Source organism: Notolepis coatsorum (assembly GCF_963971535.1).
Source record: "Notolepis coatsorum genome assembly, chromosome: 7".
In the NCBI taxonomy this organism is placed as follows: domain Eukaryota; kingdom Metazoa; phylum Chordata; class Actinopteri; order Aulopiformes; family Paralepididae; genus Notolepis; species Notolepis coatsorum.
In genome coordinates this window covers 132,067,201-132,211,379 of record NC_140171.1, presented here as the reverse complement: position 1 = coordinate 132,211,379, position 144,179 = coordinate 132,067,201, and the positions used below count along the sequence as shown (strand labels likewise).

General features: G+C 43.8%; 1 protein-coding gene across 1 annotated transcript; it reads right to left on the bottom strand.

Moving 5' to 3' along the window:
• Positions 1-29,099: 29,099 nt before the first annotated feature.
• cygb2 (cytoglobin 2) lies at positions 29,100-136,541 on the bottom strand (the record flags this gene model as incomplete). Its single annotated transcript, XM_084318878.1, has 3 exons — positions 29,100-29,264; positions 30,690-30,921; positions 136,360-136,541. 3 exons carry the CDS (start codon positions 136,539-136,541, stop codon positions 29,100-29,102), a joined length of 579 nt encoding a protein of 192 aa, XP_084175004.1.
• Positions 136,542-144,179: the final 7,638 nt, after the last annotated feature.

Genomic DNA, 144,179 nt, shown 5'->3' with positions numbered 1-144,179 from the left:
TAGGTGGGGGGGGGGGGGAGGGACGCGTGTATCCTTTCCGAATTCGGTTTCCGGGTCCCTCTGATTGGCCGCGACCCCCACGTGACCCGCCCCCCTATCCACCGCTCTGCCGCTGCCGCTCGCTTCCTCAATTTATACGCATGGAAGTATTGACTGAATGAATGAATGAATGAATGAATGAATGAATGAATGAATGAATGAATGAATGAATGAATGAATGAAAACTTTATTTAACAGATTGCAGAATGGGTACAATACAGTACGGCTCAATACACACACAATTGTTAAGGGGATGCAGACCTGAGAAAGACGTACTTGTTTACATCAGGGTCCCCCATTTTCAATTCATATAGAACGACTACGCCGTAACAAATCATTAAAAAAATATACCGTTAACTGGAATATGTTGTGCCTTTACACATATGTTGGATTATGTAATTGGTTTGTCATGACAAACAAATAAAAAAATTGCGATTTACCCGCTGGCTACAACAACACACAGTGACTGCATGTAGTCACTGTGTGTTGATGTTGTAGCCACCTCCTCAGAGGCAGGAATACTAAGCTCCCCCTTAAGGGGAGACACTACAGGTGAATAGGGTAAAAAAATTATTAACTAATAGATATCACAATGAAACTTCCCCAGTTGATTACTTATATTAAGACAAGACTTTTTTGTATTACAAGTTTTCTGAAATGTTATGTTTAAATATGCAAATGAGGCATGGTCTACTTAAATATGCACTAATTTGCATATAATTCCAGGACAGAAATCTGAACATTGGATAAAGCCATTTTCAAAATTATAGTTTCATTTTGTTGACATATTCGAGCCAAAGGTTATTACAGAGGGGATTTTGGATATCTCTTTTTATCACTCCATAAATCAGAAAATACTCCATTCAGTCCATTTTTATGGTAAAATTCCATATTTCGCCATGTTTATAGGAATAAAATGTGATATAAATCAGGGTATGAATGCGATATCAACAAACCCTTCTGTAAATACCTTCAGAACATAGATATGAATAGAACTGGAAGGTTTGGTGTATGTGAGTGCTACTGAAGTGGAGATTTCTGGCTCAGAGTATGAGGAAAAACTCTAAAACTCATTTTTGGGAAAACGCCTTCAAAGTTCGGTATTGTAAAATGCCATACTTTTTTTTTAAACAGATATTTACAAACTCAATACCTAATCAAACCATTAGTAAAAGACAACCTAAACACATGCCTGATAACTGAATCATAATAATAATGATGTTATTGAACTGAACAGAACTACACACAGCTACAAACAGTGTAGTACAGTGTAGTACCCCCTAATAGGCAAAAAATATTTGAATAGATATCAGTTTGATTCCCAGTTTGTTATGTACATATAAACTAAGAAAAAATATATTGCAAGTTTTCTGAAATTTATGTTTATATATGCAAATGAGGCACTTCCCCATTTAATATGTGCACATTTATGGATGTAATAAGGCAAAATGAAGTAAAATAAACAACTAAATGTGTGTTATTGACGTTTTATTGTCACTAGTTTCATAGAAGACATGTTTAGGAAGCAATATATAACAAAATCTCAAAATCAACAAAAAAAGTATATTTGACTATTCACCTGCAGTGTCTCGCCTTAAGCTCCAGAAGAGAGGGGAGAGGCTGAAAACCTGCAGTTCTTGCCCGACTGATGGGAGCCGAATCCCCGGATCCGATTTGTCTGATGAATGCCCCCAAAACATGGAGGTCCCGAATGCATGGAAGTATTGATTGCGCCGTAACAAATCATTAAAAAAAGATACCGTTAACTGGAATATGTTGTGCCTTTACACATATGTTGGATTATGTAATTGGTTTGTCATGACAAACAAATAAAATATCGCATCGCCGGCTGTCTCTGGCGCGACACCAGAGCTCAGCCCGCGGCGAGAATGTGCTGCCGCGAGCGGCATCGCTGAGCTCTGGCTCTGACTACATGCAGTCACTGAGCGTTGTTGTAGCCAGCGGGTAAATCGTGATTTTTTTATTTGTTTGTCATGACAAACCAATTACATAATCCAACATATGTGTAAAGGCACAACATATTCCAGTTAACGGTATATTTTTTTAATGGTTTATTACGGCGTAGTCGTTCTATATGAATGGAAAATGGGGGACCCTGATGTAAACAAGACAAACGTCTTTCTCAGGTCTGCATCCCCTTAACAATTGTGTGTATTGAGCCGGGGGGTTGGGTAGGAGGGGTGGGTGGGGGACACTGTACAACTGTACAAGCAAAACTGTACATTCGAATATTGACAAGACCATACTTGGTAATTTACTGTACATTTGAGGGTGTTGTGTTCGGACATTTGCAGGGGCCAGTTTCGAATTGCAGTCTCTGGGTTTAACATGATTTGTGGAGCTCCCTCTGGTGTTGTGATCGTGGTATTCACTGACCTTTGGGAAGTATTTTGACATGTACATGGGTACCTTGGTCGTGTAGTGTATCTTGTAGGCCCATTGCAAGTTGCTGTACTCTGTCGTCTACTCTAAGCCATCCTAGGTTGTCAAAGTGGGCAGGGGTGAGGTGGGTTCTAGGAGTAAGGTCAAGCAGTAGTCTGACCAGTTTGTTTTGAGATGTTTGTAATTTAGTCTTTAGCGCCTTTTGATGTAACCCGTGAATTTGTGCATTTGACGTGGGAAGTTGAGTACATGATGTGCTTGGCGTTCAAGTGGTTACACATGGGCAACATGGACCCCAATAATGCTTTAACTAGTGGGTAGTCTTTCAAGTGGGTAATGAAAAACGCATATAATGAGGAAAAAGACAGCCAGGTGATATTCAGGAAATTAATATCAACATTTTCCTGAGATAATATGATTCAATTACTAAGAGAGATGCTAGTCTATATGACTAAAATTACAATGTAATTCCATCACAAAATGCACTTCCATGGGCTCCGCTATTTTAAAGGTATCAAATGGAGTTTTTGACCTGTGGGTGAATCTGATGTGAGTAAAGATTGACTCAGATAAATGTAGACATAGTTGACAAAGGTTTATTAGCTTACAACCTAGGAGAATTGTCTGGAGAGACCGGCGAGTCCCTGACCGGGGGGTCTCGTAACGGGCTCCCTGAGATAGGGGAAACGCTGATCTATAGCAGAGTCATATAATAAGAGTTGCGACACTCTGTGATATCGCCGCCACGCGATCACGTGGTTCATGTAGCTAGCCATAGTTCCAAAACAAATCTGCACTCGGCTGTTAGGATTCAAGGTAAGAATGTTGAGTTCTTGTGTAGCACGGAAGAAGGAGACGTAATGGTGTTGCTCTTCTCGTATATGTGTTATTTTATTATCAGAAACACTTTGAGCGATAATATATATAAGTAGCAATAGAAGGTAATTAACTGTTATGGTTTGACACCGACCCCAAACGCAAACGGCACAGAGAGAGTAGTTTCAGAGTTAGCCAAAAACTAGGGCTTGTTTATTTTACAGAGTAACAGAAAGAACTTGGTTGAGAACAGAAACAAACTGGGAAACAAGCATGTGAGGAATGTTGCTGCTCTGCAGCTTCTCCCGGGGGGGTTACGTTTGAGGAATCTGTCCGTGACATCAGAGCCGCTCTGCAGAATCCTCCCGGCAGTACTCCGAGGTGGTAGCGGAACAGGGAGAGAGAGAGAGCGGGTTAGCTCAGTGAACAGTTGGGAACTGACAGGTGACAGGTGAAGTGACTTGTCCCAAACAGATAATCCAAGTGACAGAATCCTCGGTGTGAAACACACAGTGAGCAATGTCCAAACAATAAATGAATCCAAATGAATATCCAAAACAGGCAAAAAGGGTGAGAGACAGTCTGAACGAAAAACAGGATCTCTTCAGTGCATTACACACACGAAAAATAATTGAGTCCAAAGACTGTCTTGCAAAAACTCACCAGAGCGCTGTGCGTGAAGCGAGCAGATCAAACAGGGCGAGCGCTTCGTAACGGGGAACGGGTTGTCCAAACGGAATACTCCTCGAGAGTCCTGAGAGGCAAAGCACAGGGAAAAGCAGCGAACGGAAGGTAACGGCAAATGCCGAGAATATATCAGAACGATCCAACAACACTAAATGGGGAATCGGGGTATATAAAGCAAGTCTGTGATCAGGCCGGGATCCACGATGAGCTGTCGGGAGACCCAGCTCCGTTCCTCCGGGCCGTAACCCTCCCAGTCCACCAGGTACTGGAAACCCCGACCCCGCCGTCGAACGCCCATCAACCGGCGGACCTGCCACTGGGGGTGACCGTCCACCATCTCGGGAGGTGGTGGATCAGGAGCTGGAGGCATCAGGGGACTGAGGGAGACAGGCTTAACCCGGGACACATGGAAAACGGGGTGAATGTGCATGGACGCAGGAAGTTTTAGACGCAGTGCCGCCGGACTGAGTACCTTCAGAACCTCGAAAGGTCCGACGAACCGGGGGTTAAGTTTCTTGGCCGAGGACCGAAGCGGGAGGTCCCTCGCGGAAAGCCACACCCTCTGCCCAGGGTGGTACGTCGGCGCAGGAACCCGGCGCCGGTCAGCCCCACGACAGGCGCGCTCAGATGTCCGGAGCAGCGCGGTCCTGGTGATCTCCCAGACCCGTCGGCAGCGGTCGAGGTGGTCCTGCACGGAGGGAACTGCCACCTCCGTCTCCTGTGCGGGAAAAAGAGGGGGTTGGTAGCCCAAGGATACCTCAAAAGGTGAGAGGCCGGTGGCGGAACTGACCATGGAGTTGATGGAGTACTCGACCCAGGGAAGGAAACGGCTCCAGGAAGCTGGTCTCTCGGCTGCCACACACCGAAGAGCAGACTCCACGCTCTGGTTCATCCTCTCCGTTTGTCCGTTAGTCTGGGGATGATAACCAGAGGAAAGACTGACCGTCGCCTCCAATCCCTTGCAAAAAGCCCGCCATACCTGGGAGGTGAACTGGGGCCCCCGGTCAGAGACGATGTCCTGGGGAAAACCATGAAGGCGGAACACGTGGTGAGTCAGGAGGTCCGCCGTCTCGGCCGCCGAGGGAAGCTTGGAAAGGGCCACGAGGTGAACCCCCTTGCTGAACCGATCCACCACGGTCAGAAGGCAAGTGTTCCCCTGGGAGGAGGGAAGACCTAAAGATAGTCTCAGTACAAATAAACTCCTTTCTCAAAGATAATAACATCATGGAGGAACTACAATCAGGTTTCAGAACAAATCACAGCACTGAAACTGCCCTTACCAAAATAGTTAGCGACCTCAGGCTAAACTCCGATGCTGGCAAAGTCTCAATTCTTGTCCTATTGGACCTTAGTGCAGCGTTCGATACGATTGACCATAATATCTTGATCAGTCGTCTTGAAAGACTGGTTGGCTTTTCCGATCATGTACTAAATTGGCTCATAACATACATTAAGGGGAGAAGGTTCTATGTTAAGCTTGGAGACAATGTATCCGAGGAACATGACAGCAATTTTGGAGTCGCACAAGGAAGCTGCCTTGGTCCATTACTCTTCTCACTATATATGCTGCCCCTCTGGGACATCATTCGAGACCACAATGTATGTTTCCATAGTTATGCTGATGATACACAACTATATATCTCCGCAGAACCAAATAATACTACAGCCATACAGTCCATTACAAATTGTCTGTTAGCAATAAACAAGTGGATGAACAATAACTTCCTAAAATTAAACGACAGCAAGACCGAAATCCTATTGATCGGCCCAAAAGCGAAAAGGGAAGTGCTTTGTAAAAACCTGGGGAGTCTGTCATCCTATGTAAAGACTGAGGTTACAAGCCTAGGTGTCATCTTGGACTCAGACCTGACCTTTAAGTCTCATATAAATAAGGCCATGAAAACGTCATTCTTCCACCTAAGAAACATAGCGAAAGTAAGACCTTTCGTAAATAAAAAGGATGCAGAGAAACTTATTCATGCTTTTGTATCAAGTCGGCTTGACTATTGTAATGCACTGTTCACTGGTCTTCCCAAAGCAACCATTGGGAAGCTTCAGCTTATCCAAAACTCTGCAGCTCGATTACTAACTCATACAAGGAGAAGAGAACATATCACTCCAGTCCTGGCCACTCTGCACTGGCTTCCAATAACTCATAGAATTGATTTTAAGGTCCTTTTCCTAACATATAAAGCTCTTAATGAGCAAGGCCCAAAATACATAGCAAATTCCCTAGTTAGTTATCTGCCCTCAAGAACGCTACGGTCATCCACTACAGGTTTACTAGACACGCCCAGAAACCAAAAAAGGATAGGAAGTATGGCATTTGCCAACTATGCCCCAAAACTATGGAACACACTACCAACACACATCAGAAACGCCAGCTCTATACACATTTTTAAAGGAAAATTAAAAACGTACCTATACAGTCTAGCTTACAAATAGTTATGGCTTGGAAAAACCTGATGGATCCATGAGGCTAGGATAAGCCTTGTGGACCCAACTTTTTAGATGAAGGAACGGGTACATAGGAGACACGCCTCCAGTTTTTCAAAAGTTTTTGACACGCCTCAGCTTCTGAGCTGAACGGTCATGTTTTTGCGGACCTCCCAAACTTTCAAACTTTTTAGATGAAGGAACGGGTACATAGGAGACACGCCTCCAGTTTTTCAAAAGTTTTTGACACGCCTCAGCTTCTGAGCTGAACGGTCGTGTTTTTGCGGACCTCCCAAACTTTCAAACTTTAGACTGTTTTCTTTATACGTTTTTCTTTTTCTTTCTTTCTACCACAATACACGGCCACTGATGGATCCATGGGACTTGGTAAAGCACTATGGACCCAACTATGACCACTGATAAAAACGTAACTACACTAGCGTTATAAGAGCTAAACATTGCTACCTACCATACAAGTGCATTGGTTTAGTGCACTTCCGGTTGCCACTGAGCGGAAATGTTTGTGCGGACCTGTTCTCCCAAACTGGTAAGCAAATGACTGTTTTTACATTATTTTCATTTTTACGTTACTATTATTATTATTATTTTTTTTTTAAACATTGATCTTAACTGATCACTGTGACTTTATTGCTTTTATCGTTATATATGCCTATAATTGTGTACAGCACTTTGAGCTACATGACATGTATGAAAGGTGCTTTATAAATACTTACTTACTTACTTACTTACCTGTGACGAGGTCCAGCGCCACATGTGACCAAGGACGGCTCGGAACGGGAAGTGGCTGTAACAGCCCGGAGGGTGCCTGGTGGGAGGCCTTGCTGCGGGCGCAGACCGCGCAGGCCAATACAAACTCCTTGACGTCGTTCCTCATGGTGGGCCACCAGAACCGACGAGCCAGGAAGGAGAACGTGCGATGAACGCCCGGGTGGCAGGCGAACCGGCTGGTATGGCCCCACTGGAGGACCCGGGACCGGACTGAGTCGGGGACGAAGAGACGATGAATCGGTACGTTGCTTGGAGCGCGATGGAAGCGTAGGGCACGCCTTACCACCCCCTCGATGCCCAAGGTGACGACTCCTACCACCCTGGCCTCCGGGAGGATGGGAGTCGGGTCCTCAGTGGGTGGAGCCCCCTTGGAGTGCAACCGGGACAGGGAGTCGGCCTTCGTGTTGCGGGAACCAGGACGAAAAGTCAGCGAGAAGTCGAACCGACTGAGGAAGCTGGCCCATCTTGCCTGCCGACCGTTGAGGCGCTTGGAAGCACGGATGTACGTCAGGTTCTTGTGGTCCGTCCAGATGGTAAATGGCTCCTCGGCCCCCTCAAGCCAATGACGCCACTCCTCCAAAGCAGCCACGACCGCCAGCAGCTCCCGATTGCCGATGTCGTAGTTCCTCTCGGCAGGGAGGAACCGACGCGAGTAGAAGGCGCACGGATGTACCTTCTGGTCCGTTGCCGAACGCTGGGATAAGACAGCCCCCAGTCCAGTATCCGAGGCGTCCACCTCAACGATGAACTGTCTCTTGGGGTCAGGGTGGAGCAAGATCGGGGCGGAAGTGAACCTCTTCTTGAGGGAGCGGAACGCAGCACACGCCGCTGGGGACCAGTCGAACGGCAGGGCGGGAGAGGTCAGTTTGGTAAGTGGTTCCGCCACTTGACTGTAGTTCCGGATGAACCTTCGGTAGAAGTTGGCGAACCCGAGGAAACTCTGTAACTCCTTCCGAGAGGTGGGTTCAGGCCATTCCTCCACTGCTTGGATCTTGCGAGGATCCGCTCGGGTCAAGCCCTTCTCCACGATGAAGCCCAGGTAGTCGACGGAGTCGGAGTGGAATCGGCACTTCTCCGCCTTGACGAAGAGCCGATTGTGGAGGAGGCGCTCCAGCACACGGCGGACATGCTGGATGTGCTCCTCGAGGGTCTTGGAGAAGATGAGGATGTCGTCCAGGTACACCACCACAAACTCCTCCAGCATGTCACGAAGGACATCGTTCATGAGCGCCTGGAATACCGCCGGGGCATTGGTAAGGCCGAACGGCATCACCAGGTACTCGTAGTGGCCCCTGGGGGTCTTGAAGGCGGTCTTCCATTCATCGCCCTCACGGATACGGACTAGATGGTAGGCACTCCGGAGGTCCAGCTTGGTAAAGACGGTAGCCTGGGTGAGAGGCTTGAAGGTGGAGTTCATGAGAGGAAGAGGGTACTTGTTCTTGATGGTGATCTCGTTGAGCTGGCGATAGTCAATGCAAGGTCGAAGGTCCCCGTCCTTCTTCCCAACAAAGAAGAAACCGGCCGCCACCGGAGAGGAGGAAGGCCGAATGAGTCCTGCTTCCAAGGACTCAGAGATGTATTGATCCATCGCCGCCTTCTCCGGAACGGTCAGACTGTAGAGGCGGCTGTCGGGAAGGGGAGCCCCTTGGCGGAGGTCGATGGCACAGTCGTAAGGACGGTGGGGTGGAAGGGCCTGAGCCCTGGACTTACTGAAAACCTCCATGAGGTCGTGGTACTCGGGGGGTATGGTCGAAGAGTCTGGAGGCGGCTCAACAACGGACCTCCGGGGCGGAGGACAGGACGCCGCCTGTAGACACTGGGCGTGACAGGAGGAGCTCCAGCCCTTGATGGTACCGGAGGACCAGGCGATGTGGGGCTCGTGCAGCGCGAGCCAGGGCCGACCCAGGACTACCGGGACAAGAGGGGATCTGGTGATAAGGAACTGGAGTCTCTCAACGTGGTTTCCAGCGATGGTCAGCATGACAGGGCAGGTGCGTTGAGAGATGTCGGCCAGGCGGTGTTGGTCCAATGCGAATATCTCCAAAGGCCTCACCAGGTCCTCAAGTGGAATGTTGGCCCGGGTAGCAAACTCGAAGTCGAGGAAACTCTCGTCTGCCCCCGAGTCAATGAGTGCCTCCACCGTGGCCCGTTGGTCCCCCCAGGCCAGGGTGACGCTCATCAGATGGCCAGGTGGTGCACGGCTATGGGAATGAGAAAAACGGCTCACCAGGATCTCCCGGGGTCTCGGCGAGCCTGGTCTTTTGGCCGGGTGGGGCAGTTGGCGATTCGGTGTCCCTCCCGACCGCAGTAGAGGCAGAGACCGGACCTGAACCTCGCCTCACGTTCAGCCTGGCTCAGATGAGAACGTCCCAGCTGCATGGGTTCCTCCTCGGGAACCGAACGGGAGGGGAAGCTACCACCAGTCGTGTTGGGGGCAGGGCGACCAATAGTAACGTCACGAGTACAGGGGGTCCGGAGTCCCTCCGGAGGTCCCTTTCGGGTCCTCTCACGTCTTCTCTCCTGGAGACGTCCGTCGATGCGAATGGCGAGGCTGAACAGGTCCTCGAGGGAATCAGGTTCCTCCCGGGTCGCGAGCTGGTCCCTGACTGCGTCACTGAGCCCCCTCATGAAGGTAAGGCGAAGTGCTTGGTCGTTCCAACCGCTCTCCACCGCCGCCAGTCTGAACTCCAGCACGTAGTCGGTTACCCCGCCGCTGCCCTGCCGGAAGGTACCCAACCGGGCTCCAGGGTCCAGACCACGGGCTGGATGGTGGAACACCCTGCGGAGCTCAGCCACGAAGTCTGGATAGGAGAAACAGAAGTCTGCCTCCATTGCCCAGGAGGAAGTGACCCACTGGGCTGCCCGGCCTGAGAGCAGGTTAGTCATATAGGCCACTTGGGCTCCTCTTGAAGTGAAACGACTGGGTTGATGACGAAAAACCAACTCACATTGCATGATGAATGTGGCACAATCCTCGAAGTTGCCGTCGAACAGCCGTGGTTCGGAGAGACGGGGCTCCCGAGGTGCGGGATCGGGAAGCGCGGGGCCTGCCAGGGCTGCGGGGGATGCTCCTGCCAATGTTCCTGAGGGAAGTGGGGATACAAGCAAGGCGTTAACGGTGTCGTTCAGCGTGTGTAGATGGAGGAGAATACTTGATTGTTGTCCTGCCAGAGCGGCCAGGGACCCTTGAATAGGCTGGACCTGCTCCCTGAGTTCCTGTACAGCAGCCGCAGCCCTCTCTAGTTGGTGACTGTGATCCTTGGTTAACTCGATCTGGCCAGCTAGTGCTGTTCTGACTCTCTCTGTGTCGGCTGGGGTCGTCATATTGGTTGGATCGTAATGTTATGGTTTGACACCGACCCCAAACGCAAACGGCACAGAGAGAGTAGTTTCAGAGTTAGCCAAAAACTAGGGCTTGTTTATTTTACAGAGTAACAGAAAGAACTTGGTTGAGAACAGAAACAAACTGGGAAACAAGCATGTGAGGAATGTTGCTGCTCTGCAGCTTCTCCCGAGGGGGTTACGTTTGAGGAATCTGTCCGTGACGTCAGAGCCGCTCTGCAGAATCCTCCCGGCAGTACTCCGAGGTGGTAGCGGAACAGGGAGAGAGAGAGAGCGGGTTAGCTCAGTGAACAGTTGGGAACTGACAGGTGAAGTGACTTGTCCCAAACAGATAATCCAAGTGACAGAATCCTCGGTGTGAAACACACAGTGAGCAATGTCCAAACAATAAATGAATCCAAATGAATATCCAAAACAGGCAAAAAGGGTGAGAGACAGTCTGAACGAAAAACAGGATCTCTTCAGTGCATTACACACACGAAAAATGATTGAGTCCAAAGACTGTCTTGCAAAAACTCACCAGAGCGCTGTGCGTGAAGCGAGCAGATCAAACAGGGCGAGCGCTTCGTAACGGGGAACGGGTTGTCCAAACGGAATACTCCTCAAGAGTCCTGAGAGGCAAAGCACAGGGAAAAGCAGCGAACGGAAGGTAACGGCAAATGCCGAGAATATATCAGAATGATCCAACAACACTAAATGGGGAATCGGGGTATATAAAGCAAAAGGGATGCTTAATGACAAGCTGTGACAGCTGCGGGATGAGATTGACAAGCGTGTGGTTGGGGGAGCACCAATCAAACGGCATCTAAAGGAAGAAGCGTGTGGAGAGGAGAATGCAATTAATTAACCGAAATCTTAAAGGAACAGAGCGAGTAGGTGAGCAGCGGACAAAAACCTCACATTAACAAGACAAAGAATAGTACTGAGAGAGAACCAAAAATAAGGAAATGTAGGAAAGGAAACTGAGATAGGAACGGTGAGATATCCGACTTCTCGACCGAAAGCATAATAAAACTTAAACAATAACACTGGGCGAGATCTCCAACTTCTGCCCGAGGACAGCTGTTCCCAGTAACACTGCTGAAGAACCGACACAAAGAGAGAGGCAAGGGATTACTATAAAGACCCCAAAACAACCTGCAGACCCAATCAGAACCAGTGACACAAAACACAGGCAGGTGACAACAATCAGGGATAATTACAGAGACAGGGTGAAGAAATCCAGGATGGCAATAGGGCTTCCATTCCTGAAATAGGATAGAAAGCCCCAACGTCAACCTGATTTTAGCGAGACAGAGCAGCAGCGACTACTACTGTTACAGCAATTTTCGGTAAATATGAACACATAATGTGCATTGATCACTGTTGTGTTCTATCATTTATGTCTGCTACTTTATTTAAAATGTCATAAAATGGGATATTAAAATAGCCACTGAAAATGTGATCATATGAGGAAGATTGACAGCCTTAATTGACATACTTAACACCGGTTCCTGACAGGCAGCGAGCGTGCGAACTGGAGACGAAATCGTGCGCGACACTGTCCTGATATGAGGCGGCGCGTGTCCGGGTGTGTCTGTGTGTGTGTTACCTGGAAGCACACGGGGGCAAAGCAGCCTGCGATTCTTGACCAATAAAAAGTGTTTAGGGGCGTGACTCGGCCGCGTAATCGCTCAACTAGAGACACAGCGAGCGAATATTTGAGGGGGGAACGACATCGCCGCTCAGTTTGCTGTCGCTCGCGGCAGGTCAGGATAGTCTGATTGAAACGAATACATTTTAATCATTTTCGCAATCACGCTCGCTCGCGTCACTGCCTGTCAGGAAGGGGTGTAAGACATTGATTGGTTCACTCTATCCTAAATAAAATGGATTGTGCTTTGTACTGTAGGCCTACAGCTTAAATGAACATGCAGGGAAAGCCTAAACTGATACCCAGTATGTTGTTGCATAGGGCAGTGGTTCTCAAACATTTCATGTCAAGGACCCCCCAAATTGACAATTAGCCCACAGACCCCCATTTGAAAAGATGTGCCATGGACCCCCATAAGACAATATTTGTACGGCTCTAGCAGTGATTCTCAACCATTTTAATTCCAAGGGCACCCATTTAATGGCATTTGTATCTTTGGGACCCCAATTTATATTGTAAAATCAATGTTAATTTAACTCTTGACGGTGTACAATGGACGTTGGGGTCCATTTGTACACAGTCAGAGTTACAGACCAATAAGGGTCCATTTGGTTCCTAACTATCAAGGCGGACGCCATTTTGAGAACCAACGGCACGCTGTGCAAAATGTTTCACTCACCACACTCCAAAAAAGTTGTGAAGGTCAATTGGCCCTCAAAACAGATGAATTTCTGCCGGTCAACGTGTTTAACACGTACAGCCTGCATCTGATGGCAAATAAATAATAACAGTTACTAAGATGATACATATAGGGCACAACAACTCATGCATTATGAGGAGTGTTACAATTAGAAAATATTACAAAAGCACCATACAGTAAATTTCGCTGAGTACATTTTACTCAAACTGAGTAAAACTTTACTCACGTCTTGGGCTCAAATTGACTCAGTTTGAGTAAAATGTACTCTGTGAAATTTACTGTGAGGCTATCTAGTTCCACAAGTTTCCATTATATTATACATGGAGGCAGAACACACATACCTAACATTACGGTGATGGAGCGTCTCACAAATCTTTGTGCACGTGCACCCATTAACGAGCGACAGTGAAAAGTGTCTGGGCGGAAACAAGCGCTAACAGTTTGGTTCCGCATTAAGACTAGAGTCAATCCACAATCTAGAGGCGAATTGTTGGGCATTCATTCAAATTAGTCAACCCAGTACAATGGTTCAAATAAACACTTGTTGAACCGAACAGTGCGTCAAATTAACTTGTTATGTCCATTTACCGCTAGTAAAACAGTCAACCTACAGCACATCGCGGCAAATTTACGTGACTCTATTTAGAGTAAAACACACGTTGTCTCTGCCACCGTTTCAGCAAAATCCGCCAACATGTAACATATAATTGTTCCATCTCCTGTACTATGTCTACTTGTCTTGTATGTTCTTAATACGTCAGTTTTTGTATGGATATAGTTATATCACTACTTTTAACAACAGCCTACAGGCATGGTCTACAGGTATGGTCTCAGGCCTATACAGGTATAGCCGCATGCAGGTGAAAATTAGCTTCTGGCTAACACTAGCTCATATACATTTTACATGAAAACCGACATGTTGATTAATGTGCACTGTCCCTGATAGCAATACTGTTGATAATTGAATACTCGTGTTGCACCGACGTACCTGTTCTTAAGTTATTGTCCATAAAACTGTAAAACGTTTATTTAATAGCGTGCGTGCTAGCAGCTAACATGCTAACATCGTGATAGATGGCTCTGTGGCTTAGCTGTAATGTACGGTGACTCTATTTAGAGTAAAACACACGTTGTCTCTGCCACCGTTTCAGCAAAATCCGCCAACATGTAACATATAATTGTTCCATCTCCTGTACTATGTCTACTTGTCTTGTATGTTCTTAATACGTCAGTTTTTGTATGGATATAGTTATATCACTACTTTTAACAACAGCCTACAGGCATGGTCTACAGGTATGGTCTCAGGCCTATACAGGTGGAAATTAGCTTCTGGCTATACACTAGCTCATATACATTTTACATGAAAACCGACATGTTGATTAATGTGCACTGTCCCTGATAGCAATACTGTTGATAATTGAATACTTGTCCATAAAACTGTAAAACGTTTATTTAATAGCGTGCGTGCAAACGTATAGCAGCTAACATGCGAACATCGTGATAAATGGTTCTGTGGCTTAGCTGTAATGTTGCAAATTAGTTACACACATTGCTGTTTAATAAATTAACAAATAACAATAATAATCTTACCTGGTATTTGGCATCCAACTTTCCAAGGAAAATATCGCTGTATTGCGCTCTTGCTGCACACCTGAGCTTGAAGCGACGGACTTGCCGAGAGAGAAAGATGGCGTCCTCACATTTGGAAATTATATTGATAGTAGGCGTGACCAATGCTGTATTACTCCAATAGAAACTCTTCTGGAACTTTACTCTCACTCTATTGGCCACAGGCAATGATTATGCCCCAAATGGAGTAAATATGACTACTTGAGAGGAAAATAATAACTCCGTAATAATTACTCTGGGAAAATGACTCCCCAGTTTTTCCTGTGTAGCCTCATTTATTTGACAACATGTACTCGCCCTGACCTATGTTTTGTAGTGAGTAAATTGTCACAGCATTTTGCTGACCCCACAGAGGAGCACTGGATTACAGCAAAACATGTTTTTCGTTATCTCAAAGGCACAGCAGATAAACAGCTTTGTTTCAGAAAGAGCAGCGAGGGCTTAGGGCTTAAAGCCTACAGTGATGCAGATTGGGCGGCAGACGCCACAGACAGAAGAAGTACCACAGGGTATTGTGTGAGTTTGAACACAGACAGCTCACTGGTTTCGTGGAAAACAAAGAAACAGCCCACAGTGGTACTGTCAACTTGTGAAAGCGAATACATGGCTCTAGCTATGACAATACAGGAATGTATTTATCTAACAACTGCTCGAAGGAATGGATACCTATGCATATAAGAAAACTGTTGTTTATGAAGACAACCAGGGAACCATTGCAATTGCTAGAAACCCTGTGTGCCGACAGAGGTGTAAACATGTGGATATAAAATATCATTTCATCAGATCTGTCATCAGGGAAGAAAGGATGACACTTGTTTATTGTCCTACAGACGACATGGTAGCAGACGCTATGACAAAGCCTGTCTCCAAACTGAAATTGAGAAGATTTGCAGAGGTCATGTTTGGTGTGTAAATATTGCCTGTTATGTAATATTGACTGCCATATCCTTTTTGATGTTCTGAACTGTATTATTTTCTTTAAAAGATGTTTTTGAAAAAGTTGTACAGTATACACGACAACCATAAGTGGTAGTGTTGAAGTTAGATGTTATGTATGATTGCATGTAACTGTCTAACTGTTTCCACAAGAGGGCGCTATAGGCGTAGCTACTGAAGCTGACACCAGGTGAGATGTATAAAAGGAGATGTTACCTCCCCCCTCACTCTCTTCCGCTGTCGCTCTCACAAGAGAAGGTCTCATGTGTACTGTTGGGTGCAATGTGAAATAAACCACGCCAAAGGCTAAAGAGAAACCTTGTCGTCATGAACATATTATTGTCGCTCCATAGCTGACTCTGTCAACAGTAAACACCATGGCCTGTTGGCAGCCTATGTCCCAAGTTTCGTCCACCACAGCCTTATAGTTGAGGAGATTGGCTGTGGATAGACACACAGACACACATACACAAACAGACGAAATCAAGCGCATAACCTCTCCAAGCTACTTGCCTGATGGAGATAATGAATGCCTCACCATTCATTATGGCTGAAGTTATATCTCCCAGACAGCGCACAGTGTGCACATTTCCATGTCATTGATGCAATTCCCCACAATGAGAGCCATGACTGCTGTCACCAGCGTGGCGAGGAACCTCTGGAGCATGGCCATCAGACACAGCTGAGGTCCACAGGAGGTGTGGTTGCGCATCTCATTTTTGGCTTTGAGATGTGCTTCTTCTCCGCTTAATTGTAAATATCTTCAGGCTTTCTCACTTGCCCTGCGTTGAGGGATAACTACACAGATGCTTGCGGCCAGCCAGGGGATGAGTCAGAAAACAATTAGGTCTTGACCATTTATATACAGTATATATAATTTGTCACTACATAATATACACATCTATGGTTGTGACCTCCATGGCTATCTTAACCATACTATGGGGTTAGTTCATAAAAAAGTATCTGCTTAATTATTGCAGTTAGCTTTAACATGTCTTATCTATTTCCTATTAAGTACCACAATAAATAGTGGTTTATTAAAAATGTACCTTAACTGCCATACAAAGGCACATTTAGTTACTTCTGTTTGCCTATGTGTGTAGATACCATTATATCATACGGTTATCCTATAACCATAGTTATATGAGTATAGCGAGCGCTCTGCTCTCTTGGAACTATCCCTTTATCCAATCTAATAATGAATAATTTTTCTCCACATGCACACACCCATCCGCCTGGCTACACCCACATCCGCTCCTCTACATAAGCGGGGTCTAAGACAGGCACCTAAAGGGTCTACTGTAAGAACAGTACCCGGCGGAAGTGGTGTTCGGTATGCTGTGCACCATGTCATGACCTCAACAAACCCGACCCCTCCAGCGGGGTCGAGGTTCAAAGGAGAGGCCGACACAATTGGCAGACGTCATGAAAAATGCGGGGGCACACTCTCGGGCAGACGGGGTCAAGCCCGGCCTCAACCCAAGAGTTGACTCTGCTACCAACACACCGGAGAACCAACCACCTCCCTATGTTTAGTTTAACAGGAGGCGGTTGTTCCCTTAACCCACCAAGAAAAACCTAGAAACAAAGGGTTAATCCACGCCAACAGGTCGACGAGAACGAGTCCGGACCTGGGCCAGGCGGACCGGGGCCTACACAGGGATGCCTAGAGGGGTTGACAGCAACCACCTCGACAGCCCCCTTCCATCCCTGCCCAGCAGGGGGAGGGAGGAGTGAAACAATGGAGAAGGACCAGGCCCCCTAACACAGCGCAAGGTACAACACAGTATGGACCAAGCACGTCACTGTTATGGGCAAGTCGTAGTGGCATACATATGACACACACATCCACAACATCAATCCCTGCGAAGCCCGGACCGACCCGGCATTTCCCCCCCAGAAAAGCACAAAGTCCTTCGGGGTACCAGAACAGCAGATCTGCGCCCCGGCGGACAACGGGTTAACTGTGCTGGTCCGGCATGACCAGAACCAGTCCCGTGTCCTAGTCATGCCGATCGGCCCTCGATCATATGCCACTATGCACAGCATTGTAGGGTAACCCAGCCAGTTGTGGGCTCAGCCACGTTGTCTAAACGTTACATGAAGACACACAACTTCTCATCATACAACAAAAACCCAGTTCATTTTTACTCACGTAAAAAACAACGCTGTTCCTAGGTAGAGAGAAAGGCATAAGCCTTGGCCAACGCTAACCCAAGCTATACAAAGCGAACAAGACAATTTTCACACAGGACATATCTCCAAATGTAGTGAAGTAACATATGTTTTGTAGACAAAGACATCGTTATTAACAAAAACATTCAGGAGGGGGAGGAAGGAAGAGTGGGGTAATGTCCAATGGACACCTTACCTGCACCAACGAACGCAGGACGAAAGGCCGCAACACAGGTTGGTCCACCACGTTGACGAAGGCCTCTCGCTGGCTAGGCCAGAAGAAGCAATGGCCGGAGCCTCGCTCCGGCGTGACGCCCCCCTCCTGCAGCCGGTCATGGCGCAGGCCCGACGACATCTTCTGCCAAAGATGACGTCGTAGTCAGAGTGCCAGGGCCTGCTATTCTCACGGCTACGCCAATGGTTGTAGCACAAGCTAAACAGCTAACTCTAGGCTAACTGATAGCATCAAGCTAACGTTCCCAGCCGAGTGCAGCCGGCAGCTAACGTCGTAGCTAAACAGCTAACTGGCTAACAGTTAGCTCATACCGGCTATCGCTAGCCACTAGCTAACGCAGAAGCAAGCTAAGCGGCTACTACTGAAAACGGTACAACGTGAGAAAAGCAATACAGGCCAACACTTCAGACAGCCGCTGTCTTTTCCTCTTCTTATCCGAAGAAAAAGGGAAAAAGGCAACACACGCCCCTCTTCAGAATGGTGTTTACCAGACACAGCGGTGTCAGCAGCAAGCCCCTCGTTGTACGCGGGCTGTAGCCGACCTGAGCTTGGAGATATTCTCATAACGAACACCAAGCTCACCACCCTCACACCGGCTGTTTTTCATCTTGAAAAGCGGGGCCAGCACGGCGACAGAGGGTATCCGTTTGTCCAGAGACCTGGGAATTGAACCGCAGATTCAGAATCACGGTCCCAGGAAAACAAAGCTATGACTTCACTTGAGGAGGAGCTAATGTTATCGTGGGGCATCAGACTAGAACCCCCTCCACGCCGCTAAGGGCCAGCGAAAAGGATCCTAGCCTGGAGCCGACCTTCGTAAGCTGTGCAGTTGTCCCCCCACAACTGACACACCTGGCGCCCGCGTCGCAAAAAACATCACCCGCCCAGAGAGGTTGTCAGCCCTCACACGGCCGATCGCCTCCCAAGCAAAGTGTCCAGCTGCAGAGCCGGAGGCAATGCCGGCGGGGATTGCTCAGCGACGCGCGCCCCTAATGCGAAGTGCCGGTGGAGGTCAGAATGGTCATCATCTTCTAGACACTCCGGTGGCGAAGACATTATCGCTGTATTTCCTCGAAAAATAGTGAGAGAGAAAACAAAGATATAATGTCAACGCAGCTCCTTTTCTCCAATAACGTAACTCCTTTCCAATAACTATTTCGGCACTAAACTAAAGTGGTGTATACAGGCACTTTACGGTGGTGAAAATAGGGAAGGAGCTGATGGTGTGGCCACGACCCCGCTTATGTAGAGGAGCGGATGTGGGTGTGGCCAGGCGGATGGGTGTGTGCATGTGGAGAAAGATTATTCATTATTAGATTGGATAAAGGGATAGTTCCAAGAGAGCAGAGCGTAAGATATACAATACTATAACTGTACACCCCCTTATGTGGATGTGCTATACCACTATATCAGTACTGCCCTACAAAGGCACATTTAGTTACTTCTGTTTGCCTATGTGTGTATATACCATTATATCTGTACACCTCTACATGTGGATGTGCTATACCACTGTATCAGTACTGCCATACAAAGGCAAACTGAAGTTACTGCTGTTTTTCCTTGTAGTGTAGTAGCTGTACAGGGATAGTAAGGTTAACCCTTTCACTGCCACACGACAAATGGTTAACCCTTTCACAACCACACGACAGAAGGTTCCGTCTATAGTGTGGTAGTGAAAGGGTTAACCTTATGTAGTGTGGTAGTGAAAGGGTTAAAAGTCATACAATAATGGAGATATGGGTGGCAGCACTGGCCAGTCACTGTATTAGATACTGTTAGTTGTGCAGCCACAGAGGTGATGAGTGACCAAGCGCGGCCCATGTGTCACAGATTAGAAGAAGAAGACCTGGTTAATCCCAATATCCCTGGAACTGCTGACTGAGACAGAGGTGTGTGTCTCTCTCTCTGTGTGTGTGTGTGTGTGTGTGTGTGTGTGTGTGTGTGTGTGTGTGTGTGTGTGTGTGTGTGTGTGTGTGTGTGTGTGTGTGTGTGTGTGTGTGTGTGTGTGTGTGTGTGTGTGTGTGTGTGTGTGTGTGTGTGTGTGTGTGTGTGTGTGTGTGTGTGTGTGTGTGTGTGTGTGTGTGTGTGTGTGTGTGTGTGTGTGTGTGTGTGTGTGTGTGTGTGCGTGCGTGCGTGCGTGCGTGCGTGCGTGCGTGCGTGCGTGCGTGCGTGCGTGCGTGCGTGCGTGCGTGCGTGCGTGCGTGCGTGCGTGCGTGTGTGTGTGGGTATAAGTAACTCATTGTTTGTGCAGTTGGAGTAAGTCAGTTCATCAGTATATACATTTGTGCTTTTGTGCATGAAATAAATCTAAAGACAATAAGGAGATACGAGAAATTGCAATTTAATACACAAAGTACAAACAGAAGACAAACTGATTGTATGCAAAATAATTTATGAAATTTCAAAGAATATTGGCCCCAAATACATGACCAACCAGCATAGTAACAGTTAAGTCAATTCATGACTTTGCATGCTTGTTTGTGCTTTTCATTGTTTATTTATCCTGTGCCTGTTCAACTATTCACATGTGTTGCCGTCAGGTCCATGTGTGTGTCATTCTTGTCCAGGTGAATTTGTGCGTCTTCGCCGTGGGAGACTGACTGCCTAAATGAGGCCCTGTCACGGCCACTCACTGCCACGACAGTCTCTGGTGACAGGGAGCGGTGTCACCATGGTGACCAGTCAGTGCCCAGTCAACCACTCTATGCGGGAAGGGAGGGAACACACATGGGAGGATGACTCTGTTTACCATATATAACTAGATGGTGCTATGATTCAGGATGCTTGGACATGTTACAATTATTTTCATATTAAAGTCCAGTATAAGTATGCAGTATGATAACTACGTCGCTGACGTTTATAACAAACCAAACCGTTTGAAAATCGGTTGAAAATTTAGGAAGCTATGGTTATTTCAATAGTACATGCACCATAGACATTCAAGTTATGAGTGGGCCTGTGGCAAGATGGCCGCCATGTGGCAACGTCGGTCTCCATTGGCCATCAGCGCGGGTGAGTCATCTAGCCTTTATATATATCTATGCTGTTTACCACCACTAGAGGTGTTGCTTACCTGCAAGACGGCTGCAGCTGGAACAGGTAGATATTTGATTTGTACTTTGGTCTTTATTTTCGGGGCAGCTATTTATTTGGTTAACAAATACAAGTGTTTTTAACCCTTTCACTACCACTGTACACCAAAGGGTTAACCCTTTCACTGTGACAATACAGAAGGTTAACCTTCTGTAGTGTGGTAGTGAAAGGGTTAAGCCAAGCTGTATCTGAAACCCTGAGCCAAATAGACATCTGTAATTAAAGGAGTTATTGGAATCAATGTGTTGATTTACTGTTCTAATAGTTCAACAATAAAATAAAATAAAACGAAATAAGAAATAAAAAAGAATAGCCACATGAAGTGAAAGAAGTCTGAGTGTTTACCTCATATTCATTGTTTGACTTGAATACTAATTCAAAACAAACCAATTTGACATCACTGTCCCAAATGACAATGCATTCGCCTCTATCTGTACTGTATATGTATACAGTTACTAGGCTATGGCATGGCTCCACTATAGGGTATGAAAATAGCATTGCATTTTGCATATTAAGTAACACTACAAGACATCCGGAAATCACTGTATTCACACAGACATCATATAACAAAGTATTCCCTTCACCATTTGATGATGCAGTTTGAATACATTATGGTATGGAATTGAAAAATGACTTCCTCGCTGGAGCCTCATATACAGTGTTGCCTGCAGCTCCCAGCGGTGAATATTGTAACCATTAATCATTTAACATTTACATCCTAGATGGATAGATGGATAGAGATCCTATATTGTTCCCATATATTGTTATTGGGGTGTCAGAGCAGCACTTAAAGGGGCGCTTCACCAAGAAAATACAATGCTGATTTATTTTGCACATAATCTCACACATATCCAAAAAACTGTTTTGCACACATAAATTTAGCTTGGCAGTTATTGAGAGTTGTGTTGTGTTAATTACAGCTCACTGAAATTATGAAATGATATTAGCAGTCCCTATAAGACATTATTAACACAACACAAGGATTCAATGTCCCAGATGACATCACTGGTGGCCATATTCAAATTAATTTACTCTCAATAACTGTCAGAGTTTATTTTATATGTGTGTGAGATTAGGTGCAAAATAAATCAACATTGTTCTTAGCTGAAGTGCCCCTTTAAGGTAAAACGCAACATTGCGGGTAAAATTATACATATACACAAATATCCATAGACAAATCTTTTTCATATATTCACACTCATGCTCTCTCCTCTCCCCTCTCCCTCTTTCTGCCATGTATGCACACACACACACACACACACACACACACACACACACACACACACACACACACACACACACACACACACACCACACACACACACACACACACACACACACACACACACACACACACACACACACACACACACGGCCACATCTTTATTTATTATTTTATTGCCGTTTTCTCATGATAACTACTTATTATTTCGTTATCTCGATATAGCAAATTTTTTCTCATTTTCTCGTGATAACGATTTCATTTATTTCAGTAAGTTGTTCAGTACATAACAGACAGCCAGTGGCAGCTCTTGAAGGCTGAAATCAGGACGGCGTGATCACATGAACCAGCTCGCAATCATCTCTGAGTTCGGCACATGGTTCTGGATAATTATCCCACCAAATAATGAGATAATGAAATAAATGAATCCGTTATCACGAGAAAACAGACTTTGTTATATCGAGATAACGAAATAATAAGTCGTTATATCACGAGAAGACGGCAAAAAACATAAACATGGTGAGGAGCAATTAAGCATTAATTATCTGAGGATGCGCACACTGAACACCTGTAGGCTGTAGTGTAGACCCTTGTTCACTTGACCCTTGACCTTTGCCGAGTTCACCAGAGACAGGAAAGAAGAAAAAAAGAAATAGATGGAGAGCTAATGAAAGCTGAGAAATCATTTGCTGAATTGCCTTCCGAGACCAAAATGAGTCTTAGATAAATAAAAAACAAGCATGTGAAGAGAACTAATTAGAACCAACACATGGCCCAAATAGTGTAGATAGATTGACCGAAGTCAGTTGTCTCTACGGGTATATCACACATTGGGGTATGTCATGCAGGAGGTAACATTTATTTATTTCAGTCAATCAATTAATCACACACACAAAGATGAGTGTATAGATAGGTATACTTTATTGATAATCATGGTTTATTTTCACCAGGTCTGCAGAGGTACAAGTCTGGTATAGGCTGTGCAAACATGCTCAAAACACCACAAAGCCACTCCCTCCGATCAATAATGCAGTATACATTGACAAAATCGTATACAGTATTCAAATACATACAGTACATACATACAGATAATAACCTTCATAGATATATTTAGAAAAATATAAAGTCCTAACTTTTAAACTGACAAAAACATTTCACAACAAAACTAGTTCCACAAATAGTATTGTTATGATGCCCTTATTAATAACTTAAAGCGTAAAATGTGTGTGTTTACATTGAGCAAGAGTGTTTGGTTATCTTAGGCCGCTTAGAAAGAGAGTTTGGCTAAATTTAGCTAGGGTTATGCAAGGGCATGCCCCACTCACTAGGACATTTAATGCAGGGAAGTGTTTAGTGTGTGTGGTGTGTGTGTGTGTGTGTGCGTGTGCGTGTGTGTGTGCGTGTGTGTGTGTGTGTGTGTGTGTGTGTGTGTGTGTGTGTGTGTGTGTGTGTGTGTGTGAGTGTGTGTGTGTGTGTGTGTGTGTGTGTGTGGTGTGTGTGTGTGTGTGTGTGTGCGTGTGTGTGTGTGTGCATACATGGCAGAAAGAGGGAGAGGAGAGAGCATGAGTGTGAATATATGAAAAAGATTTGTCTATGGATATTTGTGTGTGTATTTGTATGTGCGCTTGTGCATGAAAGTATGTTCACTTTTGCTCCAATGGGGCAAATCTCTCCGATGGCTACATCTGTCAGAAGAGGATCACGCTGCAGATGGACATCCAACTCGCAGCTTTGGAGGAGAAACAGTACGTTGCCATTGTGTGTGTGTGTGTGTGTGTGTGTGTGTGTGTGTGTGTGTGTGTGTGTGTGTGTGTGTGTGTGTGTGTGTGTGTGTGTGTGTGTGTGTGTGTGTGTGTGTGTGTGTGTGTGTGTGTGTGTGTGTGTGTGTGTGTGTGTGTGTGTGTGTGTGTGTGTCTGTATGTGTGAGAGAGGCAGAAAGAGTTATGGGGTTAACACACCACACGCAGTGTTTAATAAACAAGTTGTCGGGGGAACCCTGCCTAAAACAAATCTTCCTCAGCCACCAGGCCTGACCTCAGGGGGAACACTCACCATCAAACTTTGTTGCCGACGTCAAATACTGCGCAAAGAACGAGACTGCTGTGTGTTTAGAAACTGGAGATTGATGCCTGGCAACAGCCACTTGGACCAGTTGTGTTGAGTTTGGCTTGGCTACCTGTGCATGTTTCCACTGTAATCTCAATCATCCATGGGTCATTATGACTTTATGAAGTAAAACTCTATCCTTGGATTAACTCAAGTCATAAGACAACCGTGAAAGTACGTATATACTAATTTTCACATCTAAGGGCCAGTTTCATGGACACAGATTAAGCCTTCCAAATAACATGGTCTTCCCATGCTGCTCTTCATTCCATAAAGAATCATTTAGTCTAGGCTTAATTTAACTAGGCTTAATGTTTGTTGCACTGTACATTAATTATAAAGCCTCCCTTTTGAGCCGTGTTCTAAATAGCCATGGGTTGCACAAAACATTGAGCAGTCAAGTGAGCAATATTTCCATAAAATGTGTCAGAGAATGACTTTGTGCCCCCAGGGCACCAATTTCTTGAGTATATTCTAACTTTGTTACGTTAAGTTTATTTATAAAGATTTTACCCAGGGACAGTGCACATTAATCCACATCAATGTAAATGTGCCAGAATTAGCTAGTTTTCATCTGTAGTCCCTGTCTAACATGCATGTCTTCATGGTGTGGGAGGAAACTGGAGTACCCAGAGGAAGGAAACCCACACCAACACAGGGAGAACATGCAAACTCCACACAGAAAGGCCCCCTGCTGGGGTTAACCGTCTGTAGTGTGTTAGTGAAAGGGTTAACCGCCTGTAGTGTGGTAGTTAAATGGGTTATCCCATAGGCCTTTGTGGTAAAGTGAATGAAAGAAGACCATTATACGGTATTGTTCTCAAATGACTGACCTGACTTCATGGATCTTAGATCAAATAAGCCAAGACTGTCTGATTGGCATAATTGTTTTTGCTGCCAATGAAGTGGTCTTACCAGAAGCCCTGGGAGGCTAAAGTAGATGAATGGCCCAGATGACAAGGACAGACTCATTACTTCCTCCTTATTACCAGACGCTGGCGCAGACGGGGACCAGAAGGGACTGGACTGAATGTCATCAAAGCAGATGTAAATGGATAATATTGGATCTAACGTCCATCCTAAATAGATTTGTAGCGTGTCTTGGGAATTGACTGGAGAGTGGTTCGTAGCGAGTGTCCTTACAGTATATGGATGTATCCTTACAGTGTATTTGTGTATTACACAAACCCTGGGTCTGTGTAATACACTGTGTAACTGGGTGCTGGACTTCCTCACAAACCGCACACAAGCCGTCAGACTGGGCAACTACACCTCGTCCACCCTGTCTCTCAGCACCGGCGCCCCGCAGGGTTGCGTACTCAGCCCACTACTGTACACCCTGCTCACACATGACTGTTCCCCCTCCTACCCCTCCAATTACATCATCAAGTTCGCAGACGATACCACAGTTGTGGGTCTCATAACAAACAACAATGAGTCTGCCTACAGGAGGGAGGTGGAGGACCTTATAGTCTGGTGTGATAATAACAACCTGGCGCTCAATATAAAGAAAACAAGAGAGATTATAGTGGATTTTAGAAGATCAAGGCCTGACCACTCCCCTCTGCTCATCAACAACGAAGTAGTGGAGAGGGTCACTGAGTTCAAGTTCCTGGGTCTCAGTGTGAGTGAGACCCTGTCTTGGAGCACCAACACCGCCTCAGTGATCGGAAAAGCTCAGCAACGCCTATACTACCTAAGGAAGCTGAAGCAGGCTGGCCTGCCACGAAATCTCCTTGTCAACTTTTACCATTGTGCGGTTGAGAGTGTGCTGACCTACGGTGTGTCTGTGTGGTTCTCCAGCTGCACAAAGGCAGAGCAAGAGGCTCTACAGAGGGTGGTGAAGGCGGCAGGCAGGATCGTCGGGACTCCTCTACCAAACATCACCTCCGTCTTCACCTCCCGCTGCCTCCACCGCTCCAAATGTATCATCAAGGACCAGTCGCACCCAGCACATCACCTCTTTCAGCTCCTTCCCTCAGGGAGGAGATACCGGTCAATACATGCTAAGAGTACACGATTTAAGAACAGCTTTTTCCCCCAAGCAGTTAGACTGTTAAACACTCATTGACTGTCCCCTCACGTGCACCATGCACTTACCACTGCACTTGATAATCTCTGATTACCACCCATTATGCACTTTATTATTTAAAATATTCTGTTATGTACAGTGTTATGTGTTATGTGTTCATGTATGTATTATGTACTACGGTCTGTGGGAGCTCCCCTGAAATTTCGTTGTATACTGTGCAATGACAATTAAAAGTCTATTCTATTCTACAGTCCCAAGGAACCACTAACTATTCAATGGCTCCTGTGTTTCTTGGTCTGATCGTTGTGGGTATTTTCTGCTTTTTATATGATGTAATAGTGTGAGGACTGTGAGTCTGAATTGTCTGCCTTTTCCAGTGATGGTAAAATTGGAATGATTTAGGAAAATCGCAGACCCTATAATCTTCCTTACAGATTTGAGAGTTTATTTGCGTAATATGTAGAAAATTGGCCTTGCAATTATTCTTTGTGGAACATTTTATCTATTGTTATTTTTCTTTTACACCTATTTGCGTGGAGCACTGCAAAGGAACTGGACTTTGAAGAAGAAGATTAAGAGTGATTTTGTGATCACTCCTGTCCATGTGGCATGAAGAATATTTTTCTGATCGTATTAACTATTTTACTTAAATACATTTCTACCATTGTCCACTGAAATCAGTATTCCATAAGATTACACCTGTTGAACGCATGAGAGCGATACTACCAAAGACTTCTGTAATCAGCTCTCTGGCACCTTTGTATTGTAATTGAAGCCAGTAATTTCCACGACACTAACAATGTTAAAATAGAAAAGTTCAGACTTTTCTTTTCTTTTTTCTTTTTTACAACTGAAATTAAAAAGAGAGATATTACACAGAGTGTTAAGTACCGGAAAAAGGTACCGTTGGGTACCGATACCGAATTCCAGGAACTGGTACCGGTACCGGTTCAAATGTGAATGGTACCCAACCCTAGTGTGGAGGGGCTGAAGCACAAGAGATTCCTTCAACTCTGAAATACAAATACTTGAGAAAGTTGAGACCATTAGAGACCAGTCCGAGCAGAGGTATACACGGAGTCGTCCCGGTGGTTAAGTGAGTGAGTAGTGAATGTGCACACAGTGATGCAGCAGGGGGACAGCAGCACGGCTTTGCCGGCTCACATGTGGGCATCTCTGTGAGTGCCCTTCTAGTTAATTAGGAATAACTATGGTGTGTTTCTAGGGAATGAGGTAGTAGCATTACAATATTCCAATATTACAATATGACCTACTGTGAGTACTTATATTTATGACCTGTTTTATAGCAACACTACTATCACCGACATCTAAGAAGACATCCCCCCCTTAAACGGCCCTTCTAAGGTTTCTCCCCTCCACATTGCCTGTGGTGCTTTTTTCCTATTGCTAGGTTTTTTGTGAGTTTTTCCTTATCTTTGCGTGGGGTATGTCTGGGAGTGTTGCATTTATTTATTTTACATTTTATTTTTGATTTCATTGTGTTTTTAGTTTTGTTCTTGATTTATTTTGATGTTTCTTCTCGACTTGTTTAAAGAAGACGTGTCCAGCCCATGTGGACATTAACGTGTGTTGTCGGGCCTTACAAATACATTTGATTTGATTTGATCATGACTCAGGACCTCACATACTGTACACAGTGTGTGCCCTCCCTATTTTACACATTTTATGGATCATTCTCCTCACCTCCGATGGGTCAGAGGTCAGTGTTGACGTGCCGACACAACTTCAAAAGACGACATGTTTCTCCAGAGGCCTCTATAGAGTGAGTTTCATAAACCCTTAATGGAGTCTTTAATGCATCATGTCTCTGATGGGGCTTTGCACAAGTAAACCCAGTGACAGTCCTGTAAATATTAGCAGAGGGGAGGTCTCTTATGGTATGTGGGTGGTGTGTACGTGTGTGTGTGTGTGTGTGTGTGTGTGTGTGTGTGTGTGTGTGTGTGTGTGTGTGTGTGTGTGTGTGTGTGTGTGTGTGTGTGTGTGTGTGTGTGTGTGTGTGTGTGTGTGTGTCTGTCTGTCTGTCTGTCTGTCTGTCTGTCTGTCTGTCTGTCTGTCTGTCTGTGTGTGTGTGTGTCTGTGCGTGTGTGTGTGTGTGTGTGTGTGTGTGTGTGTGTGTGTGTGTGTGTGTGTGTGTGTGTGTGTGTGTTTGATACTGTGTTCTATCAGACGGCTGCTACATCACACTTACAGAATTAAATATTGTAAATATGTTTTGTATTGTGAGTGTTTACGGAAGGACTGGAAGGCATGAAACAGTTCAAGCTCGTATTTGGTAGTCAGTCCAAAAGCAAACATACGACTCAAATTATTATTTTTTTAAACATAAGAGGGTTTTCAGTAGCCCTGTGTGAATACATTGAAGAGCAACGTGGCAATGAGTCGTACACAAAGGCAAAAGAGTATGCACACTTGTTCACTTATATACTTATACAAACAACACCTCGGCAGAGTTGAATAGGACGATAAAGAACACAGATACATTGCATCGATAGAGAAAGAGAACGGGGGTACAGGTCCCCTAAAAGTAGTCATAGACTAGTGCTTTAGAACACAGGAAGATACTATTAACAGTCAGCTCCAGAGTCAGATCCAAAGATCAGATCTTCTATTCAACCTATAACCTCCATCTTGCTTTCTTTCTTTCTTTCTGTTATTTTGCTTAAAGGTCATGAGGTCGGTTCCACTGAGCTTATTCCCTCAAACCAGAGTCATAAACATTCTCTCCTTGCATCTCCCTTATTCTCCCGATCAAGTGGAGCTCTCATTTTAGTTTCCTACCCTTCCCACCCTATCATTCTTCCCCTTTCACACAGCTGAGCTTGAGACCTGGACCCAGCCCGCCTCTGTGTAGGCCCCCGCCACGTGCCAGAAGACTGCCGCCATCAGTTTGGTCCAGACCGTCTGCACCTCTGTGGTGAAGCATTCCGGGAAATCTTCTGACAACACCTCCAGTATCACCCCGCTCAGGATCTGAGAGAGAGAGAGAGAGAGAGAGAGAGAGAGAGAGAGAGAGAGAGAGAGAGAGAGAGAGAGAGAGGGAAATAACAAGTGACGTGGTGGAGAGGAAGGGAATATGTGCCGTTATACAATAGAGAGAGAGCAGAGTGGGAGAATGAGGTGAGAAAGAGGACTGGCGACACTGAAATGAAAGAGAGGCAGAGAGAGTGGGCGCAGGTAGGAGTAAGGGCGTGTTTTATTTTTTTCATCAAAAATTTTATAAAAAAAGGAACAACTAAAAATGGAAAAGATGTTGTGTAACTGAGAAGGTTGCCTTGAAATGCTTATTCACAAACCGGTACAACTGTGAAACTTGATAACCTCATGATAACAAACATTGTACTGTTCTTCACCAACATAAATTGCCTTGTACAGATGCAAAAAGGAAACGTATACAGTAGTGCTGTCAGGCGATTAAAAGAATGTATCTAATTAATTACAGGGTTTGTAATTAATCAATCTAATTAATCGCATTTTAATCGCATAACCATTTTAGGCCTGATATTCTATATTCTATAATCATATTTCAAATTGCATGGATGGCAGAATTCAGTACTGTATCTTTCATTCATATTTCATATTTCATAACGCGATAATTTGCTGTGTAATTAATTAATCAATCTAATCAACATGCTAAACTGACAGCCCTAGTATACAGACGTCCAGAATTGCTGTGCACAGGTGGTTGGTTACCTGTGTACAGATGCTGTGACCAGTCACAGCAAGGACATTCGAATGATTCACATTTATTCCATCCTCCCATTGTATGTCGGACACACCGGTTCCAAATACTGTATACCTGCCACATGCCTGCCTGTCCAGAAACATCATGTACAGATGTTTAATGAATGAATATACAAATCATTCTAACATCTTAACTGTGATTAGTCAGAGCACCTGTATAGGGGGATATTTGTCTCCTGCACACAGAGATTCTAGATGTCTGTCGCAAGTACATTTTCCTCGTGATAAGAAACATATTAGCACACACACCCGATTTAGTTAAAACACTACATTCCTTGTGACCAAATGTACAATGTTGCATCCACTTATCGGAGTGTGAACAACAAGGTTGAACATTGGTATTGGTATAAACACGGACTGGTTTTGTTGTTTTGATCATGGACTCTTGTTCTGGTAACTATTTGTTCTGATTTGTGATTTTAATTCTGTATTATACTGTTCATTTTATTCTATCTTTTAGAAAAGCCTCAATGGACTGGTGTTGAAAACTAGCACTTGTGCTATAAACACGCAAACAAACAACACATCTGTTTTGTCCACTGTGACTGGTCCAATGTAGCTGTGGTGTCTCATTTTAAATAAAAGTTTACATTCATTCATGCATAAATACTGTAGCTGTATAGCCTATATGGCTTGCTATGCATCGAGTCTTACCTTGAAGTACATGGGCTCCACCTTGTGTTTGAGGGCGTGAGCCGTGCCCACCAGGGCCAGCACGGAGGACACCTTCTCTGGGTCATGGAGGTTCTCCACCACCGTGTTGATGGCATTCATCACCCTGCAGGCGTGGTGTCTCAGCTGGCTGCTTCGCTCCATCTCCTCCGGGTCGTCCATGTCCTGGAACTGGCTGAAGTACTGCTTGGCTGAGGGGAAGTTCAAAAAGAACCTGGAGAGATGACAAGAGAGGAGTTTAATAACGATCCTTTATGGAAGGAAGGAGAAAAGATTCTAAACTTGGAATAGACCACCGCAACACTTCCGGGATTCTGAAATCATGGGAGAGAGAGCGGGGGGAGAAAATGAATGAATGTGGATGAGAGCCTTGATATTAAGTGGTTGTAGCTACGGCTGTGGGGGTGGTGGAGACATGATCCAATAGGCTTTTATATGCCTGAGTCTCCTGAACACGGTGCGACCAATCCCAAGTCGATCAGCACTTTCTCGGCCGAGCTATAGTCACTTTTCTAGACCTAATCCCGAACTACGCATATTGCCTGCGCATGCGCAGTTCGAGAGTAGGTGCAAGTTGTAGCCGTAGCTACAACCACTTACTGTAATGTCAAGGCTCCCCCTCTCTCCACCATGAGCTCAATGTAATGCGGAAGTGCAGTGGTCTTGTCATTCAGCTGACCTTTTTTATTTAATTTTTTTTACCTGTGCTGAGTCATGCTAATTGACAGATGAACCAGCCATGCTCTGAGACATGTCTGACCCTGGCTTGTAAAGCTTTGGCAACTGTCTCAATCAACTGGTCTGTTCGTCTCACCACCTGTGTCCCTGTGTTGGAGAGCCATGCTATAATACAGCCATATATTAGAGCCTTATAAGGTTCTATTTTGGCCCCTGTCTTATTCTTATCTTTATAAATGAACTAGGAAGTGGGATAAGCCCAGCACAGTTTCATTTATACGCAGATGATACAGTTGTTTACACAGTGGCTTCCTCTTTAACTCAGGCCATAGAGCTTCTACAGGATCTTTTTAATACACTGCAACACTCCTTGCTAAGGCTAATACTGGTCCTTAATGCAAAAAAGACCAAGTACATGACCTTCTCTCGCTCTCGAGCTGGAGTGATTCGACAGATGGGAGGGGGGTGCGGCTTATTTTGGAGGATTTATTGATTATTCTTTGGAGTTTGTTTTTGGAGTGAGTGTCCAGACTGCTGCATACCAAACTGTTATGGAGAAGGTGAGGATGCTTTGAATGATGGCCTGGTAGAAACGGAGCAGGAGATGTTTTCTGATTCTGTATTTTTTTAAGAATAGTCTTTGATTGGCTTTTTTGTGGATGTGGTCTGTGTTGGTTTTCCATTTGAGGTTATTGCTTATGTGGGTGCCGAGAAATTTGAAGGAGTCTGTGGTGATTATGGGTTTGCCGGAGATGGATATGGGGGTTTTGGGGTTTGGCTGGCATCTGAAGTCGATGATGAGTTCTTGGGTTTTTGATGAGTTGAGGAGGAGGTTATTGTCTGTGCACCAGGTGATTGTGTGGTTGATCTGTGTACGGTATTCTGTTTCATTATTGAATAGTTAGTAGTCCAGAGGTAGTATTTCCCCAGAATGCCTGGAGGCTTACAAGTCCATATGGACCCATAGCCTGAAGCCTTATATAGTACATGTCCAAATTCCATAAAGATCCATTTAGAAATGAGTGATTAGGAGTGATTTTGGTAAACTGTGTACAAAAGAAAAACTGAGTTTTCTCATAGACTTCAATTCATTCTGCTGTTTTTCTCTTCCTGTTTTTGCTTGTTAGTTTTTCACCAGATCCCTGAATCATACATCCCCAGGTAGGGTATCATTGGAAAGCCACACTCATTGACTACAACCCTCCACAATTATTTTCGAGATCGGATCTAGATTGACGGAACTAGAGCAACAAGAGTCGGGAGTGGTATTTTGCGCAATACCGTGTACTTTGCACAAGCCTCAAATACCGGCATGTAACTCGAGAACCGCTGAACGGATTTTGTCGGATTTTGTTGCTCTCGACAGGCAACAAATAAGCGGTCAATTCGGAAAAAAGAATATGCACATCCGAGCCACTAGGGGTCACCAAAATGCCGGTGGGAAAATTTTCCTAAAAAGGGCCCACATGTGGGCTCCCGCAAGGTAAGAGGTCATTGTTGGGGCTAAGGGAAGAGAAAGGGAAATGAGAAAAAGAAGGCGAGTGTGAATGTGGTTGGAAAGTATGTTATGACTGAAGTACTTCTTGGCCAAGGACCTCACAAAGACCTGAGAAGACAGGAGGTAAATGAGGAGAAGGTGGTTGATGAACTTCCAATGGGAGAACAAATCGGCTACTCTTGGAGACTGATGTATGCTACAAATGCTATTTTGTATGCTTTTTATAATTATTTTCTTTAAGATAAAATCAATACACTTCAGCAACATGCCTTTGTCAGAGTTTCTTTTGCATGGGTTTGCATCAGGCATGTTGCTGAAACATGTTGGTTTTAACTATAACATACAATAAGAGTAGCTGGTTTCTGTGTCCCTTACTGGTTGTTTCAAGGTTCATGCACTTTGGTTTAAAAGCTAAATTAAATTACAAGCAATGCCTACATTGGCAACACCTTGACAACAACCTTAGATTGTCCAGCATGTCGGTCACATTTTGATGAGCTTGGAAAACCAAACAAATTATTCTATGAAAAGTAGCCTACTTGGATTATCTGCAGTGTGTGACAGAGCGGCTTTAACCTGCCAGGTAAAAGTGCGCCTGTCCCTTTATGTCTGTCAATTACGGATGCGCTCATCTGGGATCTGATAGCGGATAAGAGGTGAGACGTCAGACGGTGGGGGGTTGGCCTGGTGAGACGTGAGACAGGAGACGTGCGAAGTCATGACGTGGAAGTGAGAGCGGCGAGTTTGAATGTTGTTTACCTGAAAGAAGACGTGCAGCCGATGTGAGGAGCAGGAGAACGTGAACCGGAGTTAGAGAAGTTGAAAACGGCCAGTAAACATTACCTAACACGGGATGGATGAGAAACGGGGATAGTCCGGAGACTCCGGACGTCCACGACCTGGTCATCTTCACCCAACGCGGACTTCGGTGCGGTAAAGTACACGCTGCACTGTTGGTTGCGCTCCTGTTCCGAGGCTGTGACGCAAGCGTCTCCGACTCAAACATTCCCCTCTCCAAGCTTCCTAACGACGGCGACACATAGCCGAGGCCAAACGCGCCTCTATCTCTCTCTCTCTACCCCTTCAGCCCAAGCCAAACATCTCTCTCTCTACCCCTCCAGCCCAAGTCCAACGCCCCTCTTTTCCCCCTACTCTCGCATCACACACCCACACACACACGCACACACACACACACACACACACACACACATATTTTCGTTAGAGACTTTCTATTTTTTCGTTCATTCACACAGTTGCGTGGCGGTCATCACGAACTCTTTGACATTTGGAACTATTGGCAAATGCCTATACCTGTTCACCCAATGCACTGAACTGCGTGAACGAACTGGTCTGTAAATGAATTGTTTTGTGTTCTAAGAGTTTTCTTATGATTTTGACTAATATCCAATACATGGACATTTTGACTGAATTGGGCATGACTCCTGAGTGTTTCTTTGTTATCAAACTCACCTAGTAATTATCTTGGCCATTAGTCCAGACCTATAAATCAAATTATTATATTATTTGTCTAATGAAAATTATTATATTATTTGTCTAATGAAAATTATTATTATTATTTGTCTTATGTGGTACAGTCTTATGCCGGAGCTATAGGCCTAATTAACCAAATCAAAAAGGTATTTTTATCTTCATTGGCAGGGGTTAGACCTGTCTGGCGCCCAAAGGTAAAGGTTATAGGCACTATAAGTGGACACCGCTACATAAAATGGCGCCCAACGTGGGGCAAGGGCCTAACTGAACCAAGGTTTAAAGGTACTGTGTTAAAGAAAAAATATACATATATGTTACTTGTTGTTTTCTTTAAAGGTGCATTCTGCTATTTTGGTTATAGGTGCATGGCACTATTTTCTTTGAAGGTACATTACCCTATTTTTGTTTAAAGGTGCATGGCACTATCTTCTTTAAAGGTGCATTATGCTATTTTGGTTATAGGTGCATGGCACTATCTTCTTTAAAGGTGCATTATGCTATTTTGGTTATAGGTGCATGGCACTATCTTCTTTAAAGGTGCATTATGCTATTTTGGTTATAGGTGCATGGCACTATTTTCTTTAAAGGTACATTGCGGTACATTGCCCTATTTTCGTTTAAAGGTGCATGGCACTATCTCCCTTGAAGGTGCATTACGCTGTTTTGTTTAAAGGTGCATGGCACTATTTTCTTTAAAGGGGCATTATGTTTTTTTGTTTAAAGGTACAGTTGACAACTTTTGAAAGGTGAAACAAATTATATTGTGAAGGTTTGAAGCATTGCTCGACTATGTGGGTTCATTAATGTGCTGTGTGCTGCTCTAAATAATTGATTTTGGGTTTATAACCTTACATAAAGCACATTCCACCCACTGATTTCACAATGTCTAAGGGCGCAGAGGCTGCACCTGCACCAAGCAGCCCGCCTCCAAACCCACCAGGCCTAGACACAAAAACAGAGGGTCTAGGGTGGGATCTAAAGGGACCAGACCCTCCTGATGTTGATACCCCCTTAAGGTCTGATACGGAGAGACCTGACCAAAGGGGTATTATACAAATGAGAATTGAGAAATTTCAGCGTCGAAAGGGGGAGGAGTCTCCAATGCATTTCCCGGCGACAAAGCCTAAAGAAGGTGTGCATTTTCAGGAACCACTAATCGACCTCCAAACGGACCCTGCTTTGCTAACAGAGGAAACCAATGTTCTTCTGCAACCTGGAAAAATCTCAATTGACTCTGGAGAACACAAGGCTGCCTCTTCAGACTCCATATCTTCCCCAACCTCCGACACCTTGTCCCCAATTGACTTACCAGTAGTCATGGCTACCCCGGCAAGGGATTTGAACCAACTGGCTTACCAAACTCAGGGAAATTGGTTACAGTTGTGTCAGACAATGGATCAGCAGAAATTGAGAATGCAACAATTGACCAAATATGTGCAGGACTTCAATACCCGCTCTGACCTAAGAATCCAAGCTATTGGAAATCAGTCGGTGGCCAACTACACTCATCTCAAGACATGCATCGTCACCCTCCAAGATAATGTGTTAAAAGAAATGGATAATCTGGCCAAAACCACCAAAATCATAATGGCTGATGAGAATCAGGCATCTGAACAAACTCTTACCCAGCAGATCAATTTCATGGTGGTACAGTCCCAAGTAGAAGTTCAGAAGGAAATCAAAGAGGTGAAACAAGTCACCCAGGAAGGAGTGGATATGATATCCAAAGGAGTGGAATACTGTATTACACAGGTGACTCGGGTAAACAGCCAACTGGAGGAGATGAAAGTAAAGATGAAGGAGCAATCGGATAACCACGAGAATAAAGTTCTCTCTATGGAAAAGAAACTGGATGCTCTCGATCTAAAACTCACTAACATTCCTCCCACCTCACTGTTTCATCCCGCAACTTTGCCTATAGGCTCTATTTTCACACAACCTTCAACATTCAGTACAGGTTCTCCGCTGGCAACGGCCAGCTCAAGAACTGTACCAACCACTGCTCCAACCACATTATCTACAAGATCAGTCATCACCAAGAGTATCAAGCTGACTTTTCCAACCTATGGAAAGCTGGATGATGACCCTGATCCACTGAATTATCTGACCAAATGCCATGATTTTCTGGCGCTACAGCCCTTATCCGACTGGGACCTCCTGGCCACGTTCAGAACCGTGCTTCATGGTACGGCTCGTGACTGGTGGGAGATTGCCAGATCCTCTGTAACTACATGGAGCCAATTTGAAACTGCTTTTATGTCTGCTTATCTAACTGATGATTATGAAGACGAGTTAGCAGACCGAATCAGAACAAAAATCCAAGGAGAGAAGGAAACTATAAGAGACTTCGCTTTCTCTTATAGGGCTCTTTGTAAAAAGTGGAAACCCTCTCTCACTGAAGAGCCCATAGTAAAAATGATTTTGAAAAACATCAAACCGTATCTTGCAAGTCAACTCCGAGGGCGAGTTCAGACCACCGAGGAGTTGGTGCGTCTGGGAATCCAACTTGAAAGGGATCACGAGCTCCAACTTGAGTATGACAAGAGGACCAACTTAAGAGCTCCTCAAACTCAGAATAGGACGCCCAGCGTTCCAAATCGAGTCCAGGATGGACCGCCTGTGATGTGTTGGAGATGTAAGGGACAACATCCTCCTGGATCTTGTCCCCAATATACACCTCCTGACCACTCTAAATCTTTCAATCGACAACAGAAACCCTATTCTGCGCCGAAAGGTCAACACCCAAGTAACAGCTTGGTGTCCACAGCTGTCACCTCAAAACGACGTGACAAGTCAGCACAACCTTCCGTGGAGAACCTCTCTCCGAGTACTTCAAAACAAAGTTCTCCTTGTGGCCCACCTACCCTATTGGTGGTACCCATCACTCTGGGAGCCTGGCGGGGAAAGGCTGTCTTGGATACAGGTGCAAGTTACACCCTTCTCCATGAGTATCTATGGGCGGAGCTCAACAGAACCAAAGAAGAGCTTACTCCCTGGGAAGATGGACCTTTGTATCTTGCTAATGGACAGGCACAAGTTCCACTTGGTTGGGGGAAGCTGGAAATCGACCTTCACGGGAAACTCTTCACCTTACCAGTAGTCGTGCTGGATCAGAGAGGCCTGGCTTTTGGAGTTGTCCTGGGGTTGGACTTCATTTCTCTCAGTGGGCTACAAATCAACGTGGCAGACGGGGAGTATAGTTTCAAATCTAACCCTGCCGAAGTGTTTCCATTTCAACCAGGTAGTGCAAATGGTCCTAGGAAGGAGAAACGACACTATCCCAGGAAATTATGCCTGATAAGTGCTCTTCCTCCTCCTGTGTTGACACTGGAACCTGTACGCCTGGATGCGAAGGAGTATATCCACAATGCTGTCACACAAGCGCAACTGCAAGATGATGAAAAGGAGCAGTTAAGAGGAATTCTTGAGTCGTACCCCAAAGTGTGCACAAATGAGGCGGGGAGAACTGATGTGCTACTTCACAAGATATACCCCACCACCAATGTGCCGATCAAACAAAGGCCTTACAGGATGTCTCCGGGAAAGCAAGCCATTGTGGAGGAACAACTGAAAGATATGCTAAGTGCGGGGATCATCGAACCATCATACTCAGGATGGGCCTCCCCAGTGGTGCTGCCTCCAAAGAAGGATGGAGGTCACCGTTTTTGTGTGGACTTCAGACGGGTCAATGCGGTGACCGAAACTGATGCGTATCCGCTACCCAACATCAACGAGATCCTGGAATCACTATCTGGATCAGTGATCTTCTCTACGATTGATCTCAACAGTGGCTATTGGCAAGTGCCCATGGATCCAGAGAGCAAGTCAAAAACTGCATTCATCACATCTCGTGGGTTGTACCACTTCAACGTAATGCCTTTTGGACTGAAAAATGCTCCTGCGACATTCCAAAGACTAATGGAGACTGTCTTGAGAGATCTCCGTGGTCATATCTGTCTCGTCTACCTCGATGATATCATTGTTTATTCTACGTCTGTGACCGAACATTTCCAGCATCTACAGCAAGTCATAGAGAGGCTTGCAAAAGCAAATCTGACCATCAACCTGAAGAAGTCCAAGTTCTGCCTCCAGGAAATAAAGTTTCTTGGACACATCGTCAGTGCCAAGGGAGTTTGTGCAGACCCTGACAAGGTTGAGGCCATCCGAACCTATCCAGTTCCGAAGAATATCAAAGAGGTTCAGCGGTTCCTGGGGTTTGCCGGATGGTACCACAGATTCGTTCCAGGATTCTCCAAGATTGCTGAGCCGATCAATGACCTAAAAAAGAAAGGACGACCATTCATATGGAGTCCTGAGTGCCAGAATGCATTCAACAGACTGAGGGAATGTTTGTCATCTCCTCCTATCTTGGGTCATCCCAACCCAGATCATCCTTTTCTTGTGTACACTGACGCAAGTGATACTGGTCTTGGAGCCATACTGACACAGAAGAAGGAAGGTGGTACTGAAGAAGTGCTGGCGTACGCAAGTCGGACATTAAACCGAGCAGAAAGCAACTATTCTGCAACAGAGAAAGAGTGCCTTGCAATCATTTGGGCTCTGGAGAAATGGCAGCACTATCTGGAACCACGACTCTTCACTGTCATCACTGATCACTCTGCCTTACAGTGGGTCCTGAGATCCACGAAGACTACAAGTCGTCTGATCAGGTGGGCTCTGCGACTTCAGCGATTCGACTTCATCATTGAATATCGAAAAGGAAAACTGAATAGTGCTCCAGATGCACTTTCCAGGATTCCAACAGGTGCTGGATGCAACCTGTATTCCGGCAAGAAGGATTCTGGAACACTTCCGATATCCCTTGCACAGATATGGGAGGAACAACACAAGGATGCCAAAATTGAGACCATCTTTAAGGCTCTGGCAGAGGAAGGAAGTTCTGTGAAAAATGACTACTCAGTCCTGGAGGATAAGGTGTACCGAAAAACACAAGGACAAGATGGACAGTGTCATTATCGGGTCTATGTCCCAGCAACCCTGATTCCGCAAGTCCTCCAGGCTTATCATGAGAACCCGCTATGTGGACATGGGGGTATCTTCAAAACCTACAAGAGGCTTCAGGAAGTGGCATTCTGGCCAGGAATGTGGACCGATGTCAAGGCACATGTCAAATGCTGTATAAAGTGTCAGAGCCTGAAGTCCGACAACAGGAAGCCTGCAGGAATGATTCAGCAACATTCAGTAAAGGGACCAAATGAGTTGCTAGGAGTAGATATAATGGGACCCCTTCCACGCAGTCCAGAACGAAATGAGTATCTTCTTGTCCTAGTGGACTATTTCACAAAATGGGTGGAATTCTTCCCCATGCGACAAGCAAACTCGCAGACAATCGCCCGCATACTGAAGAAAGAAATCTTTACAAGATGGGGTGTGCCAGATTTTATATTGTCAGACAGAGGATCACAGTTTGTGTCGTCTTTATTCAAAGAGCTCTGCGAGAAATGGACAGTGACACCCAAGCTTACGACAGCCTATCACCCACAGACGAACATGACAGAACGGGTGAATCGCACTCTGAAGTGTATGATCTCCTCCTACGTGGAAGACAACCACCGGAAGTGGGATCAGTACTTACCAGAGTTCAGATTTGCCTTGAATTCGGCAGTTCAAGAAACCACAGGAGTTACCCCTGCAGAGTTACAGCTTGGAAGGAAACTGAACAGTCCAATGGACAAAGTCCTGAGAGGCAAGTCTCTTCCTCCTGATGCTCAGGCGTATGATGTGGTTCATCAGCTGAAGACTCTCCACGCCAAAGCCGAGGAAAGTAGTAAGAAGGCTCGTGTGAGACAGCTACGGAACTATAACAAGAACAGGAGGGATGTCAGTTTCAGGTTCCAAGAAAGGGTGTGGGTAAGGAATTTTCCACAGTCCAGTGCAGCCAAGAACTTTACTGCCAAACTGGCCAGCAAGTGGAAAGGACCCTATCGTGTCATAAAACAAACTGGTCCCGTCAACTACCAAGTTGTACGAGAGGACACTGGTGGAGATGTGAGAACAGTACATGTCTGTAACCTCAAACCTTTCTACCCTACAGCGGAGGATTTGGACGAACAGGAAAGGAAGGAGGTCCTGGAGATATTAAATGAAGATAGCTCAGAGGACGAGTTCCTGGGTTTCGAGTGACTGGTGTTCACCACCAAAGGTGGTCTTTCACAATGGGGGGAGAGTGTGACAGAGCGGCTTTAACCTGCCAGGTAAAAGTGCGCCTGTCCCTTTATGTCTGTCAATTACGGATGCGCTCATCTGGGATCTGATAGCGGATAAGAGGTGAGACGTCAGACGGTGGGGGGTTGGCCTGGTGAGACGTGAGACAGGAGACGTGCGAAGTCATGACGTGGAAGTGAGAGCGGCGAGTTTGAATGTTGTTTACCTGAAAGAAGACGTGCAGCCGATGTGAGGAGCAGGAGAACGTGAACCGGAGTTAGAGAAGTTGAAAACGGCCAGTAAACATTACCTAACACGGGATGGATGAGAAACGGGGATAGTCCGGAGACTCCGGACGTCCACGACCTGGTCATCTTCACCCAACGCGGACTTCGGTGCGGTAAAGTACACGCTGCACTGTTGGTTGCGCTCCTGTTCCGAGGCTGTGACGCAAGCGTCTCCGACTCAAACATTCCCCTCTCCAAGCTTCCTAACGACGGCGACACATAGCCGAGGCCAAACGCGCCTCTATCTCTCTCTCTCTACCCCTTCAGCCCAAGCCAAACATCTCTCTCTCTACCCCTCCAGCCCAAGTCCAACGCCCCTCTTTTCCCCCTACTCTCGCATCACACACCCACACACACACGCACACACACACACACACACACACACACACATATTTTCGTTAGAGACTTTCTATTTTTTCGTTCATTCACACAGTTGCGTGGCGGTCATCACGAACTCTTTGACATTTGGAACTATTGGCAAATGCCTATACCTGTTCACCCAATGCACTGAACTGCGTGAACGAACTGGTCTGTAAATGAATTGTTTTGTGTTCTAAGAGTTTTCTTATGATTTTGACTAATATCCAATACATGGACATTTTGACTGAATTGGGCATGACTCCTGAGTGTTTCTTTGTTATCAAACTCACCTAGTAATTATCTTGGCCATTAGTCCAGACCTATAAATCAAATTATTATATTATTTGTCTAATGAAAATTATTATATTATTTGTCTAATGAAAATTATTATTATTATTTGTCTTATGTGGTACAGTCTTATGCCGGAGCTATAGGCCTAATTAACCAAATCAAAAAGGTATTTTTATCTTCATTGGCAGGGGTTAGACCTGTCTGGCGCCCAAAGGTAAAGGTTATAGGCACTATAAGTGGACACCGCTACAAGTGGAGGATGTTAAAATATGTACTAGGACAGTGGACACTGTGGTGGAGATACGGCAAAGCTGTCAGTAGGAGATCCAGTTAATAAAATGTATTAACTCAGAATGAAAGTATCAAATACAAAATAGTCAGAGAATATGGCTGAATGTCAAATTTCTAGCTGGGAGACCTCGGAGACACTTATAATACCGAAGGGAGGGGGTGGGGGTCAAAGGAGGGACTGGACATCTGGAGAGGGATGGGGGAAGGGTGAGAGAGCTCAAAGGAGGGAGGGGACCGTTTTATCCTCCACAACACATGCAAAAGCGAGGGAGAGGGTGTTGTTTTTATCCTTTCCCTAAACCAAAAATTGATTTGCTCAAATGTCAGTGTCAAAGATTGTTTTCTCCTTCATGTTTTATAAAACTGTGAATGGTCATTTTGTGCCTAGGCTGAGAAACAGCTTGACATTGAACTTGGACTAATAGGGGAGGGGTAGCAGGCTTTATTGTTGCCATCTTTCTGCCAGAGGGCCCCCGGCACCTGCAATCTGGTGTTGAAGCCATTGGCCACTCCTCCCACTAACAAAAAGGGACATTTCCCTGTTTTTTGTGGAATACATGTGATGTGACAAATACACATTTGTCTAAATCTTTTTTTTATTATTATTTGTTTTACCTGTTGTGTCTGTCCACTCTATTTGGAAATATACTACCCCCTCTTTACGTCCAGGTCGATTTAGCTCAACCTGTGACATCAGCATTGGATTTACGTGGAAGATCAATCTAGTAGGCCTATGGGAAGACCTCAACATCAGACGAAAACAAACACGGTATCTAATATTATGTCTGCTTAAAGGTTGTAATTTAATTTACTTTATTAATAGTTAGCATTAATAGTTAATAGTAGGTAATAGTATAGATTGTCTCTGGTTACACTATAGAGAGAGGTTACATATTGACCTTCTGTCACATTATGCAAAACACGCCCCTTTTAGTTTGATGGATTGTAGACTTTGGGCTTCTCTGATTGGTCAATAGGTTTAAGGAGGTGGGACTTCCGGGTATGTCATACCTTATAAGGGCATATAGCCAAGTTTGATGGATTGTAACCACGCCCCCTTTTTTAGATGATTTATGACCCCTTGGGGCTTCTCTGATTGGTCGAGGATTCAAGAGGTGGGACATCCGGTTTAGGAGGCGGGACATCCGGTTTCAGAAGGGGAGGGGGTTATAAGGGCGGGGACTTCCGTTTTTAGATTTTCTTTTCAAAATAAACGTTTTTCAAAAATAAAAGATTAAAAAATAAACGTTTTTTTTATTGTCAGAAATAAAAGATTAAAAAATAAAAGTTTTTAAAAAAATGTTCAGGTTGTATTTGTGTATCTTAAGAATATGTATTTGTGTATTCCACGGTCTTCAGAATAAAGTTTCACAATATGTATTTGTGTATTCCAAGGTTTTCAGAATAAGTGTGTGTGTGTGTGTGTGGTTTAAGTTACAGAATGTGTGTATCTTAAGAATAAGTATTTGTGTATTCCTCTATCTTCAGAATAAACATTTCAAATGTGTGTGGGGGAATTAAGTTACAGAATGTGTGTGTGTGTGTGTGTATCTTAAGAATAAGTGTATATCTTCAGAATGTGTGTGTGTGTGTGTATCTTAAGAATATGTGTATATTTTCAGAATAAATGTGTGTGTGTATGTGTGTGAGTGTGTTCAGAAAATGGTTGCATGGAGAATGCTTTCTTCCAAATGGTATGGTTTCTACCAACCCCAAGTGGCATGCGTCTCCCCTCTGTTTCTGTCTACCTCTCCGTAGACTGAATATCTCTCCCTCTCAGTAGACTGTCTCCACTCCGTAGGCTGAAATGACATTCAGAAACACTAGAATGGTTCTGACACTCCTCCAGCGCTATGACATCCCCTTCGCTGTCATAGAAGGAGGAGTATGACGATAGCGAATAGGGGCGCCTGAAACTACTGTATTCACTTTGTGTCACTGGGACCAGATTTATGACCCTCCGACTTCTCCTTATCTGGGGGAGTCCTGAAAACTTCTGTGTGTGGGTGTGTCTGTGTGTGTGCATGTTTGTGTCTGTTTTCTTGGATAAAGCCAAATGCATGTTAGGGGGATATTTTTTAAGAAAAATACAATGTCACAATCTTTAGACATTTGTGTTCAGAAAATTACAAATGTAGTGTGCCTATATTTTAGTTTCATGGAGAATGCCCAATGCAAGAGTGTGTTTAGAAACTTCACCTTAACATTTCTTTTTGTTATATTGATGTAATGTGCCTATATTTTAGTTTCATGGGTTGCCCTTAGTGATCATGTGTAAATAAGAAGAAAATACAATTGGCTTCATTGCTATAAGCCTTAGGCACCAAGTGCTCACACTCCATAAGACAGATTAAAGTGCTGCCCACGTCTGGGCTAGTATCAATACCAATACCCTTCCTTAAGGGTTTACATATATTGTATTATTATTCACATTAATTATTACACTTAAAGATATGATTAGGTATAAAAGTTATATGTGATAGCTTAAAGAGCTGTGCTCAAAATATAGAGTACAGAAAATATCTGTCTGTGTGGGTTTCTGTGTCTCTGTTCGGGGGTGTGAATTGGGGCCCTCTTAGGTGCTAAAACACTGCATGGTGGCGTGAAGATTAGGGGACATGCAAACTCAGAGTAAAACTCTGACATATTTACAGGCAACATTCAAATACAATTGGTTTATATTATTGTAACATCAAAGTTAGTGTAGAACATTATACTCATAGCATATTTTTTGTTCACACAATGGAACAGGTCGCTGAACATAATCTGACCAAAGATCTTGACAATGTATTTTTTCTTAAAAAAATATTCCCCTAAACATACATTTGTCCTAATAAACTAACCTACACTATAACATGCAATACTTTGATGAATATTGTTACACAGCTGACAGAGTTGTATTACCAACTATTTGACAGTTTGGGACACAGTGTTTACAGAGAGGCTGTAGTTATTATTTCGTAAAACTAATACAATGTTGACTGGAAAATGAGTCTTTGACAAGGTTAAGAGGTTACAGATCTGAGAAAGACTTTAGTCTTGTTTACATCAGAGTCACCCATTTTCAATTCATCAGGGCCTATATGACATACAGATAGACAGTAATGCTACATCCATACATTTAGGACATACCAGATTCCAAATACAGCACTGTTTGTGATACAAAACAACAAAAAGAGTTCAGAAAATATGTGTGTGTATGTCCAAGCTGTTTTAACTGTTTCAATAGGGGTATTTCATCTGTCTTAAATTAAGACTTATTTTTGGATATAGATCACTTCAAAGCATGAATGTCCATCTACTGTATCAATGCTAGGCCTACATTTATATGTCAACTACCGTATTTAGCATGGTTCAAACCTCACCAACACATCTAACCCCAATTTATGTCACAGTACCCTGAAAATAGCATCGAGTTTGGGGAAAAGGCCTTCATGTGATAGCTAGGTCTGTAATGGACTTTAAAATAAAAACTTTGAAACTATAGGCCCTCAATACCCTCCATCCTCTTTTTTACCCCGAAAAACCCATTCAATATAGTTTGCTCCACCTCAAATGTAATGTTCAGAAAATATGTCTCAGGCTGCTTTTTGTGTATTATTAGGTGTTTGTTGTTGCAGTCATATGGAGCCAGGTCTAGCTAAAAGAGGGGTCAATGATCTCAAATGACTACATGGTAAACAACTTTTGTGAAAGAATTGGAACTATATTGTGGTACACACGAGTAATTCAGCCATAATATTTGCAAATAGTATTGTTCTAAACAATGCAAGGCATAAATCTTTGTATCTAATGTAGACAATATGCAATTATATCATTGTCACCTGAAAACATATTGCAGGATATATAGCAGAAACTATGGTAAATGTAAAGAACATGATATAACACATAATCCTATTGAATTCTGAATTTCTTGTTTAATGGCTGAGGGTCAATTATACACTTAAAACAGACATATCAACCTAGTTTTTTTTAGCTGTTTGCATAATGATAAGAAAAGAGGTTAAATAAAACAATGTGCTTCATTACAAATGTATTTTAGAAGTTTAGTACGGTGACCTGCATTACATCCTACAGTTACACACAGCATGAAATATTCAATCAACACAAAGATGACGGTTCTAGGGTAAATAAAATGTAATTCAGTCAACATATATATCTGAGTTAGTAGGGGCTAGGAGTTAGCTAATGTTCAGAAAATATATGTATGGGTCTGTGTGTGTGTGTGTGTGTGTGGGGGGGTGTGTGAAATGGGCCCCCTTAGGTGTTAAAAAACCCCACATGGTGGTGAGAAGTTTATCAGTCTAGAGGACATGCCGACTTAGAGCAGAACTATGGAAGGGTTCACATAACATAATTATGCTCTCTACTGGGTTATGTAATAATAATGCACAAAGTAGATTCAAGAGAACATGCAAACTATTTATTAATTTCAGACTACTTCTCTGAAAATTTGTCCTATTCCCTGACCATATGACGGTCGAAGGAAACTCAAGATATTGTATGAGGTGTTTTTAAAAGGGGCGAATGAACTATTTTTAGTAGATTGAATCAATAGTCAGAAGGATCTCTGCATGTAGGATGATAATGCTAATTTGTCAAGGGTTAACATATAACACTCCCTAAGACACCTCGCTCCTTTGTAAGACAAACAGTATGGTGCTATAATTACAGTGATTAGACTCGTTTTCCTGTTTTCATTTTTATCAATCAACTTTTTGTGTATTTTTAGGTGTTTGGTTATGTTTTATCAGTCATTTGGACCAGATCTAGCTCGGGGAAAAAAAGTGGTCTATGATCTCAAATTACTACCTGGTAAAAAGTATACCAATTGTCATGCAAGAATGCAACTCTAATGTGCTACATAAGTAAAACAGACTATTTGCAAACAGCATTGTTCTAAACAGTGTATTACAAAATATTTTTTGTATCTACTATAGACAGTTTGTATTTATATCGTTGTCATATGAAAACATGGATGCATTAGATTTAACAGAAACTAGTTTCCATCTGTACACAGAGAACATAATCCTAGTGAATTCTGAATTTTTTACTGTCAATGATACACTTAAAAACAGACATATCAACCTAGTTTTTTTTACCTGTTTACACAATGATAAGGTAAAAACAATACAGATGTATTTTTAGAAGTTTTAGTACGCTCAAGCCCCAAATGTATTTTCTTTAACCTGATCTAAGGTATATTATACAACTAGCACATTTCTGAATTACTTTGCAGAACAGTGTCTAGTTTTTTAGCCACACTAAATATTTGTGTAATATACTCAATATTTCGATATGCATTAAATCCTACAGTTACACACGATAGGAAATATTCAAACAGCTCAAAGATGATAATTCTAAGGCAAATAAAAATCTAACTCACTCACCATAGTTGAGTTAGTGTGTAGTATGGCTAACATGTATGAAAGTAACATAAAGCCGTTATTAGAGTTGTTGATACAATATTATAATTCATGATAATTTTGCAGAAAAAAGCTAAATACAGAGTATTACCGGCGGAGATTGTTTGCTCCTAGTCCCCAGATGATTGAAAGAAATTCATTTTAAGAACCATTTAGCATGAAACATCTTAAAACAAAGATGTATTTTTATTCATTATAACCATGAATAAATAATACAATGTTAGGTTTTACAGTGATTATAGTGTTCACAGATAGGAATGTATCCAGGACGGGGTCCTTTATACATCAGTAACCCTGAACAGACTTGTGAAGTCAGAGATAGGAATGTATCATTCACATTCAATTATTCAAATGTACTCAGTTTGTGTGAAATGTACTCTGCGAAATGTATTGTGTAGCAAAAACAATTCATATTGTTTCAGTGATGGCCTGGTTGATAGGTCTATTGTTGATTTGTATTATTTGTACCTGAAAGTTATGCTTCGTTCACACAATAAATATGCTGTTTGTGTAAAAATAATGTATAATATCTGGACTGATTCATTGTGCCACAGGTAGCGATACAGTCTACCCCGTTACAGGGGTATAGTGGATCGATTATATTTTGTATGAAACACCTTAAGACAATGAGGCATTTCATTTATAATATCAAAACATGGAACTCTTATGTAGAATGATGTAAAAAGAGTTCTACTAATATATTTCACTTTAAAAACGTGTACAAAAAAGATAAATATCCGACTCCTGCTATGGGAAGTATGCCTTTTTCTATACATAGCAAATGTTATGGTATGTTTTATTGTAACTGTTTGACTGTTTGGTTGTTTTAGTGAAAGACTGTTGCATCATCTAAGAAGGATGACCCCCTTGAAAGGGTCTGAGGTGCATTTTCGTCCTATCGATAGGTTTTTACATACCTCTGCAAGGATATGTATGACTGTGTTGCATTCATTTATTTTAAATTGTTTAGAGTTTATGGTATCTACGGTTTATTCATGATTTAATGTGATACTTCTTCTTGAAGACTCCAAGTCACCCGAACAACTGCCTCTTTGAACTGCTGCGGTCAGGCAAGCGATACCGGAGTCTCAAGGCGAGCACAGAAAGACTCAGAAGAAGCTTCTATCCCCAGGCCATCAGGCTGCTAAACGAACAATGAACACTACACAACAACAACCACCAAAACGCACATAGCACACACATCCACACGCACACACTCACTTTAAACCAGGGGTGGGCAATTATTTTTCCCGGGGGGCCGAATGAGCAACTGAAAATATGTTGGGGGGCCGGGCCAAAATTCCAAACTCAATTATGCATAATATACATTTTATTTCTATATAAAAAGCAGTAAATGGCATTGTTTTGACCCCTGGTAAGAGTGTATGTTATTATTTGGCAATTAAAAGGTGAGGTTAGCTTTCAAAAATATCATTTATTCAAATAGAATTTATTTCCAAAATGATAAACAAAATGTCAAACATTAATAACAAAGGGCATTTTGAGTTTCATATACTATTGAAACAAGGATTTTCTTAGCTTTCTAAAGACATCACATCATCTTATAGCAAAAATAAACAAGACATGTCACTGAACTGTGTAAAGAAAAGTGTCCCAGTTTTGTAGCCTTTTTTACTTTACATGCCTATATTAAACATTTAAGAAAAAAAAATATCAAGTGTCCCATTTCACTTGTTATATTTCCACATTTTAGTGTTCTTCAGTTCTTTTTGTTTCATTCAGTGTGAGAAATCCAGTCTCTGTTGAGCTTTAACAAGTCCATCAAAGTCAGGTTGCATGTCTGAGGTGGAGATGCGAAGCACAGCTGCCAGATGTTCATCAGTGAGAGAGGATCTGTACCTGGACTTGGTAAACGAGAATGAGAATGTCTGTTCACATATGTAGGTGGATCCAAAGAGAACCAACATCTTCTGAGCATGTCTCCTAAGCGTATATTGTGCGTGTGAACGTTGACATGAAAAAAAAAAAGTTAAAAAAAAAAAAAAAAAAAAAAAAGTATCATGTAATCTTTCGCGGGCCGGTCAGAATCATCCCGCGGGCCGGATGCGGCCCGCGGGCCGTACAATGCCCAGGTCTGCTTTAAACAAACACACTGTAGCACCCACTCCACACACTTTATAGCACACACCCACTTTAAACAAACACACTGTAGCACCCACTCCCCACACTTTATATTTATTGATGAAGGATTGCACTACAACTCGTACACCTTACTGTAAATTGTACCTAAATTGTACCTCATCCCATTTCTGCTTTGCACTATATAGTGCTGTACATTAGTACACTGCATAGTATTGTATATTATATGGTAACTCAGAACATTGTACATATGTCTATACCGAACACTGTGACCTCATTTTCTTCTTCTAAATTACATGCTATACTATGTTATTTGATACTATCTTGTCTAGCACAGTCTCTGGAGCGTAACAGTAAGAAGCATTTTGTATGAAAGTATTCTGTACTTCTGTATGACAACTATTAAAGAAACTTGAAACTTGAAACTTGAACTTGAATTCTTTAAAGAAGATGTGTTTGACCCGAGGGGGCATTAATGTATGTATTGTAGGACCTTACAAATAAATATGATTTGATCATGATCCCAACAAATGGTAAAATGTTTTCAAGCATTACATTTAACAGACAGTGGTGACATTTCGAAGTTTTAAAGGGTTCCAATTCACAGAGCTGAAGATAGTTACACAACTGGATAATATTTTCTATTTGTAAACATCTATAACTGTAAGGAGGAACTTAAAATCATTCAAAACAATTATTACACTTTTGAGGTAGAAAGAAACGCAGATGGGTATATTATAAAAAATGTATTAAAGAATATTGCAGATCATGCTGTAACCTTTTTTTATCAATAATATAAGCATGCATAACATCAATAATGTGATTAATATCTAAAGTTTCTAAACACATGATTTGTCAGCTTAAAAGCCGTAACATCCACTATTACAGTGTATAAACATAACAGGTGTGCTCTGTTAAAATTACCATTCATATGATCTAAAATAGTAACTAAGCCGTTTTCAGATAGAAGACTTTCATCCTTTGAGAGTGTCTCTATCATATATTGCCAATTATTTAGCAAGCCTTTCTCTCTTCTCTGCTCACATCGCAGCGACAACCAGAACCTGCAGATTCCTCCTGAGCAACGTCAGAAGGATACGCCCCTTCCTGACAAAAGAAGCCACCCAACTCCTCGTCCAATCAACAGTCATCTCCCGCCTCGACTACTGCAACGCACTGCTAGCTGGCCTCCCGGCCACTGCCACCAAGCCTCTTCAACTCATTCAAAACGCAGCGGCCCGCCTGATCTCAAACCTACCGAAGTCGGCCCATGTCACCCCACTTCTTAGGGACCTGCACTGGCTCCCCATTGCTGCACGTATCCGCTTCAAGGCCCTCGACCTAGCATACCGTGCGGCAAAGGGAACCGCTCCCGCCTACCTCCGGTCAATGGTCTCTAACTACACACCCTCAAGACCCCTACGCTCTGCATCTTCTGGCCGCCTCAGACCTACTCCTATCCAAGCTCCCGGAGGGTCATCAAAGAGAAGCCGCCTATTCTCAGTCCTTGCCCCACAATGGTGGAATGAACTACCCATCCCAGTTAGGACAGCCGAATCCCGTCCAATCTTTCGCCGTCGACTAAAGACTCACTTCTTCAACCAGTATCTGAAATGATAAAAAAAAAATAAAAAAAAAATCTAACCCTGACTAACCTTACTGTCATGCACTTGTCCTAATAAACTAACCTACACTGTAACACGCAAACTTTGATGAACATTGTTACTCAGCTGATAGAGTTATACCCTTCTTGCTGTCTTGTCGCACAGAACTTGTAAGTCGCTTTGGATAAAAGCGTCAGCTAAATGACTAAATGTAAATGTAATGTAGCCCAGACGTGGGCAGCACTTTAATCTGTCTTATGGAGTGTGAGCACTTGGTGCCTAAGGCTTATAGCAATGAAGCCAATTGTATTTTCTTTTTATTTACACATGATCACTAAGGGCAACCCATGAAACTAAAATATAGGCACATTACATCAATATAACAAAAAGAAATGTTAAGGTGAAGTGTCTAAACACTCTCTTGCATTGGGCATTCTCCATGAAACTAAAATATAGGCACACTACATTTGTAATTTTCTGAACACAAATGTCTAAAGATTGTGACATTGTATTTTTCTTAAAAAATATCCCCCTAACATGCATTTGGCTTTATCCAAGAAAACAGACACAAACATGCACACACACAGACACACCCACACACAGAAGTTTTCAGGACTCCCCCAGATAAGGAGAAGTCGGAGGGTCATAAATCTGGTCCCAGTGACACAAAGTGAATACAGTAGTTTCAGGCGCCCCTATTCGCTATCGTCATACTCCTCCTTCTATGACAGCGAAGGGGATGTCATAGCGCTGGAGGAGTGTCAGAACCATTCTAGTGTTTCTGAATGTCATTTCAGCCTACGGAGTGGAGACAGTCTACTGAGAGGGAGAGATATTCAGTCTACGGAGAGGTAGACAGAAACAGAGGGGAGACGCATGCCACTTGGGGTTGGTAGAAACCATACCATTTGGAAGAAAGCATTCTCCATGCAACCATTTTCTGAACACACTCACACACATACACACACACATTTATTCTGAAGATATACACATATTCTTAACACTTTGATTGCCTAAGGCTAAATTCATGATATACCATAGGTTGCCAGCTCTATTTGTCTATGTAGAAGTTCCCCTTCTTTGCAGGGCTATAACTTTTTAAATTATATTGCTAAATTGCCATTATTAGGGCCCATTCAATGTCCTATATGTATTGTTCAGGGTGTATGAACGTTAAACTTTTTCATTCACATATTCATACTAAAATATGATCTAAAGTATAAGTATGTTTTCATCTCTTTCTGCAGCTTTCTCCAGAACGTGATTTATAGCCCCAAATGCATTATATTGATGATCAAATACAGTTTGATAGCAATCGGCGCGATATAAAAAAATCCAACTGGACGGACTTCTGGAAGTTACTACACGTAATCTGATGTTGACCGGATGGCCGAGGGGGCGTTTATAATTCCGTGGGCAGCGTTATACCATTCATCTAATGTGGGTCAAATGTTCATCATAGCAGTTAGTATCGTACACATTGAAAAATAACGCTGAATCTTACCGTATCTTCCTCGCGCCGTTGGGCGATGAGCGTGGAACAGACATTTTCCTATTATGGGATATAGAAATATCCGGTCCATTTCCAGGTTGTATAATAATATATACGCCCAAATCATGTTGTTTTTTCGAGTTATTTGCAGCGATCGATGTTCACTGTGTGAAGACTGAGTCTCTCTAACACTAGCGAGTGCCCGGACCCCATATGGAGTGAGTCCTACCGGGTTAAAGGTAACATCCGTTTTTTCGATCTGCCGATCGGCCACCAGATGGCGGTCTTGAACCGCTAGAGGATTGAGAGGAGATCACACTTGTGTCTCAGGGCCCCGGAAAGGAAATATGATTCCGATCACAGATTTTTGAAATATTGATATCAAAGACGAGTTACGGCGTCTTCGGCAACTTGAGCATGGCGGGGAAGGACGCCTAAAAGCGTCTTCCGGCAGTTAAAGTGTTAAGATACACACACACACACACACATTCTGAAGATATACACTTATTCTTAAGATACACACACACACACTGCACACACACACACATTCTGTAACTTAATTCCCCCACACACATTTGAAATGTTTATTCTGAAGATAGAGGAATACACAAATACTTATTCTTAAGATACACACATTCTGTAACTTAAACCACACACACACACACACACATACACACACACACACACACACTTATTCTGAAAACCTTGGAATACACAAATACATATTGTGAAACTTTATTCTGAAGACCGTGGAATACACAAATACATATTCTTAAGATACACAAATACAATCTGAAAATAAAAATAATTTTTTTATTTTTGAATCTTTTATTTCTGACAATAAAAAAAACGTTTATTTTTGAATCTTTTATTTTTGAAAAACTTTTATTTTGAAAAAAAATTCTAAAAACGGAAGTCCCCGCCCTTATAACCCCCTCCCCTTCCGAAACCGGATGTCCCGCCTCCTAAACCGGATGTCCCGCCTCATTGAATCCTCGACCAATCGGAGAAGCCCTAAGGGGTCATAAATCATCTAAAAAAGGGGGCGTGGTTACAATACATCAAACTAAAATGGGCGTGTTTTGCATAATGTGACAGAAGGTCAATGTGTAACCTCTCTCTCACTATAACCATAGGCAATGTGCAGCCGAGTAAACGATAACAAACATATTAGCTACTTAGACTAACAACTGCTAAAACTACTTTGACATGGCAGATCATGTTTGCTGTCCCTCTAAAACCGATGCTCAGCAAAGGCTAGCTGCAGTGTTAATCTCATAATGCTATTAAACAACTTTCTACTACTGTAATTACTTTACCACTACGCCTTGCTAGTCCCCAGCTGTATTATGTAGCATTAATGCTAGTTAGCCAGCCAGGACCAGCACGCTACCCCTGTGGTAGCATAGACCACTACACTTCCGCGTTACATTGAAATCAAGGAGGAGATTGCGGGGGGGTCAAATGAATGGATGTGGACGAGAGCCGTGATGGAAGTGGTTGCCGATACGGCTGTGGGGGTGCTAGAGACATGATCGAATAGACGTTTATGCGCCTCGCTCTCCTGAACACGGCGTGACCCATAACTAATCGATCAGAACTAAATCGGCAGAGAAAAAGCCCATTTTAAAGCACCTATTCCGCTTGGACATGCGCAGAGTGCCCATGGAGTCTGGACGACGCGAGATGACGCTCGAATGAATGTGGACCGTTCTATCAGAGGGGGGAGCTTCGGTGGCCAGCCGAACAGGATAATGAAAAAATGTCCCACTAAATGGCCAGACGTGTCTTATGGCGACATCTACAATTACCTCATTGAGTCTCCAGGTAGACTAATGTTTATATTTAAGTGCAGCGGTCTGTAGCCACTTACATGACCATCGAAGCTCCCCCCTCTGATGGAACAGTCCACATTCATTCGAGCGTCATCTCGCGTCGTCCAGACTCCATGGGCACTCTGCACATGTCCAAGCGGAATAGGTGCTTTAAAATGGGCTTTTTCTCTGCCGATTTAGTTCTGATCGATTAGTTATGGGTCACGCCGTGTTCAGGAGAGCGAGGCGCATAAACGTCTATTCGATCATGTCTCTAGCACCCCCACAGCCGTATCGGCAACCACTTACATCACGGCTCTCGTCCACATTCATTCATATGCACCCCCCGCAATCTCCTCCCTGATTTCAGAATCCCGGAAGTGTTACGGTGGTCTATTGGGAGGGTAACGCTGTCCTTTTGCGGGACATCGATGTCACATAATGTTATTGTGGATAGCAAAAATGGTCTGTCATCATCTGTCCTATGAAGTAATTAGCAATCTTAGTAAATGCAGTGGCACATTCAATCTGAAAAAGGTTTTGTTGAGCAAACAACTGGACGGCTGGATACAGTAGCTACCTAATCTGTGTGTTAAAGATACTGTAAGATCATACTGTTTGCAAACCTTAGGCAATGCTAGCAACCATAATGTCTGCTAGCATAACATTCGTTTTCTAACTGATGACGGCAAACAACAAACTAGTTCCAGGTATTATTCAGATTCCCATGGAAAGCAAACAAAATGAACAAATGGCCCTTCTTTTTTATTTTATTATCTTTGTCCATCAGCCATGGTGTAAAAGGGATAATGCCCTTTGAGCTGCACATGAACATATATTTTAATGGGCTCGTTCGAGGCAACCCTCCGTCTCGTCCATTAAAATGTAGACTACAGCTCATCTGGCATTATCCCTTATATGTCCGGTGATTTGCTTTGTTGTATGAAAGGAGGTGGTGAGCGAGAGATGAGGAGGGGAAAAGGAGAACAGAGAAAATATTGTATTTAAAATAATGGTGAAGAGTGAGAGTTCACCAAGAAGCCAAAGAGGAGAAAGGGGGGAAGAGAGGAGGAGAGCAAGAGAACATGAGAGTAGGAGGTGTGATTGGGTTGGAAAGGGCATCCTGCTTGTACTGTTGAGAGAGGTCCACAGAGGAACTGAAGAGGTGAAAGAAAGGAGAGGAAGATGACAAAAGAAAATCGTATAGAATGCTATATGTTTTAAGCTGTGGGTTGCAGCGGCCGAGAAGGTAAAGACCACCATATAGCAGCGGAGCGGGGTTGGGGTGTTGGTCCTGGGGGGTCTGGGGGTCCTGGGGTGGGGGGGTGGGAGTGGGGGAGGAAATGTCTTTTGTGGTGTCTTTTGTTGTGTCTGTAATAGTATAAGTTGATTTTTGTGTTTCTATGTTCTGTGTTTGTTGTTTTTATGGTTGCTGATGCCATTGTTATTATTATTGTTGTTGTGGTATTGTGGTATCTTGTTATTATTATTGTTGCCGTGTTGTGTTTCCCCTGTTTTATGTATAAAATATAAAATAAATAGAAATATTTGATAATAAAAAAAAGAATGCTATGTTTTAATGGTAACATTGCTTTGCTGTGAGAGTTTCACCAAGAGCCTATTCACCTTGGTAACAAGGATGCTTGCTTGTTAAATACCGCAAATGATGGTATTACTAATTACAGATTCTCTCCACTAAAAGTGTCTACAGCTCAAATAATGTAAATCCCAAAGCAACCATATTTGACTGGTGGGCTCTTATACCACCTGTCCCTCTACGAGACCCGAGTTGGCCAGGTAGTGATGCAAAAAGGGTTAAAGCCAGTGGGTCTCATTCGCCAACGAACACCAATGGTCTGCTCATGCCTGACTCTGTGGCGGCTGTCACGCTAAGATGTGTACTGTACATACTACTATAGGGCAGCGCATTCAGTATCTACTATCTCCTAATGAAACAAGTCATTAGAATAATATAATGTGGTATTACAGAATACCTATATTGCAATAGTAGATGAATAATCTTGGTTCCCAAACTTTGTCAGTCAGAAAACCATTCAGGCCTCCAGTTCTCTGAGGTCAGAAGTAGCATAGAATGCCCTAGGTTGAGTAACAAGCAGATCAAAAGATACAATACATTAAACAAGCATGACACGACCAGGAATGTATGGTTTAACAAGCCTCAAAAAGCCAATGAAAACAAGTGAGTCTTCAGCTGTACTTTGAAAATCTCTAGGGTCTGGGCAGACCTAATGTGTTGAATTTTGTTTTCAACCTAGACCTTTGGACATCTAAAAGTAATTTATTGGATGACCTCAGTGCTCTAGCTGGGGTGCAAACATGGAGAAGTTCAGTACTGAGGGGCCAGACCATTCAATGCCTTGAACACAAACATCCCAATCAAATCCTGAAGCGAACAGGGAGCCAATGCAGCGAAGCCAGCACTGGTTTAATGTAATGTGTTCATGCTTCTTTGTGCTGCTCAAGAGGCGTGCAGCAGCGTTCAGGGAGAGCTGGTCTAGACCCACATACACATTGCAGTAATCCAGTCTAGATGAAATGAAGGCATGGATAACATTGGCAACACCTTGACAACAACCTTAGATTGTCCAACCGATTGGCAAACCGCACAATGTAACCATGAGAAGTTTCACATGCATCACATTAGATGAACTCTGCAAAACTGTCTCAGAATGTAACTCCTCCACCTCAGACATTGACCCTATACCTACAGCTTTCTTCAAACGGGTGTTTAATAGTGTTTCAAGCCCTGTGCTAGATATCATAAACACTTCCCTTAGGACTGGTATTTTCCCAGATGCCTTTAAAACAGCAGTTGTAAAGCCATTACTAAAAAAAACCTAACTTAGATAGTAATGAAATGGCAAATTATCGTCCAATATCCAACCTACCATTCATTAGTAAAGTACTTGAAACGATAGTTTCAGTTCAAATAAATTCCTTTCTTGAAGAAAACAACATCTTAGAAGAATTTCAGTCAGGATTCAGAAAATATCATAGCACTGAAACTGCCCTCACCAAAATAAGTCCTAATCTTTGAAGATTACTGTCCTGAAGTCTTGGAGCAGCGTTCCCGCTACAAAGACGGCATGGCCCCCCTCTACAAGCTAGGACTCAAGCCGTCTCTTCGGTTCCCTGCGAGACTTATCATCACGGCCGAAGACAGCGCGAGAAAACATCTTTCATCGCCTGAGGACGCCGTGGACTTCTTGAAGACGCGGCGTAAAGGGGCCTCAACACCGGCCTCACCAGTACCAAACGGGGTATAGTAGCCTGATTTTGGGCCGTTAGCACTTTGCTATGGCTAACGCGCAGAGCGTCATATCACTCTATATTTCTTCGTTCTTATAAATATGGTTGACTGTGTGACGTTAGGTGTTGCCTGGATACTTTATTTTTCTCTGCATCTGACTTAAGGGGGGGTTGGCCTGGTCTGTTTTGTATAACTATTACATAATGCCACTTTATTTTTATAAAAAAAAAAAAAATTACATCCACTATATGCCGGGGAGCTAAGCGCTAGCTTTGTTTAAATGACCTATACTAGGACTTCTATGCGTGTCACTTACGCCTCGTCACGACTTGGCTTAATGCCTCTGTGATGCATTTTTTCTTCTTTTTTTAGTGTGTGTGTACATTATTTTTCGGACTGGGGTCTCATGGATCCATCAGCCACGCTCTTCCAGCTACACTCTGCTAGCCACACACATGGCAAATGGTCACGTTTGCGGCCAGAGGCGTCATCATCTGCTGTTGACCTATAGGCCCCTAAAATGTCAGACGAACTTTTGCACAGCGCCCTCTCCTGACACGGCGGTCTAATTGCCCTATGACAAGGCAGCAAGCTACTCTGTGTGAACCATAGGAAACAACGGACCTGTCAGCAGAGTATCGCCCTCTTCCGGCCTGGTGGACGTACTGCACACGTTTATCATGCAGTACACAGGTAATTTACCCCCCCCCCCCTTTTTCTCTTGCTATGGTGCCTGTTCTAGGTCTCTTGCTTAAACCTAGCCATGTTCTTATAAGGTTGAATGTGAACTTTTCCATTTACTCTACGTTTTGAGGCTTTTTCTTTTTTTTTGTTTATGTTTGGAAGTGTGGCAAGCAGCCACTGAGAGAGTAATCTACTTATGGTACAGTAGGTTTGAGGGTTTTAGGCCCTATGGTGAGTCCCTGTGTTGTTGGGGAAAGGCCCACCGGTCCCGCACCTTTATATGTTTTTTATGTATGTTTTATGTATGGCTCAGGACACATGTCTACTGAAAATATTTGTTTTATGTATGGCTCTAGGTCAGGGGTGGGCAATTATTTTTCCCAGGGGGCCGAATGAGCAACTGAAAATATGTTGGAGGGCCGGGCCAAAATTCCAAACTCAATTATGCATAATATACATTTTATTTCTATATAAAAAGCAGTAAATGGCATTGTTTTGACCCCTGGTAAGAGTGTATGTTATTATTTGGCAATTAAAAGGTGAGGTTAGCTTTCAAAAATATAATTTATTCAAATATAATTTATTTCCAAAATGATAAAAAAAGAATTGAAACATTAATAACAAAGGGCATTTTGAGTTTCATATACTATTGAAACAAGGATTTTCTTAGCTTTCTAAAGACATCACATCATCTTATAGCAAAAATAAACAAGACATGTCACTGAACTGTGTAAAGAAAAGTGTCCCAGTTTTGTAGCCTTTTTTACTTTACATGCCTATATTAAACATTTAATGTTTTCAGAACTGTGCAAAAAAAGAAAAAGAAATATCAAGTGTCCCATTTCACTTGTTATATTTCCACATTTTTGTGTTCTTCAGTTTTTTTTTCATTCAGTGTGAGAAATCCAGTCTCTGTTGAGCTTTAACAAGTCCATCAAAGTCAGGTTGCATGTCTGAGGTGGAGATGCGAAGCACAGCTGCCAGATGTTCATCAGTGAGAGAGGATCTGTACCTGGACTTGGTAAACGTCATGACTGAGAATGTCTGTTCACATATGTAGGTGGATCCAAAGAGAACCAACATCTTCTGAGCATGTCTCCTCATGTTTGGAAAGTTCTCCTCCTTGAGAGCAGAGTAGAACTCTAGCAGTGATGCTGACTTAAAGTGCTCTTTCAGTAGTGAATCAGACTGCAGGTCAATGAGTTCAAGCTGACCAACTATCAACACTGCAGGTAAAGGGAGAGGAAACCAGCTACATTTCATCCTCAACCTTTTTGAAATCTTGAAAACGCCTTGAAAATTCATCATGCAGTGCTCCCAACATGGATGAGTACCTGTGCCAGTGATCAGCTGATGGTTTGACTTCTTTCAGGGTTTTCATGTGTTTGAGATTGTTGCTGCCTAGTTGCCTTGAAATTAATTGCAACTTTGTCATGAAGGCTTTCACATGGCTATGCATTTCATGAGCAAAAATGCCCTTGCCCTGCAGTTGTGTGTTCAGTAGGCAGTGTTCGAATTATGAGGGGGCCAGTGGGGGTCTCTCAAAAAATGTTTTTTTTTTTTTTTTTTTTTTTTTTTATGTTTGTTAAATTGTTAATAGATCATATTTTTCTTTTCAGTTTTTAAAAGAACTGAGTAATTAATGTTGTGGAATAGGCTGCATTTCACCTCCAAGCCGTTATGCGTCGCCCATGAGCGTCGCCCATAAGTTTAACGCTACTGCAACCTAGTGAAGAAGAAGCAGCAAGCAGCTGCTGTAAACAGAAGGCTGCCGGTCCGTGTCCTGCAACTGAAAACATAAACACTAAACTGTACGCCACATGCCGCCAAAAAAAAAGGCTCAACCCGCCGCAAGGCTGTACAAAGCTGGACAGCTTTGGTTTTATAAAAAGGCCAAAGGTTGGCGTCTAGTTTTTTACCAAACGGTTCGTGCGTTTTGCGAATCTGATTGGCCACGCACGTTTCTGGTCATGTGACATGTGCGCCCAATCGCGTGACAAGCAGTGTCTTAGCCCATTTCCGCATCGAACAGCCTGCAAACGACCTAACGCCTAGTTTATCACTGGTTAAGCTTAGGCGACTCTTTCGCAGTTGGTTAAGGTTAGAGTTTGGAATCAGGGCTGGCGTTCTATCGCCATGCTCTAAGACAAACTCTAACCTTAACCAACTTCGAAAGAGCGCCTAAGCTTAACCGTCGAAAGAACTTGCCATCACACGATTGGGCGCACATGTCACATGACCAGAAACGTCAGTGGCCAATCAGATTAGCAAAACGCACGAACCGCTTGGTAAAAGTAATGACGCCGCCGGCCTGCCACTGCCAGACCCGAGTCTCCACCACTAGACCTGGGCCCTCATGCATCAACGTGTTCTACGCACAGATCTGTGCGTAACCCGTGCGTACGATCATTTCTAAGCAAAGAGTGGGATTCATCAACTTCAACTTGAACTTGACTTCGTGCTTACATCTACGCACATTTCGGACCTGGCGTACCTCGCGCCCAGTGGTAGAATATATTATTACAACAAGGAAATGAGCTTCTGTGCATAATAACACTGGATGTTCTATGAACCGTAGTTCATTATAGTTCATTGTAAAATAGCAACAGTAGTGTAATTATGGTCAAAACCCTATAAATAGCATTTGGAATAATAGATCTTTCTCTCAGAATGAATGCAGCATGTCATATATGTTACGATGAATTGAAAATGGGGGACCCTGATGTAAACAAGACGAAAGTCTTTCTCTGGTCTGCATCCCCTTAACAATTGTATGTATTGAGCTGTACTGTACTGTACCCATTCTGCAATCTGTTAATAAAGTTCTCATTCATTCATTCATTCATGGTTTATATAGCGTTATCGGAATATACGGGGTGTAGGCTACTGACTGACTGCGCTCCGCGTAGCTTGATTGATTGATTGATTGATTGAAAAGTTTATTAACAGATTGCAGAATGGGTACAGTACAGTACAGCTCAGTACATACAATTGTTAATTGGGGATGCAGACCAACTTTCGTCCTGTTTACATCAGGGTCCCCCATTTTCAATTCATCATAAATCATAAAGCTCAACTCGTTATTATTTTGCGCACAGACCGCCGAAACACGGGAACGTTTTGATTATATTTAAAAGGCTTTACGTTAAACGAAACAAGTGGAATTTCGAAGCTGTAAGCAGAATAAGTCATGAATATAGTGTTCTTCCCCCTTTTTACTGTACAAGAAAGAATAGAAAACGCATTGCAATGACACCATGCAGATAGTGGACAGACTATATGATGGAATTCAAGTTCATGTATTGAAAGGCAGGATACATCATACATGCAGTGAGATTCATTGTTCTTGTATATGCTCTCGTATTATATTGTTTATATAGGCTACCCAATACTGACATCAAAATAGATTGTAGTAGTATGCCTCTAGAAATCATGCAGCAGGTAGAAAATTGACGGGAGATCCATCGCGATTTGGAATAGAATTGAGGAGAACTTTAATCCGTGGGTATTAATCAAACAACACGGGAAAAGGCAGTCATATTCCAGCGCGGTCTTTATTAGCCGACAACAAAATAGATGCCTCTAAAAATCATATAGCCAATCGAACACAACTAATAAAGGCATTCATATTGTACAGCACGGTTATAATGACACACAACACAACCAACGCCAAACAGTGGTCAACGAACGGTCTTTATTAGTATTTTGAGCTGTCCAGGCAGAATTGCAGCAATGGTCTTAGGGAGCCGTTGATATCTGACATCACCGTTTACAAATCCGCCTTTTATTTATCCACCTCCGTTACGAGGACCTCCACCTCGGTGTCTGTGTAGTTTCTCTTTTTCGTTCGCTTTGCCATCCTCCAACATTCCACGCACAGGGATTCCCTCATGGTATTTGAAGGGGAGGGCCTGACCATTATTTGGTTGGTCGGGGCGGTTTTGGTATGCAAATACGTGAAAGCGTGCACGAGCTGCGGCGCAGGGCCAAGGTGGGATTCATCATGACAGGGGTGCGTAGAGCCTGCTTACGCACGTGTGATGAATGCCGACTTCCCTGTGCGTGCGCTAGTTCTAAATTCCGTGCTTACGTGTGGAAGTAGGTCAAGGTCAAAGTCCACGTTGATGAATGAGGGCCCTGGACTGTGCTGCTACTCAACCACCACAATGCTGGGGTCCGAGTCAGTGGAACTTTTGGAAAAATAAATATAGCTGGTTATTTGCCAAGGAGGGATGCATTGGCTGCCTTCCATGTAAAAACGTCAAGACATTGTTAAATAAATCATTTGGAGCCCATTTGGCAGAGCAGTGGATGAATGGGACTGTGACTAGCTCTCAGAGCAAGAAGTTGAGGAAGAAAATATACTTGCACAGTGATAGCATTGCTCATGATTGTGGCGGCTGTAGCTCAGGAGGTAGGGCTAGTCGTCACTACTCGCTTTGGATAAAAGAGGTCAGTGGTTTGAATCCCGGCTCTTCCAGTCTGCATGTCGGTGACATGCTGCAGTAGTTACTTTTCTTCTTGTTGTTCTAAGAAGATGCTGCTACTTCTAATTTATTTTTCATTCAGTTCTTGATTACCTGTGCACATTTGTTTATAATATTATTTATTTTGATTTATACAAGTATTTATTTTATGTTCATTTTATTATCAGATGATAATGTTACTTACTGTATCCTGATAAATGCTGCTGTTGTGCCATACAACTATTTATTTTCCATTCGATTATTTTGTTAGTTTTTGATTTATAAGTGCAGAGACAAATAAATGTTAATTCAAGTTCATACATTTTGTCTCATTTTTCAAATTAAATTGTTGTATTTTATCAGATGCAAAATGCAAAAAGTAAATATGGCATTATATATCAGAGGTGAGTAAGAAAATGAACAAATATTGATGGTTAAGAATGAGACTGAATAATGACATCACAGTCTAATGATTAGACTGTTGTGTGATGTCATTATTACTTAGTTAGACTAATCCTAATGAGATATTCCTCTAAATATGACTTCGAAAACAGCCACAATTTCAGGAAAAAATTTGTAAAAAAATAAAATTCAGGGGGCCCCCATAGCTCTCAGGTGATAATTCGAACCCTGTCAGTAGGGATGGGTACCGTTCACATTTGAACCGATACGGTACCTGTGAATTGATACCGGTACCCAACGGTACCTTTTTTCTGTACTTTAGTCTCTAAAAATGTAATCTACCTACCTCAGTTGTGAAAAAAATAATCCAAACTTCAAATAACCACACTTTCGACCGTTTTCGGCTTGCCCCGACTGCTTTGTTGTTGAATCAAGTCAAATCCTAGGTAAGCGTATATTGTGCGTGTGAACGTTGACATGAAAAGAAAAAAGTTAAAAATAAAATAAAATAAAAAAATATATAAAAAAAATACAAAATAAATAAAATCTTTTTTTCTAATTATCATGTAATCTTTCGCGGGCCGGTCAGAATCATACGGCCCGCGGGCTGTACAATGCCCAGGTCTGCTCTAGGTACATATGCTTAGTGGTTAAAATAGGTGAATTTGGTGTGCCCACAGGCCTTTTTAGGTCTGCCCTGTCTACACACCCCCTAATATTCTATGGCTATGGCTAACTCTGAGAGCTTTAAGCTCTGCTCCTGGAATGTTCGAGGTCTTCAGAAACTAGCGAAAAGGAAGGCGATTCTGACCTTTTTAAAGAAGGAGAATGTTTCTATTGCTTTATTACAAGAAACCCATATGGGACCCAACGACGCCGCCAAACTCCAAAAGAGTTGGGTGGGACAGGTCTTTGCCACAAACTATTCTACATTTAGTAGGGGAGTGGCCATACTGATCAATAAAAATCTCCCCTTTAGACTCATAACTTCCTCTTTAGATAGCCACAGTCGCTATGTGATTATCAAAGGGGTTCTTAAGGGTAAAGAAATTACATTTATGAATGTATACTGTCCCCCAGGCTACTCCCCTGACTTTCTATTCAAAGTATTTACTGAATTTAATGGCCTGGCCTCTGAGAATGCTTTTGTGGGCGGAGACTTTAACTGTCACCTTATACCGTCTCTTGACAAACTCCCACCCAGTTCGGCTCCCCCTCTAGGCAAGCAAAAATGCTCTCCTCCCTATGTACAGACATTGGATTCTCAGATGTCTGGAGAACCCTTTGCCCATCCAAACTGAAGGTGAGGTAAGGACTCTATTTTACCAGTATTGGGTTAATCAGATGTTTTTTTCATAGCGATGTCTGTGTGTGTGTGTGTGTGTGTGTGTGTGTGTGTGTGTGTGTATGACGTTAGCGCTGACCAGGTCATGGATAATAGATTTTTCAGCCCGCTTCTCTAGCGTGCATAAATACACATATACTATCGATAATCTAGCGTTTATTTGAAAACTATTCATAAATCAGCCGAAAAATGACAACGGTATAAAACGGAAATGTACCAATGAAAAAACAATCCGTTTCGTACATGTTGACTGCAAGCAAGTCATTGATAAGCGAGGGGTGTTTTAGACCCATAGCCATAATTTAAGATATAGTTTAAGCCATCGCAAATTTCCCGGACCTCCCATTGACTAAAGCGCTGGCACTCTAGCCCATATATTGTCAAAGGGGCGTGGCACTCAATGTGTTAATGAACGCTGTACTACACTATTTTATTAGCCTCCCTGACAGAAGGTGCCTTTCTTTCTCTCTCGAGTTTGACTGGGAAGAGGTTTGGACAAATGTGGCATTGTCTTCCCGCAACCCTAATCACCAACACATTTATTTTAATTATATTCATAGGACCTATCTTACACCTAGGAAGCTATTTGCTATGGGACTGGTAACCGACTCTCGTGCACTTTGTGCTCTCAAAGGGCCACTGGCACTTATATGCACATGTATTGGGATTGCCCACCAGTAGCCCGCTTCTGGAGGTCAATAACAAACAAACTTTCGGATCTATGTGGCTTAACACTTTCTTCGCCAGGCTTATGTACATCATTATACCATCCTCTGCCAGCTCTATTTGTCTATGGAGAAGTTCCCCTTCTTTGCAGGGCTATAACTTTTTAAATTGTATTGCTAAATTGACATTACTATGGCCCATTCAACATCAAATAACTATCGTTCAGGACGTAGGAACGTTATACTTTTTCATTCACATATTCATACTAAAATACGGTCTAAAGTATAAATATGTTTTTATCGTTTTCTGCAGCATTCTCCAGAAGGTGATTTATAGCCCTAAATGCATTATATTGATGATCAAATACAGTTTGATAGCGATCTGCGCGAGATAAAAAATTTTCAAATGGACGTGCTTCTAGAAGTTACTACTTATCATCTGATGTTGACCGGATGGGGGGGGGGTCGTTTATAATTCCATGGCCAACGTTAGATGATTCATCTAGTGTGGGTGATATGATCATTAGAGCAGTTTGTATCGAACACGGTAAAAAAAAAACGCTGAAACTCACCGCAGCTTCCTCGTAGCGTTGGGCGATGAGCATGGAGCAAAAATATTCCTATTATGGGATGTTGAAATATGCGATCCATCTCCAGGTTGTATAATAGTATATACGTCCAAATCATGTTGTTTATCGAGTTATTGGTAACGGATCACTATCCATTGTGTCGCGCTCGAGTCCCGGGACCTATAGCGAGTGATCGGACCGAATTTGGATGAGCACCAGTTTCCGTTTCCGGTTTCTGGTTTGGCCGATCCGCCGATCGGCCACCAGATGGCGCTCTTGAACCGTTGGAGAGTTGAGAGGGGATCAACAGTAGATCTCAAGTCTCCGGGGGAGAAATATGATTGCGATCAAAGATTTTTGAAATATTGATCTCAATGACGTGTTACGGCGTCATTGGCAGAATGAGCATGGCGGGGAATGACGAGTTTGGGTGTCCTTGGCAGAGAAAGTGTTAACAATCCCATTCACAGCTGTTGAACGATATAACAACACTACCAGCATCCATACAACAAAAAATAGTTATCCTAGCAGGCGTTACAGCAGCGAAGAAGCTGATAGCATTGAGATGGAAGGAGCCTGAGAAGCTCACAGTGATTAACTGGTCCCTGACACTGATGGATGTGATTTATCTTGAGATATCCACAGCGTGGGTGATTGGGGCGGGACAGGCTGGGATTGAACTGTGGGTCGCAGCAGCCGAAAAGGTCAGAACCGCCGTGTGCGGCTGAGCGGGGTTGGGGTGCTTGTCCGGGGGAGTACAGTGGTCTTGTGGGAGAGGGAGGAGAAAATGTCTTGTCTGTTTTGTCTTTTTGTGTTGTCCTGCTTAATTTTAACTGTGGTAATTTTATTAAATTTTTATATTCGGTTTTTATCATTTTTGTTATTTCTATTGTTATTATTATTGTTGCTGTTATCTCCCTGTGAAGTTATGTTTATTATTATTATGGTTACTGTGTTGTGTTGTCTTGTTTTCATGTAAAAAAGAATAATAAATTTTTTTTATAAAAAAAAATAATATTCAAAATTTATTTTCATATTCGAATCCCATGCCCATCGAACGAAGCTTCGAAGCTTCAAAGTATTTAAGACAGCCCTAATAATGTAATATAATAATAAAGTATAATATATTTAGTTTCCATTTGAATAATATAGACATGTCTAAAAACATGACATTCTTTAAAGTCTTAAAATAAAATACATTTAATTTAAATTAAAATAAATGTAAAATAATAATAACTTTATTTATATAGCACCATTCATACAGATTGCAGATCAAAGTGCTTTACACAAAAAACGAAACAAAATGATACACCTTTAAAAAAAAAATTAAATAATAAAGACATACAAATTATATAAACGGGAATAAAACAACTAGATAAGATAGTAAAAATTGCTAAATAAGACAAACAGTAAGACAATAACATAAGACAGTAAAGAAATTACAAAAACAATAATAATAAAGACAGAAAACTTAAATAGTTAAAAATAATAAAATAGCTAAATTAGATAGTAAACAATAAGAAAAAAAGTTTTAACAGTAAAATAAGACATTAATAAATAACAAATAAAATTATTTAAAAAAACTACATAAAATAATGATACAAAGTACAAATAATAGAAATAAAGAAAAATAAGACAATAAAAGAAAGATAATAATTCATTTAATAGCTAGTTTAAAAAGGTACGTTTTTACCTGGTTTTAAAAAGTGCCAACCGAGTCTGCTGTCATAATGACCTACAGGAGAGTGTTCCACAGTTTTGGGGCGTAGCAGCTGAAAGCACTGATCACAACATGTTAGGTCACCACTTGTAACTCTGCTGTGGACACTGAGCACCCGGCACTAGCAGACACAGGGATAAACAGAGGGAGGCTACTGACGCCAGTGGGTGGTGGTGATGGTGATGACGAAGAAGAAGAAACTATGAAAATCACTTTCTTTGGGTGGCTGAGTGGCGCAGTGGGCACGGTGCTCGCCATTAACGCAGGATATGCTGGTATCGAGCCCAGCTCTCTGCGTTGCTACCGGCTTGGCCGGCGGTCATACTAACACAATTGGCAGTGTTAGAGGGTGGGAAAGCCGATGGGTGGGGATTGGACGTTGTGGACAGCGACTCCTACAGGTCGGTTGGGTGACGCCGGTGCGGCGGAAACAGGAAGTATCGGGGGCAGCGTGAGCCTCCCACGCGTTACTCCTTGCCACTGAGAGTTTGAGCTGCTGCGGTGAAAAGATGCGACAGGCTGCCTCCTCGTGTATCGGAAAGGGGACACGTGATGCAAGGATTCTGTCCTCACTACAGCCGACCAGTGGGAGGCATAGTCTAGCAACGTTCAAGACAGTTGAGGGAAGAATTGGGTAATTATACGAAATTGGGATGGGAGAAAAAATAGAAAAATGGGGAGAAAAAGTGGATACAAAAAAATAAAAAAATTATATTAATATATATTTTTTTCCATTTTTTAAATATTTAAGCCAAATAATATTGTGACAAAATAAAAATGCACACTAAATAAAAATACACATTTCGTGGGCGGCTGGGTGGCGCAGCGGACAAGGCGCTCGTCACCAACGCAAGAGACACTGGTATCGAATCCAGCTGTCAGCGTTGCTTCCGGCTTGGCCGGCCGTCATACTGGCTCGATTGGCAGAGTCAGCGGGAGGGAAGCCGGTGGGTGGGTCTGGGTCGTTGTGGACAGCGACTCCTACAGTTCGGTTGGGGCGCCTGCACAGCGAGGGAAGGATCTAAGAGAGGTAGTGTGACCTTCCACACGTTACACTCTCTCAGTGAGAGTCCGCGCTGCCAGGTGAAAAGAAGTGGTGGGCTGGGTTCATATGTGTCGGAGGAAGCATGTGATAATAGTCTCCGCCCCCCCAGACTGACGGTAGGGGGTAGAGTGCGCAACGACCAGGAAGGGGATTGGGAATTGGCATAACGACTAACATTGGAAGGGGAGAAAAACGGGAAAAGAAGGCGGGAAATATATATTTTTTTAAATAAAAATAAAATACACATTTCAAGTGTAAACAATAGATACAGCTAGCTAGTCCATGGGCCAGACCAGATATCGGCAGTGTTGTGCTAGCTAGTTACTGAAGAATAGTACTAGAATAGTTACTTTACTAGTTACTTACACCCAAAAGTAATGCGTCATTCTCTCTCTCTCTCTCTCTCTCTCTCTCTCTCTCTCTCTCTCTCTCTCTCTCTCTCTCTCTCTCTCTCTCTCTCTCTCTCTCTCTCTCTCTCTCTCTCTCTCTGTGCGCATGCGTGTGAGTGGAGCGGAGATCGGAGCTTGGTGAGAGACTGCGTGTGAGTGAGTTTCTAATTTTTTTCTATTTGTGTTATGTTTAATGTTATGAATTAGAGTGTTGTTTATTTATTGGTAGGTTGCTATTTTAGTGTTATTGGTTGAGGGGGTTGCACTGAGATCATTGTGTGTGTCATCGCCTTTCAATGAAGTATGCGTAGGTATGAACAAAGCCTGTCACCGTTTTTGGGCGCTAGTTCCCCCCAGGGTTCGACGTCGAGAGCCAGGGCGGGCAGTGCGAGCAAGGGCGACTCCGGCAGGGATGGGAATGGCCGTGACGAAGGAGAGGAGACGGATAGTAGCGACATGGAGTGTCGAGTATTCTTTTATTTTAATAGAGTAGGAGAGGAAAACGAGGGAGAAGGGTGGGAAAAGGTGGAGAAAAAGAGCAGGGAAAGTGGGGGGAAGGGGCATAAGAGGAAGAAGGAGAGGGAAGGTAGCGCAAGTGGGTCAGATGGTGAGGGTAGAGAAAAGGATTTTACAGAAGGGTTGAATATAGTGATGCAATTTGAGGGAGAAGAGGGAGTTAGGAAAATAGAGCCGAGTCAGCTGACAAACTTCATAAGAGTGCAGTTAGGAGAGGTAAGGTACGCAAAAGTGTTAGGGGATGGGAACTTGTTTATAGGGTGTGTAAGGATAGAGCAGGTAGATAATTATTAAAGGGGACCTGCATTGCTATTCCTAGCACTATTTGGGAAACTTTACACAATTCCTGTGAGTCTATTGAAGACATCAGTAAGGTTTAAAAAAAAATGCATTGTTTTATATTTCTTATCAAGTACTCAAAAGCCTCATGTCACAGCATCAGTATTTCAGGCTGTGATGGCCTGGCTCCGCCCATAAGCACTTTGAGTGACAGTCATCCACACAGTCTGCGACTGGTAGACAGAGAGAGATAGAGAGAGACAGGCACGGAGGAGCACTGTGTAAACAAGCACACGCAGACGCGGGCTCTCGGAGCGATCTCTCCTCTCTCTCTCTCCCTCTCTCTCTCTATCTCTCTCTCTCTATCTCTCTCTCTCCCAGCGACTGGCAGACAGAGAGAGATAGAGAGAGACTGAGGCACTAAGCACTGTGTAAACAAGCACACGCAGACACGGGCTCTCTCCTCTCTCTCTCTCCCTCCCTCTCTCTCTCTCTCTATCTCTCTCTCTCCCTCTCTCTCTCTGTCTCTCCCTCTCTCTCTCCCTCTCTATCTCTCTCTCTCTCTCCCTCGCAGAGTGCAGTCGAGGTGTCGGATTACACTATCTGCCTCGCTGTTGGAGGAAGTGATTTCCACTCGCTCTGCTATCGCTGTGTGGGCTGCCTAGGTTGTGGGCGGGCATTGGCTCCAACCACAGAGCCAATCTGATCACTATCCGCTTCCCCAGCGCCACGTGACGTCACCATGCGTGTCAAATCAGAACAACCTGATTAAAATGGACCAGGAAATGAATGACCTGAATGACGGCAATCCGCCAATATGGTATTTAGAGACAAACACATTGATACTAACTCCTATTACTATAATACAATGCTAGAGACTCAAAAATGACATTTATAATGCATGTCACCTTTAAAGTATTATTATTATTATTATTATTATTATTATTATTATTATTATTATTATTATTATTATTATTATTATTATTATTATAATTATAATTATAATTATAATTATAATTATAATTATAATTATTATTATTATTATTATTATTATTATTATTATTATTATTATTATTATTATTATTATTATTATTATTATTATTATTATTATTATTATAATAATTATTATTATTATTATTATTATTATTATTATTATTATTATTATTATTATTATTATTATTATTAGTATTAGTATTAGTATTAGTATTAGTATTAGTATTAGTATTAGTATTAGTATTAGTATTAGTATTAGTATTATTATTAGTATTATTATTATTAGTATTATTATTATTATTATTATTATTATTATTATTATTATTATTATATAATAATAATTATTATTATTATTATTATTAAAGTATATTTAGTTTTTAAGAATGGTAAAGGATAGGCAAAAATAAGCATGTGCTTCAGCCTATTCCTTTTTTCGGTCATTGAGTTTGGATTTTGTGTGTGAGCTTACTTTGAATATGTACATTTGTGATTTTTTCTTTTTTTCTTTTCCTTTTGAAAGTCCACACATGTGTGTTTTTTATCTGTAAACAAAGACCGAAAATAAAACTATTCATCATCATCAGAAGGTAAGGGAAATGAAGAGCATTTGCAAAGTTAGTATCTATAAAGTAGTGAGAGTAGGGGAGAAAAGGGATGGTGGTAATGACTGGAATTCAAATCGAGGTTAGTATAGAGCAGCTGGTAGGAGATTTGAAGAGTAACGGGCGTAATGGGAAAGTTAAGAGTGCGGAAAGGATAAAGAGAGGAGCAGAGAAGGAGGAGACAGAGACTATAGTAATTCAGTTTGAAGATGAGGTTAGTCCAAAAGAGGTATTTTTAGGGTATATGGCATATAGGGTTAGGGAGTTTGTGCCGAAACTGTTGAGGTGTTACAGGTGCCGAGGTGTTGTAGTTGTGGTGGGAAGCATAGTGTAGCCTATTGGGGTTGTGAGGCGATGAAACGAGAGGTAGAGGTCCAGCAGGTGAGAAGGGAAGATAGGATATCATATGCAGAGTCAGCTAGGAAGGTAGGACAGGGAAAGCAAGATAAGGGACAGGGGTTTAGAGAAGGGCATTTGGCAGCAAGGGTAGTACAGGAGGATCAGGGAAAGCAAGATAGGGAACAGGGTTTTAGAAAAGGGCATTTGTCAGTAGAGGAAGTACAGGAGGAGAAAGAGAGGGTGTGGGGGGAGAAGTTGAATGTAGTGGCCTTTGTGGCAGGAGTAGTAAATGCAACAGCGATGGTTGGCAGTAAAACAGAAAGGATAAAGTTAATAGTTAAAGTAGCAGTACAAAACATGGGTATGAAGGGGTTGACATGGGTGGCAGTAGTAAGAGAGTTAGAGAAGGGGGTTGTGGGTGATCAAGTAAGAGAGTTGGAGAAGGGGGTTATTATGAGTGATCAAGAAGTCCAGAGTCAGGCAACAGGAGGCGAAGCGTGTCTCACGGAGGGGGACTCAGTCAGGAGGAAGCAGCATTAGCTGCACTCCATGATGGTGAACGCAGAATGGACATTGTAGGAGGTAAAGGGTTCCAGAAGATGGCGGTATTGCAACGTTAAGACCACATCAAGCTAGAGGAGGTGGCGGTAATGCACCAAGAAGGCTGTGCCAACCGCCAATAAAAATCAAAAGAAGAAGAAGAAGAAGAAGAAGAAGAAGAAGAAGTGTTATTGGTTTCAAACGGAGGTTGGTTAATCTCGGTTCGCGTGTCGCTGTCGCCTGTCGGCCAGCGCACGCTGGTTGGAATAGGCCGCTGAATTGGAGGTTCCTATTCTCAGCAGAAGACATGGCTTTAAACTCGCAGTTGGAGTTGATGTCTCGGTGGAGGATTGCAGTTTAGCTGTGGGGAAGGTTGTGGGCTACGAAAGCATTGTACCTGCCGCTCGGATGAACGGCGCGATGGTAATGTTTGTGGACCACGTTGGAAAAGCTAACAAAGTGACTGAAACCGGCGTCACGATTAAAGATACTTTTGTGACGGTGACTCCTCTGTCTACGCCGTATACAAAAGTTACCATCTCGAACATACCACCGTTAATCAGCGATGAGTTATTAGTGAAGGAATTGTCGCAGTATGGTAAGATAGTCGCACCCATTAGAAAAATGTCATCCGGCTGTAAGTCCCCATTACTGGCGCACGTTGTGCCACACAGACGCCAGGCTCTTATGATCATGAAGAAACATGATGAGGAGCTTGATCTGGTGTTCAAGTTTAACGTTGATGGGTTTGAATATGTAGTATATGTGAGCTCTGGGGTGTCAACCTGTCATGGCTGTAAGCAGCAAGGCCACTTCTATCGGGACTGTCTTGATAAAGTTCCCACTGCGGGAGCGCAGGGGGGAGCAGGTGCGGACGCACCGAGGAGTTTTTCTGATGCAGTTGCGAGGAAGGCTAACGCTAATAAGAAAAAGAATGACAATGAAAAAACAACAGGTGTAAGCAGGAAGGAAGACACTGGAACTGAGAGTCAAACTCAGGGTGCATCAAATGTCAACCAGGAACAAAATAAAAGCAAGGAAAGTGGTCAAACAGGAGATCAAACTGGTTTAAATGAAGAGGAGGAGAATGAAGGACAAATAATGAGTGCAGGAAAAGTCAATCAGCAGGAGACAAGTCAAAACAAGGAGAGTAGAAAAACAGTAGATAGTGATGGAGAATTGATGGATGAGGCTTTCAAAGTCCCTAGTGCTACTAAAAGAAAAGGAAAATAAAATAATAAAGAAGGCTGTTCTCAGGCAAAGAAAGCCGTAAACAAGGTCAGGAAACCGGAGGAGCAGTCAGATTCTGAGTCAGTTGACTCTAGTATAGAGGACGAGGAAGAGGAAGAGGATGGGCAAAGTGAAGGCAGTCAGAGCTTGTCTGAATCACAAAAAAAGTGAAGTGAAGGGGAAGAAAAAATATGATGTAAAAAGGGTTCAACATTTCTTGAGAGTAACAAAGAACAAGAAGTGTGTAATTGAAGATTATTTCTCAGATAAAGAGGCTCTTCTTTCCTCTCTCAACTCACAGTTGAGAAGCAGCAAGAAGGGAGGCTATACTGCAAAGGAGGGGTTCAGACTGAAGAAAATAGTACAGAATAACAAAAAAGGAATGCTCAATGATGGTGAAACAAAGGTCTAGGAAAGGCTGGTTCCTGTGTGTTTTTTCTTGTTTTGTTTTTCTCATATCAACACTCATGCGTGAGTTCAGGGTTTTCACACTTAACTTAAATGGAGCCAGAGATGTGAGGAAAATAATGAGTCTGTTTGAACTTGTTAGGTTGAAGAACATCAACATGTTAGTTCAGGAAACGCACAGCGACACCTTGAATGAGACTGACTGGAAGAGAGAATGGGATGGAGATGCTGTGCTAAGTCATTTGAGTAGGAATAGTGGCGGGGTGGCACTACTCTTCTCCAGGAATTTTCTGCCAACATCGTATAAGGTAGAGGAAATAGTGAAGGAACTTCCGGTTACGCTACAACATGTAGCACACGCATTTTGCAATTGCTCCGCTCCCACTAACGCTAATTTCGTTTAAAAACATTATTTGGACAGTAAAGAAAGAGAATAGACCACATTGTATGTATTGTTAAGACCCTCTACTAACCATATCAAAAGACAATATGGTTAAAGGTGGAAAGAAGGCAGAGAAAATAACTACGGCAACTTCAACGGCGCAGGACGTAAAAAAACGAGATAGACGCGTCCTAACCGTCGCTGGTTCTGAGCCGACGGCGACAAGCTCCGAGGAGGAGAAGGAAGAGGACAACTTACCGGGATCATCGATTACGGTCCCCGAAAGAGAGTCAATAGAGACCAACATAAAAGAAAGTACAGATTCAAGCTCCGTGAAAGGGAGAGCAGCCAGATTTATGGATTCCAACGTCACTGCATCTATCTACCATATGCCGTCAACTGAAGAAAGCAGAAATCCACCCGATTTCAACACACTGTCTAACCTGATGGTAGAACAGTCTAACCTGATGAAAGAACAGTTAGAACAGTCTAACCTGATGAAAGAACAGATGGTAGAACAGTCTAACCTGCAGATTACACACATCAAGGCGCTCGAGGCAAACGTCGAGGCTAAATTCGATCGCATCGAGGCTAAATTCGATCGCATCGATGAGAAATTAGAAGAAGTCAAGAAAGCGTTCGATGCACAGTCAAAGCGAATCACGACAGTGGAGATTTCGGTGACAGAAAACACAAAAGCAGTCAAGGCGAACGAAGGTATCATGACAGAGATGGGAGAAGAGATGGAAAAAGTTAAAGATGAATACCGGAGGGAAATAAAATTGCTTAAAAACGAAGTGATGGAGAGGCAACTAGAAACCCATCGTTACCACAGGCGGAATAACATCCGCATTGTGGGGCTTGATGAATCAGTGAACTGCGATGACATCAACTTTCCAAAAGAGTTATCAACGATTTTGGAAAACTCCGATCCAAACAAAGTGCCAGAAGTGGAACAAGTTTACAGAATTGGTTCCCAGGGGCAAAATATCAATGGGCCGAGAGTCATCATTGTCACTCTGCGGAAAACTACAACAAGGGATGAAATCATCAAATATGCTCGCAACCAACGTGGGAAGCTGAAGTATGGTGATAAACCAATATTTATCTACGAAGATTTGAGCAGAGAGGCCATCATCCGACGTCAACCATACAAAGTTGTGATGCAAAAGCTGTACATAGCCGGCCACAAGCCAAGGCTAGCATATCCGGCGCTGTTATCATTCTTGGACAATAACGGCCGCAGGTCAGGTCCATTTACACCCTTTGATGCTGAGGATTTCCTGATTCAAAATGCAGCAAATAACCCAAAGCATGACGGAAATGCCGGAATCAGTTAAGCCTCTCTCTAAATATATACCAGTGTTGGAATGACTTTATTGTGTTCATCAATGAGGTCATTCCACCAGTGTTGGAATAACATTGTTGTGTTCATCAAAGTAGCAAACGATATGCAAGTCGTCTATAACAATGTGTACTGTGTATAATACGATTCATAATACATTATAATTTCAGTCTCTGGTCTCTGAGGGGACAAATAAATATCAATGCAAAAAGATCTATCTGGAATATTCTGGGTTTATCGCCCAAATGCCCTGGGTCTCTTAGATCATTCTGGAATGTAAAATAGTCTAGGCACTAGTATATTCTACAACCTTCTAGAATATAAGGCACCATGACAACGAAGCATACAACTCTAACAATAACATTCGGTGTGCATACACATAGCATATAATAAATTAAATGAAGTGCAATCAGCCCTTAATAATACTTTAAAATTATCCACACATAAACGTATGAGCACAGCAAGGTTATTCTAACAATTTAAGTAATCACTCCATTAAAGGCACATTGAAGCGCTAAAAGGCGCTGCTTTTCTATCTTATCTAATCAGTTAAATCGGTTCTAGTGGCTTCTCCACGTTGATAATTATTTATCTCTTATTCCTTATCTATATCTTTCCATTGATTTTTATTTTATTAAATTTTTTCTTCTCATCACTCTATATTTTTTAAATATAATTTAACTTACATTGTTCTTTTCCAATGTTCTTCACATTAAGGTGTCAATATTACTATATATTTTTTAAATATATTGTAACTTACATTATTCTTTTCCAATGTTCTTCACATTAAGGTGTCAATACTGATCTACAATCTTTTCCTTTTTTTCCCCCCACACGTTGGTGGAGGGTTCAAAGGAATATGTCGATAAAGGTTTATTCTCTTTTTATTTTATTTTTTATTTTTATCTTTAGGTTATTTATCACAATACTTCATTACAGTAAGGGAAGGTGCAAGACCAAAAGCGACATTCTATTGCAATAGAATGGAAATGTTAGATCCTATGGCAATGAGCATAGGAAAATTAGGATTACAATGCTCAGGTTGGGCAATCCGGTGGACCATGGGAGAAAGTCAATCGCGGAGGATGTGTTCTTGGAACACAGGCATGTTCGACTTTCTGGGAGAGGGGAAAATAGGGGATTTTTATTTGTATATATATATGTTTTTAAGCTCAGCTCTCAACGGGACCTCATTAATTGGATGTGCATCTATTGTAGCTTCATACTCCAGAAACATTACCAAAAACTACACGAAAACATGCATAGACTATGGCTAGTTTGAATATAATGGTATGGAACACCGGTGGGATAAACAAACAACACAAGCGCAAAAGCGTGCTTACACTGATGAAAAAAGAACATGTGGACGTGGCACTATTAAGCGAAACGCACATTTTAGAGGGAGACATAAATACGTTAGCGGATAACATATACCATAATATTGGTCACTCTTCTTTTGCTACGAGAACTAGAGGGGTAGCCATAGTCGTCAGACGCAAATTAAATATCGAATTGAAAGGGGTATGGTCGGATGCTGAGGGGCGCATAACTATAGCTAGGATTATACACAATAACAGGAAAATTGCATTGGCAGCGGTATATGCCCCGAATTTGTACGAAGTGGGTTTCTTCACTTCACTAACAGGAGAAATGTTAAACCATCCCGAGTACTCATATATAATAGGTGCGGATTTTAATGCCATTTGGAACCCAAGGATGGACAAAACTTACCTTTCCTTCTCCAGCGAACAAAAGAATTCATCTAAAGCATTAAAAGATTGGTCGAAATCAACAGGAGTAACTGATTTATGGCGTTCACTTAACCCCATGACCCGCAAGTACTCCTGTCGTTCGGCGAGACACAACACACTATCCAGAATTGATTACGTCTTTGCATCCCCGAGAATATTTGATAAATACGAAGTGGAAATGACACCCAATGCGCTATCAGATCACTGCTACTTAATCCTGAAAGCAACATTTGGTACATTATCTACCCGGGCCCCAAGATGGCGTTTTAATTCGATGCTGCTTAACAACAAGGAATTCATTACACAAATTAAAGAAGCTCTCACAGTATTCCTACAAGATAATGCTAACTCGGTGCAAGATCCCAGAATATTATGGATGTCGGTAAAGAATATGATCAAGGATTTCTCGGATAGATTTACCTCCATATTGCGCAAAAATCAAAACACAAAACTGTCTGAAATGGAAACGCTTTACTCAACGCTTTTTAATTCTTTAAAATACAACAACTCTACTAGACTAGATAACCAAGTTAACATTCTAAAGACCGAGATCAAAGCAATGTACAGACAAAAATCGGAATTGCAAATACGCAGCACTAGACAACAGCAGTACTTCCAAGGTTCTAAACCTAGTCACCTATTAGCCATGCGACTAAGAATTAATGCAAAATTTGCAGATATAACTGCCATTAGGAAACAACAAGCTCTAGTAACAGAACCCAAAATAATAAACGATACATTCAAAGAATTCTACTCCGATTTATATAACTCAGAAACGACCTTTGATCAAGACAAATTAGACACATATCTTAATCAAATTACTCTCCCTAAACTTACGGATGAAGACGCTAAACAGTTAGAAGTACCGATCACATTAGAAGAACTCAAGAAGGCCATATCCGGAATGAAAAACGGCAAAGCTCCGGGAATTGACGGTATCCCATCAGAAATGTACATTTCTTGCTGGGACATATTTGGACCCTTATTACTAAATATGATCTTATACTCAGTCAAAGAGGGAAGCTTCATTGAACACCAAAATACCGCACTCATTTCAGTTCTTCACAAAAAAGACAAAGACCCCACTGAATGCGGTAGTTACCGTCCTTTAAGCCTCCTCGGAACCGATGTCAAACTGTACTCTAAGATATTAGCCATCAGATTGCAAAAGCATATGACGTCTTTAGTTCATACGGACCAAACAGGCTTCATAAAAGGTCGCCTGATCAATGATAACATAAGGCGAATACTGCACGTACTAGATACAGACAAAGAGGACATCACACCTAAGGCGATACTATCCCTGGATGCTATGAAAGCATTTGACAGGTTGGAATGGTCGTTTCTATGGGCAGTATTGGAAAGGATGGGGTTAGGAAAAGGTTTCATTGATATGATTAAAGTACTATACAAGGACCCATCGGCCATGATTACAACAGGCACAATCATCTCCAAAATCTTTCCGGTATCACGCTCTGCCAGACAGGGTTGCCCTCTTAGTCCCGGACTATTCAATTTATCATTAGAGCCTTTAGCACAATATATAAGACAATCCCAATCCATAGAACCAATCGTAATCAAGGGCACACAACAAAAAATTAGTTTATATGCGGACGACGTAATATTGTTCATGCAAAACCCCAACACCACATTGCCTCATCTGCTCAAGTTGATTGAGAACTTTGGTGATTTATCGGGATTTAAGATAAATTGGCCGAAGTCGGCTTTCCTTCCACTTAACACCCCTGCAAAAAAAGATATAACCCTCCCAGGTGCGATACCGATGGTAAAACATTTCAGATGCTTGGGAGTGGAAATATTCCCCACCATAAGACAAACGGTGAAGCACAATTACACAAAAATACAGAACAAAATCAAGGACGACCTGGACAGGTGGGCAAAACTTAAAAACTCAGTACAGGCAAGGGTATCAATAGTTAAGATGGATGTATTACCAAGAATCAATTTCTTCAGCTCAATGCTTCCGTTACCTCCTCCAGAGGGCTACTGGAAAAGATTACAAACCTCCACATACAAATTTATTTGGAATAACAAACCACCTCGCATAAAAAGATCCACCGCACAGAGAAGTAAAGCAGACGGTGGCATGGCAGTCCCAGATTTTTTACAATATTTTAATGCCTTCACATTAAGACCATTGAAGAAGATATGGTTTGACCCCGAGGCTTTGGTATCTTGGAGAAAATTAGAAGAAAACATAGTAGCCCCACAGAGATTGAAAGACATAGCATACACTAAACTTTCAATCAAGCATTGTGAGCGAGAATTTGGCCCAATAATAACCCATGCAATCAGGACATGGCGGGAAACACAAAGGAAATTTCCTAACAATCAAGTATGGCATAATCACACTCCCATATTCAATAACAATGCTCTCTTAATGGGAAAACGACCTATAAGATTCCCTGTATGGGAAGAAAGAGGCATACACTCATTAGGGGATATTTTTAATAACAAGGGCCTCTGTAGTTATGTCGAAATATGCATAAAGTTTAACCTCACCGAGTCCACATGGCTTTTTTACATACAGTTACGACTTTGTATGAGATCTCACGGTGTTCCATTACACATACCAATTGAACACCACAGATACCACAAATTTTTCTATGAAAGAGATACATTGGGAGGTTTTGTATCAGGTTTTTATTATCAATTACTAACGTCCTCGTACGAAACCCTTCAACTAGACAATGTCTGGAGGAGGGATATACCAGACCTGGAAAATGACTTTGATTGGCAAGGAGCCTGGGCAAATGTCCGACTTACATCAAGGAACCCGGATCATCAACAAATCAATCTGAACTATATTCACAGGACATACTTGACTCCTATAAGGCTGTGCAAAATGGGGCTTATACAAGACTCCAAATGCTCCCAATGTACAAATGGGGACGAAGGAACATTTATGCACATGTATTGGGACTGCCCACCAGTTAAGGCATTCTGGAAAGATGTGTCCCAACAATTATCAATACTCGTATTTTGGAATATACCTGTACACCCCGCGGTATTGCTATTGAATGATGTTTTTGAGTTTGCAGTGAACCCACAACTAAAAAGATTGGTTTTATCGGGTATCACAGTAGCTAAAAAACTGATTGCATCACGTTGGTTTCAACCGGAAAAAATGTGCCGGAAAGTGTGGTTTCTTACATATCTTGATGTGATATATCAAGAAATATCAACAGCAAGAATTCTGGGGCTCAATGAATCCAAAATGTTAATGTGGTTAGAAGTGGTGGAGAGAATAAAAGCTAGCCTATAATGGTGATGTCTGGTTAGGAGTGAGGGATAATGGAGGTACTATCCAAGAGGGGGTCCGGGAGGGGGGGATTTGAGCTGGAGCATATGTGTGTAGGGTTTTAGAAAATAGGTATTCGGGGTATATTATATACTAACATTTATATAATTGTAACTTCGCTGGATATACACGGTATACGGTTAAAATGTTATTATTGACTATTTTTGTTTTATCCTGTTTCTGTACTTGCATATATTTTAACCACCTTTACTGAAAGTTTCATTATACATTGTGTGTTGAGTACTGACTTTTAATAAGTTTTGTTTTGCAATAATAAAAAAAAAATTAAAAAAAAAAAAAAAAGGGAAATAGTGAAGGGCAGATTGATGGTGATTAGAGCCAAATATGAGAGTTTTAATATTGTATTTACAAATGTATATGCTCCCAATTTAGGACCTGCCAGAGTTCAGTTATTAAGTGAACTCAGTGTGGTTTTAAGCCAGTGTGAACCTGTGGATGTTTTATTTTTAGGAGGTGATTTTAATTGTACAGAAAATGATCAGCTGGACAGGAATCATTGTGAACCTCATAGCCCTTCAAAGAGAGCCATACAAAAGATGATAGAGGCTCACAGTTTGAGTGATGTATGGAGAGAAATACATGGAAAAAACAGACAGTACACTTGGGTCCAGAGCAGGGAGAATATCATTTATTTGGCCAGGTTGGACAGATTTTACTGCTTCAAACACCATCTCAGCATTTTTAAAGAATGCAGAATAATCCCTGTGGGTTTTTCTGACCACTCTATGGTGTGTTGTAGTGTTTTTATTTCAAATGTAAAACATAAATCTGCATACTGGCATTTTAACACTGCATTGTTATTAGATGTTCATTTTAAAGAATCTTTTGTATTTTTTTGGAAAGTTTTTAAAACAAGAAAAAAATATTTTGAATCATTAAAGCAGTGGTGAGATGGCAAAGTGGAGATAAGACAGTTGTGTCAACAGTACACTCTCAACGTTTCTCGTGACATTGCCAAATCTATGAGAGATTTTGAGACTGAAATAATGGAGATGCAGCTTGCTGCAGGATCCACAGGAAACAGAGGTTGTGTTGAGAATCTCAGTACTAAAAAAGCCATACTGGCAGATTTGTTGGGTACTAAAGTGCAGGGGGCGCTGGCTTGGTCCCGTTTTCAGAGCGCTGCTGTCTAATGGACTCTCCGTCAAAGTATTTTTTTAGTCTTGAGAAGAAAAACGGACAAAGCAGGTTCTTTCATGCTATGCGCTCAGCCACAGGACAGCTGTTGACTGAAGACAATGAGATCCGGCAGAGAGCTGTGGAGTTTTATTCTCACTTGTTTGAAAGTGAATATGTTGAGAATGAAGAGGTGTTTGACTCCTTTTGCAATGGGCTGCCCAGAGTCTCAAAAGAGACCAACACAGAGCTGGAGGGTCCTCTAACCGCAGAGGAAGTGGGTATGGCATTGCAGGGCATGAAGGGGGGGAAGGCCCCTGGGATCGATGGACTCCCACCAGAGTTTTATAGAGCGTTCTGGACTGAGTTGGAAAGAGATATTTTGGACGTTTTTAATGAAAGTTTTAAAGACTCCTTTTTGCCTCAGAGCTGCAGGAGGGCAGTTCTGGCTCTGCTGCCAAAGAAAGGTGATCTTCAGGAGATAAAGAATTGGCGTCCTGTGGCGCTGCTATGCTCGGATTACAAGCTGCTGTCTAAAGCTCTGGCCAATAGACTGAGGAAGGTGATGGACCAGGTCGTCCACAAAACACAAACATACTGTGTGCCCAGCAGGTCTATTGTTGACAATGTGTCACTGATTCGGGATCTTTTGGAAGTCTCTGATTCATTAGGCATAAATGTTGGTCTGGTTTCTTTGGATCAAGAAAAGGCATTTGATCGGGTTGAGCACCGCTACCTGTGGAAGGTCTTAGAGAGGTTCGCCTCAGCCCTGGTTTCATTGCTAAGATTATGGTTTTGTATGAGAACGCTGAGAGTGTGCTGAAAATTAATGGTGGATTGTGTAAACCGGGCATAAGGCAAGGATGTTCGATGTCTGGCATGCTTTACACACTTGCTATTGAACCAATGCTGCACAATATCCGTTCACGTATTGATGGGATGGTTTTACCTGATTTTAATGCACATTTTAATTTGTCTGCATATGCGGATGATATTATTGTCATTATAAGGAGTCAGGAGGATGTTTTGTTGAAACATTTGGTACAATCTCAGCTGCAAAAGTAAATTGGGAAAAGAGCGAGGCATTAGCAGTTGGGAGTTGGTCTGTATAGGTCTCCCTAAGCTGCCAGGAGGTTTAAGTTGGAAGAGGGGAGGTCTAAAATACCTGGGAGTGTATCTAGGAGACGACCAGACTGTAAAGCTGAATTGGGAGGGAATGGTGGAGAAGGTGGAGGGGAGTTTGGCAAAGTGGCGGTGGCTTTTACCACATATGTCATACAGAGGAAGAGTATTTCATTTTAATTGTTTTTATTCATTTTAATTGTTTTATTCATTTAACTTTTTGTCTATATCTCCTGTAGCACTCTGAGATTCTCGCGAATATAAAGTGCGGTACAAATTGAATCTATTATTATTATTATTATTATTATTATTATTATTATTATTATTATTATTATTATTATTATTATTGATAATTAATAACTTGGTGGCATCAACACTTTGGCACAAATTTCAATGTATGGAGCCCCCTGCTGGGCTATTATCAAAAATACAGTCCATCATGGTGAATTTATTCTGGGATAGTTTGCATTGGGTCCCACAGAGTGTGCTCTACCTGCCGAAAGAGGAGGGAGGGCAGGGACTGATTCACCTGGGCCCTCATTCATCAACGTGAATTACGCACAGATATGTGCTTAAGCTGTGCGTACGACCATTTCTAAGCAGAGTGTGGGATTCATCAATTTCAACTTGAACTTGACTTCGTGCTTATATTTACGCACAGCTCGGACCATGCGTACCTGGCGCCCGTTGGTAGAATATATTATTACAACAAGGAAATGAGCTTCTGTGCATTAGTTTCAACACTGGCATGTTCTGTATGAACCGTAATTCATTATAGTTCATTGTAAAATAGCAACAGTAGTGTAATTATGGTCAAAACCCTATAAATAGCATTTGGAATAATAGATCTTTCTCTCAGAATGAATGCAGCATGGTTTATATAGCGTTATCGGAATATACGGGGTGTACTGACTGACTGCGCTCCGCGTAGCTCAACTCGTTATTATTTTGCGCACAGACCGCAGAAACACGGGAACGTTTTGATTATATTTAAAAGGCTTTACGTTAAACGAAACAAGTGGAATTTCGAAGCTGTAAGCAGAATACAAGTCATATGAACACCCACGATATAGTGTTCTTCCCCCTTTTTACTGTATAAGAAAGAATAAAAAACGCATTGCAATGACACCAGATAGTGGACAGACTATGTAAATATGATGCTGGGATTCAAGTTCGCGTTTTTGTTGATCATAGGCATGCTGTCAGAGTATGATATCTTAATCAAACATTCTAGAACATTTGTCGTCACAGATCATGTCATAATAGAACATAGGCTATGGCATGGTCCATCGTGATATTGTGTAGACTGTTATTACTGTACCGGTACCACCCATTGTGACAACAGCCTTGTGAGTCCCACACACAAACATGATGGAATTCAAGTTCATGTATTGAAAGGCAGGCTACATCATACATGCAGTGAGATTCATTGTTCTTGTATATGCTCTCGTATTATTGTTTATATAGGCTACCCAATACTGACATCAAAATAGATTGTAGTATGCCTCTAGAAATCATATGCAGCAGGTAGAAAATTGACGGAAAATCCATCGCGATTTGGAATAAAATTGAGGAGAACTTTAATCCCTGGGTATTAATCAAACAACACGGGAAAAGGCAGTCATATTCCAGCACGGTCTTTATTAGTGTTTGCGCTGCCCAGGCAGCAATGGTTAATAGATATCATATCCGACATCACCGTACGTGTACACGTCTGTCAGCCTGTCTCATAACACGCTTCCCTCGGCTTAGTCCATTTTCCCACATTTCATGGGGGTATTCCATTACCGTATATGGTTAATCGGGGCGGTTCTGGTATGCAAATACTTAAAACAGTGCACAAGCTCAAACGTAGGATCAAAGTCATATTTATCAAGACAGGTGTGCGTAGAACCTGTGTACGCACGTGTGATAAATCCCGTTTTTTTTGTGCATGCACAGATTCTAAATTCCGTGCTTAAGTATGGAAATAGAACACTTTCTACGTCACGTTGATGAATGAGGGCCCTGGAGAGTAGGAAAGTGGCTTTCAGGTTACAATTCATCCAGCGCTATATTGCAGGAAGGGATGAGGATGTGGTAAATTGTGGTATGGAAACCGGTAATGAGCACCATTTTAAGGAGAATACAAGGTTTGAAATTTGATGTGTCTTTGTTTTTGTTAGATTGTTTATGTGATTTGACTCCATTTTATCAAGGACTATTTAAAACATGGACTCTGTTTAAATGGAGCAGAACGGAACCCACAAGCTCACTGTTCTGGCTACTGGAGGAGCCTTTAATCTATGGGGCCCGATTGGACATTCAGAATGAAAGCAGAATTGGTATCACCCAGCATTTAGTTTCAGCTGGGACAGTAAAGCTGAAACAAATAGTGGATGCAGCGGGCCCAGGACTTCGTAACACAGAGGAAGTGTCCTCTCTGATGGGTCTGAGGTTGGGTCGCCAAACAAGGAACTTTTTGAATGCGTGGACTGAGAGACTGAGTAATCAGGAGTGGGACATGTTACAGGACTACCTAAGTGGAACAGACATAACTGATGCAGGAGATCCTTTTCCTGAACTGAGTCCCCAAATAGATCAAACTGGACTGATGGGACCATTGTTGGATTACAAAAATGTTGGATCTACAGACTTGTACATGTTGAGTGGGAAGGCAATGTATAAATACTGTGTGCATGTTCTAAACAAAAAAATGCTGAGTGGGAAAACAGACACTGTGTGGAGAGAGAAACTGAATGTGCAGGAGGAATGTAAACCAGTATGGAAGGTGTTATATAAAGCACCACTAAACAAGAGGTCAGGAGACTTGCAGTGGCGGATACTGAAGGGAGCAGTGGCAGTCAATAGTTTTGTCTCCAAGTTAAATACAACAGTATCTAACAACTGTCCTTTTTGTCAAGAACCAGAGTCTGTTTTCCACAGTTTTTTGGAGTGTAAAAGAATTGAAGTACTATTTGAGGTTGTAGAATATGTGTTTGTCAAATGTGGGGAGAGTTGGAGTAAAACTGCTTTTATTTTTGGTGCTGGTTATAAAAGGACAAATTGCCAATTTACAAAAGTCGGAAAAATCAAATTGAATATGGTTCAGGTGGGGAGTTGTTGCCATTGTTTAAGGCTTTGGTACAAGCTCGAATTACAGTGGATTTTCGGTTTTATTCACTCATGAATGATTTTGAGGTTTTTTTGACGCGTTGGTGCTTCAATAAAGCTCTTTGTTTGGTTGTTGATAAGCAGCTCTGTTTTAACTCCTTGTTTCTGTGAGGATTTAAATAGTGTCTATGTATGAATATGTTTAATTGACAAATGTAAAGATTTCCTTTTATTTATTGGAAATAAAGGTTTCAAGTTCAAGTTTCTTTATTAGTTGTCATACAGAAGTACAGAATACTTTTATATCAAATGCTTCTTTCTGTTTTGCTCCTGAGATTGTGCTAGATAAAAATAGATAAGTATAAAAAGTATAGTAAGTATAAAATAGAAGTCAAGTACGTAGACAAAAGTGTTCAATATATACATATACAATGTACAATGCAGAGTAGAAAAGTAACTGAGTTACAATACAATATACTACATACTATACAGTACAATGCAGAAATGGGATGAGGTACAATTTAGGTACAATTTACAGTCAGGTGTAATGAGGTATGGGTTGTAGTGCAAAAACCACACAGACAGTGGTCGCCTGTAGGAGGTCTGGTTTGATTACGAATCAGAGAGAGAGAGAGAGAGAGAGAGAGAGAGAGAGAGAGAGAGAGAGAGAGAGAGAGAGAGAGAGAGAGAGAGAGAGAGAGAGAGAGAGAGAGAGAGAGAGAGAGAGAGATCATTTAGGTTCTAGGTTTAAAATAAGTGAATGCTTAGGTTGAAATTAATGAATGGCCTGATGCCACCGTCGTAGCGTTTCCGCACACAGGAGTCAGGATAGCCCCTTTCGTGACTGTGATGCGTGAGTGAATTCACTCGGTGCATCACAGTCACGAAAGGGGCTAGAGTCAGGAGGACTGCGATTATTAATGGAAATAGGCCTATGTCAAGATATTGCTAACATGGCAGAACATACATGTATACAGTATGGCTCGGCGGCCCATCAAACACAAGCAGACCATGTTTGTACAGTATGACTCGGCGAGTCGGCGGCCCATCAAAAAATAACACAGTATGCTATGACACGGCAGAACATACAGTATGGCTCGGCTCCACACACACGCACACACACACACACGCACGCACGCACGCACGCACGCACGCACGCACGCACGCACGCACGCACGCACGCACGCACGCACGCACGCACACACACACACACACACACACACACACACACACACACACACACACACACACACACACACACACACACACACACACACACACACACACACACACACACACATACACACACATACACACACACACACGGGTTGGGAAATACCGGACCTGTCATCTATCTCTCTGAAAGGTCCCTGTGGCTCAGAACTTGTAGGTGTGGAGCCACAGGATTTGACTGGTGTGTGTTTATAATCACATGTTTGGTCATCTCCCTCGTGTTGTTATGTAAGCTGTCTCATCCTTTCGCCTCACCAGATATCGGCAGTGTTGTGCTAGCTAGTTACTGAAGAATAGTAACTCAGTTACTTTACTAGTTACTTACACCCAAAAGTAATGCGTCATTCTCCCTCTCTCTCTCTCTCTCTCTCTCTCTCTCTCTCTCTCTCTCTCTCTCTCTCTCTCTCTCTCTCTCTCTCTCTCTCTCTCTCTCTCTCTCTCTAATCCATTCGGAACGCAGTGAGCGTGACGTGGGTCAAAGTCAGTTGTTTATTTATATATTTTTACTGTTTCCATACGAGGTGGTCCGCAAATGTTCTTGATAACAATCTAGTGGTCCCCATAAACATCTCTAAATATGTGTTCTATGTACGGCCTGGGCGGCCAGAGCATCTAACTGTTCGAACAGCAATATATAATCTATTTCAGAAGCAGAAGTTATAATAATAATAATTATTATTGAAAAGTTCTGTTTTTTTTTAATCGTATTTGGGGGTACTTGACCAATGGTAGGCTTTTTTTGTTATCTGGGTAAGATTTTCTTATCTGGGTAAGAGTGCTCTCGACCACTCTTAAAATTTGGTCTTGCCTAAGAGAAAAGCAAAAATAAGAAAACATTGCTGAATCCCAGGTAAGAACAAAATAAGAAAAAAATTCTAGTTAAAGGGGAGATGAAGCATAGCGATATAAACATAGTCATAGCATCAAATTAGTATTTAGATAAACCACAGAAAAAAACACGTTATAAAAATAAGGCGTTTCTAAGAAAAAACGATTTGTTATGTCCATTTATGTAGCATTTATGAACATGTGCGCCGCCATTTTGTTGAGCGACGTCACGGTGTTGGTTTGGTGTATACACTGCTCCCGACGCTGGTTGAAGTGGAGCTAGGTAGCCAGGTAGCTAAATGCTCTCGACGCTGGTTGAAGTGGAGCTAGGTAGCCAGGTAGCTAAATGCTCTCGACGCTGGTTGAAGTGGAGCTAGGTAGCCAGGTATCTAAATGCTCCGCGACGCTGAACTGCCTGCGCCGGTCTGTTTGTCGAAGACCGAGGGAACCGCATCGGGCTTCAGCTGATTAGTGGTCTTCTGGACAAACCTCCCACCCCCAACAACATAATCCGAGGCAATGAAGTGTTCGCTGCAGATCCTCCTTCCCTGTCCAACAGGCTGATCTCGCCGCCTGAGTGCAGTCAGCCAGCCAACGTGCCAACAACACTGTTTTTTTCACTGGTAGTTTGTGGAAATGAACCAACTTTCCTCTCTCTTTCACAAGGTAAAATTAGTTTGAACAGCCAGGAGCAATACAAAAAGAACCACCGCGGTCCCGTTGTTTGGTAGGCAACATTTTATTTACTGACTGACCCTACAATCCATGTTAGCTAACCAGCAGTGTATACACCAAACCAACACCGTGACGTCACCATCTAAAATGGCGCCGCCCATGGCGAAAACAGGGAAATTATATTTGATTTTTCAGACAAATAAGCAGGATTTCACATTTTATTATAGGACCCTGTCTTATCTGTTCTTATATCGCTTCGTGAATGAGGCCCAATGTTGTCAAGAGTCATTTTAGGTTTATTAACATTAATGTACCTAATGAACATGTACATTTTATCAATGTTTTGTCATGATATTTCAATAATTGTGTTTTAATTACCTTTTGTTTTTCTTACTTTTTTACTTTCCATGCCTATGTAATATCTGGCCAGGGACTAGAAACTAGCCTTTTGTCTAACTCTATTTACAGCAGTGTTCACTAATGTGTGCTCTCAAATAAACCAAATAATAGCAGTGTGCTGGTTAGCTAACATGGATTGTAGGGTCAGTCAGTAAATAAAATGTTGCCTACCAAACAAAGGGACCGCGGTGGTTCTTTTTGTATTGCTCCTGGCTGTTCAAACTAATTTTACTGTGTGAAAGAGAGAGGAAAGTTGGTTCATTTCCACAAAGTACCAGTGAAAAAAACAGTGTTGTTGGCACGTTGGCTGGCTGACTGCACTCAGGCGGCGCGATCAGCCTGTTGGACAGGGAAGGAGGATCTGCAGCGAACACTTAATTGCCTCGGATTATGTTGTTGGGGGTGGGAGGTTTGTCCAGAAGACCACTAATCAACTGAAGCCCGATGCGGTTCCCTCGGTCTTTGACAGACAGACCGGTGCAGGCAGTTCAGCGTCGTGGAGCATTTAGCATTTAGCTACCTTAGCTATACTAAAACACGTCTAGGCCGTAATCCCCTTTACCTTACTCGCCTAGTCCACCCTCGTCCACTCCCAAATTACTACACCCGGTCAGCCACACATATCCTGGTAAACGCCCCCCATGCCAACTCCTCACAAGGCCGTTCCTCCTTTCAGTACGCAGCAGCTGATAGCTGGAACACACTACAAAAAACCTTAAATATGGAAACGTTTATTTCAATTCGATTGTTTAAGGAAACTTTAACAAACTCCCTAGAGCACTCATGTAGATGTTTCTCCATGTGCTAACACCATGCTGCCACTATTGTTCTGTTGTCCGCCAGTTGTTGTTCAGTTCAGTTGTTGCTCTGTATGTATGTCCTGCCTTTTTAATAATGTTCCTTTGTGTTTTATTTTTATTTATTTGATTTTATCCCCCATCCCCTTTCCCCTATGGGGCTTTTTACCCCCAAATAGGCCGTTATTGAAAATAAGAACTTGTTCTTAATTAACCTGCCTATTCAAATAAAGGTTTGATGATGATGATGATATCGCTTCGTGAATGAGGCCCAATGTTGTCAAGAGTCATCTTAGGTTTATTAACATTAATGTACCTAATGAACATGTACATTTTATCAATGTTGTGTCAGGATATTTCAATAATTGTGTTTTAATTACCTTTTGTTTTTCTTACTTTTTTACTTTCCATGCCTATGTAATATCTGGCCAGGGACTAGAAACTAGCCTTTTGTCTAACTCTATTTACAGCAGTGTTCACTAATGTGTGCTCTCAAATAAACCAAATAAATAAATGACTAATGGGTTTAACTGAGATCAAAACCATTAAAAGGCTCTAATAAAGTGGCTGAAATGCATCTTGATGCAAAATGTTTATGCTTCATAAGATCTGACTGAAGCGTTCAGGCGTTAACAAAGTTAGAATCTACTCAAGAAATCGGTGCCCTGAGGGCACAAAGTCATTCTCTGACACATTTTTATGGAAATATTGCTCACTTGACTGCTCAATGTTTTGACTGCTGCTACATGTGCCCAGGTCTAGGCTAAAAACCAAAGGGGACAGAGCTTTTTCCATAGCCGCCCCTAAACTGTGGAATAGCCTCCCCTTCCACATCAGGTCAGCCCAGACCCTTGAGGTCTTTAAGTCCCAGCTTAAGACTCATCTATTCTCCCTGGCCTTTGACCAGCCTCCTAGGTTGTTACTTTTTTTGTCCTTTTATGCCTTATTTTGTATTCTATACTGCATTTTTTTTCTTTTATTCTTATTTAGTTTTTATTTCTATCTGAACCCCTGCACTTATTTGTATTTGCACTTTATTTCAGGCTTTAAAATTAATGCACAGTGCAAGAAACATTAACCTACCACACTACCAAAGGATTAACCCTTTCACTGCGACAATACAGAAGGTTAACCCCCTTTCACTGCCACACGGCAAAGAGTTAACCCGGTCACTACCACACTACATACAGCCCTTTCACAACCACACTACAGACGGTTAACCCTTTCACAACCACACTCATCATCATTAGGTGGCTTCTTCGTTCCGAAGGTTGCCTATCACTCTCCAACCCATTCTGTCCCCACTTCTTCTCTCCAACTCCGTGACTCCGCCTCTCACTCCACTCCAATCACAGACATCGTCTACCCAGCCTCTTCTTGGCCTTCCACTTCCTCTCTTTCCATCCACCTTCCCCATCACCACCTTCTTGAACATCTCCCCGCTGGATCCTCTCAGAACATGCCCGCACAACTCCATTTTTCTCTTTTTCAACCTCTCCAGCAGCTGTCCCCCTTGCATATCCGCTCTTCTCAGTACCTCCTCATTCTTGATCTTATCCTTCCATGTTATCTTCAGCATCTTCCTCAGTGTCCACATTTCAAAAGAGTCTATCATCCTCTTTGCCTCTTCATTCAGCGTCCATGCTTCTGCTCCGTATGAAAAGACTGACATAACATACGTTTCCAAAATCCTGGTCTTCGTTTTCCAACTTATGTTTCTTCTCAATAATTCTTTATGGTTCCAGAATGCGCCCTTTGCAATTCCGGTTCTTCTCTTAATGTCCATGTTAGCTCTTCCACCTTCACTGATCCAGCTTCCAAGGTACATGTACTCCTTCACTTGTTCAAGTTTTTCTCCATCCACCTGTATTTTACAAACAGTTCCTGGTGTTTTTTCAATGATCATTACTTTAGTTTTCTTTGTGTTTAGTGACATTCCATAGTTTTTGCATTCGACATTCAGCTTATTCATCATGTCCTGTAGATCTTCTTGACAGTTACAGACTATAGCAGTGTCATCCGCGTATCTTATATTGGTGATGTTCTCTTCGCCAAGTTTTACTCCTTTCCCTCCTCTCAGACCTTTTTTCATCAGTGATTCACTGTACATATTAAAGAGTACAGGGGACAAGATGCATCCTTGTCTTACACCCTTCTCCACCGGGAAGTCTCTTGATTTCTCCTTTCCTATTCTAACATTAGCCTTCTGCCTCCAGTATAAGTTGGCAATTATTCTTCGGTCAGAAACTGGTATTTTGAATTCTTCCATTGTTCTCATCAATTGCCAGACGGTTAACCCTTTCACGACCACACTACAGACGGTTAACCCTTTCACTACCACACTACAGACGGTTAACCCTTTCACAAACACACTACAGACGGTTAACCCTTTCACTACCACACTACAGACGGTGCCTTAACCGCCTGTAGTGTGGTAGTGAAAGGTTAACCTTCTGTAGTGTGGTAGTGAAAGGGTTAATTGGGCTTTTCTCTGTGTGTTCCTCGGCACCGTGCCGTGAAGTGCTCGTTCCGTCAGACGAAGACGCAGGTATACGGCACACTTTTCATGTCTGCCGGGAACATAATTCCCTCGGCGGCGGGCGGTGTGGCTGTGTGATAAGAGGTGATTGGCAGAGAGACGTAACACAGAGAAGTAGGACTGATGATGAGGCGCGGCGGCTACTTAAGATTGATAGATTACATTCTGTCAGAATGTAATTAGAGGCAGGTGTGTGTTCGAGTAATGGAGGAGCATTTCCCCCGTTGATTGCGGGTCTCTCCCAAAAGAAGACAGATGCATGTGTAGAAGTGTGCAGGCTCATTATTTTCAAGTCTGTATAGGATTGATTAGGAGCAAAGTAAACACCATAGCCGTGTTGATCGCAATGTTAATAAATTGCAGGACAGAACACAAGACGTGCTGCTGCCCTAGCTTTGTTGCTGTCAGATCAGATGTCACTGTTCCCTTCTGGAGCCATTATTGTGCCCCAATCCTACTAAGCATTTGGCTTAATTCAGTAGGGAATACAGAATGGGATGAATGAAAGCAACCCATTGGAGAGACGCAATCGAACAATGATGTGTTCTTTGAATATTGATTCAAAATGTTGCATGAAAATGTTTTTTTTCCCTGTATTCATTGCTCAGTGGTAGCTTAGGTGGTGCTCGCTGGCCGTTCTCATCCAGGCTACTAGCTAGGACACCAGGAAGAAGAGAACGCATCTCGAGGGGCTCCTTTATACCTAGGAGAGGGGAGGGGGAACACCATAACATGGGTTTGAGAGGACAGAGGGAGGAGACAAGCTCATATTTCCCACACAGCAGCCTGGGAGAAGGTGATCCTGTGGGTGTTGAGTATTGTTTTGATGGAGTTTCAACAAAGTTTATTGAATGTACACCGAAAATCCTCTTTTTAACAAATGATGAGACACCCTGGCCGAAAATGTGTCACTTCTTATATATATATATATATATATATATATATATATATATATATATATATATATATATATATATATATATATATATATATATATATATATATATATATATATATATATATATATATATATATATATATATATATATATATATATATAACCTAGTCACTCCTTATATCCTAAAACATTATTCCTTGGAAGCAAAACACTCCCCACAGATGGTTTGACACTCGGTTATACTATGGCCAGTTTTCGTTTCGTTTTCAGGGTCAGTTTCGCTTTTCAGAACGCAACGTAATGGCAGGCAAGTTAGACATCGTTTTTGCCTCCTGAGCACAGTGATGTATATACATGTAGTACAATGCCAAAGAAGTAGGTGACAGTAGGTGGCGATGTAGTTCAAACATGAAGGCCATTTTCAACCAATCAGAAAAGTTGAATGTGCCAATACACTTCAACAATCCACCATCTTTAAATGCCTCGCGTGAGCAATTTAGCCAACATAGCATTTATTTTTCAGCAAAGAAAGTGCAATAGAAGTGCAATAAACAAAACGGATACATTCACTGTGTGTTCTGCCTCTAATTTGTTGATGAAACAAAACTAACATCAACACAATTGACCACCAAGAGCGGAGTTTAGTCTCACAAAAAGATTGTCGCCGATTTTGTTAGCTTACGTGCTAACGTGATTGGGATATGCCAGTATAACAGTATAGCATTGTGGCTAGCAGCGAAGTTTGATAGCTTACGTGCTAACGTGAGTGGGATATGCCATTATAACAGTATAGCATTGCGGTTAGCAGCTTGGTAACGTTAATGCTAGCAGAATGAATGGATGTAAACTTTATTTAACAGATTGCAGAATGGGTACAATACAATACGGCTCAATACAAACAATTGTTAAGGGAATACAGACTTGGACTGGATGAATGAATGAATGAAAACTTTATTAACAGATTGCAGAATGGGTACAGTACAGTACAGCTCAATACATACAATTGTTAAGGGGATGCAGACCAGAGAAAGACTTTCGTCTTGTTTACATCAGGGTCCCCCATTTTCAATTCATCGTAACATATATGACATACATGACATACAGATAGACAGTACTGCTACATCTATACATTTATGACATACCAGATTTGCAATTACAGTACTGTTTGTGATACAAAAAGAGTCCAGAAAGAAAAGAGTATATACATTAGGCGTAGAAACTGTACATTGGATTGGGTAGGTGGGGGTGGGGGGGGACTGTACATTGGAGGTGGTTGGGTGGGTGGGGGGGGGGGGTTGGGTAGGAGTGGGGGGGGGGGGGTTGGGTAGGAGTGGGGGGGGGGGGGGGGGTTGGGTAGGAGGGGTGGGTGGGGGACACTGTACAACTGTACAAACAACACTGTACATTGTATTATTGACAAGACCATACTTGGTAATTTACTGTACATTGGAGGGGGTTGTGTTCGGACATTTACAGGGGCCAGTTTCGAGTTGCAGTCTCCCTTAGGTGTTTTTTGAGAGTGTTTTTGAAAGTGGGTATAGTGATTCACATTCCTTTACAGCTTTGGGTAGGGCGTTCCACATTGATGTGGCATAATTGCGAAACGTGTTTAGTCCCTTGTTTGAGCCGAATCTGGGTTTAACATGATTTGTGGAGCTCCCTCTGGTGTTGTGATCGTGGTATTCACTGACCTTTGGGAAGTATTTTGTCATGTACATGGGTACCTTGGTCGTGTAGTGTATCTTGTAGACCAGGCCCATTGCAAGTTGCTGTACTCTGTCGTCTACTCTAAGCCATCCTAGGTTGTCAAAGTGGGCAGGGGTGAGGTGGGTATAACAATGGGCTGGGCTCCTTATAACAATAACTTGACAACACATGGTAGCCGCAGCTACTTGGGACAGCTCTGCTGTAAACACTGGAAATAACCGTGCGGGTCTCTACTATGCATGGGCATTGAGCAACAACGGCTCCGTATCCGGATTACATGGCACCATTGTCTGCGAGTTTTGACGAGTATCCAAAACAGAAACACCTTTTCAGCGTTGCCAGTAGGACAACGCGTTTTCCTGCCAAAACGGCGTTTCTTTGGACAACAAAAACGTAATCATTCAGCAACAAAAAACGTTGCTGTATTCCCCAGTTTAGTTTATCAACTAAAATATTTAGTGAACAAAAATATTTCATCAACTAAAATATACAGTACGTCACACCCCGCGCCTCTCCCTGCTGTCTGCAAGTGGCTAATCTTGAGTTTCTGACCCCCCAGTAAGCTAACCATGATAAATACAAAAAAAGGAAAGTCTGAGGAAAATAAAGGGTTTAATTCAGCGTGGACAGATTAATTTGCTTTCACGACTAACGATGCAGGCTTACCTGTATGACTGATAAGTGGTGCGAAATTTACGAACAACAAAAAATTTACTTTTTATTTTATAGATTTTCTACAAATAAGGGAAGGACTCAAATAGAGCTGCATAGTTCAGGGTTTTATTTCAAAGTAGGTCTACAGATGCCAGTGTTTTTTCTCCTTTTCTGTGTTTTATTTCAAAGTTGGTCTACAGACACCAGTGTTTTGTCTCCTCTTCTGTGTTTTATTTAAAAATAGGTCTACACAGCCAGTATTTTTTCTCCTTTTCATAAGCGTTTGAGGTTTTCCTTTGTTATAACAGGTAAAAAAAACAGCAATAAAAAGTAAAAAAAATATAATTTTAGTTGCTTTATAATTCCATTAATGCAACAAACTGTGTGCTATAAGTATAAAGTATAAAAAATCGCAAATTACTTTGGGTATGCAACTGTCAGGCGTTTTATGCCAAATGTGGGGTATGCTTGGGGATATATAAAACGTTATACACTGTGTTATCTACATTTTAAGGGTAAATAGGTTGTGCGGCTCCCTGAACATTTTATTTTGTGGGGGGGTTTCTGACCCCTGGTCTAGGGTCACCACTTTCTCACCAGATGCTTAAAGAAGACGTGTCCGGCCCATTAACGTGTGTTGTCGGGCTTTACAAATACATTTTATTTTATTTTATTTAAACAAAAATCCCTTAAAACACACATAATGTGAATAAGCAGTTTGGTTCATATAAAAATACATGGGCAACATATATCAGTCCATCCTAACTCAAGTTATACCTGATCCATATTTTATTTCCTGCTTAGTGGCCCATGGCATCATGTGGGCCCTCACTGGGGCATCATGTGGGCCCTCACTGGGCCATCACATGGGCCCTCACTGGGTTCATCATGTGGGCCCTCACTGGGTTCATCATGTGGGCCCTCACTGGGGCATCATGTGGGCCCTCACTGGGTTCATCATGTGGGCCCTCACTGGGGCATCATGTGGGCCCTCACTGGGGCATCATGTGGGCCCTCACTGGGTTCATCATGTGGGCCCTCACTGGGTTCATCATGTGGGCCCTCACTGGGGCATCATGTGGGCCCTCACTGGGTTCATGATGTGGGCCCTCACTGGGGCATCATGTGGGCCCTCACTGGGTTCAACATGGGGGCCCTCACTGGGGCATCATGTGGGCCCTCACTGGGTTCATCATGTGGGCCCTCACTGGGGCATCACGTGGGCCCTCACTGGGTTCTTCATGTGGGCCCTCACTGGGGCATCATGTGGGCCCTCACTGGGTTCATCATGCGGGCCCTCACTGGGGCATCATGTGGGCCCTCACTGGGTTCATCATGCGGGCCCTCACTGGGTTCAACATGTGGGCCCTCACTGGGGCATCACGTGGGGCCTTACTGGGTTCATCATGTGGGCCCTCACTGGGTTCATCATGTGGGCCCTCACTGGGGCATCATGTGGGCCCTCACTGGGCCATCACGTGGGCCCTCACTGGGTTCATCATGTGGGCCCTCACTGGGGCATCACGTGGGCCCTCACTGGGGCATCATGTGGGCCCTCACTGGGGCATCATGTGGGCCCTCACTGGGGCATCATGTGGGCCTTCACTGGGGCATCATGTGGGCCCTCACTGGGTTCATCATGTGGGCCCTCACTGGGGCATCATGTGGGCCCTCACTGGGGCCCTGGAGGCTTTGCAATGCAGACAAGTATGTGTTGATCAGTCCATCACAGCCCAAGTTATATGTGTTGGAGATTTTATTTTATTTTATTTTATTTTATTTTGTACAAATGGATGAACTAACAGACTAATAGAGATATATGATTCTGTCATCACAACCGTTACTATTTTGTGGCTAAGGAGCTCAAGACCAAATGGAAAATAACTATAATAACATAATTCATAACGTGAATTGTTTTCATGCCAGTAAAGAAAAATTCAGAGTGGTTAAAAGGCATATTGGAAAAAACTCTTGAGTTTTCTCCCATCTGGATTGTGTTCAGTTTTGCATTTTAGGTTTGGCAGGTATAGGTAGCACATCCCTCGTCTGAGCCCTAAGGCAATCAATTTCCCCCTGCGGTACTTCAAAGCTCGTCTTTCTAGGTAACACGTTTCTATAGAAGACCACGACTGATATCTGTGATGCCTCTCTGGACCCTGTTTGAACTCCAACCGTGTTTATGCTGGGAGTTATTTTGGGGGCCATACAATAAAGCCTGTTCTCCAACTGCCCTCCTAGATGTAAGCAGAGAGGGAGAGAGAGAGAAAGATAATGTGAATTGTGCCACAGGGTTCTAAATGAAATGAGATTTGTTTTGATTTCAGAGCTTTGGTGAGGTATGACACCGCGAAACCTCATGGCACCGCAGTTAAAAGAAGCAGCTTAGGCGTCGGGCAAGGGCTATAAGAAAGTTTCCATAAGCCTATCTCACTCAGAGAGGAGATGGATGCCTTTTCAAGCATCCTCATCTTCTCCTTGAAGATTATGCAAAAAAATGAAGTTATTAGCAATTTAATTTTGAGCTCTCTCACCCTTCCCCCATCCCTCTCCAGATGTCCAGTCCCTCCTTTGACCCCCACCCCCTCCCATCGGTATTATAAGTGTCTCCGAGGGAGGGAGCTCTCTCTCTCTCCCGTTCTCCCAGCTAGAAACATGACGTGAGAGCCATTCAGCCATTATTCTCTGACTATTCTGTATTTGATACTTTCATTCTGAGTTCATAAATTGTATTAACCGGATCTCAAGACTGAGTGAGTTATTACAGCTTCGGCTACATTCACCCACAATACACTCTCTCCCTTCGTACCAGAAATTATAAGCGAGCTAGTAGCCATTGTCCCTGGTAGATAAACATTACAGTTAACCACAGTGCTTTGTCACTATATGCTAATAAATGCTAATCCTCTCTGGTCAAGGTATCCATGAAAGAAAAATGTATCAGTCATATCAACAGATGGTGTTTTCCTCATCTGGTCCAGCTGTTTCTACCAGGTGGTGTGACAATATTGTAACACAAATTGTAATCCTATCATTTTACATAGATCTAGTATCCAGGAGCAAATGCCATTAAACCTAGCTCATGGTCCAAATGTATAATATTATATAATATTAAACATATAATAATATAATATATACAGTATATATATAAATATTAGGGCTGTCAGTTTATCGCATTAATTAGATTAATTAATTACACAGCAAATGATCGCGTTATGAAAATTAACTCAAAATAATAAATAAAAAAAAATTGTAATTTAAATATGTTTGTATCTCATTCATTCCATAAGAATGTAGAATACACATTTACAGACTTTTTTTAATATGGTCCATTTGCATGTTCTTGGTATCTGATTCTAGGGACATCTATGGATCTCAGGGAATGTATTCCCAGTGTCAGAAATACTGTGTCTGTTACTAGGCTTGAGTAAATTGTAATGAACCAAATGAGAATATCAATACATTTTTTTTTATCTTTGACTGTGAATAACACCATGCTAAAATTGACCAGACCTGAAAAATCTAAGCAAATGAATAAATGGAAGATGATTAAACAGAAGGTTTTGTAGATACAGTACTGAATTCTGCCATCCGGACACATGCCATTTGAAATATGATTATAGAATATAGAATATCAGGCCTAAAATGGTTATGCGATTAAAATGCGATTAATTAGATTAATTAATTACAAATCCTGTAATTAATTAGATAAATTTTTTGTATCGCCTGACAGCACTAATAAATATATGTCTGAAATAACTGCAAATTTAAATTGATCAGTAATAAAATGGGGGCCCAGTGGAGAACAAATGTGAACCAGTGCATTTTAAAGCAGTAGTCCCCAAAGTCCTTGAGAGGTTCCCTGAGGGTCCTTTCTCGTGCATTTGGTGTATAAGAGTATGACAGTGTACAATGAGAATGTAAGAATGGCTATTTGATCACAGGTTTTACTTACTCATTTTTTATGTCCCTATGAAATGCTGTGTAAGATCCTTATAATTTAGCATGTATCCAATTGGGGGTCCTTAACACTTTCTGCGCCAACAACGAGTTTACTCGTTATTGGCCGCCAGCGGTTGAGCGCCAATAACGAGTAAACTCCTTTTTTTCTATGTTAATATTCTATTAAATGTCACAGACCTGTATGTTGCCGTTAACCTCTTCCACCCGACGGGACCGGCCCCAAAATGACATCATGTCATAAATCAATCTCTCCAGACTGTTTGAAAAAAGTATAGTTTTAATTTTCAAACATATTCAAGTATAAACATCATAACCATGTCACAACAGCAGTTATAATGTATATTATCATCAATACGTTAGTTTACCAATAGGTTAAAGTGTTATTAGATAGATTTTCCTTTTCATTTGGGTCTTGTTTATTTCGCGAGAGGCGACCATTTGGGACATTTTAAACCATGGGAATTGTAGTTTTTTGTGGCCATTTTGTAAAGGACATTGCTAGTTCTTGATCAGTGTTGGAATTTTTCAGAACGACACTTCCCAAAAGGCTCTATGGGGTTTCAAGCGTCATACTTCTGTATGATTTTTTTTAATATCTCTTATTATTCGGGATAATAAACAACAACACTTAACGTTATTGACATATATTGAAGCACAGTTAGTTTCTCTTCCCTATTTTTAGCATGCAGCAACAATTAGATTTGAAATTAGTTTCAAAACGGTTGCACCCTGATCAAAATAAAAAAAAGTACAGTAGATTACAGTAGATTTCATTATCTGTTCTTATGCATACCTGGTGATACTAAATCCAAATTGAACTCGGTCATTTGAAAGATAATATATGTATATATATAAATGTGCGAATTGGCTATAATAAGGTAATTTATAAGCCTGCTATTCTATATTCTATAATAATATTTCAAATTGCATTGGTCCGGATGGGAGAATTCAGTACTGTATCTACAGAACCTTCTGTTTAATCATCTTTATTAATTTCCTTAGATTTTCTTTTTTTGTATTTTCTTTTTTTATTATTTTTTAAACAAACACATAAACAAACATGACAACACACGATAAGATATACAAGCATTAGTTGTCAGTGCACATCCAATGAAATCACATTTTAGTGAATTGTCTTATATAGGATATACCCTTAATACCTGTTATCTAAAAACCTACACACATATGCTCCAGCTCGTACCCCCCCTACCTAACCTAACCTAACATTACCAGACATTACCATTATATGCTAGCTTTTATTTTCTCCACCACTTCTAACCACAATGTCATTTTGGATTCATTGAGACCCAAAATTCTTGCTGTAGATATTTCTTGATAGATCACATCGAGATATGTAATAATCCAGACCTTTCGGCACATTTTTTCCGGTTGGAACCATCGTGATGCTATCAGCTTTTTAGCCACTGTAATACCCGATAAAACCAATCTCTTTAGCTGTGGATGTACTGCACACTCAAAAACATCATTCAGCAGTAGTACAGAGGGGTGTACAGGTATATTCCAAGTTAAGAGATTTGATAGTTGCTGGGTCACCTCTTTCCAGAATATCTTAACTGGTGGGCAGTCCCAGTACATGTGCATAAATGTCCCCTCGTCCCCATTTGTACATAAGGAGCATTTGGAGTCTTGTATAAAACCCATTTTTTTCAGTCGTATAGGAGTCAAGTATGTCCTGTGAATATAGTTAAGATTGATTTGTTGATGGTCCGGGTTCCTTGATGTGAATCGAATATTTGCCCAGGCTTCTTGCCAATCAAAATCACTTTCCAGGTCTGGTATATCCCTCCTCCAGACGGAGTCTAGGTGGAGGGTTTCATATGAGGACGTTAGTAATTGATGATAAAAATCTGAAACAAAACCTCTTGATGTCTCTCTTTCATAGAAGAATTTGTGGTATCTGTGGTGTACAATTGGTATATTTAATGGAACACCGTGAGCTTTCAAACATGCCAATAACTGTGCGTAAAAGTAATATGTGGACTTGGCGAGATAAATTTTTTTGCGTATTTCATTGAAACTACAAAAACCCTGTTTATTGAAGACGTCTCCTAATGAGTGTATGCCTTGCTTTTCCCATCTAGGGAATCTTATAGGTTGTTTTTCTATCCATAGTGCATTGTTATTGAATAAGGGAGTATGATTATGCCATTTATGTAGGGTAGAATATTTTTTTTGTGTTTCGCGCCATATCCGGATCGCATGAGTGATTATGGGGCCAAATTTTCGTTCGCATTGCTTAATTGGTAATTTGGTGTATACTATGCCCTTCAGCTTATGTGGAGCTACTATATTTTCTTCTAAATTTCTCCAGGATACTAATGCTTGGGGATCAAACCATGTTGTTAGTGGTCTTAAAGTGTACGCCTTAAAGTAGTGGTAGAAATCTGGAAATGCCATACCTCCGTCTGCTTTGTTTCTCTGTGCGGTGGATCTTTTTATACGTGGTGGTTTGTTATTCCAAATAAATTTGTATGTGGAGGAGTGTAATTATTTCCAGTAACCCTTTGGAGGGGGTAACGGTAGCATTGAGCTGAAGAAGTTGATTCTAGGTAGGACGTCCATCTTGATTATTGATATACATGCCTGTAATGAGTTTTTAAGTTTCGACCACCTGACAAGGTCGTATTTGATTTTGTTTTGGATTTTTATGTAATTGTGCTTCACCGTTTGGCTTATGGTGGGGAATATCTCAACTCCCAAACATCTAAATTGTTTTACCATCTGTATCTTTTTTGGGAGGGTTATGTTTCTTTTTGCAGGGGCGTTAAGTGGGAGGAAGGCCGACTTCGGCCAATTTATCCTAAATCCTGATAGATCTCCAAAGTCCTCAATCAGCTTGAGAAGATGAGGCAATGCTGTGTTGGGGTTTTGCATGAACAGTATTACGTCGTCCGCATATAAACAAATTTTGTGTTGTGTGCCCTTGATCATGATTGGTTCTATGGATTGGGATTGTCTTATATATTGTGCTAAAGGCTCTAATGATAGATCGAATAGTCCGGGACTAAGAGGGCAACCCTGTCTGGCTGAGCGTGATACCGGAAAGATTTTGGAGATGATTGTACCTGTTGTAATCATGGCCGATGGGTCTTTGTATAATACTTTAATCATATCAATGAATCCTTTTCCTAACCCCATCCTTTCTAATACTGCCCATAGATACGACCATTCCAACCTGTCAAAAGCTTTCATTGCATCCAGGGACAGTATCGCCTTAGGTGTGTTGTCTTCCTTGTTGGCATCTAGTACGTGTAGTAACTGTCTTATATTATCCATGATCAAGCAGCCTTTTATGAAGCCAGTCTGGTCAGGATGAACTAAAGACGTCATATGCTTTTGAAGTCTGATTGCTAATACCTTGGAGTACAGCTTGATATCGGTTCCGAGGAGGCTTAAGGGTCTATAACTACCGCAATCGGTGGGGTCTTTGTCTTTTTTAAGGAGGACTGTTATGAGTGCAATATTGTCGTTCTTATGGAAGTTCCCCTCCTTGATTGAATATAGAATCATATTAAGTAATAGGGATCCAATTACATCCCAACATGAGAGGTACATTTCTGGTGGGATACCGTCTCTTCCAGGATCCCTACCACTTTGCATTTCAGATATGGCCTCCCTAAGTTCATCTAGTGTGATGGGTGTTTCTAACTGTTTAGCGTCATCCTCTGATAGTTTAGGAAGGTTAATTTGATTAAGATATATGTCCATTTTGTTTTGATCGAAGGCCATTTCTGATTTGTACAAGTTGGAGTAGAACTCTTTGAATGTCTCGTTGATTTTTTTAGGGTCTGTAACAAGTCCTTGCTGTGCCTTAATGGTAGTTATATCTCCAAATTTTGTGTTGGCTCTTAACTGCATAGCTAGTAGGTGACTTGGTTTAGAACCATGAAAGTAATGCTGTTGTCTTGTGCTACGTATTTGAACTTCAGATTGTTGTTTATAAATGGCATTAATCTCCTTTTTCAACACATTAATTTGAGTTTCCAGTCGAACCGAGTAGTTGTATTGTAAAGAGGAAAATAACGTAGAGTAAAGCGTTTCCAGCTCTGCCAGTTTTGAACAATGATTCTTGCGTATTTTGGAGGAATGGTACCTGATCGGCATATGGTGAAGTTTATCATGGAGATGTTGTCTAACCGCAGTTTTGTCCTACACACCAGCGATGGCCAGCGCAGCAGGCTCAGAAGACTGAGGAACGGTGTCCCACAGGGGTCAGTCCTTTCTCCGATGCTGTTTAATATTTACATCTACGATCTCCCAGTCACAGCATCCAGAAAGTACGGCTATGCGGACGATCTTGCCATCATGCTGAGAAGACCCACATGGAAGGCACTGGAGGACGGTCTTAACCAAGACATGGACATCCTAGTAGCCTATCTACAAAAGTGGCGCCTACAGCTCAGCACCAGCAAGACCGTTTCAGCAGCATACCATCTCTGCAACAGAGACGCCAAGAGGGAACTGGAGGTATATGCCGTCCCAGCAAGCCCCTAAATACCTTGGCGTGCGTCTGGATCGGACACTGTCCTTCAAACAACACCTCGAAGATGTCAGGGCAAAGACAACATCAAGGGTTGCGCTGATCTGACGCCTCGCAGGTACAACCTGGGGAGCCACTGCCAAGACCCTTCGGATATCCACCCAAGCCCTGGTCTTCTCGGCAGCAGAGTACTGTGCCCCAGTCTGGAGCAGAAGCCCACACGTTAAAAAAGTTGATGCGGCTACTAACAACGGCCTCCGGATCATCACTGGATGCCTGAAGGCTACACCCGTCTTCCTCAATCAATCAATCAAATTTATTTATAAAGCACATTTCACATGACGCGTGTCAACCAAAGTGCTGTACAGAGGGTAAATACACAAGATACATATAGACAACAATCACACTCCGTTTTATGGGAGGGCACACAGGCAAACACATAGAAAAACAGGGCATGAGTCAGTGAAGCGGCTGGCTGTCTCCACATGTGTCGGAGGAAGCATGAGATAGACTTCGGGGCTCCCTAGACCGGCAAGTGAGGGGCAAATGCGCGCAACGACCAGGAAGGGGAGCCCCGAAGTCTATCTCATGCTTCCTCCGACACATGTGGAGACAGCCAGCCGCTTCTTTTCACCTGACAGCGAGGACTCTCACTGGGGAGGTGTAACGCGTGGGAGGATCACACTACCCTCCCCAGTTCCCTCCCTCGCTGTTTACGACCAGCGTAAACAACCAGGACCCACCCCACCGGCTTTCTCACCCACTGACACTGCCAATTGTGTCAGTATGGACGACCGACCAAGCCGGAGGTACCGCTGACAGTTGGATTCGATCCCACTGTCTCTGCGGTGGTAGACAGACGCTTAGTCCGCTGCGCTACCCGGCCGCCCTATCTAAAATACATACCTAAGTAAATGGAATATTGCTCATGAACAAACAAATGCACTCACATGCCGTGACCAGGCCACGCCCCGTGTCCCACTATATGACGCCGGACATGGTCACACTCTACCTTCCTCTTTTTTGTTTCCAACACAGAAGTAGCAGTGCACTCCGTGAACTAGCTGTTATGAAACGCAGGGAGAAATGACACAATGTTGGGTTTTCGCCAGAAGTTCACCAGCCCCTGGAATCTTCTCGGCACATCCTAAACAGCGCAACGGGCCTGTCCTGGGTTTTCCTCGTCTCGTGACAGCGGACTGAGGGAAGTCGCACGACGGTTAGCAGTCGAGCTAAGTCGTGCACGGGTAAGGCCTGCGTTGTCAGGCATTGATACTAGCATGAGTAATACTGCTCGTTGTCCCGTGAGGCAGCCGAGTGATGTATTGGCGCGAGGGGCAGGATATTTGGGAAAACATGGTGGTCATGACTCTGTTTTAGGTGTTTTCCCAGCTATACTAGAGCGCGCGGCTAATGCTAATGCTACAATGCTAGGACGCCGTTCCTTTGTTCCCCGCCGAGGGCTGTCTTTACTAAAAGGTCTTCCCTCCTCTTAACCATTCATGCTGACGGTCAATCGGTGTCTAATGTTGGGGGTTTAACGGGGGCTTGTTTACCGTTTACATGGGTGGATGGGCTGAGGCTCAGGGCTGGTGTGCTTTTTGTGAATCTATGAATTGTGTGGACGGGACTGGTGTTTTTCTCTGGTCTGCATCCCCTTAACAATTGTGTGTATGGTCTAGCCCATTCTGCAGTGTGTTAGTGGAGTTTTCGTTCATTTATTCATTTACCCCTTCATGGGTGCACACCACAGTGGAGGTTGCTGCATGCCTACTAGTGAGGCAGTGCTTCACTAGTAGTAGACTTTGGTCTGCAGCCACCACTGGTGTTCCGTGCTTGTGAAGCAGGTGTCATCAGTCCTTTGCCTCTGACATGGTGGAACGGTGTCCCACACGGCCGACGCCATGAGGCGAGTCGGTCCGGCAGGTGGCTGGTGGGCTGTTAAAGCCTATACCGCCGCGGTATAGAATTAGCAGCGACTGGCAACATTGTTCAAATTGCTGTAAAAAATGGTGTCGGGTGGTGGGGCCTTAGGGCCAGCCGATGTCAAAACATCGCGCAAGGTTTTGAGGTTATTCAGCTTTTGACCTAGCCGCAAGCTATAACCGCAGGGAGGGCTAGGATGCTGTCAACGCTTGTTCACAGACATCTTTGGTTGGAACAGTCTCCCCTTGAGCAGGAGAGAAGGTTTTTCCCTCCTCAGGGCTCCCCTCTCCGCAGAGGGACTTTGGTCTTTCCGCAGGAGCGCGGGCGGTATTTGACCTAGGCCCCACACCGCCTCACACCGTGCAGCCAGAGGTGAGGGCGTGGCCTCGCCAGCGGCTGTGGCCAGGCCCCCGACCGGCGGCCATGTTTCCCCCACCTAAGGTACCCTGGACACAAAGACAACAGGTGATCACAAGGCCGACAGCCTTGGCGGCACGCCCTAAAAAACCGCCGCCGTCTAGCTGTGTCTAGCTCGCTCTCCGGTCACTCCCCCCCCCAACACCAGCGGGATACGGGCTCTGATTTGTTCCCTTTGGCTGCGGGCCGCGTGCCTTCAGTGAACCACAGGCGGCCCCACGTTTCGCTTCTCATGGGGACAGGGGCTGACACCCAGTTGCTGGCTAGGCCTGGGTATGTCCGTGAGAATGCTGTGCTGTCAAGCGGCTCCCACGCCACACGTTCTGCGTCTGTGTTTGGTGAGCCTGGTGTTGTGTCTGTCAACAACGAAGGTTGTCAGCGGGGGAACTCGAGGCCCAGGGGGTCGCAGCGCGAGTTCCCCCAGCCCTGCCCTCGCCAGGCCGGGTATCACGTTAGTGCCTCCCATGGCCGGAAGACCGGCGGTGGTCAGTCAGGCACGCGTGATTTGGGTGGTAGTAATATCACTGCAGGGCTACGGTGTGTAGGAACCCACCCTATCGGGCAGTGTGGGGACCACACGCCTTGCATGTCCAGCTGCAGAACAGATCCTCAGCAGTCCATGCCGGGGAGATGTTCAGTGGGGGAGCTTATGTCACCCAGTGTGATGTCAGCTTCCCCCGTATCAAACCGGCCCTTTCTGTCGGGGTCCCCCCTTGGGTGCGATTGCCTCGTTGGTAGTGTCAGGGTGCGATATCCCGGCTCCGCGAGACGCCCTGCTCACGCGGTTGGCGAGTCCAGGGTTGGCAACGCACAGCGGGTGGGACCGGGCCGACTATCTACGGTTCTTGGTGGACCAGCGCCAAGTTGCGGCGCGTGCGCTTTGGGATTATCATCACATATGGCTACAGCAGTGCCATATGTCGAGGTGGATGGAGAGAACGCTGAGGCGGGGACTTGTGTTGCAGTTTGCACAACCCCACCCTCTGTTTTCAGGTTTGGTGCAGACCCTATTGTCAGGGTCAACAGCAGTGACAGCTCTGGCCGACGAGATCCAATCTCTGTTGGCGAAGCAAGCCATCGTTGTGGTCCCAAAGGAGGACGCGATGCGTGGTGTTTCCTCCCGGTATTCTCTGGTGCCCGAAAAGTCGGGGGGGGGGGGGGGGGGGGGGGGGGGGTGTCAGACCCATACTGGACCTGTCCCATGGAAGGTTCAGAATGTTGACCGTCTCCCACCTGTTAGACGCTGTCAGGTGGGGGACTGGTTCACCTCCATAGACCTGTAGGATGCGTATTCGCATCCTGATCTTCCATCCTAGGGCTTACCTACGCTTCCTTTGCAGGGCTTAGCGTACGGGTACCAGAGGCTGCCGTTCGGCTACTCTCTTGCTCCCCGCATCTTCACCAAGTGCGTGTTGACCGCGCTGGGGCCTCTGCGTCGTTGGGGTTACGAATTTTATTCTACCCTGGACAACGTTCTTGTCCTTGGCCGGTCACGGTAGATCGCCAGGTCTCATACCAGGCAGGTGGTGCCTCACCTCCGTGATGCGCCTGCTGCTGTGGTCCCTCTTGGCCTCCTCTTCATGAGGAGGATACAGAGGTGGTTTTTTCCAGTATGGAAATGGACCCGGTGAGAGACATGTGGAAGCGGCTGAGGGTTCCCATGTCAGTACTGGGGGACCTCGTCCTCTGGGGAGGGCCTGGTGCCCTCACCAGCGGGGTCCCCATGGGCAGCAGGCTGTCACGGTCTTCACAGACGCCTCCCTCATGGGATGGGGGGGACGTGTCGGGCCAACGCAGTAGGCGGCAACTGGCATGACCATGCTGCCCGGTCTGCGCTACATTCAATGTGTTGGAATTGATAGCAGTCCTTCTGGTCCTCAAACGGCTCGGCCACCATGGTGGGCAAGCATGTTTTTGTCAGGACGGACAACACGACGTCTGCGTCGTATATTGCCAGACAGGGCGGAGTGCGCTCCCCCCGTCTGCACCGGGCGGCGGTCGGGCTCTGGCTATGGGCGTTCTCCATCTGCACTGCCTGAGGGCTCTCCACATCCCTGGCAGGGAGAATGTGGGTGCAGGTGTGATGTCGCGGGGCGGTCCTCACCATGACGAGTGGGGACTACGTCCAGACATAGTCAGGCAGGTCTGGGACCGATTCCGTGGCGGTCCGGGATTCTGTACGCATTCCCCCCCTTACACCTGATAGCTCAGCTGTTGGGGCGGGTACGTCGGGAGCGCGGGACTTGGTCCTCAGCTGTGTGGTCCCCGGCCCTGATTCAGCTCTTGGTGGCCCCGCCGTGGCCTGTTCCGCTGTCAGGCTCTCCGCTCTCAGGCACACAGAACTCTGTTCCGTACCTGGGGGTACCTTCAAGTACCTGGGGGTCCACATCTCAGAGGACCTGACATGGACAACACACATAGACTCAGTCATAAAAAAGGCGAAGCAGCGCCTCTACCACCTGAGACAGTTAAGATAGTTCAGAGTATCTGGAAAGATACTCCAGTCCTTCTACTCCGGAGCTGTAGAGAGCATCTTGACTGGAAACATCACTGCCTGGTATGGCAACAGCACGGCACAGGACAAGAAGGCCCTACAGAGAGTGGTGTGCTCAGCCGAGCGTACCACGGGTATTGCACTACCAACCCTGCAGGTCCTATACAACAGGGGGGGCAAATCCAGAGCCTGCAGGATAATGAAAGACCCTCACCACCCCAACAACAGCCTGTTCATGCTGCTGCGGTCAGGCAAACGCCTGCGAACACCAGTAACGAGGACAAAGAGACTTCGGCTCAGCTTCTTCCCCCAGGCCATCAGAGCCTTGAACACTGAACTCTCCACACTGAACACACACAACACACACACTGTACACGCTCACACACTAGCAGCCACTTTAACATGAGCACACACACACTCATGCTGCACACGCTCACACTTATGGACACTTTACAGAAGGAAAGGTCACTTTAAGTTCAAGTTCTTTAATAGTTGTCATACAGAAGTACAGAATACTTTCATACAAAATGCGTCTTACTGTTACGCTCCAGAGACTGTGCTAGACAAGATAGTATCAAATAACATAATAACATAATATAGCATGAATTTAGAAGAAGAAAAATGAGGTCACAGTGTTCGGTATAGACATATGTACAATGTTCTGAGTTACCATATAATATACAATACACAATACTATGCAGTGTACTAATGTACAGTACTATCTAGTGCAAAGCAGAAATGGGATGAGGTACAATTTTAGGTACAATTTACAGTAAGGTGTACGAGTTGTAGTGCAATCCTTCATCCATAAATATAAAGTGTGGGGAGTGGGTGCTACAGTGTGTTTGTTTAAAGTGGGTGTGTGCTATAAAGTGTGTGGAGTGGGTGCTACAGTGTGTTTGTTTAAAGTGAGTGTGTGCGTGTGGATGTGTGTGCTATGTGCGTTTGGTGGTTGTTGTTGTGTAGTGTTCATTCATTGTTCGTTTAGCAGCCTGATGGCCTGGGGATAGAAGCTTCTTCTGAGTCTTTCTGTGCTCGCCTTGAGACTCCGGTATCGCTTGCCTGACCGCAGCAGTTCAAAGAGGCAGTTGTTCGGGTGACTGGAGTCTTTAATGATTCTCTTAGCCTTGCCCTTGCAACGCTTGTAGTAAATGTTCTGGAGGGTGGGGAGCCCCCCTCCAATTGTGCGTTCGGCTGAACGTGTCACTCTTTGTAGTCTGCTTCGGTCTTGTGCAGTGCTATTCCCAAACCAGGAGGTGATGTTGCCGGTCAAGATGCTCTCTATTGTACATGAGTAGAAGTTCTTAAGGATCTTCTGGCTGACTTGGAACTTCCTTAGGCGCCTGAGGAAGTAGAGGCGTTGTCGTGCCTTCTTCACAACACTGTCAATGTGTGTGGTCCATGTCAAGTCCTCGGATATGTAGGCTCCGAGGTACTTAAAGCTGTTGACTCTCTCAACCGGTGCCCCGTCGATGCTGAGGGGGCTGTAGTCCTTGACCCCCGACCTCCTGAAGTCCACAATCATCTCCTTTGTTTTGCTGACGTTCAGGGAGAGGCTGTTTTCCTGGCACCATCCCGCCAGGACCTTGACCTCTTCCAGGTAGGCCCTCTCGTCGTTGGCAGAGATCAGGCCCACCACCACTGTGTCGTCAGCAAATTTGATGATTGTATTGCTACTCCGCTGAGCCACACAGTCGTGTGTGTACAGGGAGTAGAGGAGGGGACTCAGAACACAGCCCTGGGGGGCCCCTATGTTGAGGGTGATGGATGAGGAGGTGCAGTTGCCTGTTCTCACCACCTGGGGTCTGCCAGTCAGGAAGTCCAAGACCCACTGGCAGAGGTCATAGCCCAAGCCCAGGTCCCTGAGCTTGGCTATGAGTATGGAGGGGACTATGGTATTGAATGCCGAGCTGTAGTCGATGAATAGCATTCTCACATAGTTCCCCTGCCTCTTGTCCAGGTGTGATGCTGCTGTGTGCAGCACATGGGCTATGGCGTCCTCCGTGGACCTGTTGGGGCGGTATGCAAATTGCAGGGGGTCCATGTTGATGGGGAGGGAGGAGCAGATGTAGCCCTTTACTAGCTTCTCAAAGCACTTCATGGCTATGGAGGTGAGAGCTACAGGGCGGTAGTCGTTGAGGCAAGCAGGCTTGGATTTTTTGGGTACAGGGATAATAGTGGACTTCTTCAGGCAGGTGGGGATGACAGCCTGTTCTAAGGACAGGTTAAATATGTCAGTGAATACTGGGGCCAGTTGGTCGGCACAGACTTTTAGGACGCGGCCGGGGATGCCGTCCGGACCTGCTGCCTTCCTGATATTCACTTTTTTAAAGGTCCGCCTCACCTCATGCTCTGTTACCCTGAACACTGCGCCTCCATCAGCAGCCGACCCCCCCCCCCCCCCATTGCCGAGGCTTGTGAGCTGGTGTTGTTATTACCAGCATCAAACCTCGCATAGAAGGTATTGAGGTCATTTGCTAAGGAGATGTCACTGTTCAGTTTGAGGGAGGCGCCTTTGTAGTCTGTCATCGTTTTGAGCCCCTGCCACATAGCTCTAGAGTCAGCTTGTTCAAACTGGAGTTCAATTTTATCCCTGTAGCGCCGTTTGGCCTCTGACACTGTCCTCCTTACGTTGTATCGCGCCACCTTGTGGTCATTCATGTTGCCTGCCACTAGGCCGTCGTTGTATGCTTTGGTGCGCTCTCTCAGAGCTTCACGGACGGATTTGTCTACCCAGGGTTTTTGATTTGGGTAAACTTTAATTTTGGTAGTGGGGATTGTTTCTTTCACCCTAGTACAAACATAGTCCAGCACTGTTTCCGTGTAGACATTAATGTTATCTGTGTCGCGGAAGAATAGTATAACTTGAGATTGTATAATATAGCATTGTATAGCAGTGTACATAAAGACCCAGTGCCTCATCCGTAGCTAACAGTGTACTGCACTACCACAGGACCTAACATGTCCTACCATGCTCTGTAAATAACTCATGTACAGATACCGATATACTCTACTTTGTTTACTTGTTTATTGCACAATGTCGCTCTATTGGTTGGATTCTTATTATATATTATTACTATTGTATTATGCACATCGTTGCGGGCAAGACCCCCCGCATTTCACTGTATACCTGTATGCCGTGACAAATAAAACTCTTGTATCTTGTATCTCCTGTTCTGGCACAGCCTCTAGGCTTGGCTGCTGACACTGTGAATCTGGTGGGGATGCGTCTTGACTGTTCTGTGGTTAATGCTATCTGGTACGCGCACGCTCCGTCCTCTACCGTGGCTTACGCTGGGGAGTGGCGTATGGTCGAGTGTGGGGGCAGAACATTGTTCACTGTTTGGTGGGCTAGCAGGGGTGTGTAGGTGTGTCCCACGGGGTGCTGTGTCACACGTGGTCCCGCCTGTGCTGTGCGTTTTTCAGGGGTGTCTGGTTCCCCCTTTTTCGCACTTTGGTGGAGTTGACTGCCTCTCCCCCTTCGTTAGGACGGGCGGGTGGACGGGACTCCCCTTCTCCCTGGTTGGGGCTTACGGGCCCTCAGGGGGTACACTTGTCGGGCCACGCGTCTGCTCTGCCCCATATCTCATAATGGCGAAGAGCGAGACGCGATTGGCCAGTATGATAATATAACGAAAGGTTATCCTATAACCTAGTTATATGAATACTGGCTGAGCGTCTCGCTCTTAGCGACCTGAGGTCCGTTGGTTGGGTTTTCAGTGTTGGAAATCTTTCTGAGGAAGTTGGAGTGTGACCATGTCCGGCGTCATATAGTGGGACGCGGGGGCGTGGCCTGGTCACGTGCATGTGAGTGCATTTGTTTGTTCGTGAGCACATTATGTGCTAGGAGATAAGAGATATCTCATAATGGCGAAAAGCGAGACGCTCAGCCAGTATTCATATAACTAGGTTATAGGATAACCTTTCGTTACACACACACATTACAGACATACGTCCGGATCGCGGGAAGGGATTATTCTATCAACGCAAGATTGATACCATATAGCCCTTACCTTGACTAGGATGTACTGCAAAAAGAATATTCCAATTATCTGATCGCCATTCCAAGTATTGATGTCGATCGTGTTGCCAACATAATCCACCAAAGAACATGAAACGGGAGTGCTTGATTATAACCGCTCGCCATGCCCAACTAGGAAAACCCGGACCGGACTTTTTAGGTCGACGTACAGCCCAAGCCAGAGAGTTTCCAAGGATATGCAATACCGGCCGCAAGACGGCAGGCTGCGGTATTGGACGTTTGCGATCTCAGACTCATTCCCAATGATAACACAGGCTTCCTCGATGGATTATGAATGGGAATATCAAATAAAAGAAATAACGATAGAAAACCCGACTTTTCTCTGGTTTGGCGCCCAAGCGATGGCAAGTTAACCCGACTTATCTCGGGTCGGTTAAGAGGTTAAAAGCCATACTGGGACCCCAAGGGTGCAGTACCGGCCAGATCCTGCCAGGTGGCAGTATCAAGAGTGCATTAAACCCTGTTCCAGACCCTGTGTTACACTCAAATGTCTCCGGGCGCTATATTTAGACTGAGCCGAGTGAATCGCTTCATCCGACCACTTCGAAACACATCTGGCACACTCTATCCATAAGTTGTGCCAAATTATGTCCGGGACCAGATGGACACCAATACTGGAAATCGCGATCAGACAATTGGAATATTCTTTTTGGAATACCCCCGACCAGAGGTAAGGACTATCTGACTATCAATTTCAGCTTGATCCAACAATGTTTTCATATCGATCCAGCTGATCGGCTTCTGTAGTGTTCAACACGAATGCGTTACTGGCCATCAAAGCATAAAAAAACGTTTATAGTAGAATACACGTAGCGCCCTATAACTCAGTGTTTCATGAATGATCCGGGATCACTCCTAAACTATACTTATATTCACCATGGGATAACGCGCAAACGTATGCATGAAAAAATTTACGACGGAAGAAAGTCATTGTCAAATGACTATAGTATTGTCTCCATAGCTATAATATTGTTATGGTTTGTAACCGACCCCAATCGCACAACACAAGACAGGTATGGTGGTTTGCCAAGAAACAGATATTTATTGTGAACAGGGAAAAAAGGGCACTGTCCCTTTAAGGGAGAAAACACAAAACACTGGAATAACACAAGAGGGGAAGGTAAAGTGCCTTTAAGAGGCGGGCAGGAAAAGGGAACACTATGGGAAAGTAAGGGAACGCCTAAGGGAAGGTTAAGGGAACGCCTTGGGACAGAGGAACTAGAGACTAGGTAAACCAGGGACAAGGAGAACTAGGGAGAGAGGACTAGGGACTAGGAGAGCTAGGGATAGAGGACTAGGGACTAGGAGAACTAGGGACAGAGGGGACTGAGGCCCGCGGAGGCGGGCTGGGGAACAGGGAGGAACTGGGGACAGAGAACCGCGGAGGCGGGCTGGGGACAGGGAGGAACTGGGGACTGGTGGGAGAACATCTGGGCCGCTCTGCAGAACAGAGGAGAGGGTTAATATTCAAAGGGAACAAACAGAGCAGATGCAGAACAGTCCAAATAACAAAGTAACAAAGTAAATACTATCTTCGTGTGAACAAACACACAGTGGGAGATGAAATGTCCAAAATAATATCCACGAGAGAACAAAACAGAGTGGGAGATGAAATGTCCAAACTAATAACTAAGAGAGAACTAAAGGAGGCAATACGCTGGGTGAGTGACATCACAATCTAAACTCACCCAGGCGTATGCGTAATTGTACAGGAACAGCAGCGAGACGGGGGCAAGAGGCATTACGCTGAGTGAGTGACATCACAATCAAAACTCACCCAGGCGTATGCGTAAAGGTACAGGGACAGCAGCGGGAACGGGGGCAAGGGCACTACGCTGAGTGAGTGACATCACAATCAAAACTCACCCAGGCGTATGCGTAAAGGTACAGGGACAGCAGCGGGAACGGGGGCAAGGGCACTACGCTGAGTGAGTGACATCACAATCAAAACTCACCCAGGCGTATGCGTAAAGGTACAGGGACAGCAGCGGGAACGGGGGCAAGGGCACTACGCTGAGTGAGTGACATCACAATCAAAACTCACCCAGGCGTATGCGTAAAGGTACAAGGGACAGCAGCGGGGCGAGGGCAAGGGCACTACGCTGAGTGAGTGACATCACAATCAAAACTCACCCAGGCGTATGCGTAAAGGTACAAGGGACAGCAGCGGGGCGAGGGCATCGCCACCGGGTGGCTGGCTGTCCGAGCCGAGGGACAGAGTGCTGGAACAGTGGCGGTGGCGAGGGTGTCGTCCACCGGGTAGCCGACTGTCGGAGCCGAGGAACAGAGTGCTGGAACAGTGGCGGTGGCGAGGGTGTCGTCCACCGGGTAGCCGCTGTCGGAGCCGAGGAACAGAGTGGCGCGCCACACCTTGGAGTGCGCGTCGGAACAGAGAGCTGGAACAGTGGCGGTGGCGAGGGTGTCGTCCACCGGGTAGCCGCTGTCGGAGCCGAGGAACAGAGTGCGCGCCACACCTTGGTGTGCGCGTCGGAACAGAGAGCTGGAACAGTGGCGGTGGCGAGGGTGTCGTCCACCGGGTAGCCGCTGTCGGAGCCGAGGAACAGAGTGCGCGCCACACCTTGGTGTGCGCGTCGGAACAGTGGCGGTGGCGAGGGTGTCGTCCACCGGGTAGCCGCTGTCGGAGCCGAGGAACAGAGTGCGCGCCACACCTTGGTGTGCGCGTCGGAACCGAGAGACGCCTCGGGGTGCGTCTGCGAGGAGGAGTGTGCCAAGCACGAAGGTCTGGAAGATGCGCGTCGGCGCGCTGAGGTCTGGAGAGCGTGCCAAGCTCGAAGGTCTGGAAGATGCGCGTCTGTGCGCTGGTACGGAGGAGCGTGCCAAGCTCGAAGGTCTGGAAGATGCGCGTCTGTGCGCTGGTACGGAGGAGCGTGCCAAGCTCGAAGGTCTGAAGTGGAACACTGGAATACCTCCCGTAGAGGATTAGAGAGCGCAGTACAGTGTCTCCCTCCAGGCAAACGGCGGCAGGTGGCGAAGGCTTGAGCGCATCTGGCGCGCTGGTCTGGAGTGGAACACTGGAATACCTCCCGTAGAGAATTAGAGAGCGCAGTACAATGTCTCCCTCCAGGCAAACGGCGACAGGTGGCCAAAGCCCTTGAAGATGCGCGTTGCGCGCTGGTGACTGGAGAGCGTGCCAAGCCCGAGGGTCCGGGAGATGCGCGTTGGTCTAGATGTGCGTCAGGACGAACAGCTGCGCTGGGGTCTGCAGTGGAGCACTGGGGTGCCTCCCGTGGAAGTTACAGGGAGCGCAGAACAGTCTCCTCCACAGGCTACGGCGACAGCAGACGAAGGCTGGAGCAAACATCTCAAGGCTGGAGAGATCCATCTTACAGCATTGGTAGACCAGAGGATCTCCCGAAAGAGTCTAGATGTTAGAGAATATGACTCAGCATGAATACAACACGACCCCACGCCGAAACGAGGGGAAGAGCCCTGGTATTTAAAGCCCACAGGGGAACTAATTAGCCTGCCACCACAGGTGCGAGAGGTAATTGATAATAGTCCAGGTGTGGCCACTGAGAGTAAACGAGAGTAAAGAACGAGAGGGTGGGGGCTAGAGAGAGTGAGTGAGAAGGGAACTTCTAACAGTAGGCTTTAAAGAAACAGAGAAAGGGTGGTGAGCAGCGGGCAAAACCTCACAAATATAGAATATAGATATAGCTCTACAAACAGGGTGACGCACTCCTATCTCCTGTCTATGTCAAAAACCAATGCGCAGCCGAGCCAAGCAGCTCGAGCTGTCAGTGTGGTGTGCAGGTGCGTGATGACATGGTTTTATGTAGACAGTGGCAATCAGTGAAGTGGAAAAGAAAGACAGCCGAAAACGATAAAAGTTAAGCTAGCTAAACAAAACGAGAAAATGGAGGCAACTCCTAAGAAAAAAAAGACTTTGCTCATACAACAGAGACTGGGAGAAGAAATATACATGGCTGAGATCTGTTTCAGACGATCCCCAAAAGCCCTCGGAGCTTCACCATCACTGGTCTGGGACTCGGAGGGACCTGATTTCAATGTTTACTAAGAGAAGTGAGACTCATTGGGCTTGGCTCATTTTCTGTGAAGAGCATATAAAATAACACGTTTTCATTGGGTGCACAGTTTGCACTATACACTGGACCCGAACGTGTGGAAATTGTAGGTGAAAACAAGTAAACATGGTAAATATGAAGCAAAAAGGTTCACTGGGTACCTTCACTGTCTGCCCCCACCTTGTTTCATTCATGTTTTACATTTTTTATCACACAAATAGCACTTGTATTTATAAATGTGATCTAGCAGAGATAAATGGCTAATATTAACCATACTGTTTATGCTGTATTGGTTGTAATTGAGATAACCGTTAACATATGTTAAGTATTAAGTATTTTTACATAAATGGTTATGGCTTTATTGTTTTAAAATCCCAATAATGTTGTGGGTTCACCAGACACACACATATTGGGTGAGTAACCAAAACGCGTACACCACACAAGTATGACTATTACTTGTAGCAGCATGTACACATCAAATTAAAACAAATAAAGAACTGATTATTCATCTACTAATCCTATGGAATATTGAATTATTAACACTTCACTGCTAATAATGGTCAGGAAAGGATGGCTGAAAAGCCTTAGCTCCTGCTCTTTCTATTAATGCAGTGCTTTTATCAGCTTGGATACCAAGATTGATGGTTAATGATGAAAGTGTGATTTAAATAAAGATGTTGGTGACATAGTGGTGGCTGAGAAGGTGAAGCATCTACAGTTTAATAAGATGAATAACAAAATGTGCTATATATAGCCTATACCGTTGGTGTCGAATATGAAATAAAGGCATTTAAATTATAATATATTTAAAAAGAAAAAAATCATATATTTCCCTAACATATACGTGTCCCGCAAAAGCAGTGCTGCTGTCCTGCGACTGAACAATTTTGACCTGGTCACCCTAGACCCGGCTAATCCCTGGCACTGAATGAGTTAACATGAAATGGTTTTAGAACCAGTTAAGTTTAAAGGCCCAATCTGGATTTTCTTTACCATATAAATTTGATGTATATTCATACATTAGGCCTATCCAACAGTTTAAGTTATGGATTACTCCAATGATTACAAACATTGCCAATGTAAACAAACCTTTTACGGTATCACAAAGCATTAAAAAACAACATTTTACAGTATCGGAAAACATAAGAAATTCATATTTAGCTGTTATCTAATGTCTACTGTTGGTTCTTGTGTTAAGAGACCTGTCAATAGTTTTGGGAATGACAATGACAATATGTCCGCTATGTGTTGGATTTTCTTAGAGGGTACCCTATTGTTGATATTACATGATTTATTGTTGGATTACAGTTTGTGCCTTTACGTAATATTTTGATATTTTTCAACATTATCCCAAGTAGACGCAGGCTGTGAAACCTTTCAACAAACATGTCGGCATCATATGAGAGTGTCAGATTCAGATTCCTTTATTAGAATTAGAATGTCAAGCACATTCCTCAACCTGTTCCTGCATTTAAATGAACTAATCAAACACAAAGTAGTGTTGTCATTGGGGCTTGTTGATTACACTCCTGGTTAGAATTGAAGGGCTTTTCAAGAAATGTTTTTAGCCTCATGGACAACCTTGAATACTAAAGAGTCCTACGGGTTTAATGGCATTGACACAAAATCTGAAATCTAAATCCCCCTTTTTGGGGGAGAAGTTAGAGCTTCTGTGACTCCAAAATGAAGACATGGACGTAGTAAGCAGGTCTTCTTAAAAAAAATGAAACTAACTAATTAACAAAGTATTAAATAAAACACACACCAACACATTCCATAGTTGTGGTTCAAGGCGCTTGAATGAATATAATCAAATGATCATCTGAAGTAGTTAGGTCTATCATCAGCATAATACACACAGTAGGTATACAGAGGCATGTGGAGTATACCCATGTGTTTCACTTTGCATTGAATGGCTGCTTTTTTTTATACAATGGCATGCACATTTCTCGATTCTGATTGGCTGAAACAGTCAAGTTAGACGTAGTTATTTCTTATAACCCACGCTCGTGGTCCCAGAACCCGCCCACAACCTAATTACAATCACTCCGCCGTTCGTGGTTTTAGAAATGACAAGATGGTGGACAATAATCTTTACGAATGGATATGTTGAAAGCGTCATAACGGCTAAATCAAAAACGATTCTGTCACGGCGAATGTGTTAGTTTCTTACACAATGTTGGATTATGTAATTGGTGGGTCATGAGTAATTGTGGAACTAAATATAAATCGCGGGAAGTCTGCCATTTGTCAAAAGGACATTCATTTCACTGTTAATAAAATGTTCAAGCAATCAATCAATCAAACCAATAACACACGCTCACGCGGAGGTGCGCTGTTGTAAGTGAGCGTGGGTTATTGGATTGATTGATTGATTGATTGATTGATTGATTGATTGATTGATTGATTGATTGAAAATTGTATTAATGTCCACCTTGTTTCGAACTGGAACTGTTAAGAACTTCTTTCTTAGATGCTTCTATAGAAAGTAGGAAAAATTTAAAATAAAGAGACGTTTTCTTTGCCCTATAGGAGGCAACTTTTTTTTTTGAATCTACTTTCTATACAAGCAGCTGGGAGGTGCGCTGTTTTAAGTGAGCATGGGTTATTGAATTGATTGATTGATTGATTGATTGATTGATTGATTGATTGATTGATTGATTGATTGATTGATTGATTGATTGATTGATTGATTGATTGATTGATTGATTGATTGAAAATTGTATTAATGTCCGCCTTGTTTCGAACTGGTTAAGAACGGTTAAGAACTTCATTCTTAGATGCTTCTATAGAAAGTAGGTTAAAAAAAATAATTGCTATAGGAGGCAACTTCTCTTTCTATTGTTTAACCTACTTTCTATAGAAGCATCTAAGAATGAAGTTCTTAACAGTTCTTAACCAGTTCGAAACAAGGTGGACATTAATAAAAATTTCAATCAATCAATCAATCAATCAAACCAATAACACACGGTTACTTCATTCTTGCCTTGAAACAGCGCACCTCCGAGCTGCTTCCACACTGAGGCAACTTCTCTTTAATTTTTTGGAACTACATTTTCTGCGGATGGCTTCGTCAATAAATCTTCAATTAATGTGTGTTTATTGTATAGCAATAAGGTTGGATGAATTCGGCCATTGTATAAAAGCATTACATCACACGACAGAGTGTGTTATAGAAATTACATCACGCCTATGGGGGTCTAACGACCCTCGGGCCTAACAACCACCCATAGGCGTGATCTAATTTATATAACCCACTCTGTCTCGTGATGTAATGCTTAAATATAGCGCTTTTATTTAAAGCGCTTTACAATTTGTTCCTCACATTTTACCCATTCACTCACACATTCACACCGACGGCGGAGTCAACCATGCAAGGTGCCAACCTGCTCATCGGGAGCAATTAGGGGTTAAGTGTCTTGCTCAAGGACACATCGACACGCTGCCCGGGAGGAGCGGGAATCGAACCGGGAACCTCCGGATTGTCAGATGACTGCTCTATCTCCCGAGCCACTGTCGCAGAGAGTATGGTCACCTATCAGCATCATTGAATGGACGGTGAGGTCACAACTTCTTACAGTTAAACAGTTCTAAAACTGAAGCCATTATTATTGGCACCCCACACCAGGTTCGCTCATCCACCACCACCACCATCACCTTTTCCGGCCAAAACATCACCCTGTCACCAACAATCACCAACCTAGGGGTAAAAATGGACCCTCACCTGACCTTTGAGGCACACATAAATCAACTATACAAAAACTCTTTCTACCACCTTAGGAACATCGCCAAACTTCGCCCCTCACTCACTCTGTCAGATGCCGAAAAGCTCGTCCACGCCTTTGTTTCCTCCAGGCTGGATTACTGCAACGCACTCCTCATCGGGATGACGGGATCCCTAGCAAGAACATCCAAAGGCTACAATGTATCCAAAACAGCGCTGCTAGGATCCTGATGAGAGTGCGGAAATACCACCACATCACTCCCATCCTCAGGTCCCTTCACTGGCTCCCTGTCTCACTCAGGATTGAGTTCAAAGTCTCCCTGCTCACCCACAAATGCCTCTACGGAAATGCCCCCCTATACCTCAAAGAACTCATCACCCCTCACTCCTCCTCTCGACATCTCCGCTCTGGCCAGGCAAACCTCCTCCATGCAGCGCCCAAGGACAAATCTCTGCACTATGGGAGATCGGGCTTTTTGCTCTTCTGCTCCCAGTCTGTGGAATGCTCTCCCTGACTACCTGAGAGCACCACAAACTGTGGATGTTTTTAAGAAAGGCCTCAAAACTCACCTTTTTAGTAGAGCCTTCTGTTGACTTTTTATCAAATTTTTAGCTCCACACATTTTATGTTCTTTTACCAATTTCTTTTATCAGTTTTATTTATTCTATGTTTCTCTATGTTATTCTATGTTTTAGTCTTGCCTATTTTTATATTCTTTCTTTCCTTTATTCTCGCTAGTTTCTAAGTTCTTTTAACTGAGATTTGCCCCGCAACTGTAAAGCGCATTACAAATGGAATCTATTATTATTATTATTACAGTCAGTGGTGGTATAGCATCTTCTTAGCTCATCAAAAAAATACATGGGAGTGTTCCTGTGGGAGTTCGACTGCAAGGAAGGACAAGGTGAGAAATTACAATACAGGCATTTCATTTTTTGTCTTCTCATACTTAACTCATTCAGCGCCAAACACGTAATTATTATGTATTTCCTCGCCAACGCTTGAGCGCCAAACACGTAATAATACGTTTTTAGATCCTTTGATGTTTTTCCTCTGATCCCCGTTCTAAATCATCATCCGGATCATTCTAGCCGTCCCTGGCCCGTTTGCCCACGTTGGAATTGCAATGCCGATCGGATATCACCAGGTGGCAGTATCGCCTACCTTTAAACTGGAATGGCTTGGTGTTGATACACGTTTTCCTTTATTTATTTTTTGGTAAGGGCTCCTCCTCCTGCTTGAACAGAGATTCACAACGATCGCCTCGATATTCCGTTGCCAAAGCGTATTTTCCATCGAAACGTGTATAGACTGGTAATTGCGATGCAATCACTTGGAATTATTCTTTTTGGAATACCTTCTGGCTAAGGTAAGGTATATTCTATGTCTATTTTACCGAACCTGAAACATGTTTTTCTAACGATCACAGTTTTGTGTTTTACCGGACGTAAAACATGCTTGACAAACACGATTACAGTTTTGAGTTAAAACGACGCCCCCTCCCCCCCCCCCCCCCCCATGATGATTTTGTGAAGGTACATTTGTACATGGTATATACCTTTGATTTGGGAGTATTTGGGGTTTTAGGGGATCAGCCAGAACGGTTTGGGCTTATTGCATATACCGCGTTTTATCTCGCGTTCTATGGAAAAAGACTGGATTATCTTGGAAATGCATGATGTTTAGCATGTAATAAACTACAAACTACAGTGTGTAGAAACAAACAATTTTTTCCATGTTGGACGACTACAAGTATTGTCTGTCAAATGAGCCACACCATTGTCTCCACAGCTATAATACAGAACACACACACAGCTCTGCAAACATCGTGAAACACCACGAAAATGACCATTTTAAGCTGGCCTGAAACGGCAGAGATGGGGACAGTTTATGGCGCTGAATGAGTTAAAGGAACACGGCAACATTTTGGGAAATTAGCTTACCATCTTCTCCAGAGAGAGACATGAAGATAGATACCAGTTTCCTCTCTTTGCGTTCAGTAGAAAGCTATCTGGCTGCATGTTAGCCTAGCTTAGCACAATGAATGGAAGCGGACATGGCGGTTAGCCTTCGGGAGAGGTGTTAGTGTGACTTGTACGCTGTGACCTGCTGGGGCAGCGGACTGAGAGCGGGGAACGCAAACAGGCTGGATAAGCTGGTCAGGAAGGCCAGTAACGTGTAGGGGTGGAGCTAGACTCTCTAGTGGTGGTGGCGGAGAGGAGGAGCCTTGCTAAGCTCCATGCCATCAGGGAAAACCCCTCCCACCCACTATACACAGACTTGGCTGACAGGAGGAGCATGTTCAGTGCTAGGCTCACACTACCTAAATGCAGCACTGAACGGCACAGGAAGTCCTTCATTCCGACAGCCATCAGACGTTACAATGCATCACTGTGCCTCACTGCATCACTGAGCACAGAGTGACAGTACCATCTTCCTGGACTTTTACATTTAAAACAACATTGTTAATATTACACTTACTGTACACTTAATGTAGATCTCTGTATTTTTTACTGTATATTTATATTAGATTGTACATACATAACTAAATGTGAATGTGAAATGTGAATCCCGGACCGTAGTTTATTATTATTATATTATTCTTAGACTTATTTTATTCCTTATTCTTAAGCAATTCTTTGTTATTCTTATTCGTGATTTGTTTTGTTTTGTCTACTAAATGTTTACTGTGAGCAATTTGTAGTGCCAAATTTCCCTCGGGATGATTAAAGTATCGCTATTCTATTCTATTCTAGTTGGACAATGCCTAACCGGTCATGTCCGCTTCCATTCATTGTGCTAAGCTAGGCTAACATGCAGCCAGATAGCTTTCTACTGAACGCACAGTTAGGAAACTGGTATCTATTTTATTGTCTCTCTCTAGAGAAGACAGATGTCCCAATATCTCCCTGACCATGTGACTTGACTTCTTCCTATCCTTCCATCATGCCAACGTTAGGCCACTCACGCCAGTTCAGGAGCAACCTGAAATATAACTATGGTAAGGAACAAATTTATGTTTAAAAAAAAAAGTTAAACATTTCGCTCATGAATAATGAGTTACATTTTGGTAATTATTATGGAAATTAGTATGGAAATATAAAGGTGATCGGTGACTTGAGAAAAGTTATGCTATATTATGAGTTAATATCATATACATGATTTTGACCTGTTTTGTTCTTATGGACTGACTGTAATTTGTATTTTATGGTTGGAGAATTGTGATATCTGACTTATGAATATTGAGTGAGCTTTGATTTACTGTTTTGTTTGTTGTGATGTTTTCTTGTGAGTACTTCAATGTTTGTGGTTTTATATTTTTATTTAAACTTCTTTTTTTTGTGTGTGTTTGTATTTTTTATGTTTGGACCCCAGGAAGAGTATAGTCTCACTTTGGTGTAGACTAATGGGGATCCACAATAAAACAACAACAACCCTGCCGACCTCCAATACTCTCCCATGTGCACAAGCAATACCTGTTACCATTATCTGTGGGCTTGTGGAACTACCAGTAAGTCAGACTTCACATAGCAAATACCTTGAACTCCTGGCTGTCACTGAGACCTGGATAACAGAACTCCACCAGACCTGCAGCCCTTTCTTCTGCAGCTTCTCTCACTCCCCTCCAGATCCTCCAGAAGCAACGATCTTCTGACCTCCCCCTCCTTGACTGCAAGCATACTGTAGTTTAAGTTAAAATATATTAAAAAAAATTATCCAGGGACAGTACACATTAATCAACATTTTCAGTTTTCACATCAATGTAAATATGGTCCCTGCCTAACATGCATGTCTTCATGATGTGGGAGGAAACTGGAGTACCCAGAGGAAACCCACGCGAACACAGAGAGAACATGCAAACTTCACACAGAAAGGCCCCCTGCTGGGGTTTGAACCCAGGACCTTCTAGCTGTGATAAAGTACTGCATACTGTAGTATCAATACATGATTTCACCATCTCTTGAATATTATTCTGCATCTACAGTATATCTAGTCCGTTCAACCTCACCATTGTTGCTCTCCCTCCGGGAAAAGACTCAAACCTACAATGCATTTCTCCTACTTATAAGTACGGTCCATCTATTCTAGACAATAGATATAGCTCACATCCAGAAGTCATAAAACGAATACAAAAACAAATCGAAGGGTTAAAACCAGCTGTACCGTTGCTTTGGTCAGCATAATTCATCGTTGCGGTGTACACATGGACATTGTACTTTTTTCTGCAGTGTTCACTATACTGTACAGCGATAGATTCATGATAATACATTACGGTATCTAAAACTAGAAATTGTGTTTTGCATGCTGTATGACATAACAATTTAACATAACAATCACTTCTCAAGGTTTCTAAGCTACACCGTGCACACCACCAGAGGCCAAAATACATCACATATATGTTCATTTAGTGCTTCCTTAACCAAGGAGATGTTAACAGTATTTACATTCTGGAAAAGGTCAGATGCTCCAATTTCACTGAGAGTGTCTTCTATCTCACATGCCATGCCCATGCACCTTTTACAGTTACATCCCAGTTGAAAATGTTCCTAGCAACTCGACTCTGGCATTTTTATAAATCTGTTCCATAAAGCTAACATGCTGCCTTTCCATCTTATTCAACACGGTTCCCATCCCATATCTCCCGTCATTGCCAATACAGGGGTGAATACTGTATTTAATTTGAACATACAGTGGGAAGGTATGGCTACCGGACTTTTCCTCAGAACTATGCATTGTACTGTTGAGGGCCTGGGGCCTGGGCTGCTCTCCCCGATCGGTGCAATTGCATTTGTATGCATTTGGTGACATCAGCCGAGGCCAATGTCACCGTCTCTCCTCTCAATTCATTCAAGCAGCAGATGGACTGACAGACATGAAAATGTAAATCCATGTTCACATGGTGAACGTAATGCCTTGAGCTCAACCATGCGTGGCTTCATGTTATCCTTAGGTTCGGTTAGATAACTTGGAGACAAAGCAACGGCAGCATAAAGAACCATTATAGTGATTATCTTTGCCCTTCTATGAATGCTGCAGAAAAGCAGGATTGATATATCTGTGTGCACAGAAGCACAAGGGAATTTCCATGGCATCCTTCAGAGGATTCAAGCTCGGACGAGCGGGGAGAACGGCGTCTCGTCGTCGAGGGAGAGGGAGAGGGGGAGAGAGGAAGAGAGGAAGAGAGGAAGAGAGGAAGAGAGGAAGAGAGGGAGAGAGGGAGAGAGGGAGAGAGGGAGAATGAGAAGAACAGAGATAAAGAGATGTGCAAGTGAGGGAAATGAGTGACAGAGTGGAAAAAGATGGACAGGGAATAAAAGACATTTAAGTGCCAAGGCTTGTTGCTGTCAATCACAGATAAGAGTGCAAGACACACACACACACACACACACACACACACACACACACACACACACACACACACACACACACACACACACACACACACACACACACACACTGCCCCTGACACATTCCCACAGGGAACCTCGTCACCCCTGAACACGAAATCAGTTGGTCTCACTCATGCCAGTCGCCTTAGCTACGGCACACTGGCCATCTTACCAAGCCCTGTAGGGGAAACACAGACAATCTACTACAGTAGCCGGGGATAGTTGAGAGAATCAGAGCGGGAAAAAAAAGGATTCAGTCGCTCTCCTCTTGAGTTATCACATGAAAAAAGCAGGGAGAAAACCCACATTGGCGCAGCGTGACATGGTTAAATTGACACCAATTCAACAGTAGCAATTTTGGCAGCGACGGTATAAGACACTCTGTCTTTATAAGACGGTTAGATGTCTCTCTGTGTAATCACAGGAATTGGTGTTATTAAGGAGACTAGTAATGTTTAGAGATGTCCGTAACACGAGGTACTCATGTCTAACTGAATATCATCAAATGTGATGCTTTTCGACAGCGTCTTGGACAGAGTGAACGCAGTGTTCCTTCTTGTCCTGCACTTGTCACAGCTCAGCTTTTGGTGAGAAGCGGAGCGAATGGGTAGAGAACATGCAGTGTGTGTGTGTGTGTGTGTGTGTGTGTGTGTGTGTGTGTGTGTGTGTGTGTGTGTGTGTGTGTGTGTGTGTGTGTGTGTGTGTGTGTGTGTGTGTGTGTGTGTGTGTGTGTGTGTGTGTGTGTGTGTGTGTGTGTGTGTATGTGTGTCTGTGTGTCTGTGTGTGTGTATGTATGTGTATGTGTATGTGAATGTGTCTGTCTGTGTATGTGTCTGTGTCTGTGTACGTGTGTATGTGTACAGTATGTGTATGTGTGTGTATGTACGTGTATGTGCATGTGTGTGTGTGTGTGTGTGTGTGTGTGTGTGTGTGTGTGTGTGTGTGTGTGTGTGTGTGTGTGTGTGTTAAGCAGGTTGCTTCCTACTGAAGTGCCAATATTCGTTGGTGACCTTGCAGCATGAATCCAACAACTAATTCACAGATGCACATCCTCATATTGTGTGAGTGTGTGTGTGAGTGTGTGTGTGTGTGTGTGTGTGTGTGTGTGTGTGTGTGTGTGTGTGTGTGTGTGTGTGTGTGTGTGTGTGTGTGTGTGTGTGTGTGTGTGTGTGTGTGTGTGTGTGTGTGTGTGTGTGTGTGTGTGTGTGTGTGTGTGTGTGTGTGTGTGTGTGTGTGTGTGTGTGTGTGTGTGTGTGCGTGCGTGCGTGCGTGCATGTGTGTGTGTGTGTGTATGCACTGCATGCATGTGTTTATGTGGCATCCCCACAGACCACAATCCCTCTCTGAAAATAAAATAATACTATGACAAGGATAATTGATAAACACTAAGTAATGCTACATGATAAGGATAATTTATAATGAGTAGTGTTATGATTTATAAAGACTCAGTAATGTTATGACAAGGATCATTGATAAAGACTCAGTAATGCTATGATAAGGATCATTGATAACACAATGTCCTGATACAATCTTCAGCTCACAAAACGTGCATACTTATATACTTATATTCAGGGGTGATAAACACAAATCATTACAATAATGTATTGTCCACTAATTAGAAATATAGCTTATGTATACTATGTATAACAAACAGTTTAAAGTCAGACTATCTTTATACCAGACCAAACATGTAAAATACGTATAACATACGGTTTAAAGTCAGACTATCTTTATACCACATACAGTTTAAAGTCAGACTATCTTTATACCAGACCAAACACATATAATACGTATAACATACAGTTTAAGGTCAGAACACAGCAGTCCGAACACTGAACACCCTGACCCGCCCCCCTTTGCACAGACGGGCAAGCATCTGTCACTGACTGACACTGTTACTGTGACTATCCTATATGTATTTATGTATTTATTGTGGGATTGGGAGGTGGGAGGGGGGCGTTTTTGATGTTTGATGTCTGTTTCATGTTGATGTAACCAGTGCTTAACAATCTGTACCGAAAACAATTACCACCAACCATTGTTGTGTGGCATTAAAGTATCTTGTATCTTGTATCTTGACTATCTTTATACCAGACCACACATGTATAATACAAACATGTAAAATACGTATAACATATACTGTTTAAAGTCAGACTATCTTTATACCACATACAGTTTAAAGTCAGACTATCTTTATACCACATACAGTTTAAAGTCAGACTATCTTTATACCAGACCAAACAGGTATAATACAAACATGTATAATAAGTATAACATACAGTTTAAAGTCAGACTATCTTTATACCAGACCAAACAGTTATAATACATATAACATACAGTTTAAAGTCAGACTATCTTAATACCAGACCAAACATGTGTAATACAAACATGTAAAATACGTATAACATACTGTTTAAAGTCAGACTATCTTTCTACCACAAACAGTTTAACCTCTTAACAGGCGCCCCCAAAAGTGGCAATTTTTTTTACTTGAACTTGAGGACTGCATACCTTTTTTGCAAACCAAAATACTATACTTCATACTTATAGCACATGCATGAGCCTGGTCTCTTTTGAAAGATGACATTCTGAAGATTCTGATACAATAAAGATAATTCACTTTTATTGCTAATGAAATAGAGTAACATAGGTCTGAACTTGAGTCAGACTATCTTTATACCAGACCAAACATGTGTAGTACGTATAACATACAGTTTAAAGTCAGACTATCTGTCATAATCACAGCACGGGCATAAATCAAATCAAAATCAAATCAAATTTATTTATAGGGCCCGACAACACACGTTAATGTCCCCATGGGCCGTACAGGTCTTCTTTAAACAGGTCAAGAAGACAACATAACAATAAGTCAAGAACAGAACAAGAACACCATAGGGTCCAAAATTTTTTTAGATGAATGCAAATAAATTAAAGAATGCAAGCACTCCCAGACATACCCCACGCGAAGGTAAGGAAAAACTCACTAAAACCTAACAATAGGGAAAAAAGCTCCACAGGCAGTGTGGAGGAGAGAAACCTTAGAAGGGCCGTTCAAGGGGGGATCTCCCTTCTTAGATGTTGGTGATAGTAGTGTTGCAGACGGACAGTTGGTAAGCATGCACTCATGTGTGTGGTGAAACACAGATGAGTGCATGCAATAGCAACTGTACATTTTGAAAAATTAAAGATAGAGCTAATAGCGATAGCAACTGCATACTTCACTCCCCCTCCTTTTCCCCTCACGTTCTCCACACGCTCCTCTTCATCCCCCTCTCCATCCACTACACACTCCTCCTCATCCTCTCCTTCTCCATCCACCCCTCCATTTACCCTTATACGTCCAGCATCACTTAACTTCACACCACCTAGCCCAGCTGCACCCCATCCCCCTAATTCACACGCGGTCAGGCACCTCACTCTTCACAGCTGCACCCTATCCTCCCCTGATGAGGTGCCTACTTCTACTCCTCGACGCTGACCAGAAGCCGCCATGGTATTAATTACCACTACCCAGGTACGACGTCTCTACCTAAAGCTCTGCTGGAATCCATCCTTTGTATTGCCTACTCTAACCTGTTCTCTCCTGTGCCCCAAGGACCGCCGTCCCTGCCTGGACGTTTCCTGTCCCCGAAGAGGAACACTTGCTCACCCGCTGCAGCCCAGCAGCTCCCAAGACAAGAACAAGGACCACTTGCTCGCTCGCTGCCGCCACGGCAGCCACAAGACAGAACATAACCCTGTTCTATTCCCCCCAATTCCTGTGTTGCTCATTTCATTAAAACCCTTGAAAACGCTCATATCTCCTCTCCTGTGTATTCAGCAATTGGGCTGTGTTCCAGACCACAATCTCACAGAATACCATGACCACCATGACAGCACCAGCTGTACACGAGACCGAGGAATGGAAGAAGTTTCAGAAGCAGTCTGTGAGTATCATCAACGGTCAGACCGCCCGGGTCGACCAACTCGCTCACTCCCTAGACGCCGTCACGGCGCAGCTGGTCGCTCTCGCCCTCGACTCCATTGAGCGAGAAACACAATATCACCGTATCGAGGCACACTTGGCACAGCAGGCCCTACCAGCCGCTTCCCCCGCTGCACCGAGTCCCCCGCATAGAGAACCCCCTGTCCCCGCACCAGAGCGTTATGACGGAAGCGTCTCCAAATGCCGTGCGTTTTTATTTCAGTGCTCATTGGTGTTCGAACAGCAACCTTACACGTTTCACAGCGATAGGTCTGCTCTGCTCACAGGCGCGGCGTTGAAATGGGCCACCGCTCTTCACTTTAATAATTCCTTCCTCTGCAATTCGTACTCAGAGTACGTCGACGACATGCGTAAAGTATTTGACCACCCTCCAGATGGCTCAGAGGGGGCCTCCGGCTTGTTTTCGATCCGCCAGGGAGGTCGCAGTGTAAGCGAATACGCTATCGAGTTCCACATCCTCGCCGCCGGCTCCGACTGGGGGGACACATCGTTACGAGGCGCATTCCGCCAAGGCTTGAGCGACGCTATAAAGGATGAGCTTGCGTCCAAAGAAAGACCCACCTCCCTAATCCATTTGGCCAGGGAACTGGACATGTGTCTTCGGGAACGTCGTAGAGAGAAAGCTAGCACCACTCGTTCGCCTATACCCGGTCCGCCTCGTCGCGCCGCCCACGCTGAAGAAAATAGTTCCTCCGAGCCCATGGATCTCGACTGCTCACGTCTCCCCCCAGCGAATGCCGACACAGGCTCGCCACAGGAGCATGCCTGTACTGCGGCCAAACAGGTCACTCCGTTGCCTCATGCCCGCTTCGCCTAAACAACGGGGTTCGACAGTAGCACTGGGCGTCTGTTCGAGTCTTGATATCGCTCCCAGCTCCGGCCCAAACATGCTATTCCACGCCACGCTGTGTCTGACTCGCTGTGTCACTCCCGTTATCCGCCCTGGTTGATTCAGGGGCCGACGAGAACCTCATCGACGCCGGAGTAGTCTCCCGTTACAACATCGCTACTGACGCCTTGCCGATACCCCGTGACGCCCGGGGGTTAAACGGGAAACTTCTTGCGCGGATTACTCGCCACACCGTACCCCTCCGCCTTCTGCTATCCCGGAATCACAGCGAGAATATTCGGTTTCACGTTACCAACTCTCCCCACAATCCCATTGTCCTGGGCATGCCTTGGCTCAAGTTACACAACCCCGTTATCAATTGGCCTACCGGCCTGGTGACCAGCTGGAGCGCCCACTGTCACGTCGCATGTCTGCAATCGGCTCGGCCGCCACTAGAGGGCGCCGGTTCACACACCCCCAATGAGAACATTGATCTGTCTGCAATTCCGCCTGCCTACCATGATTTAAACGCGGTTTTTAGCAAACAACAGGCTCTCTCCCTGCCTCCTCATCGCCAATATGACTGTGCCATTGATTTACTCCCCGGAGCACCACTCCCCGCTAGTCACCTGTTCAACCTCTCACGCCCAGTGAGAGAATCAATGGAGAAGTACGTCCACGAATCCTTGGCCTCTGGCATAATCACCCCCTCCTCCTCTCCTGTCGGCGCAGGATTCTTCTTCGTTTCCAAGAATGATCGTTCCCTTCGCCCCTGTATCTTCTACTGGGGCCTCAACAACATCACGGTTAAAAACAAGTACCCCCTGCCTTTAATCGACTCTGCTTTTGAGCCCCTGCAAGGTGCCACCATCTTCACAAAACTGGACCTCAGGAACGCCTATCACCTTGTACGCATGCGGGAGGGAGACGAGTGGAAGACGGCCTTCAAGACACCACTCGGCCACTTCGAGTACAAGGTAATGCCCTTTGGACTGACCAACGCCCCTGCTGTCTTCCAGGCCCTCGTCAATGACGTTCTCCGTGACGTACTCCACCGCTCAGTTTTCGTCTACTTAGACGACATTCTGATCTTCTCCCGCTCCATGGAGGAGCATGTCCAGCACGTCCGCTGGGTCCTCCAGCGTCTTCTGGAGAACAAGCTGTTCGTCAAGGCGGAGAAGTTTGAGTTCCACGTCTCCTCCATCGGCTTCCTCGGCTACATCATTGAGGGCGGCAAGATCCGGGCGGACCCCGAGAAGATCAGAGCGGTGTCCGACTGGCCCCGTCCCACCAACGTCAAACAGCTCCAACGCTTCCTGAGGTTTGCCAACTTTTATCTGCGCTTCATCAGGGACTACAGCCTGGTCGCGGCGCCCCTCACCCAACTCACCTCGCCTTCCGTGCCCTTCGTCTGGTCCGACGCAGTGGACTCCGCCTTCGCCGAGCTGCGCCGGCGCTTCACCACCGCACCCATCCTCATCCAGCCGGACACGTCCCGCCAGTTCATGGTGGAGGTGGACGCCTCCTGCACAGGAGTAGGGGCGGTTCTTTCCCAACGCTCCGTCACCGACCAGAAGCTGCACCCCTGTGCCTTCTTCTCACGCCGCCTAACCCCAGCCGAGGTCAACTACGACATCGGGAACCTGGAGCTCCTGGCGGTCAAGCTAGCCCTGGAGGAATGGAGGCACTGGCTGGAGGGATCGGAGGTCCCCTTCCTGGTTTGGACGGACCACAAGAACCTCGCCTACGTCTCAACGGCCAAGCGCCTGAACTCTCGCCAGGCTCGCTGGGCGCTGTTCTTTGCCAGGTTTAATTTTACCCTGACCTACAGGCCTGGTTCCAAGAACACCAAGCCAGACGCCCTCTCCCGGCAGTTCGTCCCCGAGGAGGGTCCCACACACCCCGACACCATCCTCTCCACATCCTGTCTGGTGGCCACCGCCACCTGGGAGATCCAGTCCATCGTCAGGGAGGCACAGCGTGCCCAGCTGGACCCAGGTAACGGTCCACCTAACCGGCTTTTTGTCCCTGACCTTGTCCGCTCCCAGGTACTCAAGTGGGTTCACGCTTCCCGGTTCGCGTGCCACCCTGGGATCGACCAGACTCTATCCCTGCTGAAGAGGCACTTCTGGTGGGTCACCATGAGAGAGGACACCCGCGCTTTCGTCCTGGCGTGCACCATCTGTGTTCGTGCAAAGGCCTCCCATCGACCGCCCGCCGGGCTCCTTCGTCCGCTCCCTGTCCCCGGTCGGCCCTGGTCGCACGTCGCCCTGGACTTCGTCACCGGCCTTCCCCTCTCACATGGTAACACAGCCATCCTCACCATTGTTGACCGTTTCTCAAAGGCTGTGCACTTTGTTGCTCTTCCCAAACTCCCCTCTGCTGCAGAGACCGCTGACCTGATGGTGCTCCACGTCTTCCGACTCCATGGGATCCCGGCAGACATAGTCTCCGACAGGGGCCCTCAATTCATATCCCAGGTCTGGAGGGCTTTCTGTCGGGCTCTGGGGGCCACGGTCAGTCTCTCCTCCGGGTTCCACCCACAGACCAACGGCCAGTCGGAGCGGGCCAACCAGGATCTGGGATCCGCACTCCGCTGCGTGACAGCCCGGGACCCCTCCGGCTGGAGCATCTTCCTGCCGTGGGTCGAATATGCCCACAATTCCCTGTCTTCGGCGGCCAAAGGTCAGTCCCCCTTCGAGTCATCTTTGGGCTACCAACCCCCGCTGTTCCCTGCCCAGGAGGAGGAGATCGCCGTGCCGTCGGTGCAGGACCATCTCCGCCGCTGCAGGAGAATCTGGGAGGAGACGAGGGCTGCGCTGCTCCGCACTACGGACCAGAACCGGCGCTTTGCCGACCGCCACCAGACCCCGGCTCCCGCCTATGTACCAGGTCAGATGGTATGGCTCTCATCTCGGGACCTGCCACTCAAATCCGTCTCACGGAAACTAACCCCCCGTTTCGTGGGGCCCTACAAGATCCTGTCCCTCATAAATCCCTCTGTTGTCAAGCTCCAGCTCCCCCCCCCATATGCGCATTCACCCTTCCTTCCATGTCTCCCAGCTCAAACCGGTGGTCTCCAGTCCCCTGTCTCCCCCTGCTCCAGAGCCCCCTCCTCCGCTTGTGATAGACGACCACCCGGCCTACGTGGTCCAGGAGTTGCTAGACGTGCGGCGCCGTGGCCGCGGCTTCCAGTACCTGGTCGACTGGGAGGGCTACGGCCCGGAGGAGCGGAGCTGGATCTCCCGGCCAATTATCCTGGACCCGGGTCTCATCCGGGACTTTCATCGGGCTCACCCTGACAAGCCTGGGCTGCCGGGAGGCGCTCGTAGAGGGGGGGGTCCTGTCATAATCACAGCACGGGCATACTTCACTCCCCCTCCTTTTCCCCTCACGTTCTCCACTACCCAGGTACGACGTCTCTACCTAAAGCTCTGCTGGAATCCATCCTTTGTATTGCCTACTCTAACCTGTTCTCTCCTGTGCCCCAAGGACCGCCGTCCCTGCCTGGATGTTTCCTGTCCCCGAAGAGGAACACTTGCTCACCCGCTGCAGCCCAGCAGCTCCCAAGACAAGAACAAGGACCACTTGCTCGCTCGCTGCATGGCAGCCACAAGACAGAACATAACCCTGTTCTATTCTCCCCAATTCCTGTGTTGCTCATTTCATTAAAACCCTTGAAAACGTTCCTATCTCCTCTCCTGTGTATTCAGCAATTGGGCTGTGTTCCAGACCACAATCTTACACTATCTTTATACCAGACCAAACACATATAATATGTATAACATACAGTTTAAAGTCAAGACTATCTTTATACCAGACCAAACATGTGTAATACGTATAACATACAATTTAAAGTCAGACTATCTTTATACCAGAGTACCAGACCAAACTTTATAAAAACCTTAAAACGAATCTAATAAAGTAAAACACAAGGATTCAATGTCCTCGATGACATCACTGGTGGCCATATTCAAACTCATTTACTCTCGTCTGTCAAAATAAATGAATGTGTGCAAAAAAAAATTGGATGTGTGTGAGATTATGTGCAAAATAATTTCTTTTGGTGAAGTGCCCCTTTAAGGGAACCTTAAAACTAACTAACCTTATTTGAGTGGTCGTTACATCCCATTGTACTTTTTCTCATGAGGATGTATTCAAGCTTGATAGAGCTTGTTGCTTTTTGAAACTTGTATATTTTGTAATGCCTCTATTTTTCATGGTAATACATTACATATTTTAAACTGGAAATACTGTTTGCAAGCTGTATTAAGGAGACAGTACGAGGAATGTTGAGTGTAGTAGAAATACATAAATACATACAAGTGTTGCTATGTTGACAAAAAGAAAAAGGAAATGACACTGGCCTCACCCTTTAAGTATAATATGCATGTATCATCGACACAGTGATTGAGGTGAGATTGTACATTGATTGACACATTTTCCTGAAATTCGTCTCGCATCCCAATTGATTCCGATTTACAACAGAAACAGGATATCAGAATATAAATGATGTCAAATAGAATCATGGGTATACCTCTGCCACACGCACATAGCCTACACTGTACATCATAAACATACCATGGTTACAAGGTACACTGTAAAAAATTTATGTTTTTTCACTGGAAATTCACTGTATTATTTTACAGATTACTTTTGTTTTTCTACTTTAAGTGTAAATGCCATAAAAATACAGTAAATCAAAATATTAACCATTAAATAAAGGTTGTAATCTGTAAATGTATTTGATTTTACTGTAATTTGACAGTAAGTATTTGGGAACCATTGATGCCAGACATTTACCGTTTTATTGCAGCTTTTTTTCTTACAAGGTAGGACACACACACACACACATCAAAGATATACCTGCGACAGGTGCAGCCAGGGGTGTAGCTCCAGATTCTGGGCCCCATGAAAGAATGTATTTGTAGGCCCCCAGTGAATGCGAGCGGAATTTTTTTTGGCCATTTTTTTATTGATGAAAACGCATAATATGGTTTTTACCTATACATTCGGATCAGCAGTTCAGCACCTGCACTGTTGGTGGGTGAGCCTAGTAAATGATGTCGCATTGCGTTCATCTTCAATGAATGGACCAATGCAATAGTCTACCAAAGCCCCCCCTCTCTCTCTATATATCTCACACACACACACACACACACACACACACACACACACACACACACACACACACACACACACACACACACACACACACACACACACACACACACACACACACACACACACACACACACACACACACACACACACACACACACACACACACACACACACACACACACACACTTCAGAAACAAACATAGTATCAATGAGAGCATAAATAATACACCTGAGTGATGTCTAGTCAAAAAAAGGAAAAAAAAAAAAAAATTTGGGCCCCCCCCAGTGCTGGGCCCTTGGAATCATCCTAAACTACCCCCCCCCCCCCCCCAGCTACGCCCCTGGGTGCAGCCCCAGCAGCACAAGCTCACCTTATAAGTATAGACACGCCCACGTCCTCGCAGTTCTCGTACACGTGCCCCCAGGTGTGCTGGATGACCTCCCTCTCCACGTCCGACAGTGGCTCCGCTCGCTCCAGCCGCTCGTCGTCGGACTCCATCTCCTCCCCTCCACGCACTCCCAGAGGTGGCGACCGCGACTCCCGGCGCGACATCCTCCTCGCGCGGCGCAGCAGCTGCTCGGAGGCTCCCAGCAGGGCGCGCGGGAGGTAGGGAGCGAGGGAGGGGGGGAGGGAGACGGAGAGCTGAGACCCCACGGCGGGAGTTGGAGAGGGGGACAAGTGAGGAGAGAAGAAGACCGCGTTGCAGCCAGTGCACGCGGCAAAAGAAAATATTCCCCTAGCCCCCCACCCCACCCTACTAGTACTACTACCCCCCTCTCTCTCTCTTTCACACACACACACACACACACACACACACACACACACACACACACACACACACACACACACACACACACACACACACACACACACACACACACACACACACACACACACACACACACACACGCACACAACCTCTCTCTTTCTCTCTCTGGTTCCCTGGTCAGTATCTTCTCTCTGCACCCCAAACTTGTTTTCCAATGTTGCGCCCCCTCAGTTTCGCCTCCTCCGTAGTCGCTCCTCCACTTTCACTTGTCTCTCCTTTTTTATATAGTTTTTTATTTGTTTTTCCCCCGTCACTTCAACTACTATCTCATCCTGTCTGTCTTCTCCTGGTGAAGGAAGTGGTCTGTGGCTGTGGAGAGAGAGAGAGAGAGAGAGGACCTCTGGAATGAGAAAGGGAGAGTGAGAGAGGGGTGGAGAGAGTGAGGGAGGGAGGGAGAGGGATGGGTAGAGGAATATAGAAAGATAGAGATGTAGGAGGAGAGAGAGAGCACAGTGGGTGTCGTGGTATAACCCCCTCCCCATCTTTCTCTCTCTCTCTTGCTCTCTCTCACCGTCTCTGTCTCTCCATCTTCCCTCCCTCTCACAGTCATTATCTCGTCAAGCATGTATGTTCACTGACACACACACACACACACACACACACACACACACACACACACACACACACACACACACACACACACACACACACACACACACACACACACACACACACACACACACACACACACACACACACACACACACACGGTCAGTCAAACACACACTATCTTGAACACAAACACATGCATGCACACACACACACACACACACAAGTGCTTTGAGAAGCTAGTGAAGGGCTACATCTGTTCCTCCCTCCCCATCAACCTGGACCCCCTGCAATTTGCATACCGCCCCAACAGGTCCACGGAGGACGCCATAGCCCATGTGCTGCACACAGCAGCATCACACCTGGACGCGTGTATCACTTCCGCAACGGATTTAGTCGGATTTCGGTTTCCGGGTTCGCCTGATTGGCCGCGACGGCCACGTGACACGCCACCGCGGCAGCGGCAGACTTCACTGCCACTTTCCCACTTCAACACCAGAGCAATATTGTCGCGCCATCTTCTGAGTGCAGACGCGCTGCTGTTTAATCACTTTTCCCACTTCAATGACAGAGCTGCTGTTTAATGCTCACTTTTCCCACTTCAATGACAGAGCAGCTGTTTAATAATATTGTCGCGTTGTGGAAAGCAGGATGAGAGAGCGTAGATTTTATGCTATACTATTTTATTTCATACTTATCTTGTCTAGCACAGTCTCTAACAGTAACAGTAAGAAGCATTTTGGATAAAAGTATTCTGTACTTCTGTATGACAACAATGTATGCCTTTCAAATGTTAAATGATAAATGATTAAATGATACACACTGAAATCTACGCTCTCTCATCCTGCTTTCCACAACGCGACAATATTATTAAACAGCAGCTCTGTCATTGAACCCGGAAACCGAAATCCGACTAAATCCGTTGCGGAAGTGATACACGCCACCTGGACAAGAGGCAGGGGAACTATGTGAGAATGCTGTTCATCGACTACAGCTCAGCATTCAATACCATAGTCCCCTCCAAACTCATAGCCAAGCTCAGGGACCTGGGCTTGAACTATGACCTCTGCCAGTGGGTCTTGGACTTCCTGACGGGTAGACCCCAGGTGGTAAGAGCAGGCAACTGCACCTCCTCATCCATCACGCTCAACATAGGGGCCCCCCAGGGCTGTGTTCTGAGTCCCCTCCTCTACTCCCTGTACACACATGACTGTGTGGCACAGCGGAACAACAACACAATCATCAAATTTGCTGATGACACAGTAGTGGTGGGCCTGATCTCTGCCAACGACAAAAGGGCCTACCTGGAAGAGGTAGAGAATCTGTCGCAGTGGTGTCAGGAGAACTGCTTCTCCCAGAATGTCAGCAAAACAAAAGAGATGATTGTGGACTTCAGGAGGTCGGGGGTCAGGGACTACAGCCCCCTCAGCATCGACGGGGCACCAGTTGAGAGAGTGAACAGTTTCAAGTACCTAGGAGTCCACATATCCGAGGACTTGACATGGACCACACACATTGACAGTGTTGTGAAGAAGGCACGGCAACGCCTCTACTTCCTCAGGCGCCTAAAGAAGTTCCAAGTCAGTCAGAAGATCCTTAAGAACTTCTACTCATGCACAATAGAGAGCATCCTGACTGGCAATATCACCTCCTGGTTTGGGAATAGCACCGCACAAGACCGCAGCAGACTACAGAGAGTGGCCCGTTCAGCCGAACGCACAATTGGAGGGGGGCTTCCCACTCTCCAGAACATTTACAACAAGCGGTGCATGGGTAAGGCCAAGAGAATTATCAAAGACTCCAGCCACCCAAACAACTGCCTCTTTGAACTGCTGCGGTCAGGCAAGCGATACCGGAGTCTCATGGCAAGCACAGAAAGACTCAGAAGAAGCTTCTATCCCCAGGCCATCAGGTTGCTCAACGAACAATAACACTATGCAACAACCATCAAAAGCACTCACAGCACACACATCCACACGCACACACTCACTTTAAACAAACAACTCACTGCAGCACCCACTCTACACACTTTAGAACACCTAAACACACGTATATTTATTGGCAAAGAATTTGCACTACAACCCATACCTCAGTACACCTTACTGTAAATTGTACCTAAATTGTACCTCATCCCATTTCTGCTTTGCACTATATAGTATATTGGAATTAGTATATTGTATAGTATATTGTATGGTAACTCAGTTACTTCTACTCTGCATTGAACATTGTACATATGTTCATACTGAACACTTGTGTCTACGTACGTGACTTCTATTTTATACTTGCTATACTTATTTTATTTTATACTTATCCTTTGTCTAGCACAGTCTCTGGAGCGTAACAGAAAGAAGTATTTTGTATAAAAGTATTCTGTACTTCTGTATGACAACTAATAAAGAAACTTGAGAAACTTGAAACAACTGTTTGTATTGAAGGGGCGCAGCTGGCAGGGTGTGTGTGTGTGTGTGTGTGTGTGTGTGTGTGTGTGTGTGTGTGTGTGTGTGTGTGTGTGGGTGTGTGTGTGTGTGTGTGTGTGTGTGTGTGTGTGCGTGTGTGTGCGTGCGTGCGTGCGTGCGTGCGTGCGTGCGTGCGTGCGTGCGTGTGTGCGTGTGTGTGTGTGTGTCTTTGTGTGTGTGTCAGGAATTGAGTTGGAATTCAGAATCAATACTACCATGTGTGCAATGTGTAAAAAGTAAAACACAGTCATGACCTCCAACTATTTGAGCCATAATAATATAGAAGCATCACACCGTTTGAAGAGAACATGTTTGGTGTACAGTAGGCCTACTTTGGTATACTGAGCCATTCTAGTCACATCACATTTCATCTTATTTCAGACAGACAGACAGACAGACAGACAGACAGACAGACAGACAGACAGACAGACAGACAGACAGACAGACAGACAGACAGACAGACAGACAGACAGACAGACAGACAGACAGACAGACAGACAGACAGATGTGTATAAGTACAGCTGTTTGCCGTATCCATGCCTTAAATTGCCCCTTGCGGGACTAATAACGTTTTTTTTTATTGAATTGAATTGAAATGTTTCGTCACTCTGGACAATCTCATCACTGTGACGACAGAATACCAAAAGTCACAGAATACCTCATTAACCCTTTCACTGCCACACAACAGAAAGTTAACCCTTTACTATCACACAACCGACGGCAATGATGATGCTAATGATGGAGCATCACCGTCGGTTGTGTGATAGTAAAGGGCTAACCTTCTGTATTGTCACAGTGAAAGGGTTAACCGGCTGTCGTGTGGCAGTGAAAGGGTTAAGAAGCACTTTAAAACCCATTCCAAGGGGATATCAGCAGAAAAAAGGAGGAGGAGGTCAAACATTATCTCATAGCCATCTGGCCTGGAGATATTGAAAAAGGCACATTTGACATTCCCCGTGTGCGGGGAGATGTTTGATAAACTGCAGTCTATACTAAAGAAGAGGGATGATGATGGTGGAGGACGATTCTGATGACGGGTCCATTATATGCCTTGGAAGCAACTGAAGAAGACAACAGTTGAGAGACGGAGCTGTCGCAGCGTTTCGGAAGTGAGAGACGTCTGATTGTGGAGTTAAAGCAATGTCAAAATATGAAACAGTTTAAAATAAAATACAGTCAAATGGTTTTCCAGAGGTACAGAGATGAAGGGGTTTGATAACTGCTATATATATATATATATATATATATATATATATATATATATATATATATATATATATATATATATATATATATATATATATATATATATATGCATATGTAGGTATGTAGTTGTATATATGTATATAAAATGGCTAGTTAAACTATACAGGGTAACCTAAAGTTTTAGCAAATATTAATAAGGTATTAATCAAAAATGTTTTGTTGACTAAGTAAATTTTTTCAATATAAGTCTGACAATAAAATGAGCAGTTAGTAAAGTATGAATTAGTAAAGTTACTAAAGTATGATCTGATGATGAGTAAAAAGGGGTGGGATTACATGTGTATGCTTCTTCCCACTCCTTTTCAAATATGTAAATGACCAAAAAAATATTTGAGTTTGACTTTTGCGTTTTTTTGTTTGTTTATTTTTACATTTAAATTTGTTATATACATTTATTATTTGAACGGCTTAAGGCTATATCTGTACTTGATGTTTGTTTGTTGTTGTTTGTGTAACAGAGGCAACTCGCCCCTGCCACGAATTCGACCATGCCTTGAGTGGGAGTCGAACCCCAGGCGTCCGCACTGCGGGCGACATCACAAACCGCTGCGCCAAGAAAGGAATTCCCTCCTAAGCGCTCAGTTTGGATGCCTCTGGGGAGTGAGTTTTACACCCGTTACATTTGCATATTTGAAATACATTTCAATCAAATCAAATCAAATGTCTGCACAAAGCCAGAGAGTGTCGCTCTGCCACTTGTCAAGGCAAGATTTGAATAGCTCACCCAGATGTTTAGCATCTGTCACTTACTGTATCCAGGCCAGACAGAATAGCTCACCCAGATGTTTAGCATCTGTCACTTATCGAGGCCAGACAGAATAGCTCACCCAGATGTTTAGCATCTGTCACTCATCCAGGCCAGACAGAATAGCTCACCCAGATGTTTAGCATCTGTCACTTATCCAGGCCAGACAGAATAGCTCACCCAGATGTTTAGCATCTGTCACTTATCCAGGCCAGACAGAATAGCTCACCCAGATGTTTAGCATCTGTCACTTATCCAGGCCAGACAGAATAGCTCACCCAGATGTTTAGCATCTGTCACTTATCCAGGCCAGACAGAATAGCTCACCAAGATGTTTAGCATCTGTCACTTATCCAGGCCACGAAGAATAGCTCACCCAGATGTTTAGCATCTGTCACTTATCCAGGCCAGACAGAATAGCTCACCCAGATGTTTAGCATCTGTCACTTATCTAGGCCATGAAGAATAGCTCACCCAGATGTTTAGCATCTGTCACTTATCCAGGCCAGACAGAATAACTCACCCAGATGTTTAGCATCTGTCACTTCTCCAGGCCACGAAGAATAGCTCACCCAGATGTTTAGCATCTGTCACGTATCCAGGCCAGACAGAATAGCTCACCCAGATGTTTAGCATCTGCAGCTCAAGCAAAGCCAATGCTAAATCTTTACCTTTACTAAAGCTCAGACGATATGCCATTTGGAAGAATCGATAAATCGGGACAAAATTATCGATAAATATTATTCTTTTTAAATTATTATTATAAATAAAATAATTATATATATAAAATAAGAATATATCTATTCAAAAATACATTTTTAAATATTATTATTACACACACACACACAAACTAACGTTAAGTAATATAAATTTTGTCTTTTACATTTTTTATTTATCTTTTTACACATGCAAAAAAGTTACACCACTTATCCATTTCACGCATTGATAATTATTGATAAATCGATAAGTGGTCTCAGCCGTAACTCATTGAGTGCCACGATCTGTACTGCCTGGTGCCAGCTTTTTTTGACAATTTTCACGATATTTCACGATCTTTGCGAAGCTATTGTATATTCTATATTATAGCTATGGAGACAATAGTATGGCTCATTTGACAAACACTATTTATAGTCCAACAGGTAAAAAAGCTTTTAGTTTCTACATACCCTCGTTCATTCACAATCCCAAGATAAACATTGCCATGTTTCAAAATAATCCAGGCTGGTTTTCTAGATTGTGAGATAAAGTGTGTTTTGTGCAGCGTATGCGCAAATCTCGCGGCTGCTCGCTTGAAACCTATATTATTGCCAGGTCAAAGGTAAACTCAGTGCCGTCTGGGAGAAATGCGAGGCCCTGTGCGAGATTTAAACGCGAGGCCCCACCCCCCTAAAGGTTAAAAAAAAAATTAAATAAAGATTTATATACTTTTTTTTATTATTAATTTTTTTATTAATCAATTTTTTATTTAATTTTTTTTGCATACAGTCAACGTATTCTTAAATAATAGCACTGCCCGAGGCTGGGCATACAGTCAACATATTAGCGCTGCCCGAGGCTGTGTGTGTGTGTGTGTGTGTGTGTGTGTGTGTGTGTGTGTGTGTGTGTGTGTGTGTGTGTGTGTGTGTGTGTGTGTGTGTGTGTGTGTGTGTGTGTGTGTGTGTGTGTGTGTGTGTGTGTGTGTGTGTGTGTGTGTGTGTGTGTGTAAGTCAAGAACAAAACAAGAACACCATAAGGTCCAACAAATTTAAAATAAATGCAAATAAATAATAGAATGCAAGCACTCCCAGACATACCCCACGCGAAGGTAAGGAAAAACTCACTAAAACCTAACAATAGGGAACAAATGCTCCACAGGCAATGTGGAGGAGAGAAACCTTAAAAGGGCCATTCAAGGGGGGATCTCCCTTCTTAGATGTCGGTGATAGTAGTGTTGCAGACTAACAGTTGGTAAGCAACTAAGCATGCACTCAAGTGTGTAGTGAAACACAGATGAGTGCATGCAATAGCAACTGAACATTTTGAAAAATTAAAGATAGAGCTGATAGCGATAGCAACTGAACATTTTGAGAGATTAAAGATAGAGCTGATAGCGAATCTATTTGAGGCACAGGGGCGACGCAAAGAGGGTCGCATCCTCCCCGTCTTAATCACGGGACGTTCAACACTCCGGTCATCGCTCCGAGACAGCCAGAGACAGGGAGATGGGGGGCGGCGCAGAGAGGGTCGCAACCTCCCCGACATCATCGCGGGACGTCTGTCACGTCCAGCACTCTGGTCACCACTACGAGACCGCCGGAGACAGGGAGACAGGAGGGCACGCAGAGAGGGTCGCATCCTCCCGGCCT